The 144,179-nt window shown below is 40.0% G+C and overlaps 1 protein-coding gene and 2 pseudogenes across 11 annotated transcripts; 1 reads left to right on the forward strand and 2 right to left on the reverse strand.

Moving 5' to 3' along the window:
• Window positions 1-4,367: 4,367 nt before the first annotated feature.
• On the reverse strand, window positions 4,368-4,661 carry LOC104676564 (annotated as a pseudogene).
• A 15,872-nt stretch (window positions 4,662-20,533) lies between these two features.
• On the reverse strand, window positions 20,534-111,579 carry WAC (WW domain containing adaptor with coiled-coil). 10 transcript variants are annotated; one of them, XM_030941456.1, is made up of 15 exons: window positions 111,338-111,476; window positions 110,300-110,336; window positions 109,996-110,100; window positions 108,583-108,778; window positions 58,974-59,080; window positions 52,322-52,437; window positions 51,331-51,443; window positions 46,083-46,391; window positions 33,495-33,740; window positions 30,419-30,541; window positions 29,329-29,477; window positions 26,794-26,912; window positions 25,111-25,300; window positions 23,719-23,846; window positions 20,534-21,983 (listed from the first exon to the last, which is right to left on the reverse strand). In XM_030941456.1, exons 4-15 carry the CDS (start codon window positions 108,719-108,721, stop codon window positions 21,914-21,916), a joined length of 1,809 nt encoding a protein of 602 aa, XP_030797316.1. In that variant the 5' UTR covers window positions 108,722-108,778; window positions 109,996-110,100; window positions 110,300-110,336; window positions 111,338-111,476; the 3' UTR covers window positions 20,534-21,913. The 10 variants fall into 10 exon arrangements, with proteins under 10 accessions (XP_030797316.1, XP_010379705.2, XP_030797315.1 ...); XM_010381403.2 differs by lacking the exon at window positions 109,996-110,100 and having other exon boundaries at window positions 111,338-111,579; XM_030941455.1 differs by lacking the exons at window positions 109,996-110,100; window positions 111,338-111,476 and adding an exon at window positions 110,716-111,222.
• A 29,912-nt stretch (window positions 111,580-141,491) lies between these two features.
• LOC115900487 lies at window positions 141,492-142,007 on the forward strand (annotated as a pseudogene). Its single transcript, XR_004060166.1, has one exon. The product of XR_004060166.1 is annotated as a 40S ribosomal protein S24 pseudogene (transcript).
• The last annotated feature ends 2,172 nt before the right edge of the window (window positions 142,008-144,179 follow it).

Consider the following 144,179-nt stretch of genomic DNA (forward strand, 5'->3'; position numbering starts at 1 on the left):
AGTACATGGGCAACCTGCCTCTCTCTGCCAGTTTCATCCACCTCCGCCTGAGCCCCGCCATTCTGCAGGAGGAGCGGAGCTGGGTGTTGACAAGGAGAGACTTTACCTGCTTGGCACTCTAACCCATGGCTAAGGATCCTTCAGCCACCAAACTTCACAGCAAGAAGGGTGAATGCAGCAGGACTCACCCTCCACCTCCCACAGCCAGGAAGTAAAGGGAGGGCCCCCCAGTTCTGCACCCAAACTCCCTCTGGGAGCACCCTGGGCTCAATAAAGGGTTCTCCTTCCATCTTATTTTACTTCCAAATACTTATTTCCTTTTTATTTACTGTTTATTATTATTATTAGACACAGGATTTCACTCTGTTGCCCAGGATGAAGTGCAGTGGCATAATCACAGCTCACTACAGCCTCGTCTTGCCGCCTCAGCCTCATGGTAGCTGGGACTACAGGCATACATCACCACACCTAGCTAATATTGGTATTTTTTTGAAGAGACGGGGTCTTGCCAGGCAGCGCAGGCTGGTCTCGAACTCCTGGGCTCGAGTGATGCAACCGCCTCGGCCTCCCAAAGTGCTAGGATTACAGGTGTGGTGTGTCACGCCTGTAATCCCAACACTTTGGGAAGCCTAGGCAGGTAGATCACCTGAGGTCAGGAGTTCAAGCACAGCCTGGCCAACATGGTGAAACCCTGTCTCTACTAAAAATACAAAAATTAACCAGGCATGGTGGTGGGCGCTTGTAATCCCAGCTACTCTGGAGGCTGGGGCAGGAGAATTGCTTGAACCCCGGAGGGAAAGGTTGCAGTGAGCTGAGATCCCACCACAGTACTCCAGCCTGGGCAACAAAAGCAAAAACTCCATCTCAGAGAAAAAAAGTGTGTTAAGAAGGCAGATTTCACGTTAGGTGTTTTTTTTTTTTTAATCACAATACAATAATGAGGGTTAGCTTGAACATCTAATTTTTCACCTATTTTCTCCTTATTATTGAATTGTAAGCAATTTTCTTCTTGTCATTAAATATCTTGGAAAACAAAACAAACAAGTCATAAATTGTGAAGTAATGTTTGTAATACACACATCAATAAAAAAGAGGATCTTCCCTATAGAAAGAGTTTCCTAAAACCAATATTTTATACGATCATTTTTCACTCATCAGATTACTAATATATAATAAGAATGACAGTGCCTGGGCCAGAAAGGGTGTGACAAAGGGCATTCTCTTCAATGCTGCTGGCCAGATTAATGGGTCCATAATGTTGGAGGTCAGTTTGGCATTGTCAAAAGTCTTAAAAATAGATACTCCTTTTGGCCCAGCAATTTTGCATCTCAGAATTTCTCCTAAATATTAAACAATCAAGTAATGTTACAGGTATAAGAATGTTATCTAAAGCACTATAAAAAATTAAGAAAAGCCTCCAGACCAGCTTATTGAAGTAGGCCAAAAAATTTTTGATTAAAAAACTTAAAAAAAAACCAAACTTGATGTCTAACAACAGATGGTTATCAGGAAATAAATTATGATATTGCTGTATTTAAAATAATATATGGGCAGTAAAAATAATCATGTGGTTCTATGTTCCTTGACATGCAATGATATCCATCTATATGTTAAGTGTAAAGAGAAGTTAACAAAACAATATGGATGGGATGATTCTAGTTTTGTAAAGATATATTTTGTTTGTATAAGTTAACTAATTAAAAAAATCTGGAGATATATGTGTGTGTGTATGTATATACATACATATATAAACAGTGGTTATCCTTGAATAGAATAAAGGATATTTTATTTTCCTCCTTACATTTCAATATTTTCCAAGCAGTTTTTTTTCTTTGTTGGTACAGGGATCCTGCTCTGTTGCCCAGGCTAGAGTTCAATGGCACTATCATAGCTCACTTTAGCCTCGAACTCCAGGCTAAAGTGATCCTCCCACCTCAGCCTCCTGAGTAGCTGGGACTAAAGGCATGCACCACTATGTCCAATTTTTTATTTTTGCAGAGATGGGGTCTAATTATGTTTTCCAGGCTGGTCTCAAATTTCTGAGCTCAAACGATCCTCCTGCCTTGGCCTCTCAAAGTGTTGGGATTACAGGTGTGAACCACTGCAGCTGGCTTTTTTTTTTTTTTTTTTTTAAATGAGCATGTGTTAACTTTAAATTGGGGGTGGTTGCAGTGGTGGTAACTTTCCACTTTGAAAAAAACATTTCATGAAAACATAATAGCCGGCCGGGCGCGGTGGCTCAAGCCTGTAATCCCAGCACTTTGGGAGGCCGAGGCGGGCGGATCACGAGGTCAGGAGATCGAGACCATCCTGGCTAACACGGTGAAACCCCGTCTCTACTAAAAAAATACAAAAAACTAGCCAGGCGTGGTGGCGGGCGCCTGTAGTCCCAGCTACTCGGGAGGCTGAGGCAGGAGAATGGCGTAAACCCGGGAGGCGGAGTTTGCAGTGAGCTGAGATCTGGCCACTGCACTCCAGCCTGGGTGACAGAGTGAGACTCCTTCTCAAAAAAAAAACATAATAAAATAGTTGTGGTCCTTCTACACGAAATGACTGAGCAGTTACCAAAAGTCCAATTTTGGTTTTGCATTTTCCCCCTAAGACAGAAAGCTCTGTTTTGTCCACAATGCTCCTGGCAGAGGCTATATTCCCTGCGTTTCCCCGCGTCTTCTCCCCAGCCCTTCTGAACAGGTTGGCTTGGTTCAACCTAAATAACAATCAGCTAGTTTGACTCTAAGTTAAGTCCTTGGAGCAGAAGGTGCAGATTAGTTTAATCTCATAAATAAACTAATTCCTCTGGAAGCAAAGACAAGTCACAGCTTAATTCAGATCTTCTTCCAATTAATGAAATCCTCGCTGGCGATCAGCTCAGGCTAGCAGCCGGATGGGCAAGGACGCATGTGTCTGGCCAGGACCCTGGGTCCCCAGCCAGTAACATACAGTACTAGTACCCTCACAGTGGCCATGTAATTTATCATTCAAACAGAGACCTTTTTTTTTTCTTGAGACAGAGTCTTGCTCTGTCACCCAGGCTGGAGTATAGTGGCATGATCTCGGCTTACAGGTATGTGCCACCATTCTGGCTAATTTTTGTATTTTTAGTAGAGACAGGGTTTCACCATGTCAGGCTGGTCTTGAACTCCTGACCTCAGGTGATCTGCCCACCTCAGCCTCCCAAAGTGCTGGGATGATAGGCGTGAGCCACCTCACCCAGCATAGGAACACTTTTGAGAGGGATATTTAGGGTTACTTGAGGTGCCAGTTCAACAAACATAAGTAGAACATTGCAAAGCAAACCAGGCTGTAGGGTCGCCCTCCCCAAGGTGCTCATGGCTTTTAAGCTGAGATGGAGGCCTGCGGTCAGCACCTACAGAAGCACAGTCCCATCTGCTCTGCCCTACTCAGGAATTCCTGAGAAATAAGAGCAGTCAGCCTCACTGGATTTACAGGTGACTTTAGGGTCTAACAGGGAGGGCTGAAAAAGAGCTCAGAAAACAAAGGTGGGTTCTTACTTTCTTTTGTTTTTTTCTTTTTTTTCCAAGCCAAACTGTATCCAGCTTTATTAAAGATACTTTCCATAAACAATCATGGTATTTCAGGCAGGACATGGGCAGACAATCGTTAACAGTATACAACAACTTCCAAACTCCCCTTCTTCAATGGACTACCAAAAATCAGAAAGCCACTACAAAACCCAAAGAAGTCTTCATCTGATGCTCTGAACAGGGAAAGTTTGGAGTGAGAGTTGACATTTCACATTTAGCATGTTGTTTAACAACTTTTCACAAGCCGACCCTGACTTTCAGGAAGTGAAATGAAAATGGCAGAATTTATCTGAAGATCCACAATCTAGAAAGGCAACCACTGCTGTTTTGACAGGTGCCATCTCAGTGGCATCACTGGAAAGTCCAGATTGCCTGACACACTGGTAACCAATGACTAGGGGTCAGGTCCCAACAGAAGCCCGGGCTTAAGGGAGTTAAGTCTATGCTGAAAGATGGAAAGGGAGAAGAGGACATAAAAACAAATTTGTTTTTCCATACCACAAGGCTTTTGTGCCAAGGTGGCCATGTGTGTCAAAGTCAGGGAATCCCTCCTCCTGGGAACCAAAAGGAAGTCTCTCAAAACCAGAAGCGAAAGGTGTTTTCCCCACATCAATCCAGCTTTGGAGACATTCTATTAGTGACATATGCCCCTTCCCCCAAAAACAGCAATGAAGTGTTCTGTGTGCTAACAACATAGCTTAAAAAAAAAAAAAAAAAAAAAAAAGTAAGACAAAATTCTACATTTTTATAAAACTTGATAAAAAATAGTATTTCAAACTGTACAGTCACCAGAAGCACACAGTTATCAAAAACGCACACACTTTACTTGGCATCTCCAGCACCTTGAGCTTTCTGTGCCTGGTCTGTTTTGGCATCTCCGTTTTCTGCAGGGTTAGTCCCCTCCTTGCCAGCATCAGCTTTTCCCTTTTTCCCGTTGGGTACCTTCTCTCCCTTCTTTGCAGGGGCCTTTTTAGGCTTGGGCTCTGGCTTTGGAGGAGCAGGTTTAGCAGACAACCTCGCGGATCTTCTCTGTGATTCGTCCTTCACCTTGACTTTATCTTCTTTAGCATCCCCTTCAGCCTTTCTCTTGGGCATGGTGGCGACGGCGGCGGGACGTAGGTGCTGGAGGCGGGATGCAGCCCGCGCGGGGTTTGGTCTGTCCGGGGGTCGTTCTCGCCTCTTGTTCTTCACACTGCTCGGGGTTCTTACTTTCTTATTTCACAAGCCTGGTTTTGCGTGTTTGGCAGGTGTTGCAGAAACCCCCTGAGCGGAACAGCCCAGTAGCATGCCTGGATAGAGAAACCCTGCTCCGTGCACACTTGCACGGAACCGCCCTGAGTCCTTGCAGGCCTGCAGGCACAAACAGGGCCGCTTGGGATGTCACTCCTGCAGCTTCCTGGGCGCTGTTATCTCCAGTCTAAGGCTGGACCCTGCTCTCTGAAACCTCACTCAGTCACTTTCTTTTTTCTTTCCTTTTTTTTTTTGAGACAGAGTCTTGCTCTGTTGCCCAGGCTGGAGTGCAGTGGCACAATCTTGGCTCACTGCAACCTCTACCTCCCAGGTTCAGGCAAGACTCCTGCCTCAGCCTCCTGTGTAGCTGGGATTACAGGCGCCTGCCAACATGCCTGGCTAATTTTGTATTTTTACTAAAGACCGGGTTTCACCATGTTGGCCAGGCTGGTCTCAAACTCCTGACATCAAGTGATCCACCCTCCTTAGCCTCCTAAAGTGCTGGGATTACAGGCGTGAGCCACCACACCTGGCCACACTCAGTTATTTTCTAAAGGAGCTTCTCTGAAAGACTAACATCATTGCTCCTCCCAATGACTTGAGGGATACCAAGACTAGAGGTGGAAATAGGGTCCCTCCGTTGGATCACTGGGCCCTTCATGGATGCTGTGCTGCCCTCCACAGCCCACGGTGCTGCAAGGTGCCAAGAGCGACCTGTGCCATCCACAGCCTCCAATGCACCAAAGCTATGAGGTACCGTGTGCAGAACTGGGCAACCACCCATCTCACTCACTGCCAACTTTATTCTTCTAAAAACCTTGGAGTCATCCTCAACTCCTCTCTTTCTCTGAAACCATACATCCCATTCATCAGGCAGTTCTATTGAGCTGTCTTTAAAGTCTCCCAGGACCCTGCCTCTTGTCACCATGTTGCTGCCTTGCCCTGGTCCAAGCTACCAGCAGGTGTACCTCGGTTATGGCGGTAGTCTCCTGAAGGGTATCCCTGCCTCTCTCCTCACCACCACCCTCCATTCAATCCATTCTCAAGACACAGCCCTTGGAAATGTAAGTTAGATCACGTCACTGCCATGACCAAAACCCTCCAATGGGCACATGTCGCTTAGGGTGAAAGCCAACGTTCTTACCAGGCCTGCAGGCCCTGTACCATCTGCACGTGTGCCCTGTTACGTTTCTCTCCTTCTCTCCTCCTTGTCTCCACACTGGTTACTCCATTCCTCCACACACTAGTAGTCCTGCTCTAACCTGGGGACCTTTGTGCCAGCAGTCTCTTCTTCTTATGTATATATGTATGTGTTTATATATTTATTTTTAGAGACAGCATCTCCCTCTGTCACTCACACCGGAGAGCAGTGGTGCAATCTGAGCTCACTGCATCCTCGAACTCCTGGGCTCAAGCAATCCTCCCACTTCAGCATCCTCAGTAGCTAGGACTACAGGCATGCCTAGCTGATTTTTTTTTTTTTTTCTTAAAAGTTTTTGTAGAGATGGGGCCTTGCTGTGTTGCCCAGGCTGGTCTTGAACTCCTGGGTTCAGGTAATCCTCCCACCTCGGCCTCCCAAAGTGCTGGAATTACAGGCACGAGCCACTGTGCCAAGCAGTTTCCTCTTCGTGACACTCCCTTAGCAATGGTCAAATCAACTCTTGGCATCAGTGTCACCTCTCAACCAAGTCTATTCTGACCACTCCATTTAAAATGGCAGTTGGTTCTTCTGGCAACATGCACATCTGGATTTTCTTATCTGTTCCACTCCATATCACTTCCCACCTCCTAAATGACCACATAATTTACTTATCTATTATATTTACCATTTATTGTCTAATCCCCCCCGTGGAAGCTTGTGGGTTTCATGATGGCAGGGGTTTGTTACTGTTGTTCACTGATGTGTCCTAAGTACCTAGGACAGTTTCTGGCACATAAGTAGTTGCTCCATTAATATTTGTTGAATGAATGGGCTGAGTGCAGTGGCTCATACCTGTAATCCCAGCACTTTGGGAAGTCAAAGCGGGCGGATCACTTGAGGTCAGGAGTTCGAGACCAGCCCGGACAACATGGTAAAAGTCCATCTCTACTAAAAATACAAAAATTAACCAGGCGTGGTGGCCCATGCCTGTAATCCCAGCTACTCAAGAGGCTGAGGCAGGAGAATCGTTTGATCTTGAACTGCAGTGAACCAAGATCGCGCCACTGAACTCCAGCCTGGGCAACAGAACGAGACTTTGTCTCAAAAAAAAATCGTTGAATGAATGAGCAAAAAGACCGTCTCTCTTTATGAATAGGCATGACACCTTGTCACCTGGGCATTGAAGCCACCATGCTTGTGCTCCTGCCTGTGAGTCCTAGAGTCTCTTGTGAAAATATTCCTTCCTCCTAATTCATAGGTACATCTGAATTTCAGAGATAATTGCACGACTGAAATTAAACTCGTCCCAAAGATGGAAGAAAACAGGAGAAAGGGCAGGAGAACTCCCTGAATGCAGCCTCTCTGATGTGGCTCCATATCAGAGAACACATAGGCAGTAAAATCCGGGCTTAACCTCCCAACCACCCAATGACTGCTTGGGCAGATGAATGACAACACCACGGGGTTGTGGCTTTTTTTGGTTATAGAGATTATTATATGGTGGGTATTTGATAAATGATTGAACCTTTTTATCTGCCTTTTTTGCCCAAGAAGCATGTTTGTAATTGCCATTACAAGGTGGTTGAGCATTTCCGAGGCTCATTACTATTGATTGGGCACCACTAGCTTGCTTGGTAGCTGTTCCTATGTGAGTCATGTCTTGTAGCCCTGGCTACATAAATTAACTGACCTGGAATGGAAAGCTGAAAGATAAATGTAGTGCATGAAACAGTATGATATAGTTTTGATATTTGTCGTGGCCCAAATCTCATGTTGAAATTAATTCCCAACGTTGGAGGTGGGGCCTGGTGGGAGGTGTTTGGATTGTGGAGGTGGATTCTTCATGAATGGCTTGGGCTATCCCCTTGGTGACAAGTGAGCTCTCGCTCTGAGTTCATGTGAGATCTGGTCATTTAAAAGTATGTGGGCCCCCCCCCCGCCCCCACTGTCAATCTCATTTGCTCCTGCTTTTGCCGTGTGACATGCCTGCCCCCCCTTCACCTTCTGCCATGGTTGTAAGATTCGTGAGGCCTTCCCAGAAGTTGAGAAGATGCTGGCATCACACTTCCTATACAGTCTGCAGAACCGTGAGCCAGTGAAACCTCTTTTCTTGATAAGTTACCCAGTATCAGGTTTTTCTTTACAGCAAAGTAAGAACGGCCTAACACACAGTCATTGATGCAAAAACAAGTGACTAGTTAATGATGTTAATTCTCTTCATGACTTCTCTTTATTTTTATTTTTTATTTTTTATTTTTTTTTTGAGACGGAGTTTCAGATTTCGCTTTTGTTGCCCAGGCTGGAGTGCAATGGTGCCATCTCGGCTCACTGCAACCTCCGCCTCCCGGGTTCAAGTAATTCTCCTGCCTCAGACTCCCGAGTACCTGGGATTACAGGCACCTACCACCACGCCCGGTTAATTTTGTAATTTTAGTAGAGATGGGGTTTTTCCATGTTGGTCAGGCTGGTCTCGAACTCCTGACCTCAGGCGATCCGCCCGCCTAGGCCTCCCAAAATGGTGGGATTACAGGCGTGAGCCACCGCTCCCAGCCCCTCTTCATGATTTCTAATTGTAGAAAGCAACAAATGAAGATGCAGTAGAGAGCCAAACACACACACGCACGTACACACACACAAATACACACATGCACACATTCCTGGTTCAAATTAAACACTCTCAGGTGTTAAGTGTGGAATCAATTTATATTACCTTTTCTCTCAGGAGGATTTTTCAAGTTTCCTCCTCTTAAAGTTAAAAAAAAAAAAGTTCCTGGGCGTTGGTTACAAAGCAGTCATTAATATTGCTTGCAGTTCTACAGAGATAAAAGAGCATTTACTCACTGGTGAGTGCTCAACCCACTAACTAGCATCTGTCTGGCAAAGAGAAGAATGATGTGTCATTCAGTAGACTTGGCTTCTCCCAGCTGAATTCTGCTTCCTTTTATTCCTCTATGTGATCTGTGCAAAATAGCAAAGCTCAGAGTTAAGCAGGCCCATATGAACATCATCAGTCTCTTTACGCATGTTTTTCTGTTTTAATTTTTGCTAACTCCTTAGAAATATAAACTTTACTGTCTTACTAATGCATGCTTTTCATCCAAGTATCATAGCTATAATAAATATTATTTCTTGAGCACTTTCTATGGGCCAAAATGGGCTGGGGCATTACCTACATGATCTCATTTAGTTTTTACAGCCACCATTCAGAGAAGATTACGCAGCTAGGCACTGTGGCTCATGCCTGTAATCAGAGCACTTTGAGGGGTTGAGGTGGATGGATCGCTTGAGCTCAGGAGTTCAATACCAGCCTGGGTAACACGATGAAACCTGTCTTTACCAAAAATACAAAAATGACAGTAGCTGTCATCCCAGCTACTCAGGAGGCTGAGATAGGAGGGTCGCTTTAGCCTGGGAGGTTGCAGTGAGCACAGATCATGCCACTGCACTCCAGCCTGGGTGACAAAGCAAAACCCTGTCTCAAACAAACAAACAAACAAAAAAAAAGCCCAGAGAAGGTCACCCAATCTCCTGGTGAGGCAAGAGGAACTGATATGCACTCTGAGAGCCGATTTGTGCAGTCTCACAGCTAGAAATGAGCAGGATTGACATTTGAACTCAGGTTCACCTGAATTTCTTTTTTTTTTTTTAGAATGAGAGACAGGGTCTTGCTTGGTCACCCAGGCTGAAATGCAGTGGCACAACTACAGCTCACTGTCACTGTAACCTCAGCTTCATTCCTGGGCTCAAGAAATCCTCCCACCTCAGCCTCCAGAGTAGTTGGAGTGGACTATAGGTGCACCACCTTGCCCTGCTAATTTTTAAATTTTCTTTGTAGAGATGGGGTCTTGCTATGCTGCCCAGGCTGGTCTTGAACTCCTGGCCACTGCATTTCTTTTCACTGATTTTCTTGGCTGACAACATGGTGCTCACTTTGGAGATTAATTCCACCTTGTCCTGTAGTATAAACTCAACATGTAGAGCCAGCCCAGGTCCTCCTGTGCCAGCTGAGCTTCAGCTTGTCCCCAAGCCTCTCAGGGCACTCACCTTTCTTAGTTTCTCTGCCTTCCAACCCAGGCTCTGTTGAGAATAGAGTTTTGCACAAATCCATGCTGTGAGTTCCATGTGAGCTGGAACCTTTGTGCCCCTCTACTAGGTGCCCATTGTGTTCATAGTTGTTGAACTAAGCCTTGGTCTCCTCACCCATGACCTAACCCCTTTCCTAGTCTGTACAGGCTCTTGCCCTCTCACTTGCTGTCAGCCTCTGGCTGCCATCTTCCTGTACAGATCGATCACTGTTAGCTGGGCATGGTGGCTTACACCTCTAATCCCATGTATTTAGGAGTCCAAGGTGGGAGCACTGCTTGAGGTTAGGAGTTCCAGACTAGCCTGGGCAATAGAGTGAGACCCCATCTCTACAAAAAATTAAGAAATTAGCTGGGCATGATGGTGCATAACTGTAGTCCCAGCTACTCAGGATGCTGAGGTGGGAGAACCACTTGAGCCCAAGAGTTCAAGGCTACAGTGAGCTATGATTATCTCACTGCACTCCAGCCTGGGCAACAGAGCAAGACCCTGTCTCAAAACAAACAAACAAAGAGAGTCGCTGTCCACTTTGGGCTGTTGCTCACCTGCACTGCTAACCCTGTTCCACCCCCAGCAGCCCTATGTCCTTCTCCTTAGCCAGTCCATGGCATGGAGGTATAGAAGCCAAGTCGGCTTACACCATGAGAGTGAATGGGAAGTAGATCCTTCCAGCCACAAGGCTTTGGGTTTTTCAGAGTGGTTAGAATAGGGTAGGCAGATGCTTCCTTCAGCTTCCATGTTACTAAACAGTTTGCTCCTTTATTCCTTTCCTATATCCTAGGCACGGTCTAGACTGCTTCCACTGCTCATGGATAAGTGCAGATATAAATGGCTTGTGCATAGGGTCACCAGAATGGTAGCCTTGAGGATCCTCCCCAGCTCAGAAAACTCTTATAAACACCAAATGATAAACCTGAGGCCAAAAGACAGCCAAGGAATGATACACAAGGCAAGCATTCTCAAGGACACAAAGCTGAGTGTGCTGGGGCTGCCGTTTCGCATCTCACTTCCAGCTTGTCTGGACAGAAGAGCCTCAGAGCTATCAGCTTCCACAGGATGAGAGAGGTTCAGACAAAGAGCGAGAGAGAGTTTGCCAGAGTGTATGACTGCTTCCAGTTTGGGAGCTGGGGTCTTTATTCATTCAGTAATTTTTACCAAGCACTTTTTTTTAGAGATCGGCTCTTGCTGTGTCACCAAGGCTGGACTGCAGTGGCACAGTCATGACTCACTGCAGCCTCGGACTCCAGGGCTCAAGCAATCCCCCTGCCTCAGCCTCCCAAGGAACTGGGATTACAGGTGGGTACTACTATGCCCAGATAATTTTTGATTTTGGTAGAGACAGGGTCTTGAACTCCTGGCCTCAAGTAATCCTCCCACCTTGGCCTCCCAAAGTGCTGGGATGACAGGTGTGAGCCACTATGTCCGGCCTATGGAGCATGTCTCATGTGCCAGGCCCTACTCTAGGTGCTGGGGACCCAGCAGTCAATGAACAAGACCAAGTCCCTGCCCTTGGAGAGTTTATTAATTATTCGAGTCGCAGGAAAGAAATCATAAATACATTAAAAATAAAATGACCTTTCCTAATGCTCACAGATAAATTAGTGTAAGCTTAGAGAGGGCCACATGCCATGAAGAAAATACACAGAGTGGGCCAGGTACGGTGGCTCACGTCTGTAATCTCAGCACTTTGGCAGGCCGAGGCAGGCGGATCACCTGAGGTCGGGAGTTGGAGACCAGCCTGGACAACATGGTGAAATCCCGTCTCTACTAAAATTACAAAAATTAGCTGGGCATGGTGGCGGGAGCCTGTAGTCCCAGCTACTTGGGAGACTGAGGCAGAATTGCTTGAACCTGGGAGGTGGAGGTTGCAGTGAGCCGAGATTGTGCCACTGCACTCCAGCCTGGATGACAGAGCAAAACTCCATCAAAAAAAAGAAAAGAGAAGAAAATACCCAGAGTGACAGGACAGTGAGACTAGGAAGGGAAGGTCCCCCGGGGAGAGGCACTGCAGCCGAGACCTAGGAGGTGGAGGTGTGAAGGAACCAATCATGTGAGACTCTTGGGGGATCATTCCAGGCAGAGGAAACAGCTGGAGATAGCAGAGTGGATCTGCACTAAGAAGGGGCGTTTGCACAGCTCTTCAACAATGCTGGGTACAGATACCTAGAGGAAGAAGCAGGCATTCCCAGGAGAAAGGGGCGAGAGGAGCTGTGACAAGGGAGGGCACACACCGGCAGCAGGTAGAAGAAATCGGTGCAACGTAGGGTGGAGGTGGGCAGTGGCAAGAGCTGCCAGGGAGGGCTCTGGGTCAGCTTGCCGGCTGGGATGAGCCACCCAGTGAACCTGAGTCCTCTCCAACCTACTTCTTAGGAGAAGGCTGATGCTGTCCTATGTAGCAAAGCAGCTACTGTGCATGCTCCAGAGAGAGCTTGGCAAAGCCAGCTGAGGGCCTGAATGTTTCCATTCTAGGGTGGCTTTGTGCCAATGTATTCTGAACCCAAAATCAAGATTCTCTGTCCATCAGGTATAAGTACACTTATGCTACAGGACGGACTCTGGAGGCCAATGGAGAACTCTCCTGTGCTTGCAGCCTGTGACGCAGTCCTGCGCTCAACATGTGGGTGCTGTCCACCTCCCTGACTCTGCAAAAGAAGCCACTGTCCACCCCTACCCAGGTAGCTCTGCAAGTAAGGTGACTAGAGCAGAGGCAGAAGAGGTTTTCGAGAGGACAAAGCCAGCAGTGGCTCAGTTGTGGAGAGAAGTGAGTCATCGTAGTTAAGTAGCCAGCACGTTGTATGCACTTGCAGTGTCAGGCCCTGTGCTCAGGGCTTTCGTCACCCATATCCCTGCCAGTCATCCCACATAGGATAAAACAAAACGCAGCGTTCTCTGGGTCAAGTTGCTTGTCTGTGGCAAGTCAACTAGGAGGGGACAGAATGAGGGTTTGAATTCAGTAGATCACCTCCTGAGACAATGTACAGAACATCTTCCCCCAAAAGAGGTATGTTCATTAAGATAAGTTCTCTGTCATTTCCCACTTCCTATGTCTTTAGGGGTTTACCTGAAGTTCTGACATTTATTTTTGAAAGTGCAACCACCCTTCTCTTGCCCCATCCCTAGTTTCCCAGGGAGGCTTCTCACCGGTTAGCACTGGCTTGCTGAATGTAGCCCAACACCGCCACCTGGTGTTGAAGGCCCATGACAAGCCCAGTGACCACCACAGACATGGCTGAGACCCAGCGGTCCTGACCGCTGCTTTAAAATGTTTTGTATTTTTTTCGTTCTGACTCCAAAAGAACATGCTTATTGTAAAACATTTAAGTATGTTTGTAAGGAGTAAGTGGAAAAGCCTGCTTGCACAATAGAACGTGAAGCCTACTCTGCTTTGACCGCCATAGGGGTATTTCTCTAATTATTCCTATCCCCAAATTCCATCAAATTGTGTTTGCTTTTGTGATGACAGTATTTTTTTTTTTTTTTTTTTTTTTTTTTTTTTTTTTTTTTGAGACAGTCTCGCTCTGTCACCCAGGCTGGAATGCAATGGGGCGATCTCGGCTCACTGCAACCTCCACCTCCCAGGTTCAAGCGATTCTTGTGCCTCAGTCTCGCGAGTGGCGGGGACTACAGGCATGCACCGCCACGCCTGGCTAATTTTTGTATTTTCAGTAGAGGCAGGGTTTTGCCATGTTGCCCAGTCTGGTCTCGAACTCCTGACCTCAAGTGATCTGCCTGCTTTGGCCTCCCAAAATGCTGTGATTACAGGTGTGAGCCACCATGCCCAGCCTATTATAGTTATGTAGGATAACAGCCTTATTCTTAGGAGAGTCACACTAAAGTGTGCAGGGATACGTCCCACCATGTCTGCAGTTGGCTTTCAAATGGTTCAAACAAGAGAGCATACAGAGACAGAGAAATAGGACCATGTTAATCACTGAATCTCAATGGGGAATATACGAGTAGGTGCTCACTGTATAAGTTCTTTCAACTTTTTATAGGTTTGATATTTTTCAAAATAAGAAGTCACAGCATCACTGTTGAGTGAGGAGAGAGGAAAGAGCTGGAATGTCAAACATCCACACTTAGGAAAGCTGACATGAGTGCCCTTCCATATGAGTGGGACTCCTAGGTGCTGCATGGTGCTAACAAGCAAGCTGAATGATGTAGGATGGATTCCAGCCAAGAACCTCAATGGTAGCATTAAACCTTCTTGGAGATACGCAGTCTTCCCCTGCCTGAGAAGCTCAGTGGCCCCAACTAAACAAAACATGGTAAACTTTACACGGCATTAAATGCAATTCACCAGAGTGATTTGCAGCAAGAACTTCCTGTTATGACCACCATCAGTGATTCTTTGGAAGCAGAGAGGATGCAGACAAGGGGGTCCCCATGATGAATGGCCGCCAAGGCATCAATGCAAAGGCTTGGCATTTGCTCTGCAGTTTGCGCTGACCTTGTCCCCAGGCACAGTTTTCCTCTTTCCTGGTTCAACTACATGGAAACAGCTCAGTTCCTTCCTCTAGTGCTGGACACAGACACATTTCTCTTCCTAGGTTCTCACCTTCATTCTCTACCAGCAGCTTTTCTAACACTTTTCTGTTTTTACACTAAAGCAGGAAATGCTAGCTCCTAGCAAAGCCCACCTGGAAAATAACAATAGGTGAAGAGATTCGATTAAAGTTCCCAAAATGCTAGTTGATATCTTGTCTTGAGGGGTTGGGGCAGAGGGGAATGGGCGTGTGTGGAAGAAGTAGAATGAAAAGATCTCACCAGGATTGTGGGAACCAGAGAGTGCCACCATTTCTGAAGTTAATCGCTCCAGTCATCTGACAAATTCTTCTGGGAGACATGCATTTAACCAAAGTAAATATTGAAAAAATTTTGCAATTCGTTCACATAATGGAAACCCCACTGAGGAAAGCAGTGAAAAGGATTTTGTAATGAAGCCTCTCTTTCCCCAGATCTGCATCTTTTTGTCCCAGGGCTGCCTGCAGGGCTCCACCATTATGACCTCATACCTGTGAGATTTCTTAAAGGCAATTCACACTGTGTTCAAATTGGAAACAGTTTTTTGCACATTTAAAAGAGGACCCTCGGCTGGGCGCGGTTGCTCACACCTGTAATCCCAGTACTTTGGTAGGCCAAGGCGGGTGTATCACCTGAGGTCAGGAGTTCAAGACCAGCCTGACCAACACGGTGAAACTCCATCTCTATAAAAACACAAAAATTTAGCTGGGCATAATGGCGTGTACCTGTAATCCTGGCTACTCAGGAGGCTGAGGCAGGAGAATTGCTTGAACCTGGGAGGTGCAGGTGCAATGAGCTGAGATGGTTGCAGTGAGCTTGAACCTGGGAAGCAGAGGTTGCAGTGAGCCCAGGCTGTACTCCAGCCTGGGCAACAGAATGAGACTCCATCTAAAAAAAATAAAAAATTAAAAAAAAATATATATATATAAATTAGTTTAACTAGACAGCCTACAGTGCTATAGAATATTTATTTCTCCCATCTAGCTGTAATTTTATATCCTTTAACCAATTAATCAATTTCTCCCTATTCTCTCTCCCCTTCCCAGCCTCTAGTAACCACTTTCTATTTCTATGATATCAACTTGTTTAGGTTCTGCATATGAGAAGTATGTATCTTTCTGTTCCTGGCTTATTTCACTTAACATAATGTTCTCCAGGGAATGACAGCCTTTCATTTTCTTAACGGCCAAATAGTATTCCATTGTGTATACATACCACACTTTTATCCATCCACTGATAAGACACTTGATTCCCTATCTTGGCTATTGTGAATAGTGCTTGCTGCAGTAAACATGGGGTTGCAGGTATCTCTTTGACATATGCTTTTCTTTAGGTATAGGAAATGCTACTAATGGAATTGCTGGATAATATGGTCATTCTATTTGTAGTGTTTTTTATTTGTTTGTTTGTTTAAGACAGTGCCTTGCTGTTTCGCCCAGGCTGGAGTGCAGTTGTGTGATCTTAGCCCATTGCAATCTCCACCTCCCGGGTTCAAGTGATTCTCTTGCCTTAGCCTCCGGAGTAGCTGGGATTACAGCCATGCACCACTGTGCCTGGCCCTATTTGTAGTTTCTTAAGGAAACTCCATACTGCCCTCCATAATGGCTGTACTAGCATCACATTCCCACCAACAGTGATTGAGTTCCCTTTTCTCCAATCCTTGCCAGCATGTTATTTTTCATCTGGTAATAGTCAAAAGTGGAGTTGATATCTCGTGGTTTTGATTTCCATTTCCCTGATTAATGGTATTGAGCATTTTTTTCATACCACTGTATTTTAGATAGTATCTTTGGAACTCTTGTGCTTGTGAAACAGATACAAGTGGAGCCTGAAACTACTCTGACATTTTAAAAGTGAGAGCCCTCACCAACCATGGTAGTATTTTCAGTTTATCACTTTAACATTTTTATTTCATAAAGGTAATAAAATGTTAAGGCATCAAAATGTGGGGCAAAACGTGAACTTTAAAAGACTTCTTGACAAGTATCTGTTGATTCTCCAACATGTGTTGATTCTTCTAGGTGATGGGGATACATAAGACACAAAAATGACAAAAATCACTGTCCATACGTTGTTGTCCCAAGATAAAGCCCTTGAACTACCTAAACGTGTAAGAAACAGTTCATACTAGCACACATACGCTGACCAAATTGGGCAATTAACAGAAGGCATCTTAAAAAAGGAAGCTCATTTATGGGGAAAACAATGGCATGAAGTGCCTGTTCAATCTTAATCTTCCCATCCATTGCAAAGGCAGGCAATTCTTATATCCTAGCCTTTTACCTTTAAGATGGATATGGGTAGTACAGATGTTCTATTAGTGACACAGCTTAGAATGTGATGAGTGCCTGGTTCCTGTTCTAAAAGCCAAAAGGGGCTGGTTGGATATCAAGGCATCTTCTGAACCAGTTTCAGTCCTACCTAGTGAAACCAGGACTATCTCCAACTCCCATGCCTCACCCAATCCTGGCTCTAGAAGCAGGGTCACTTCCTACCAGTCCCATCTCCCCAAGATTGTCACATCAGAAGCATCATCTCATTTCTCATTGGCTTTACCCCTAAAATGTGTTCCTAAGAGGCTATGATTACTGGTTCAGTTGGTTACCCTTGCTTAGAGACTCCATTTCATTAATGCCAACAATTTACGACAGGTTTGCAGTTAGGTTTTGGTGACCAATTGCAATCTTTTTTTTTTTTTTTTTTTTTTTAACGCTACTTGCTGTTCCTTTTCCATCTCTCAAGGTGAGGGGACCAAAATCAAAACGAAGAAAAAAAAATTCATTAACCCTTTTACATCTTCACAGGTTCGGATTCTGTCCAAAGCCCTTTATAAACATTCACAATTCACTCAACACATCTGGTGTTGTTTTGAAGAAAACGTCAGTGAAGAGTGATGGAGGGTGCTTTTAGATGGTCTGAGCCATCAAGAAAGGCAAAGAAAACCCCAAAAAAAGTCTCACTAAGGCTGGTCTCGAACTCGAGCTCAAAGCAATCCTTCCACCTTGACCTCCCAAGTGCTAGGATTCCAAGGGTAAGCCACCGTAACTGGCCCAGGAAAAGCCTCTTTAAGGAGACTGATAAAGGGGCAGCAAGCTGTACCAATTTCTATCACGAGCTTTCTAGGCAGAAGAAATGCAAACCCGCAAGAGACTGCAGTGATGAAAACGTAATAATCAGGGGCTTGAACGTGCAAGCCATGGTAATGAGCTCTGGGTTTTGTTCTGAGTGTGAAGCATTGCAGGATTACGTACAGAACGGCCTGGCGTCTACATTTCACTCTGCTGGCTGGAGAACAGGTTGTGTATGTGTGGAGGTGGGGTGGAGTGAACCTTGGAAGATCTGAGTAGAAGCAGAAAGGTTAGGAGATTGTGGCAGGGATTTGGTTCAATGATCGTGGATTGGACTAGAGAGGTAAACATTAAGGAAACATTTTCAAAGACAGCTTGTGGGTCTTGATGGATTAAATATGGAGTGTTAGGAAAAAATAAAGGATGACTTGATTTGGGTTTTGGGCAACTTTTAACAATGACAGTGTCAATCACTAAAAAACTGAAAAGACGACAATAATCTAAGCACAAACCATGAGTTCTTTTTGAAGCACATGCCGTGTTAAGGAAAGCATCTAAGTGGACTGTTTTTGGGAACTCAAAGATATCAGGGCTGGAGATAATCTGGTTGCAAAGTATAAAGTAGCACATGAATGGGATTTTCAGAGCCAAGAGCCTGGATGAGATCATCCAGGCAGGCTGCACATCAGGGCACTATCAAAGGTCATGATCAGGAAAAGGAGAGTACCGCAAATTAGAGCAGGACCTAGAGTCCCAACTTTATGCCACAATTTTCACTAAAATGTTTCAGAGACTATTGAAACACACCGACTGATTAAAATTTTAGCAGTAATCTGTATTTTAGATTTCCTTACTCAAATACAAATTATGCATTCTAAGACTTTCAAAACAGTTCTGAAATAACTGCACAATATAGTCAAAACATATTTATTACTTTTCAGTGTCATTTTGTACACTCCCGTACAAATACAAGAATATAGCTGTATTTACAGGTATTGAAAAGAAATCTGTATATTCAATCCCAACATCTAAATACAGTAGCTGGAAGTCCTGAACTACAATAGTTCCGGTGCGCAGAGTGAATTATTTCCCGCATTGCCCTCTCCCCTTTAAAACAGTCCCTCAAAGATACGGTGGTTTTTGAACATAATAAACTGTTTTGGAAATGGGTAACAATTCCTGGCAAAGTTTTAGGAACCTCCTTCCCAAGATTTTACAAGTGTGAAACCATAAGATTTAGAAGAAAAATAAAACTACTCATTTGGGCTGTTAAAAGAAGCATAATGTCTTGAAACAGGGCTGAAACATGTTTTTAGTCTGGAATCACAGTCGCTTTACAATCAGGTTAGACAAGTTAGAAAAATAAAAAGCGTAGGAAAGCTGGATCTTCAAGGGAGTCTCTACCTTCTTTCATCAAATATATTGTTACAATACCACAACATTTTATAAGTTTGACTAGAGACTACTAATCTTTCAAAACGGGAGGAAAAAAAAAGCCACTCAAGAAGTTCCCTAGAGGCTATTCAGTATTTCTAATTATCTGAACCAAGGTACATGCTCAAATCCATGGCCAACTAGATAAGGAATATTCCAGTCCAGAACATTATGCTTAACAGTTATTCCTATTCCTTAGTTAAGGTTAGGAGCTGGATACCATGTCTGTATTAAGGTGCAACATTTAAAATATTTCCACAAAACCTTGTTTTCTGTGTTTAAAAATTCACTACTGGCTGGGCGCAGTGGCTCATGCCTGTAATCCCAGCACTTTGGGAGGCCAAGGCAGGCAGATCGCCTGAGTTCGAGACCAGCCTGACCAACATGGAGAAACCCCGTCTCTACTAAAAATACAGTATTAGCCAGGCGTGGTGGTACATGCCTGTAATCCCAGCTACTTGGAATGCTGAGACAGGAGAATCGCTTGAACCCAGGAGGCGGAGGTTGCGGTGAGCCGAGATCACGCCATTGCACTCCAGCCTGGGCAACAAGAGCGAAACTCTGTCTCAAAAAACAATAATAATAGTAATAATAATTCACTACTAAGAAATGTCAAATTAGGCGTTTTCTCCTAAATGTATGTGACTAATACATTTAGGGATGTAAACTTTAAAAAAAAAAAAACAAAAAAACATAGCTACACAGACCAGTAGACTATTAGCAAATCAAATTCAAATTGACCTAAATCACATTGCCATCTGATCAGGAAACATTTGCCTATTCCAACAAGCTGCTCACTTCCTTCCAGAAAAGATACAGTAAGGTTTCTAGCTTAACACAGCTATTTGGGGTTTCATTTACATGCACTAATTCAATTCAGCAGATGTTAACAATATCACAGAGGTATGAACATGACAAGAAATTAATGACATTTGTCTTACATTTAAAAAGTACTCTTAAATTACAGGAAAATATCAGCTTCCAGTATAAGATTTTAATTCCTTTTAATTACACTGGAACATTTTTGTATTTTAGAAAACACCAACACTATCACTTACAGTTAACTTTTTGAGTTACTGAAAAGCCTCAACATTTAACTTCCATACTTTAAATATATGCTTAAAGCACAAGAACAATTTCAAAATTTATGTTAGCATCTGAGAATGTAGTAACATTGACACTGATGTCTAACATAAAAAATAAGCCCTTGGTGCTGGCAGTTTTGGAAGCACATATCTGCCCCTTCAGAAAAAACAAAAACAAAAACAAAAACAAAAAAAATCACCAGAACACTCTAAACCTATTTAAAAAAAAAAAAAAAAAGAAAGAAAGGAAGAAAAAACACCTTTCTAAATCAGATGGCAAGATTTTGAGGGTAAAAGATTTTTTGTGGGTGATTAAGTATTTTTTTTTCATGCAGAAACCCTTGTGATTTGATACATTACTGGCAGTGTGAAGCTAAGGCCATGTGACTAATATTTTAGCAAAGGAAAAAAAAAGTCAGGTAATTTTATAGTAGCAATAGTTTCTTTTTTTATTTTAATATACTTTAGGAAACAATATACAAAGCTGCGCTTTCCTGCTATTTTCAGATAACAGCAGGAAGCTCCAATTACACAAATTTAGCGTTTTGTGATGGCTAAGAACAGCAGTCAGCACCAGACTTGAACAGTTAGCTACAACACAAACATCCTTCCAAATGAAATGTAATAGCAAGACAGGTAAACCAGGGTTTAACAAATGACAACCACTTGGGAAGTGACTTAATCATTCTTGTTGAATTTCTTATTTCATTAAATATTTTATACACAATCTCCTGTGAATACGTTTTAAACAAAACCTCCCTTAAGGAATTGTTTCAATAAAGTATAAATATTCAACAAGAACAGTTCAGATAAAGAATCCCCAGGTAGTTCAAATTCTAATGTGCATTGACCGAAGGAAAAGAAAAATAACAATTTTTGTTTGTTTTAACATGTTTATTACAACAGATACAATTCACATCTGACTAGCTCTGTTTCCTCTTTCCCCTCCCACAACCATGTTCATTGGGCCATTTCTTTATATTTGAGCAATCAATGTACTTTAAGCACACATGCCTGTCCAGCAGTACTTTTAAGTCCATTCTTACGGGGTGCAAATGGATTTCAATAATTTATACAAACAAGTAGGTTATGCTCAATCACTGCAATTTTAAGCTACTGTACACAGGAATGAAAAGGTTATAGAAAAGTGCCATAGCAACAGTGCCTTAAGAAAGGAGATAAAGAAGAGCCTTAAAAAAATGGATAAAATCAGAATTTCAGAGGGAAATGGAACACACGGGAAATGAAAAACATTTCTCTGCAAAACAAATGGAGAAGCACTGCTCTTGATCAGGTGCAAGTGTGGAAACAGTTGTTTCATATTTTGTACACTGCCCATATGGTTCAAAAATCGTATCCTTAGACACAGATCGCCTGGCGCTTGCACTGAATTTTTGAAAATGCAAGATTTCTGAATGATAAATTAACCCCCCCAATTTTTTTTTTTTTAAAAAAGCTAATTTTGCAGACAGGTTTACATGTAAAAGGCTAGGTATTTAGCCACCTCAGCATTGATTAGTTTTGGATGTCTAAGCTCTGTTACACATGGCTTCCCATGGCTTCACTCTACAAAACATATTTACAACGTGAAGGATACATCTACAAGAAATCTACATTTCAAGGGTTTTACAAATCAATCTTGTATCTTTCCCCTGAATTGACTCTCACAGACCCCGTCCCCTTGTCATTTCCTTTGCCCAGCTTAACGGTCCAAAGTCTACTTAAATGCAGCTCAAAAATGTTAAGATTGGGCAACAGATTTACAGTTCCTGTTCTCAAAACCATGTGCAATTATTCACATCTTCACACCATGAAGGAATTCTGATTTTTTAGCTTTTCAAGTTCCTTAATTTGTTGTCTCAAAAATAGTATCCTGAAAAATAAAAGCAGACATTAGAATCTGTGTATATATACAAATATTACTGAAAACCCAAACTTTTATAATTACAATTTTTTAAAACAAAACAAGTGATTTCTAATTAAGGCAAAATTTTTTTATAATTTAACTATAAATTAGTTTATAGTTAAGACAAAGTAAATATTTAATACATAATATCTATTAAAGTATCAGGATGGTGAACGGATGTTTTAGTTTTCTAATTATTTATTTATTTATTTATTTTGAGACAGAGTCTTGCTCTGTCGCCCAGGCTGGAGTGCAGTGGCACGATCTTGGCTCACTGCAACCTCCGCCTCCTGGGTTCAAGCAATTCTCCCTGCCTCAGCCTCCCGAGTAGCTGGGATTACAGGCACACACCACCACGCACGGCTATTTTTTGTATTTTTAGTAGAGACAGGATTTCAACATGTTGGCCAGGCTGGTCTTGAACTCCTGACCTCAGGTGATTCACCTGCCTTAGCCTCCCCAAAGTGCTGGGGTTACAGGCGTGAGCCACCGCGCCTGGCCTTTTCTAACAATTTCTTAATAATTCCTTTGGCTATATAGACTTAAAATTTATTACTTTATAAACCGTATCATCACAAAGAAAGCAGTAGCTATTATACATGAAATAAACCTATACTGCATGTTTTCTGGCCCACTATATAGTAAAGAGTAGAATTAACCAGGTGTAAGAGATTAATCATTTAGAAGAGCAATTCTCAATGTAGATGTAGGTACATAAAAATGAAGCCAAAAACCAAAAATTGAAACACACAAACCCCACAGTTACCCAGATTCCCATGAATGTAAAAATATTTCCTGTTTTTACTCCTCTCTTCTGGGAACTATAATATTTATTGCCTGTAGACATGAATTAGGCATAATCAGGCTGGCTTGATATTTGACTGTATATACTGTTTCCTAAGATGCAATGACGAATTCCTAAAAGTAGAATGATGTAACAAGCCAAAATGAAGTTTATGTTAGAATTACTTTCAGAGCAATCTGAGAGTACAAGAACCCAAGTTGTTACTCAAAGAGTACCTCTAGATATTTTAGTAACTGTAAATAAACTTACTTTTTCAAGTTGTACTATAAACTCCATTTGGTATTTACTAAATATTTATGGTTTCTTGACAAGATTAACTCTACCTGTAACTCTGTGACTTGCACAGACAGGACATAAAGCCACTGCCAAGTCTGTACTCAATTCTGTAATAGGCATTAAAAAAAAACACCTATGCTATTATTATTGTGACGTAGATATTCTACTTGAGTGAAACCCTAGATCAAGAAATGCGACACAAGAGTTCAGGTGAAAAATACTGAGACAGCAGATACACTAAACGTGCTGGACAAATTCTTTCTACACTTTTCAAGAGATCTATTGATGATGCAAGGACACATAATCTGAAATTTCAATGGAAACACCCTCAGCAAGAGAGGACATTCATAAGTAGTTGTGGTCAATATTTCATTTTTAATATATTATTGCAGCTTATGGAGTTATGAGAAAAGACTAATGAAGCATTCATCATGGGTTAAGAGAAAATCGACAGGCTTTATCCGTCACGAGGAATATTAATAACTTATGAAAATGCAGTGATAGAATGTGATCAATGTATCAAGGAGAACTTTACATTTCATAAGTAATTTAAATTCTTTAGTTCGATTTAAGAATCATAATCCTGAGCAACATAAAAATGTATTTCAGTGAAAGACTTACCTTTGCTCTCGCAAAGTTGCTTGAATTTCACAAACTCGGACTAAAGATCTTAAATTTTTTAATTCAGTACAAATTTCTGACATGTGAATAGTTCCCATGTTATGCGCTTCTTCACGTAATCTTGATGCCTGTAATTAAAGAAATGAACAAAACATAAAATATAAACATTAACATACACAAAATAAAACATTACATTTTTGAGTAAAATTTTATATTTAAGGTTAGAGAATAATCCTTCTCCCTTAAATACACAAAAATGTTGGTGAATCTAATGGGGAAAATTAATTTCTTTTAAGAAACTGTCTATAAGGGTGGAAGGTACTTATTTTAGTATTTCTCTTCCAAGTTGGAGAAAATAGGATTTCCAATCTGAAGCTAATACAGCACTAAGAAAGAAGGACACATAATTTGTGGTTAATAAAAGATGCTGGGTCAGCCAAAGAGACTGTCATTTCTGCAAGTTCAGGAATTAGATATTGATTCAAGGGCCTCACTATACTCTTCTCTATTGTAAGACACACAACATATTCTCTGTAAACTTTCGAACACCCCAGATGGTCAGTTATCTGATAAAAAGAGGCAAATCGACAATAACTGGAATGTCCTAAGATGTCTCATCCCAAAGCAAAATAAAACATTTTTTGTGGGGGGGACGACAGAGTCTCACTCTGTCACCCAGGCAGGAGGGCAGTGGCACAATCTCGGCTCACTGCAACTTCTGCCTCCTGGGTTCAAGTAATCCTGGTGCCTCAGGCTCCCGAGTAGCTGGAATTACAGGTGCATGCCACCACGCCTGGCTAATTTTTGTACTTATGGTTAGAGATGGAGATTCACCAATGTTGGCCAAGCTGGTCTCGAACTCCTGGCTGGCCTCAAGTGATCCACTTGCCTCGGCCTCCCAAAGTGTTGGGATTACAGGTATGAGCCACTGCACTTGGCCAGTAGATTAACGGTGCTAATGGGATTCTGAAACTATCAGAGCAGCTGAGTGGAAAAAGTACACTGGCTTTGAGCCACATCACTGTGTTAAATGGGGTGACCTTGGGATCAAGGTTTTATTGACTATTTGGTCTTAAGGACTTCAATGGCAAAATGAGAAAACTCTATCTACACTGCTTAGCTGTTTTAAGAAATAGAGAAAATAAATATAAGGCACTAAGCACTGAGCTAACTGCTGAGTACTTGACAACAGTGGCTATAATTATGTTAAAATATTTTGTAAAACCAAAAAAGTTACCTTATATGTCAAATATTTTTAAAATGACTACAAAGTTAGAGATTTATTATTTTAAGTATTGCTTGAATTCAGTGGTCTACACTGGATTTTCTAGAAGTTGATTAAGTTGTTTTGCTATCACCCAAAGGTAAAATCTAGGCTGTACATTAACATACCTGCTTCTCTGCATGATCTGCAGGCCATCCTTGAACGTGTTTTATGAGATTTTCACTGAAGTGTGCTGCTAGTGCAGGCGTTAATGAACACGTGGATCGGGCAGAAGAATTCTGTGGTACAACTGTTGCATTTGATGCATTACTACTATTAGAAGTATGATTGGGACCAGGTGATGGACTTCTCTGGCTACTAGAAAACAGAATTGAATGTGTAGTATGTTTAGAAGTAGTTTCTGGGTATCCTTATCCTAGAAACTGCATGTTAGCACCTTTTATTAACTTAAAGATATCCAAATTCCTAAGAAAAACTTGTTATTTTAACGTCAAATAAAGAGAATTAACAATCCAAAGTATGTTATTCCTCAAAACACTTTAGGGGGAAAAAGCCTTCTTAACACGACTGTCAGAGTCTAATGTAAACCATACTCTCCAAATCTGAGAGCAGAACCTGTTAACTTGGTGTACCACAAACACTAATAAGAATATAACTAAAAAACAGTCACATTTTAACAGCTATAGATATAATGCACATCTGAAGACTGTCTCATATACATCTAGGTAAGGGGAAAATATATATTGCCTTTGTTCAACGTCAGAACTGCTGAATCAGAGGGTGAAATAATGTGAAGCAAAATACAAACATTTTGTTGGATAGCACTGAGCAAGCATAGTGGCAAAACAAACCAAAAAAATAACACTGAGATTGTTTATCTTCTTTTAAAACTGAATGGTTTGGGCCAGGGTTGGGGATATGGTGGCGAGAACCAAAAAATTTAATCACCCAAGTTGATCTCCTACCTGCTTCACCAGACTTGGCTCTGAATGAATTTCAGTTATTTCCAAAAACTAAATCTCCCAAAGGATGAAGAGTTTTCATCACTGAGGATATTTAAAATAATACTGCAGCCTCTAAAAACAATTTAAAAGAAGAATTTCCCAAAAATGTTCTGAGCAATGGCAACATTGCTGGAGTAAGTAGACAGCTTCCCAAGGTGATTAGTTTGAAGGGAACAACTCTCATTTGGAGGTATAAGTTCTGAAATGCTTGTTTAGAAAACAACAATAAAAACAACAGTTCAATTATTTTGCTACCTCATAGCATGAAATAAAAAATAGGAAAATCAATCAAATGAAAACCATTCATTCAACAAATGTCATTTAAAGTTGTGTTGTTAATGAACAGAGAAAAGTGCTAACACAATACAGCAGTATAGAACTATCTAAAAGTCATCTGTATAGGGTCACAGTTAAGCTACTGGGAAAGCCTGACATACACGGGAAACATCGGCCCAAGTTTTAGATAGGAGACTTTGGCTTTCATCAATATACTCAAACCAAAACTGCTATGAGGAGGTTACAAAGCAATGTAATTCCAACAAATATTGTAAAATCATGTGCCTTTCTGGTACAAGTATCACAATTCTTTACCCCATCATATTCCACTGTGTAAAATTTTAAAGAGCCACTTTCTTCAAAATAACCCGGGCTTTACTATTAGAGACAATAACCTACCTCTTGTATACAGGTTTGTCTTTGTAAATTTTACAACGTGTAAGCCTACTTTAGAGTATTCATGGAGTTTAAAGTTGTTATATTTTACAGATACATATTCAAACAATGCAATATACCAGTATACTATCATTAAACAAAACAATGTGGTCTCAATATACAATATCGACCTACCTTGAGCGCTGAAGACTTCGAGGAGAGACAGGTTCATGACCTTGCTGCTTGTCAGCAGTTACAGGCTGCTGTGTGGCTGACTGTGACACTGGTCCTTGTTTAACTACTGGAGTACTAACCTGAAATGTCAAAATCTGGTGAGATGGTCTCCAAATCTAATCCACATCTCTCCCCCCAAAATCTAGGTAATCGTCTTAAAACATGTAAAATGTGGTGTTTTAAAGAAGACTGTCAAGTTCTAAAACTTAGATCTCATTTCTTTGTAAAAATGGCCCAAGGTCATAAAATTACTTCCCTATCAAACCAGTGTAAGAAACTAGCTCTCCTCCTTTACAACTCAGTTTTCTTTCCAATACATTATTATCTCTTCTGATTTGTTACTTTTATATCAATAAAAGTAAATATGTATACTACCACATCATACACATATGGATGCTTACATTTTAATGACATGGAGAAACAATGTGATTCGCCTATCAGAAAATGAGTTATGGCCCATATAAAGTTCATCATGAGTGTTTTTCAAAGAGATGTTACTCTACAGAGGTAGACTGAAGTCCATGATTGCCAATCAGGATACATATTATATTCAGAAACCACAGAGAGAAAATAAGCAGTTTAAAATATAAGCTCTAAATTGAGGCACAAAGGCAGATGGAGTCCTTTGTGATTAAGCCACACCTCACTGCTGTTTTTCTTTTGGTGGGGTGAGGGGATTATGATTAATAATTCTCCCTAACAAATCTGGAATGTCCTGCTTAACTTCTGAATATTACCTATCAACTCTAGTCAAGTCTTATAAAGAACATTTTAGTAAGCATTAAAAGCTCAAATGTTCAATTATTTTAAAAACAACTTGAAGAAGTTTTTGGAACACAAAAAACTGATAGCTACCTCTTTAAAGGATTTTTTTTTTTTCTTCAAGACACGGTCTTAGTCTGGTTGCCTAGTCTGGAGTGCAGAGTGACGTGATCTTGGCTCATTCCAACCTTGAATTCCCAGGCTCAGGTGATTCCCCCACCTCAGCCTCCTGAGTAGTACAAATTGCCATGCCCAAATAAGTTTTTTTTGTTGTTGTTTTTTAAAGACAGAGTTTTGCTCTCTCGCCCAGGCTGGAGTGCAGTGACGTGATCTTGGCTCAACTGCACCTCCACTTTCCAGGTCAAATGATTCTCATGCCTCAACCTCCTGAGTAGCTGGGATTATAGGTCTGTGCCACCACGCCCAGTCAGTTTTTGTACTTTTAGTAGAGACTGGGTTTCCGCCTGTTGGCCAGGCTTTTTTCAAACTCCTGGCCTCAAGTGATCCGCCTGCCTCGGCCTCCCCCAGCAAATTTTCAAATTATTTTTGTAGAGATGGGGTCTTGCTGTATTGCCCAGGGCCTAACTGAATCCTCCTGCCTTGGCCTCCTAAGTGCTGTAATTATAGGTATGAGCCACTGCACTCAGCCTGCTTAAAGGAGTTGAAATGCTCAGTTTACAAGTGACTATAAAACCAATACTGCCACTTATTTCACTTTTAACCACTACTTACTATACTCTTAAAATATCACCCTGAAGACAAGTTCTAAGCTCCAAAAATAACGTTATCTTTTGCCGAAACTCACATTTTAATTCTTTCCTCCTTAAAATACTGGTGAATGATAAGAACTGCATGACAAACTAACAACTGTAACTTGGAATTTTAAAAATCAATCTAAATTGACCCTAAAACATGCACTGATCAATGGCCAAGGTAGGGAAGGGATGAACAAACAGGAAGACTTAAAAGCTGACCAACCACCTCTTTGAAGTTGTATTTCAATGCATTTTTATTTTTGGGCTGCTGCTTAAGATCTTACAAAGAATTATTTGGCATTAAAAAGTTTAAAACAGCCCACTGTTTCAAAACTACTCAAAAGAAATTCCCCCTATATTTACCATTTAGCCCAGCAATTTTCTAACTGCACCTATGGAGCCAACCATGTGAAATTCTGCTGGGACAAATACAGGCAATGTAAGCTTAGTAAAATGGGTCCCTGTATTCACAAACACCTAGGTTTCAAATTCTGACTCTACCACAAAAACTAGACTTAACTGAGAGTCTGATTTTCTTATCTATTAAATGAAGCAAGTGACGCTCATGATGTGAAAGTTAAACATACATTAAGTTCTTAGCACAAAAACTGCCTCATTTTTGAAATACAAATATGGAAAAGTTGCTGGAAAACATGTTCACTCATGTCTTTTGGAGTCTGAAAATTCTACAAATATTAAGACTCACAGTATACCCTCTTTATCTCACACTCCATGTGACAAATCCCAAAACCATTAGGGAACAGACTCAGATGGTATATTAAAGTAGCACAGATTCAAAGCCCCCCTCTATCCCTCAGTGAACTGAGAAATTCTAGGCTGCATCTACTATCATAACTGTCATCCATTCCAACACTACACCTCATTCTCAAAGAGCTTTTTCTGTAACAGATTCTAAAATGCTATTGATTTTCCAAAAGTAAGTAGTTTCTTTCCCAAATATCCCTCAAAAGTGACATACCTTTGGCTGTGATGAAACAGGAGGAGTACTGATCAAGGGTTTGATAGGGACTGTGTTAGTTTGAGGTGTGCTTATTCTTGGAGAAACATATGATCTTGGGGATGACGCATCAGACGTTAAAGACATCGGAGACTGATTAGATGGCTGGGCTGTAAAAGAGGGAAGCAATTAATTTTAAAGAAAAACAAAACAAAACAAAACAACTAAAGTCCTTTGTAATATATGTGGTAACAATCTTTGCATCACTCTAAACCCCCCACCCCCATATTACCCAGAGAACACTTATTGGAATAAATCAGAATCTGACCTTCTCACTGGGCCACACTGACTAAGTGAGCTGTGTGTTCAGAGGTAAGCACACCCAGTGTGGCCCACTCTCCTTTATGTGGCTGGAACAGGAAGCTAGGCCTGAACCTATTCTCACATGGAAGGCCTCCTCACCATCCTTATTTCTTCTTTCTTATTCTACATTTAGGCCCAGGTATCCCACGCAGTCTCCTGCTCATGAGGCTAGCCAGAGGGTTGCAAGAGTCTTTGCACCATTATACTTCCATTCCAGACAAGGCATTCCTGCTGTTTATCAGCTTTCTGACAAAGTGACCCTTTCACTTCCCATTTGCTCCTACGTGTATCTCTCTCCATTTGGATACCTTCATGAAGAGGGATATCTAATTCAAGGCAGAAAATGAGCATTTCCATATTATCCAGTCAAAAAACATCTAACGTCAATCTGAACCAAACTTCAACTCTTCAAATACATGCAATGTTTCACAAAGATATATGTATGGCATATCATAGTTTACTTTCAGCTTTGGCATAAAAAAACTCATTAACAAAGTCTGAATTAAATAGTGTATTAAATAATTACAGATTTGATGGCAATACCTTAAGACAAATGTCAAAGCTTGCTTCATCTAAAAAGAAATAAAAATACTACTGTATATGCCAGTGTTACCAAAAAAATTATTGTAGCTAATCTCTTAAAAAACCAAAAAAAGAAAAAAACTACATACGAAAATTCCAAAACAAAACTAATTCCAAAACAAAATCAAGATACCACTGTAGAGATATCTAAGATGAGTAAGAATACCTTGTGTAGAAAGCTGAGCAGCTTGAGAAATCAGAGACGTTATGTTGAAAGCAGATGGTCCAGCAGTAAGAAACTTATGAATTATAGACTGCAGAGAGGCTTGTGTCACAGCTGCTGTAAGAACTAAAAACACATTATTTCATACATTCATATAAAAACAAGAGGCTTATGTGGCATTAGTAACAACTTGACAAGGAAGAGAACCCACAAGAAACTGGAATATTTCAACCTAGAACTCTCAAAATAAAAGCCTACTAGATAGGAGTAATACAATGGGTCCCAAGATGTGAAACAATCTGAGGCAGAGAAAAAGAAACTTAATGGATTTACAATACAGGTAAACCAACAGAGTTTCTTTTACACTAATTAAGATGATCACCTGAACAAAGTCTCTCTACAAAATTTAATGAGTGTTCATAGGAACTTCCGATTACGTCAGAAACCTATTTGTATGTGAGTGTTCAGTATGTTACATGAAATTAACTGGATAAACGATTGCTATTTCATATGACTGCCTTTTTAGACAAGCTGGCCATTCAAATCCTACTTCAAGATCCACCCTAATAATCTAAAAATGGATAAAAAAAAGGGAGCATTGGCTGGACATGGTTAGCTCACACTCAGCACTTTGGGAGGCTGAGGCGGGTGGATCACCTAAGGTGAGGAGTTCGAGAGCAGCCTGCCTAACATAGTGAAACGCTGTCTCTATTAAAAATGCAAAAAATTAGCTGGGCATCGTGGCAGGTGCCTGTAATCCCAGCTACTAGGGAGGCTAGGGCAGGAGAATAGTTTGAACCTGGGAGGCGGAGGTTGCAGGGAGGCAGAGGTTGCAGTGAGCTAAGATTGCGCCATTGCACTCCAGCCTGGGCAACAAGAGCAAAAACTCCATCTCAAAACAAAACAAAACAAAACAAAACACGTATTTAGAAATACCATGTATTTTTGATGTGTAAGATATTTTATTATTGACATTAACTGTTATTTCTTCAAGCATTTATTTTGGAGACAGGGTTGTGCAGTCACAGCTCACCACAGCCTTCACCTTCGAGGCTTAAGTTATTCTCCCACCACCTCAGCCTCCCAAGTAGCTGGAACTACAGGCGTTCGCCACCACACCTGGCTATTTTTTTTATTTTTAGTAGAGATGGGGTTTCACCATGTTGCCCAGGCTGGTCTCAAACACCTGGGCTTAAGTGGTCCACCAGTCTCGGCAAGTGCTGGGATAACAGGCATGAGCCACGGCATCTGGCCTCCTCAAACAATCTTTTTTTTTTTTTTTTTTTTTTTTTTTTGAGACGGAGTCTCACTCTGTCGCCGGGGCTGGAGTGCAGTGGCCGGATCTCAGCTCACTGCAAGCTCCGCCTCCCGGGTTCACGCCATTCTCCTGCCTCAGCCTCCCGAGTAGCTGGGACTACAGGCGCCCGCCACCTCGCCCGGCTAGTTTTTTGTATTTTTTAGTAGAGACGGGGTTTCACCGTGTTAGCCAGGATGGTCTCGATCTCCTGACCTTGTGATCCGCCCGTCTCGGCCTCCCAAAGTGCTGGGATTACAGGCTTGAGCCACCGCGCCCGGCCCAAACAATCTTTAAAAGCCCCACTTTGCCTAAATGAAACATTTACCGCCGGGCGCGGTGGCTCAAGCCTGTAATCCCAGCACTTTGGGAGGCCGAGGCGGGTGGATCACGAGGTCAGGAGATCGAGACCCTCCTGGCTAACACGGTGAAACCCCGTCTCTACTAAAAAAAATACAAAAAACTAGCCGGGCGCGGTGGCGGGCGCCTGTAGTCCCAGCTACTCGGGAGGCTGAGGCAGGAGAATGGCTTAAACCCGGGAGGCGGAGCTTGCAGTGAGCTGAGATCCGGCCACTGCACTCCAGCCTGGGTGACACAGCGAGACTCCGTCTCAAAAAAAAAAAAAAAGAAAAGAAAAGAAAAGAAAAAGAAACATTTACCTACCACACAAGAGAACTGTGTGGTTAGAGAATAAAATAAAAATACAAAAAAATTAAGGACAGTAAGAACAGACTAATGACCAACTAGCCTAAGATAGCTTTATTTTTAGGATAAGAACTTAACCACTTAACACTACTTTTAAGTATATTATGTGAAAATGTACACCAGAAGACTGATCATTTTATTTTTATTTATTTATTTTGAGATGGAGTCTTGCTCTGTCAGCTAGGTTAGGGTGCAGAAGTACCATCTCAGCTCACTGCAACCTGTGTCTCCTGCGTTCAAGCGATTCTCGTACCTCAGCTTCCCGAGTAGCTGGGATTTACAGGCATGTGCCATCACGCCTGGTTAACTTTTGTATTTTTAGTAGAGATAGCGTTTCATCATCTTGGTCAGGCTGGTCTCAAACTCCTGACCTCAGGTGATCCACCTGCCTTGGCCTAAAAATTGATCATTCTCAACAGAAAATTTTGCAATGCTCTTAAGAATTAACGTGTGACTCTGAATAGTTTGCAAATTAAACCACATCTATTTTTATTCAGACTTTTTCAAAGTGGCTGCCTAAATATTCTGAAACATAAGTAGCATTACTGAAAAGCAAGGCTGGAATTAAATAATGCAATTCATCAGAAAAAAATGACAACATTTTATCTAGTACCCATCTCCTCCCTTCTCAGAATTTTTTAAAAGTGTTTTAAGTAGCTACCCGAATTCCTACTTTTCTAGTAATTAGCATATTTAATATTCTGAGTAATTATTTATACAGATTTTTTAGAAACATACCAGAAGTTTTTATACCAATTTCAACAAATGCTCTATTGTTTTGATGTAAAATTTCACCATAAACATTACGTACATAGAATGGCTTATCTCCAGTAACTACCAGACGCATAACAAGTATTGAAAAATATACACAAGATCCAAGCACCACTAACTCAATCATACTACCAATGGTCTTAAACTACAGTGGATATAAATTTCCAAACTCAAACAAACAAACAAAAAAAAACAATGTTCAACTATAAATTTCAAAAGAAAACAAAGACCATTCCTAAACTGAGGATTTTACTACTTACATAACTTTGCACAATGCAAATAAATTTTTAAAAACTTACAAAGATTTACCTTCATTTATTTTAGATATGTCCACATTAGAATTATTAAGCTGCAGCGTGGCTTGCAAAGCAGGAAGCAATTGTCTAAGGAGATTTGGGTCCTGAAGTAAGGGAGGTATTGGTGACTGTGGAACAGGAGAAACAGGGACCGCTGAAGCAGATGTTGGAGGTGCAGATGTGGGGTTCAGTCCAGAGGCAGAAGATGTGGAAGGAGTTGTGCAAGAATGTGATACGGATTTGTCTCCTGATGTAGATTCTAAATAAAAAGACAATAAACCTGAAAAATTACTTGAATAGAGAAAATCAGAACAAACATCAAAAGAACATCTCGCATGTGCCAGGCGCCTAACACAAGTAATCTCATTTAACCCTTACGTTGGCGCACACAGAGGATGCTCAGTAAACATCCAAGTGACTAGAACAATGATTCAGACATTTCTCACTCTACTTCGTAGGTAAGAAAGCTGAACAACACAGGTCAGATAAACCTGAAGCCATAAAACCTGGTAAATCATACCCATATCTGATTTGAAAAGTACCAATCTGTCCACTAGCAATGCTATCTCAAAGACAATTATTTATTAACCACATATTCAAGTAAGCTTCCATTAGGATAAACGGACAATATAATTCTACAGAATTTAATTTATATCTCATAAAATAAGGTGAAAAATGTTTATGGCCACAATAACAACCTACCTAAATATGACATTGGTCTTAACACAAATCAGGATAGGTACCAAGGTGATTACAACCAGAATGGGCTAAAGACATGATGAGAAAAGACTTTTATATACTTAATAACTGAGTTTTGTAACTACATACTTCCCTTCTGTAATTCAATATATAAGGCAATGAGCTATTTGTTTCAATTAAAGATTATTAAAATTAAAAAGGACACTTTCATAGTAAAAACAACCCACCTTACAGTATTTAGAAATAAAGGATGAATAAAATATGCATGGAAAATTATTTGAAAGCTGTTGTTTCAATTATTTATATAGATTTAATGTAACTGTAATCAAAGCCCCAAGAGCACTGTTAATAGTATTTGACAAGCTAGTAACATAAATCCTGAAGATTCCATATCCTGAAGAAAAAGAACACTGCCAGCAGGACATGTCCTGCCAAATATAAAAACTTACATTTAAAACAAAGCCAGTTAAAGGTAGACTGAACTTCTGTGTAGGTATTTAAGTCTTTAAAACTATTAGAGGAAAACACAGAAAGGTATCTGTAACACCAAGCAGAAGATGTGTAAAGTTACAAAAAGCAAAACAATTATATTCAAAGTGGTAATCAGAATATTTAAAGAACTTCTGTAAGTCAAAAAAGACAAATTGTCCAATAGAAAAATGTACAGAAGACATTATTTCAAAGAAGGAACTTGAATGCCTAGGAAATTCAAGAAAAGATGCTCAACTTCATTCAGAATCAGGAAAATGTAAAATAAAGCAACATAACCCTTTACACTCACCATAATGCAAAAATTTAAAAGTCAGACAATACCAAATGTTGGCAGAGTAATGAGAACATTTACTTAACATTTCTGGTGGATAATAAATTGATACAACCACACTGGAAAGTAATTTGGCATTATTTAGAAAAGTTGAAGACACAAACACTACATGACCCAGTAATTCCCCTTTAGGTACACATCCTCAGAGAAACTCAGATATATGTAAATCAGGAGAAATATTCAAAGACTATCAGAACAGCATTGTTTGCTTTATTTTAGCACAAAACTAGGAATGATCTATTTCTTCAAGATTTTCAAGATCATATATACAGTAATAGCAAGCTTACTGAAAACAGACTTGCCTATGAGTCTTTTTACACTACTATAATGGTCAAAAGAACTAGGGATAATAGCTCTCTAAAATGTGCATCTTATAGCTGATTTAAGTACAGTTCTATAATGGTCCAAAGAAACTAGGATAATAGCTCTCTGAAGTGTGGATCTTATAGCTGATTTAAGTACAGTTCAAAAATGTGTTGATTAACCATGATGAACTCAGAAGGACTAAGATATTTTTATTTGTGTCAGGGTATACACTTTTAAAGGAGGGTGCTTGAATCCAGCAGACTGCCTATTATTTTCAGTTTTGCTGTTCTGGATTCATAGACAAGTATAAAGAAACTCGAATAAAACGATAAAAGTTTTCCTTGTGAAAATTCTGCTGTCAGATGGATGTGGTAGCTCATGCCTATAAACCCAGCATTTTGTGAGGCTAAAGCAGGTGATTGCTTGAGCCTAGGATTTCAAAGACCAGCCTGGGCAACATGGGAAAATGCTGTCTCTACTAAAATTACAAAAAATTAGCCAGGTGTGGTGGCCTGCGCCTGTGGTACCAGCTACTCAGGAAGCTGAGGTGGGAGAATCACAAAGTCGTGGCTGCAGTAAGCCGTGATCGAGCCACTGCTATCTAGCCTGGGCAATGGGAGTGAGACCCGGTATTTAAAAAAAAAAAAACCAAAACCCCACTGCTGTCAGCTATTGTATTTTATGCGGCAATCAATTACAGAGTCTATTAGCAGTATTCTCCAGATCGCATCCCTCTTAAAAGTTCTTTCACACACAACTTGGGGGCATCCTGATTAACAATGAAATACACTGTTTCTACTTACTGCATGAATTAAACTAGTATTAATATCCCCCTGAAATTATCCTCATTCTTTATTTCTGTAAATTTTCTTCTGCTTTTAACAGAAACAAGTTGGAGAAGAAAGTGCAAGGTGTTTACAACTTTATTTGGTGCTACCAAATCTACGAGACAGGAAAAATTAACAGAAGGGCTTAAAACTCCTTCAGTGTTGCTCATCAAGCCAAGCAAAAGGGAAAATACCCCAAAATCAAAAACAAATACACATCATCATTAACAAAAAATAGCAAAAACATCCTTAATTTCTATTTAATAAGTTTATTTACCCCAACGATAGACTTCTTTTGCAGTTTTGGGGGATTATAGGTGAGTAGTGTGGAAACCAGTTGATCTTACTTAGTATTTATGGGACTCTTGGGCAAGTGACATCTCTGAAGGCCAGAATTTCTCTATGAAAAGGTTTGATTTTATTAAACCTTCTAATAAAGGTATTAGTCCTCAACAGATTGCTCATCGGAATCACTTTTAAAGTTAAAAAACTAAAGGAAACAGATACCTGGGCTCCAAGTCACATCTACTGAACGGAAGCCTGGGCATATCTAACAACTTGTAAAAATTCTATGTGTGATTCTGGCACTACTTGCTGTTTACGCAAAAATAGACTGGAGAACCTCCAAGGTTCCTTTTAACTTTAAAAACAAAAGAAAAACAAAGCAAAAAAGAAAAAATATAGCGCAATGTGGGAAACTGAATTGAATAAGGATACAATCAAGGACAGAAGCAAAATCTTTTATCCATGCAGGTCTACAGCATGCTGTATTTACACTTTATTGAGCCACTCACTCAACCAAAGACACACATACAAACGTCCTTCCATAACATGTTGCAAGTTATTTACGTATTTCTTATGTTACACGCCTCAATCTACATAAATAATACTAATAGCGGACTGAATTTCATAATACAAACATAAAATGCTATTCTGAGAGGTAATTTTTATAGTTTTATCACTGAAATGTTATAAAAGGTAGAAGTTTTATATTTAAAGTGTTGGTTGGGTGCCCCTCCCCTTTGGTTCGGAGAGCCCTTACTCCAAATCTAGCATATTACTCAGTATCTTCTATTACATAACATTTATTATCCCTTCTTCGTACTAGGAACATGAGCTTCCTCAGGAGAGGAACTGTGTTGTACTTTTTTTTTTTTTTTGAGATATAGTCGTTGTCTGGCACCCAGGCTGGAGTGGCGCGATCTTGGCTCACTGCAATCTCTGCCTCCCGGGTTCAAGTGATTCTCCTGCCTCAGCTGGGATTACAGATGCGTGCCACCACACTCAGCGAATTTTTTTGTATTTTTAGTAGAGATGGGATTGTGCCATGTTGGCCAGGCTGGTCTTGAACTCCTCGCCTCAACTATCTGCTCATCTCGGCCTCCCAAAGTGCTGGGATTACAGGCATGAGCCACTGTGCCCGGCCTGTTGTACTTTTTCTCTGTAGCCCTTGTAGAAAACAGGACTCGGCACCAAAATGGCATCAACATAAACTTGTTGCCTGGATGCCAGTTAACGACAGCATTCTTCAATACAGGTAACAGGAGCATGTACACGAGCATCTGCATTTAACTTCTAGGCCAATCATCTTTATTGGCCTCAAAACTGATAATGCTAAACAACAACAACAAAAAAACCTGATAATGCTGGGAAGGTAGTCCTTACACTTCCATCGAGGTAACAAAGAAAATGATGAACAGCTCATTTTACGCTATATTCATAAAGCTAAATAACACTATGTAAAGACAAATTTAACTTATTTTAAATAATCTGATGAAAATAACTCAAACCACCTTTTGTAAACACAAAGGCAAAAAAACTTTGGAGTAATTTTTTAAAATCAATGTATTTTTAGTATACAAATATCTAATTCTAATTAGCACTTTCATTTGTCTGAAACCTTTTCGGCTAATTTGTTAGGATATGAGGTTAACATGCTTATGTTTTACATGTTTGCAACAAACTGAACATAAATACAAAATCCACATCTTTGAAAACAGCTCAACACAAATGAATTTACATAAGAGAGAATGCAGTGTTTCTCATTAACAACTCAGTTCAATGCATTCTTCTGCTCTTGAAGAGTATCAGCCCGACTCTCATTGCTTCAATGCAAACTTTTCCAAGCATTCAGGAAACCTAGACTACAGATCAAGCTCGTTCATGAGGCCTAGGACAGCTCTGAATGTGGCTCAACACAAATTTGTAAACTTTCTTAAAACATGCAATTTTTAAAAAAGCTCATCAGCTTTCATTAGTAGATTTTATGTGTGGACCAAGACAATTCTTCTTCCAATGAAGCCCAGGGAAGCCGAAAGATTGGACACTCCTACTTTAATGGTCTTTCATAATCATTCTTTGGTAATGGAATAATACCTGGTTTTAGCTCTAGTGCTGACTTGTGTGTGCCTATGATCTTTCAAAGGGTATTTTGTGATCTCTTCCTAAGCTATTTTAAACTTTCCTTCACTCTCCCATTTGATATTTCTGTGCCTTGTGTATCTCTGACCAATTATTTGGTATGTGCCATAAATGTCACCCTTCGATTTTAAGTTGTAGGTATTTGCTTTAAGAGACAACACTTCTTAATGCTTTGTAATTATAAATAATTCACTTGTATTTCCAAATTCTGCTGGGGTGGGGGGTGGCAGCCTACCAAAGACTAGACACGTAAAAATCTGTTGCTATAACCTCTTTCTAGGGTTTAAACTATCACTTCAACTCTTCTTATAGGTACGCTTGCAAACTACTGTAAAGAGCATAAAGCCAAACTTTATTTCTGAGCTGCATTTTTCTGGTATCTCAAATCCTTTTCAATATACGGAAGATCTAAAATGATACTGGTAATAAGCGCACTTCTAATCATTACTTTCCTGTTGTGTTTTGACAGTTGCTCTAACACTGAGCAGGACAAGGGAACACGTGAAACTCAAATTACTGCTACAAAGGCAGACTGCTTTATTTTGTAATAGTGGTGTTACATGGGAGACACAGCAGATTATGAAGAGGTATGTAAGTGTAGTAGGAAAAAAACATAAGGTAGGTAGGTGACAACACCTAAATCTGTGACTTTAATTTTTAAATTCATGAGTATTTTTACTCATGTATCCTTCTAGATCTCAATGCATTTATAAATGTACATAAATACGCTGATGTTTTATAATGAAGACAGTATCCTTTTTTAACTTGTTTTATTCAACTGAGAAAATCTTCATGTTAATACATACAAAAGATAAGCAATTTCCAACAGACATTGCTAAAGTGACATCCCATACTAGCAAGACCCACTTACACACTCCCACATACTGTGCTTCCCAGAAACATTCCATTGTTGTCACTAGTCTCAAGAGTGAAAAATATCCTCATAGTAATCTTAATTTTCAACATGCACTAGCAATCTTTCTCTTGCATTGTTTTTATCCTGGTAAAGTATATACAGCATCAAACTTACTATTTTAACCATTTTACAAGTATAAGGCAATTTCATTAAGTACATCAACGTTTCTGTGCAACTATCATGACTATACTTCTCCAGAACATTTTCATCTTCCCAAACAGAAACTTAACACCCACTCCCACCCCAGACACCATCGAACAGTCCCTGGTAACTACTATTCCAGTTTCTGCCTGTATGAATTTGCCCATTCTAGGTACTGTTGTATATGTGGAATCATAAAATATGTATCCTTCTCCTCCTGGCTTATTTCATGTAATATTCTTAAGGTTCATCCATGTTGTATGTACCATGTATCAGAATTTCACTCTGCTGATGAACACTTGATTGTTTCTAATGTTTGTCTGTTGTGAATTACTAGAAACAACCACATGTAAGCATGTTTGAGTCTCTGCCTTTCTTTTGGGTATGTATCTAGAAATGGAATTGCCAGATCCTACACATAATCCTATGTTTAACTTTTTGAAGAACTTACAAACTATATTCCAGAGTAGCTGCATCATTTTACACTCCCACCAAAAGTACAAGGGTTTCAATTTTTCCACATCTTCCGAAACACCTATTTCCATTTTTTAATTATAATAGTCTTCCTAACGGGTATTAAGTGTTATTTCATTATGGTTTTTGAATTGCATTTCCCTAATGACTAATGAGGTTGAGCACCTCTTCATGTGCTTACTGGCCACCAGAATGTCTTGTTTGCAGAAATGTTTATTTGAGTCCTTTGCCCATTTATGAACTATGTTGTTTTATGTGGTTGAGCTCGACTTCTACGTATATTCATTCATACCTTATCGACATACATGATTTACAAATATTTTATTTCATTCTATGAATTGCACTTTCACTCCCTTTGATGTACAAGTTTTTAATACTGATGAAGTGCCTATTTTTTTCTTTTGTTGCCTGTGCTTTGGTATTATATTTCAAGAAATCATGGCCAACTCCAATACTATTAGATTTTGTTTTCTTCCAAATGTCTTAGTGTTTTAGTTCTTAACTTTAGGTCTTTAATCCATTCTCAGTGAATTTTTGTATTTGGTGCAATTGGCCTTTTCTAATTTTCTATTCCTAGTCTTTGTCTATGGTTCCATTGGATTGTCTTTTTCATAATGCTTTGTATTTTTTTATGTATCTTCAACATATCTTGTTAACTATGTTTTAAGTATTTTCTCCTGTCTGATACTTATCTTTCAACCTTAGCTTACTGTTATTAACTTTCCATAAAGAAGTTTTAAATGTCTTATATATGGTCAAATTTATTAAATTTTAAAAAGACAAATCCATTTGGGTCTTGATGAATATTTTCCTTACCCTCATTAGGAAACAATATTTCCTAATACTCTTTTGATCAGTTATTTCTTCATTAAGTTGACTAAACCTAGTTAAACTTAATGACTAAGACTAAACTCCTACACCAATGTATTCGATTATTCAATAAATATTGGAATAACTATGGCCAATCTTTATAACTTTTCATGAGTAGTAACCCTAAAAATTATTTTAAAGCAAATCAACCGAGTGCTGAAGTTGGCCCACTACCACTGCCAGTTAATGACCAACCATCTACATCAGCTTTAAGAGCCTAGCTTTAATACATACTGAAGTTTCTGACTTCATTCAATTGTCATTTAGTCTATAGATAGCATAAAAACAGAAGGGAATTTTACTTCAAGTGACTGACTCACACCTCATATTAACATGACTAGTCTGTCCTGCCCATTACATATGGCACCAACATGTGAGTATGTGATTATTTACATATGTTCATGCTGAGAGCTAGCTTGAGGTTACTAAATAGGTCTAATCCTATGGCTACTTTGTTTTGTTTTCAAATTTATCTCTGCTAATAAATCATAATTCTAAATCACTAAATAAGGAACTTATTGAATAAGGTTATTTTATTTTATTTTTTTGAGGCGGAGTCTCGCTCTTTGGCCCAGGCTGGAGTGCAGTGGCCGGATCTTGGCTCACTGCAAGCTCCGCCTCCCGGGTTTATGCCGTTCTCCTGCCTCAGCCTCCTAAACAGCTGGGACTACAGGCGCCCGCCAGGATGCCTGGCTAGTTTTTTGTATTTTTTTTAGTAGAGACGGAGTTTCACCGTGTTAGCCAGGATGGTCTCGATCTCCTGACCTCGTGATCCGCCCGTCTCGGCCTCCCGAAGTGCTGAGATTACAAGTTTGAGCCACTGCGCCCGGCCTTGAATAAGGTTATTAAACTCTCCTGACAACTTGGTCATAGCAAACAATAAGGACCCACGTTTCCTCTTTCGTCATTTCACAAATCTGGAAGGGATGGCAGAGTTAGAGCAGGTTTAAAATGGCCACTGGGGAATCAACTGATAAAACTCAGTTTTACATTTTTTTGGTGTATCAGAGTTTCTCTTTTTATGGTTGTCCAATAAAGTGATCATACATAGATGTTCAAATGTTCCCCTAACAAACAAATATAGACCTAAACGGGGTCACCTCACTCCCTTGTTTCACTCTACCTAACATCAAGACTGTTCTCTGCAAAAGTAAAGAGCTCTGCAGCTTTCTCTACCCTTCTGACCACTCACACAGGCAAAAACCTTGATTTCACCTTAGGTTCTTTCTCTCAAATGACACATTGGCATCAAACAGATCTAAATCCATTGCTGGTATGCTTTAATCAGATGCGCAACACATATACAAACTTATTTTTCTTCAAATACTTTTTTAAACCATGACCAGTGCAAGTGCCCCCAACTCTCAACACCTGTTCTTAGAGCATCCATCTACAACAAATATTTACACATACAACATGGATGCCTATACAACATCCATTACACACGCTGTATAGGCATCCATCCAACATTTACACACTGTTGTATAGGCATCTACAACAAACATTTACACACTGCCTATTATTTGTCAAGCACTAGGAATAGAGCAGTGGTTAAGAAAGACAAAGACTCTGCTCTTGTACACAGCATCCACCACTGACAACTTTAGACACAGCTCAGCTATACTGTTAGTGCTTAAGACCAACAGGCCAACCTGATTTGAACCATCAGCGCTTAATATAAATTATTTAACTGTTAAGAAAAACCCTTTGGGAGGCCGAGACGGGCGGATCACGAGGTCAGGAGATCGAGACCATCCTGGCTAAAATGGCGAAACTCCGTCTCTACTAAAAAAAATACAAAAAACTAGCCGGGCGAGGTGGCGGGCGCCTGTAGTCCCAGCTACTCGGGAGGCTGAGGCAGGAGGTAGGAGAACGGCGTGAACCCGGAAGGCGGAGCATGCAGTGAGCTGAGATCCGGTCACTGCACTCCAGCCTGGGCGACAGAGCGAGACTCTGTCTCAAAAACAAAAAACAAAAAACAAAAAAACCCAAAAAACAAAAAACCTAAACAAGTAAAATCACTAAGTTGATGAGAAGAGTCAATAGAACGCTTAATTTAAAAAACATGGAGGTCCCCGTTGAGGGAAAAAAAAAATATGCCAAACAGACACTTCAGAAACACGAAGAACAATCGAAATGAACAATCTAAACAGACTAAATGGAAAACAATCTGTAAAGATTAAAGTTGCTATAAAACTTATCTAAGGATGTAACAGTCTTCAATTAACATACAAGGAGAAGTACGTGGAAAGGCTGCACAATTTCCCCTATATAAACAGGTAATTCCATGGTAGGTAATCGAGTTTCTTCCTACAAGTTTAAGAATACTATATATAAATTAGGCACATAATGCTTGTGATTAGCAAACACACCGTGAAATTTAAACTCGAATCTACTCTGTCAGAAATTTTACATTACGAGAGTCCAAAATGACACAGATGTGCAGTATGTTATGTCTTTCATTATATCTGGTTTTGAGGAAAGAACAGGGTTGTGGAGAAGCTGTCTCTAACACTACATGTTTGAACTGGGGTAATGTTTAGGGTCTTCATTTCTAAGACAGAGATATTACCACCTTCCCTCACAGTGTTGTTTTAAGTATAAACTAAAATGAACATAAGACAAGTAGCATCAAACTGCATAGGGAAGGGTTAGAAGATGAATAAAGTACGAAATACAGTAAAACATAATGTTGAGCCCTAAAGGGGATATAATCTAATTGAAAAAACTGAAATTACAATGTTTAAGTTTTGTTACAAAAGAGTACTGGATTCAACAGGACAGCAATGAAAGAAAGAACATGTTCTATTTAGCAAAAGCTCAGGACAGGAAAGATAATGGCAAGTCCTAAGAAATGTCCAAGTTTGCAACAGATGAATTAGAGAATTAAGAGTGAAATGGGTGGAGATCAAGCTAGCAAAACAGACTGCAACCATCCTGTCAAGTGCTTGCTATAATCTTACTAAGTATGGACTTTATCATTTGGATGTTTAAAAAACCACTAGAAGTTTCTAAGCAAGGAGCTGACACAATTCAATTTAAATTGTATAACGATGCCATTGTTAAGTGGACAGATTGGGTAAGAAGATAATCAGGAGATTATTTCAAGAGAACCTGGCCAGGCACTGTGGCTTGCACCTGTAATCCCAGCATGTTGGGAGGCCAAGGCCAGAGGACTGCTTGAGGCCAAAAGTTTGAGATCAGTCTAAGCAACACAGTGATTTTTACAAATTAACAAACAGAGAGAGATGATCTGAATTTCAGTAAGTGAAATCTCCACGAAAGATTTTTACAACGAAAAGAGAGAATCTTAATTTCAATGAGTGCTAGGAGACAGAGCCCAAGATTTGGCAATGGGTGGGTGGGTGAGAATGTTTAAGAATAAGGCAAAGTTAGGGAGAACAGTGTTGTCAATTACTGCAAATCTAAGAATAAATTGTGGGAAAGGGAGAAATTAGGGACACATTGTATATGAGGATATGTAACAAATACTGAGAGTTTACACGTAGATACATAAGTCTGAACTAGAACTAAAGCTTTGGTAGTCGTAACAGTAACAAAATGACTACCAAGGAATATGGTGAACAAGAAAAAGAACCAAACAGAGGAAAAAAGGCTGAAATGCTGATATGTAAGAAGCAGGAAGGAACAGAAATAGGTAACTGAAGGAGGGTAGTATCACAGAAGCCAGAGGAAGAATTTCAAAAAGGAGTTAAAAAGTGTTAAATGTACAAAGGTGACATGGGATAAATACTTTCAAAGGGCCATCAGAATTTTAACTGACAAGGATTTTTAAAATAAAGTTTTCTGTGAGCAAATTGTCAAAATTATAGGAAATTTAAAAACCAAAATGTCCTATGGAAAATATAATAACTATAGCATTAATTCAGATTTCATCTCTCAGTATTTCTCTTTGCAAATTTAATTCTGTCACAGGGTAAATCCAACATGTTATTTATAAATGTTGGCACAAACCATCTTGACCGAATTTGACATCTGGAACAAGCATTAATCTGACACATTATGTACTCTATGATATATAAAGTATATGGCTGAATAACAAGGAAAATTCAAATAACATGCATAGTACATATGCATGTATTACATACATGTAATATAAGAAAATTTCAAACAACATGTATTGATAGTTTAGTTTCTGCTCAACTATAAATATTAATCTATATTAATCTAGATTTTAAGGGGGCTACAAGTTCTTTTTTAGGATTCTTTAAAATCACACTGTAGTTCAAGGAGAGGGGAAATCAGAAACAAAAGAAATCCAACTACTTGAGCCCTCTGCCAACAAATTAAATCAATGTGAATTAACGTATCAAGCCTCTCCTAAACCCACAGGACACTTAAAAGTGCATCAACACTTACTAATGGTCTGCTAATGGATTTACCTGTGACAATTTATTTACTGCGTTTTAATTTCCTTAGACTCTTAAAACATACTATGAAGTACAAGTTTCGGACTGTGAATGGTCTATGCAAATTTCATCACACTACTTATGCTGTGTCACACCTTCCAAGTAGCTGTTCTTAAAATTTTTCTGTAACTTTTTAAACATGCTATGATTATTGACACTGAGTTGGATAAACACAATTTGGGTTGCAATGTTTAACTTCCACTCTTCAGACTTAAGGTCCAACTCAGACATTAACACTCCTTATCTTATGGCCCACAACTTAATTTTCTAATTGCAAATTGAAACCAATAATGAAATGTTATACAGAATTCGTTTTAAAATATCTCTATTCATATTAAGTATTAAGAGAAAACTGAGACGATTTATAAACTGTCAAGACAATGATCACAAAAAAAGAAAATTGAAGAGACAGTTATTTGACTTTAACAAATTACTTAAACCATTATTGTTATTGTTACACATTAAGCACCTGACTTAATCCAGAGATAAGAAACAGTTCTGAGGCTGGATAATTATAAATTAAAGAAAAAAGCTAAATATTGCTAACTCTACACCCAACTACACAGAAACATTCTAAAAGACTTTTTAAAAAATTTATAATTCGGAGACTTGTAAGCCAAAGGAAATAATGTAATATATAAGAAACTTAGAAACTATATAGTTCAACGTGCAGCATCTAGTAATAATGGCATACCTTTTCTTTCTGTTTTCTGTGCAGGGACAGAAGATGTGGGTGTAGGCAGTTTTGATAAAGTAGATGCTCCATTAGCATCAAATGATTTCTTTGGCTGGTGATCAGACTGTAGCGTAAATGGACTAGAAGGAACAGTGCTTGGGGTAGCAGTTGGATGAACCACTGGTTTGATGGGGTGCTGTACTGGCGTAGAACTACTGTGAGTCTCTGCTCTTGGCAGTCTGTAGTCTCTGTCATTGTGTCTGCTTGTTTGAGACAAAATATTCTGTGGGAGCAAACTACTGGCATCACTGGAATGCTTGTCTTCCACTTTAGTTCACAGTTCGAAAAAACAGATGTTGGAATGACAGAAGGGGGAAGAAAAAAGATTACATTAGAATCCTACCTTTAACATCAGCTAATTCAGCAACATACTTGTACTTACATATTCTTTTATAAAACTGCAAACCCAGTTAGTGTCTGCAGTTTACCACTGGCATGTAAATATGCAATACTGGAAGAAGAGGAGTTTTTGCTCAACTATAAATATTCATCTATACTCATATTTCATCAAGGGGGCTACACATTTTTTAAGGATTCCTTAGAATCACACTGTAGTTCAAACAAAACATAAAAAAACAACAACAACAAAAATCAACATGGAGTTACAATACCATCTCATAAAAATTTTTTAATTGTTTTAAAAGCAGAAAAAGTAAATGCTTCATTCTTTTACACTATGGGTCATAGATTTTAATAACTGAATTATTCACAGTGGTTCGACTGCAAAGGAATATTAGGCTTTACTAGCCTGGTCTTTCTAAATACTACGTTAGCTAATTAGTTGCCTCTAAAGCAGTTTATACGAAGGCTTAAATGAAATTATTTTAAGATGACTGAAGTTATGATGAACTGTGAACACAGTAAGTAAACCAATCTGTAGTATTTTTAATGTTACAAATAACCAGAGAGTTAGTAATAAAATCATGATGCATAATGCTATTTGAAAATAGAAGTCCAACACACACAGCACAGTCAGAACAATCTACTTATCGCTAGTTGTATTAAAAACAAATCCCCTTTCAATTTAAACCCACAAAAATACTTTAACCTCAGAAATACTGAAAACAGCTTAAAATCTATCAACAATTTAAATTCTAACACCATGATTCCTCAAAACAGTACAAAAGAAGGAAAATTTCAACGACCATGTTAAAGTTCATTCGAAGTGTTCAATCTAAATTACAATATTCCCAACAATAACTAAAGAATTCAAATAACCTCCAAGCAGAGAAATGACCTAAAATCCATGCATGTGATGTATAATAATTTTACTAAAGTATGCCCTCTCTGTTGATTATTGCATTGTTTTTTCCAATTCACAGCTCCTCCAATTGTAAAGACCAAGACAAAACAACGGAGGAGGAACATTCAAAGTAGAAGTCAGTTTCAAAGTTGTCAGTACACAACCACTACATGGTACACCACAACAAAAAGTACCGGAATACCACCCAAAAAAACAATCACATCAAAGCACAAGGTCTTTTGACAATGACTTAACATATAAAATTCAGTGTTATAAAGGATACAACATAAAAATCTACAAAAATGAACAGAATACAAACATCTGTTGTATGACAGTAATATATCAGTAAGCTATCAACTTGCATGAATATAAAATTTTAAAAATTTTATTCTACAGTTTCTACCTGCAATGAGGATACTACTAAGACAGAAACCTTCAGGGACAGATGTAACAGGATAATATCATGCCCAACCCTGTATACAATTTTTATTTCCTCAACCAAGAAAGCTTCCTTTCAGTTCGATAGGGCTAGTCAAAATGTATCAAGCATATGTACTCCAATGGAAATTAAGGATGATACTTCTAACATTTTTAAGTTAAAAAACAAAAAGGGCAGCAGCATTATAGGAACAGGGGAAGCTATAGCTGTAACGGCTTTCTATACTTACAACTCTAAATAAACACAGTTAAAGCAGTGCCTATTTGCCACCCTCCCAGAGGGCAGTGCTTTGCTTGTCCTGACTGGAGAGAGGGGAGGTATGCTACTGGCATCTAGTGAGAGGCCAGTTATGGTGCTCAACAACCTACAAAACAGGAAAGCCTTCCATAACAATTACTTCACCCAAAATGTCATTAGTGCTTCTGTTGAGAAAGGTTTCTCTAAACATAAGCCATCAACATATAAAGCACAGATTCGCAAAAATAAAAATTAGCAGCAGTTATAGCAAATTAAAAATTTTATCCATATAATTTTCAGCATCAGGTTGAGGAGAATATTAACATTTGATAAAATATTTTATGTTTTTTTTGTTTTTTTTTTTTGAGACAGTCTCACTCTGTCACCCAGGCTGTAGTGCAACAGCATGAATCTCGCCTCACCAAAATCTCTGCCTGCCTCAGCCTCCCAAGTGGCTGGGATTACAGGCGTGCACCACCATACTCAAATAATTTTTGTATTTTTAGTACAGACGGGGTTTCGCCACATCGGCCAGGCTGGTCTCAAACTTCTGACCTCAGATGATCCACCCGACTCGGCCTCCCAAAGTGCTGGGATTACAGGCATGAGCCACCATGTCCAGCCTTTGTTAAAATATTTTAGTGCTTTACAAACACTTAATATATTGCAAAAAAACAAGAACAAAAACCTCATTAAAACCCACTTTATCTCTTTACATGTAAAAATCTTTCCAATCCTTCCCCCTCTGCCATCTCCTAAAGTTTTTTTTATTGGTAGTCAAGAATAAGCTTTAAGCCACACTCGACACAAATACCAATATACTGAACACAAGCGAACACTCTGCCAACATGTTTCTGATAGACTAAGTTAAACCCTTGAATGGCTGATTGACTTTATTACTAAGTTGACCAATCTTTTAAAAAAGCAACACAGCTAAGGTTCTTTCTCAAACACTACCTAAACTCAAAAAAAGTGTGATACATGACTACATTTCAACACAAGCACAGACACAATGACTCATCATTTGCCTATCTAGGAATTTAAGTGAAGGCAGTAATCAGACAAGTGGGTAGATATGAATCATCATCTTGTTTATAGTAGGGAAAGGCTGAAAACTTTCCAAGTATTCATTGATAGGGGATTATTTATTGATGAAAGTTTACCTATGCAATCAATGTAACAAATGCAGAATTATAAACAGACATAAAAACATATTCCTGATACATTACTGAATAACAGGTAAAAAACAGTAATACAGAATCTCATTTTTGAAATACATATATATGTAATTTGTATACACATTTATAAGCATACAGAAAAAAGTCCATATTCCAAAATGTTTCAGGGTCATGGAATTTAAACGTTTTACCTAATTATTTACAAATATGGCATACTTTTGAAATCATGAAGAAAAACAAGTTATTTTTATACTTATCTAATACTTTTTTTTTTTGTAGACTCAAGAGTCTTGCTCTGTCGCCCAAGCTGGAGTACAGTGGTGAAATCTCAGCTCACAGCAACCTCCGCCTCCTGGGTTCAATCGATTCTCCTGACTCAGCCTCCTGAGTGGCTGGGATTACAGGGCGCGCCACCACACCCAGCTAATTTTTGTATTTTAGTAGAGACCGGGTTTCACCATGTTGGCCAGGATGGGCTCGATCTCTTGACTTCGGGATGTGCCTGCCTCGGCCTCCCAAAGTGCTGGGATTACAGGCGTGAGCCACCGCGCCCAGCCATCTGTCACTCATTTTCTATGCATCCCCTACCCTGCAATTTGTTCAAAAAACTCACAAGCTGGGTGCAACTTGTTTATGTCTAGAGGAAAACCTCTCTCTCATTTTTAATTGACAAAAGTCAGTTAATTAAGATATAAAAAGAAATGGGACTAGAATCTAATTCTTCCACCTCAAAATTCAATGTTCAAAATTCAATGTTCTTCAATATGCCAACTTCAGTACTTTATATCATTTAAAAAATTATACACTATTTCACTGATTTAAAAATTTAATATTTCACACTTAATCCTGCAGATCTGTTACTGTTTCATCTTAAATATTGTCTCCCATCAAAAACTCAATAATCCCTCTGAGACCAAACATATTCCCTACTTTTTAGTTTGAGTTACAGGAGCAGAACTGAAACAATGAAGTCTAAGAATTCCCAGAAAACATGACCTAGAAATTCCTCTCAAAATTGCAAAATGAACCCGAGTAGTCTATGTGGCAGTTAAATATTTTTATTTTATTTTTTTTTTTTGAGACAGAGTCTGACTCTGTTGCCAGGCTAGAGTACAGTGGCAAGATCATAGCTCTCTGAAGACCGAAACTCCAGGGCTCAAGTCATCTTCTTGCCTCAGCCTCCCAAGTGGCTGGGACTACAGCTGGGTGGTTAATTTTTAATTCTGTGGACACTGGGTCTTGCCATGTTGCATAGGCCAGTCTCAAACTCTTGGCCTCAAGCCATCCTCCTGCCTCGGCCTCCCAAAGGGCTGGGATTGCAGCAGGCATGAGCCACAGCACCGGGAGTACATTTTATTCAAGGTAAGGGAAGCCAGTGGAAACAGAGTACCTTTAATAAAGCTTCAAATTTGGAGAATGAATTACAAAACAAATGTATGGGATACAAAATTGTCCCACTAGCACAAAATCTGGCCTCAGAAGAACAATGAAGTATGCCCACAGTTTGATTTATAGATGAAGACAGCACCTTAGAACAAGAAGGCTTAACTTTTCTATTAGACATTTTTAAATTGTGTGCAAATTCAAAATAGAGATGTTACACAGATCTATGATCATGATGACATTTGTTTCTAAATACAAGGATAAACAAGTTACTCACTGGTAACATTTAAAAAAAAAAAAACAGTAGCTATTCTGATGTCACTTGTGTGTGGCTACGATTCAATTATTAGACTAAAACCTGATGAGATCTGTATCCAGTTTAATAGGACACAACTTAAGGGCAGGCAGGTAGGCTGGGAGAGGAAGCTCTTGTTTGGGGGGATCAGGGGAAACCGATCTAAAACAAAATTCTACTGTTTGCAATTCAGCTCCATTATAGCCATAATGCGCAGCAGGAAACACACACGTATACTACTCTACCATGTATCTTTTCCCTTTTCGGGGACCAAAATGGTGGCGGGTAGGGGATAATAAATCCAACATAAAAGAATCTCTACATGTTTCTATTTATTTTAATTTACATATGCAGACGGCGATGGATACAGATTTGAAAAATAATACGAATAAATCAAACATACATTTCAACGAAAAAAAATTAATACTTACTTCCACTGGCAAACCCACTAGTGGCTGTTGCTTGCATCACCTCTCTTCTGTAATCTCTATCTTTTGGGAAGCTGTTGATTGCCATCTTGTTTGCTTCTTTTTGTCTCTGTTCTCTAAAAATAAAAAAAAAATAAGATAAACACATAAAAATTACATTGAGGGCATGAGTTTCCATAATAAACAGCTCTGGCCAAATGCCTAACAAATGTTATATAAAAAACAAAAGGAGTGAACATGGCCATAATTTAACTGGTGTGGGAGACGGAACGTGGCAAACAGAAACACTAATGTTTCTCACTAATGGCAAAACTATACCAATTAATTATACCACTAATGCCATAACCAAAGCTCATCAATTTTAATTCTACATGTGAAAGAAACATTATGGTTTTATTAAGCTATTAATATTTCCATCAAAATTAAAGATGCATAAATGTAGGTAAGTATTTTATTAACTATACTGACCATTCAAAAGGCCTTTGTGGACAGCTGCCTAGCTGTCCTAGAATTTTTTTTTTTTTTTTTTTTTTGGAGATAGCATCTTGCTCTATCGCTCAGGTTGGAGTGCAGTGGCACCATCATGGCTCACTGCAGCTGTGGCCTCCTAGGCTGAAGCCATTCTCCCACCTCAGCCTCCTTAGTAGCTGGGACTACAAGTGCATGCTACCACTCACAGCTAACTTTTTGTAGAGACAGGGTCTCACTATGTTGCCAGGGCTGGCCTCAAACTCCTGGGCTCAATCAATCCTCCAGTCTTGGCCTCCGAAAGTGCTGGGATTACTGGCACGAGCTACTGCACCTGGCCAGGTTTTTGTTTTTAAAAGTAAAGACAAATTATAGAAAACATGATGGGGCAACTAACCACTGCAACTAAAAAGTGCAGATGGGTAGCACCATAAAAAAGCTAAATTAGAATGTTTAATGCCGTAAGATGTTAACCTGTAGAACCAAGCTAGAAAAATAATGTTTAATTAGATTAAAAGCTAATTACCTTTCAAGCCACTCTTTTGGTTTTTCCCACTGTGAAACTTCTGTTCGACAATTGTAGTAGTACTTTTTCCCAGAAGAGCTAATATGCTCAGACCAGTCATCTGCAGAATCATAAGGCTTAAAAATATATTTTTTACAATTAGAAAATGTTAATACTACGTAATCACATGAAATATCAAGAACATCAAAGCACACATACAGGAAAACACTTATGAGATAAAGGTACTCTGAACTAGAATGCAATTATCTGCATAAGTATAAGACCTTAGTTTATGAAAGGCTTCAAAGAACAGAACTTCATAAAATACCAAAATTAAGCAGCATAAAAATTAGATTGTTAGACAAAGAAAACTGTGAAATTAACATCACCTTGATTTTAGAAAGCATGACAAAATCCCTCACAATTTTAACTGGTGAAATCCAGTAACATGGGGGTGAGGAATGCACTCTAGACTAGATGATGGCGTGAGATGGTCGGTTCTAAATTCTAAGGCACAATACTAATTACATATGGTATAAAAGAGAACAATCTTGCCTGTATTAACTGTTACTCAGTGAAAAAAGGAACCAAAATATGTAAACATAAACAGAAAGCTAATTAAAAGCTATAAATTTGTTTCACCTTCAAAATCGACAAGATCTTGTTCTCATGTAATATACAGGATTAGCAGTATCACTCATATTCCCATAACTAAAAATGGTCTTTCAAACATTATCAGATACAGTCTCTTCCAGGTATTTTTACAAGCAATGTAACATCACAATGAAATTAGAAAGATCTGAAAGGCCTAGTTTCCACGAAAAGAATCTCACAAAGATTAGTTAAGTTTCTGATTGGCCCCAGGAAATCTGGTAGAATTTCAAGTACTTTGGTTGAATTTCTTAATTAGTTTTTCAAAGGAGCTTACTGCAACATTGATTATATTTTGTCAAATAGCTAGAAAAGAGGATTTTGAGTGTTCCCAACACAAATGTTGGAGATGACACACACACAAATTACTGATTTGAACATTATTAAATATACTGAATGTATCGAAACATCACCATATATCCCAAAAATATGTACAACTGTCAATTTAGAAAAATAAAAAAAAAATTAAAAATATTAAACCACTTGAAAAAAGTAAAATGAAATAATGTACTGTACTATCATAGCCTATCCTTCCGGGTTCACTGTATTGTGACACAATTTTCAAGCTTGAGGAAACGAAGTCTTATTCACTACCTTACCCTTGGCCCAGCTTTAATTTTAACAACTAGGAAACAAGCCTAGAGAACTTACGAGCTGTCTATAGGTCACAAAAACAGTGATTTATCAAAGGACAAAAAACTCTGGTTTCCAAAGGCCTATTATTTCCACTAAATTAACACCAAATTTTGGAAATTCCCCTAATAATTCTCAAGGCAGTTGGAAAAAGATCACAGACTCTGCCGTGTATTTATATGCTCAGGTTTACATCTCAAAATAATGAGGGTGGCAAAGCAGCCCTGTGCCCCCACACCTCAAAAAGCAGTGGAGAGTTAATTCTCAATCCCACTAGCTTCCAGAAGCCTACAATCAAGCTTTAGGAACCCAATCACAAAGGGCCAAGTTCAGAAAGTTCTTCTCTATCACCCCCTCCTCCCTATACATAAATTATTATGCAACTGATCCCTTCTAAGGATGTTATCTGGAAGCCTTGGTTTGCTTGCCAAGTGGTTATGTGGAATTACAGGATTGAAGAGGTACAATGAGATTTGAGACTAGTGGACAGAGGACACCAGAGGTCAGCACGGTCTAGGCCAGTGCTCTTCCAAGTGATGGTTTGCCAACTTACCCTGGAGGAAATAAGGAGTTTGCATTTGAATATATAAACATACAGTTTCTTTCACAGAAGTTGTGCTTTAAGAAAAAAAAAAAAGTCAGTTGAACTAAACATTGTATTTAAGTGATTAACATTCTGGCACAACCTCCAGGACAGAAAGTTCACAATCAGAGCACTGGTCTACCACACTACATTGATTTTGCCTGTCAAATTGTAGATTAGTTCAAGCTGATGTCTTACACTTAACAAAAGTCCAGGGTAGAGCATACAATCACATATCAATAACTTTATTTTCTCCACTCCACTGCCATCCTCAAGGGTTAAGGAAAAAGAAACCCTTCAAATTATGGGATAACTTTTACAATGCTGATGTGCAACAGCAGGTGTCAAATTTCTTAACTTTACAAAAAGAATATCTAACATTGAGAACTTAAACAAAAGGCCTGCAAACATTTAAAGTTTTCTAGATTTGGCCTGGGATGGTTGCCAACATATGCTCTAAAGCAGCTCTCCAAGTGTTATCCAGGAAACCTTGGGGAACCCCAAGACTCTTTCACAAGACCAAAACTATTTTCATAATAATACTAACATGATTTTTTTCTCCCTCGTTTTATCACAAGCATATAGTGAAGTTTACCCAGAGGCTCAACAAAACACTGGATGTATCACAACAGATTGAATGAAGAAGCAGATATGAAGTTACGAAATTCTAAGTGTCTTTTTCTATTAAGTCAAACATTACCAAGATGTTCAATATCTATTTAAAATTACTTTTCATAAAGATGTTACATATGTTACCATATAATGGGTTTACAACTGATTTTTTTTTTTTTTTTTTTTTGAGGCGGAGTCTCGCTCTGTCGCCCGGACTGGAGTGCAGTGACCGGATCTCAGCTCACTGCAAGCTCCGCCTCCCGGGTTTGCGCCATTCTCCCACCTCAGCCTCCCAAGTAGCTGGGACTACAGGCGCCCGCCACCTCGCCCGGCTAGTTTTTGTATTTTTTAGTAGAGACGGGGTTTCACTGTGTTAGCCAGGATGGTCTCGATCTCCTGACCTCGTGATCCGCCCGTCTCGGCCTCCCAAAGTGCTGGGATTACAGGCTTGAGCCACCGCGCCCGGCCACAACTGATATTTTAAATGAAATATTTAAATTTCACAGTTTTAATTTTTAATATGGTAGATACTGATGAGACTCAAACTTTTTCTTTCCGTTTTTCCCCAAGATGAGGTCTTGCTATACTGCCCAGGTTGGTTTTTAACTCCTGGGCTCAAGTGAGCTTCCCTCCTCAGTCTCCCGAGTACCCAGGACTACAAGTGACAAACACCTCTCCTGGCTCAAGACTCAAAAGCTTCAAAGTATGCAGATGATACTTAGTTGATAATAAAAGGAGCTGGAATATGAATGCAAACTCATACAGGGTTGAACTTAAGCACATCTCAGCAAATTAAAATTGGCATAGAGTATTTAGAAGGGAAAATCTCAATTACAGTGTTTTTAAATAAAAATAAGCAATATTTTTTCACCAATTCAGAGCCCCCTTTGAAAAATCAAATATACATGACTAATTTAGTCTACAAGTCATACCATGATTTCTTATTTTACCTTTTTTTTTTTTTTCTGAGACAGGGTCTTCCTGTCGGCCAGGCTGGAAGTACAGTGGTGCAACCATAGCTCACTGCAGCAGCCTCAACCTTTTGGGCTCAAGCAATCCTTTGCTTCAGCCTTCCAAGAAGTTGGGACCACAGAAACACACCACCACACTTAGCTCATTTTTTTTTTTTTTTTTTTTTTTTTTAAGAGACAGGAGCTTCCTATGTTGCCCAGGCTGGTTTTAAACTCCAAGCCTCCAGTGACCCTCCTGCCTTGGCATTCCAAAGTGCTGGAATTACAGTTGTGAGCCACTGCAACAACATTCCCATGATTTTTATTGTGAAGGAGGCATTCATCACCAATCTTTTCCTGATCTTTACCAGAAGTCAGGCTCTGTGGTAAACACCCCACAATAAATGTTTGTCAGAGGACTTAGCAGGAAGTACATTAAATGTTAATGCCTTAATCTGATACTGAAAATAAAAGATAATTTCAACTTGACTTTTAATAGTTAACTTGATTAAAAAAAAAAATCACCCACATACCCAAGTATCTGTGTAGATAACTCTAAAGCCAACTTTTCACGTAAGATTAAATTTACAGTTTGTAAGGGCTGTTTGTGTCATTCCCACTAGGTACATCACAATACAAAAGACCACTACTTATAAGTTAATTATGTACCTACAGGTGAAATCAAGAGAAACCAAATCCCAGATTCCAGAAACACAAAACATTTAATCTGTTCTAGTAAATGGTCTTCAACTTTCACTCACATAATTAAGTTTCCTGACACCCTTATGATTTGAATCATTCAAGCTCTGATGCCCATTATTTATTCTTTCTGATTTCACTGGGTTAAATCCACTGCTCTAAAATCCAAATAATCAAAATTTGCCTTCCCTGAATGAGGTGTTTGTTTTGTTTGCATTTGTGTTTTACAAAAAAAAAAAAAAAAACAACGCCCACAAGGCTGCTGCTGTACAAGTAGACAAATAGCAAACCTAAACTGTCAATGACAAGTGGAACTTCAGGTGTTACTTTGTAAATTAACAGAATGTTTTCCAGGAAAACAGGCAGATTCATTCTAAAATCCTGAATATACATCTCACTGAAAATGATTTGCTCTCCTTTTTCCCCACTCGGCCTAATCCTCCCTTCCCTACTTGAAGAAAAAAAAAGGAAAAAGGAAATGCCTCATCACAAATAGTTTGACGACAGTATGCATGAAGTGCTTAGCGAGACTGTTTTCTCAGTCCCAATCCCACCCCCTATGATAGTCGGTTCTGTGATGCTAGGGCTGGGACAGTGCAAATTACTCTCTATTTAGCCAGGTGGCTTCCTTCCTATTAGAAGAATTAGTTAGATGAATGAAAGGCAGAAGAAAGGAGCAGCCACACTTGTTACCAGCTCTGGGCTACCATCCCACCACTAGAACTAGCTTCACCATACCCTCAGAGGTATTACCACCAGCTCTGTGGGGCTCCTCCTCTAGACTATTAGGTTCTAAAACCCCAAATTCATCCTGTTGTTCCATAGCCCTGAGTGGTGATTACTGTATGTGTCACCTCAGGGTTCCTCCTTTTTTTTCAGTATCTGCTTAACCAATCCCATATATTAAATTCTGTGTTACAACAACATGATTTTCTTTCCTTTTCTGAGACAGAGTTTTGCTCTGTTGCCCAGGCTGGAATACAATGGCATGATCTTGGCTCACTGCAACCTCCGCCTCCCAGGTTCAAGTAATTCTCCTGCCTCAGCCTCCCAAGTAGCTGGGATTCCAGGTGCTTGCCACCACACCAGGATAATTTTTGTAATTTTAGTAGAGACGAGGTTTCACCAGGTTGGCCGGGCTAGTCTTGAACTGCTGACCTCAAGTGATCCACCCACCTTGGCCTCCCAAGTGCTGGGATTACAGGAGTGAGCCACCGTGCCTGGCCACTAGTGAAGTGCCTGGCCAAGAGTATAATTTTCTAAATGAAAACTAATACTATCTATTTTTATCCAAATATTATCCTAATGTCTCAATTTTCTATGGAAATGTACTATTCACACTGCTTCAACAAGAAACAAAAAATCTGAAGGTTTCTCAATGTCAATTAAGACATGATGATCACTCAAATACTCAAAGCAAAATCTGTTGGACTCAACCTACACCTTTGACGGCATTCTCATTGTTCGTTCTTTCCCTATAATGTATTTTCCAGTTACCTGAGATAATTTTTTAAATTGCAAAGATGATCTTATTTTACTGATAATATCCTTCAATACCTCTTCACTGCCTTATATATGTATAATTAATATTCCTTGGCATGATACAGAACTTCTCATGATATGCCTCCCACTTACCTCTGTAAATTTAGCTCCTGCCATTTTCCCACACCGTCAAAATCCCAGCAGTTCTCTAAATGTGCTACACTATTTTACACTTCTACATCGTTGGGAGCTCTGTTCCTTTGTATGCTATGAATTCCAGAGCTCTTTTACTGCCTAAGTTATAGTCAGACTGTTGGGAAGCATTAGTTATAGTTTACTATCTTCCTCACCCAAACTGGGAGTCCTGTGTTGAGCGCCACCCCAAAGCAACTTTAACAGGCACTGTTGTTTACTTTTCTGTCTCTACCACAGGTCCCAAACTTCCTTTAAGATGGGCCACATTCTATTATATATTCAGCTTAGCATATGCCTGGTGAATTAAAACCTTATTCTATGGTGAATTAAAAATTTCACTGAAACCCATGACTTAAAAAATTCAAAATAAGTTATTTCATTAACCTAAACTTCTGAAAATATTTAAAATCCCTCATTGGGTTTCACACCCTTGTGGACAGGTAACTGTATATCCCTAGTGTCTGGGACAGTGTGTAAGACACAGTAGATAATAAATATATCCTATAAGGAGTTTACACATTATGGAAAGAAAGCTTAAGTTAGAGCACTTTATAAGAAATTTCAGCCTGAAGTTCTTTTTATCTCAGATATCACAACGGAAAAACATTGCTTTGTACAGGAATCCTAATTAATTAACACCAAAGATACTAGCTTCTCACAACACTTAGTTCCATTAATAAGACTGGCTCATTGGTTTAAAATAGGATAATAATATCATATAAACACATTAAGACTGTGATTCAAACTTTTTTTTTAAAGACATAAGATTTTACAAGACTTCCCATGGGTTTTGTTTTGTTTTTTTTGTTTGTTTTTTTTTTGCAATAAATTCCAAAGAAAAAATATTGGACATGTTTATAATACTTACTGCATCTGAAGTTTTGCTTGGGTTATTGCTTGGATTAGAAGAATGTGAATTTGAACTATGAAGAGCACTGTGGTTGTGTGAATTTTCTTGTGGAGAGTAACTGGTCCCTTAAGAAAATAAAGAATACAGTGAATTACAATTAAACTGTATTTAATGTTTAATCTAAACTGTTTTCTATCATACATTATTGTATATCTCTAAATGAACATCTTATATAAACATTAGGAATATATACATAGTCATACTTTTTATAGTATATAAAGTATCGGTGAACCTACTAAATAAGTGGCTTTATATGCCCTGAAACAATAGCATATAACACAACCTTTTTGAGAGAAACAAAACCTTATCTTTATCATTTGTAGCAACTTCTGGGTTTTCTTACAGTTTTATTGGAGAAAAATAGAAGTACAATGTGCACAGAAAAAAGGCACAAGAACTCAAATGATACAGAACTAAAAGTCACTGTTATCAGTATGTTTTTGCAACTGTATTTCAATTTCTTAACAGTTTCCCCTGTTTGCCTTTTAATAGCTTTGCCAATTTTTCAAATAAAACAGCATCAACTTTTTTCAAGAATTTAAAGAGTCTCAGGGAAGGTGCTCACTTATAAGATGATAAAGATGATTAAGAGTCTTTTCCTAACAGGTCCAACTCTATCTAAAAATTGCTTAAGAGTAACTCAAGTTTTATGAAAATCTGAGTATGTCAGTGACCAGAGAAAAAAGTTTCTCTTGCTTTAAGAAAAACCAGGGTGTAAAAATCCAGACTTCCAAAAACACTTTGACGAATGACACAAAAAGGTTCACCACAGAAGTCTAATGTTAGTATTTCAATTTCATTCCACATAATTCTAGATTTTTCAGCAACAAAGTAACATAATCGAACTGGCATTTTTCTTTTCATAAGTGATCCGGGAGTGGCATGGAGGCTACATTATTATGAATAAAAACGAAAAGTGCTCCAGCGGTCCAGGAATTATTAGTGAGAACCAGGGTGGATAAATGTAGAAATGAGTTAGGAATATTATTTCAATCAATAGAAACAACTAAATGGTAAGAGCAAAGGTGAACTCAGATAGATGATGACTATAAGGTTTTAGATATTTCCAAGTGAAAATGGTCCGCAGATTAATATAGAACTAGGAATTCAGAAGAAAAGGTTTAAGTAGATGTGGATTTGGAAGTGTTTTCTGTTACAGGTCAAAGGTAGGAGAGGGACTAACTGCTTTGCATGTAAGCAGCAAGCACTAAAAGTTCATGGATGAAGTAAGAGTATGGCAGGAAAAAAGGCAATGGCCAAGATTTACCCTCAGATAACGGTCTGCTTACAATGGAAACTACAAGCAGATTCAAAGACCCAAGAAAGCTAGTTATGTCACAAACTATTAAAGAGAATTACCTAACTACAATGGTTACTTAAGAACAACGTAGGTGGTATGACAGAGGACATTTCCTAAGAAGCCTGATGCTTGAGATGCCTGATGGGTTCTTCTACTTATTTTGATTTATCTTACTGTACAGTATTCTATTTATATAGAGAGAACACCCTAAACCCCCTTTTAAATAACAGGAAGCAAGAAATAAATCCTCAATAAAAGCTCTAAGAATGAACACAATCAAGAAGAAATCATTCAAAAATAAGCTGAACACTTTTGGGAGGCCGAGGTGGGTGGATTACCTGAGGTCCAGGATTTTGAGACCAGCCTGACCAACATGGTAAAACCCCATCTCTACTAAAAATATAAAAGTTAGCTGGACGTGGTGGTTATGTGCCTGCAGTCCCAGCTACTCAACAGGCTGAGGCAGGAGAATCACTTGAGAGTGAGCTGAGATCGTGCCACTGCACTCCAGCCTGGGCGACAGAGCAAGACTCTGTCTCAAAAAAAAAAAAAAAAAGACTGAGTATGCAGGAAAAGTTAGCAGAAGCCCAGAGACTGCTATCTTTAGAAAGGCTTTCTGGCACAGCTGGCCCTTGACAGACATGTGGGAAGCTAAATTTCCGGAGGGATCTCACAACCGTAACTGATAAAGAGGTGAAAGAGGTGCTCACTGAGGCCAAGCACAGTGGCTTGCATCTGTAGTCTCAACTACTGAGAAGGCAGAGGCAGGGGAATCCCTTGAGTCCAGGAATTCAAACCCAGCCTAGGTGACATAATGAGAACCTGTCTTCAAAGGAAAAAAAAAAAAAAGAATTGTTCATTGTACCTAAGCTGTTTGGGTATATAGTATGTTTTGTACTGAACAGCTGCTTTCCTACTGGAGTCTGAAATTTCGGTACATGCAAGGCAAAGAGTACATATATAACTCACCAAATCCAGTAAAAGCGGTGCGCACTAAATCTCTAGTGAGCTTCCCTGGTAGATAACATTCCACAAGTGTGTCAATTTGTTGCTGGAGGAATTAAGTGCATTCTGTATGACTCTCTTAGGCAAGAATTATTGGAAGCTTACACCTGGATTCCTTCAGATTTTGCCCCGTGTGCCTTTTCTCTTTGCACCTGTCCACTGTAGTAAGTCATAGTCATGATAATGACTATGTTGAGTCCTGAGAGTCTGAGAGAATCACCAAACCTCACAAATGGTTTTAGGATTCCAAAATGCTTAGTGACAAAGGAAAATTAACACTTCAAGTTTTAAAGAAAATATGAGATCTATGCTGAAATTTCTACTTTTCAGATATAACTCCGAAGATTTCTTTAAAATCAGATTTACAACTGAATATAAGTAAGAAGTAGAACTAGTAATATGGATTACTAGAATATATATGCACTACTCGCGGAGTTGAGATTTCCCTGAAATTTCCCTAAGTTTGTCGACAGTAATGGAAAAAAAGCTAATCTTACTGACTGAAATAAACCCCAGAGTAATCCATTAAAAAGCCCACTTTAGATACCCCACTCTGACATTTATTTGCACACATTCTTGAACAGTATGTTCTATGCTTAAATCTACGAAACGGAAGTGCCACATTAAAGGTTTACTGAAAGACATAACAGGTTTTCTACAAACATAAGGTGTATTATAAGGTGTATTATAAATGAGGTCTATTGACCTCTCATAAGGTTAAGATCCAGGAATTCACTCCACTTTAGTGACTATTCCTAAAGTCAATGAAAACTCAAATACTGACAACAATTCCAATTAATTATACTTCTAAAGAAATGGTATGCCTTCCACCAGCCTGATGAAAGTTACCAACTTTTAGATCTAGTATATGTGTCTTCAGAAGGCACAGCATAATAATCAAAAGTGTTTATAAGCATCAAGGCACACCGGCCTAGGACTTCTCTAAAAGAGAAAATAGACTCAGTTGTTGATGGGGAAATTATTTTCAAAGACATGAGTTTTTTGGATAGGGACCAGATTCCACATTCTATGGAGATTTACTAAGACTGCTTACCAAAAACAATACTTGAAATGGGTGAGAAGTAAGATAAAGATATTTTTGTAAAAGACTAAGAATAAACTAACATTCTTAAACAGATTTCAAATTCACATAAGAGGTTTTATACAAAGCATGGCAGGCAATACATCTTTAGATTCCAACCAGAAGGATGCCCTTTCGACCTGAAGGTAGCGCATATTTGCCCTTGAATAACATGACAATAATAAGGTAAACAAAGTTACCTGTCTCGTAATAAAAGCGTCAGCTTATATTACCTTACATACTTTTTTTGGTATTTCATTTGAGACTTTTACTTAACTCATTCCAAACTGAAGTAATACATAAGTAGAAGAACAAAGTGATTGTGCGCATCCTCCCCAGGCCTGGGGTAATGGTAGTTATGATTTTCTAGAGCCATACCGAAAAGAAGTGCTGCAACACAAAATTCCTTTTAAATCTCCTATCTTAAAACATCACATGAATTTTTATGTGACCCCACAAGTTATTTCTCTTATTATAATACAGAATCTAAGGCTAAGAGAAATAATACAGTAAGACTTCTGAACACATCCAGTAAGAGAAGAACTGATGCATAAAACTTGAACTCAGAATTTCAATCCCAAATCCAGTGAGTATTCAAGTACACAAAGGAAGAAAATATATACATGCTGGTGAGAGAGAGAGTGCATAAAGGGTACTTTTTACTGTATAAACAGCATTGCCTCCATTCCTTCATTGGGTCACACACTGGGTCACACACTGACCCAAAGCAGCAACGGAGGCAGTGCTGCTTATACAGTCAAGTACCTTTATGCACTGTGTATATTACCAAGGAAAAGCTCGCTATTTAACGACAAAAAAAATCATCTACCCAAGAAACACTGCATCAGTGAATAACTGGGATAAAAATGTTTTTAAATGCTGTACATTTAAACCAATCTCAAGAAATTAAAGCTAGGACTGATAAAGTTAAGTCTTAAAAGAGTCTAAGAAAACATGCTATTGGAAATGACTCGGTTTTGGGAGAAGGGCAGGACAGATAAAGGGGTTCTATACTTAAGCTTGCAACTTGAAGAACTTAAACGGTGAGCAAAATTCTCCCTTCCAGTGCTTAGCCATGGCAGATTATAAAATGGAGATGTAACAACATGACTGGATGCTAGTTTCAGACCGGAGTCCAAGGGTCAGTACAAGAGAATGACATTTTCCCTGACAAAATCTGCAGTATTTCTGACAGAATAATCCCTATCTGGCATCTTCTAAAACTTCAGAAGCTAAAATTTAAGTGTGAGAAGGACTATAACTTTTATAGTTTCAAAGAGTGAGGGCCTAGGAGAATAATCAGAAAATGGTCCAAAAAAATTGATCACTACATACCTAACTCAGCAAGAAATGGACATTAAGCAATTACAATGCCCTTCCATTCACAAAAGGGAACCAGGACATTAGGAGTAGGGAAAGCAGAGGGAGGATATACAACTCTATACGATTAAATGACAGTGGGAACGGCAACCAGCTTTCGAAAAGGTGGAACAACAGTTTTCAGTCTACTCAGGAGCAAAATATTGTGGCTTTTATGTGCTTATTCAGACCATGACAACCACCAGAATATATTACCAGATCCACAGACTTAGAAGTCTTAGTTAGTCTTTATTCTTTTTAAGACACTAAGGAAGGAATAGGCATATCTGTATACTAAATGAAATAATTCAAGGACATCTACCATCCCACATTGCTTTCAAACAAAAGCAAAAATAGGTAGGACTGAATAAAACTCAGTAGTGGATCTGAATCTTTAGTATATTAAAAATTGTAGATTTCAAGGTGGTCTTTCTCAGAGATTCTAATTCACAGTCATTTTAAATTTTTTTAAAATTGTTTTGTTTTGAGACAGGATCTCTCAGTTACCCAAGCTGGAGTGCAGTGGCACAATCTTGGCTCACTGCAACCTCTGCCTCCCGGGCTCAAGAGACCCTTGTGCCTCAGGGCCTCCCAAGTAGCTGGCACCACAGGTGGACGCTACCACGTGCCACTAATTTTTGTATTTTTAGTAGAGACATTCGCTATGTTGGCCAGGCTGTTCTCGAACTCCTATCCTCAAGTGATCCACCTGCCTTGGTCTCCCAAAATGCTGGGACTCCAGGCGTGAGCCACCACGCCTGGCTTAATACCTGAATTTTTAATAGGCATTCCCAGGATGCTTCTAGTGTAGTTAGCACCCAGGCCACACTTTGAGAAACACAGTTTTACAAAGTCAAATAGTAGAGGACACTCAACAAAATCTCCCAAGATAGTAATATGCTAAAAATAAACTGATGATCATACCCTCTTCACTTACAGAGATGATTATACTCTACAGGTCTCTTCCTAAGCCTTTTCCAGTACCTTCCAAGGATCCTCCTCTGTTACTCTGAATGCTGTACTACCTTCCAGGGTCCTTGGCCTTTCATCACTCCTAACCAGCGGCCAGAGTACTTAAAAAGGGATCACCAAGAGAGCCACATATCTGTACTATACGGTATTTTCTGCTATAACACGATAAATGTTTTCCTTGAAAAATCTTGAATTCTGCAAAACTGCATATTAAAAATAAAAAGTCTTATGGGAAAAAAAGGAACAAAGACATTCAAAATTATGCAACTTTATTATCAGAGTACTAATAACTTGAATAGCACAGGCAAGCAGCTCAGCATGGTTATCAATTACTTTCAAGAGATGATAATGCAAAAAAACCCCATTAGGATAAAAATGCAGCTACTCGGGGGTAAGAACATGGAAATGGAAATGAAGTTCTAAGCATTATCCTTGACTAAAAAAAAATCTTTACACATGAACCAATAATACAACTTTAGTTTATAATAATGGCATCCTGCAATTTACCAACTGTTTATCAAGAAACTTGGTGGTGAAAAGCAAAACTTACAGCTAACGAGGCTTTGTCTCTCGGGGGAGGGAAAAGTGAATCACAAGAAGTATCAACAATTTGACAGTTGGCTGTAGAGTTACTCCCTCTACATTTGTGCTATTCAATGACAGTCACTGGCCACACGTAGCTATTGAGCACTTGAAACATTGCTAGTATGAATTGGGATTTTCTGTATGTGAAAAATATATACTAGATTCCAAGACTTAGGGAAAAACAAATGAAAAGTATCACATTAATATGGTTATATTGATTACATGAAGTATTTTAGCTATATTTGGTTAAATAATAAATATAATTAAAATTCCAGATACTGGCTACTAAAAAAACTTAAAACTGCGTATCTGACTCACTGGAAAGCACTGCTCTAGATGAAGGTGTGCTAATACTTAAGTGAAAGGGAGCCAGGGATGCCTACTGTACATTATACATGTCTCCCAAAGAACTGTCTAATGTCTGAAAATAAGCTGCTTGTAATTAACTGAGTCTAGAACCAAAATCTGCTTAGCACAGTACGGTGAATTTTCCAGGAATATAGCTGCTATGCAAATTGTACTGTATAAAACTTAACTCATTTTTACACATGAACCAATACCACTTTAGTTTATAATAAGGTCATTTCTTGGAACATTTTTATCAAAATGTTCACTACTTGGAAAAATCTCACCACTGACAATAATGCTACATATATATAATACATCTGCCTTATATCTGTCACAAACAAATGACATTAAGTAGATTCCTTTGTTAACAGTTAGGTCCAAACACTGAAGTGGCGGACATAAACACAAGATGAAACACTGAACAAATTTCATTCTTTAAAAAACAGCACTGCCATAGCTTATCTTAAACATATATATACATGGGGCTACGTATTTTTAGCACAATACTACAAAGAGTCTGTGAAAATTACACATAACATTCATTCTACGTGCAAGTAGTATACGTTATTATGTATATATTACTATGGTGATTTTATACCATACAGTTATGTGTTGCTTAAAGACAAGGTTACGTTCTGAGCAACATGTTGTGAAGCAATTTTGTCTTGCAAACATCGTAACAGTGTACTGACGCAAACCTAGATGGTATAGTCTACTACACACCTTGGCTATGTGGTATAACCTACTGCTCGTAAGCTATAAACCTATACAGCCTGTAACTGTACAGAAGACTGTAGGCAACTATAATACACTGTTAGTATTTGTGTATCTGAGCATATCTAAACATAGAGAAGGTACAGTAAAAATATATTATGGGATCGCCTTCACATATACAGTCCTTCATTTATGGAAACATTATTATGCAACACGGGAGTTTAAAAATTAAAACTTTTGTGTTTGAAAAGACACTATCAAAAAGTAAAAAGACAACATGCAGAATGTTGCTAATCATACATCCATATAAGACTTTTATCTAATTCTACCAGTAAGAACTCCAGAGCTCAACAAAAATAATCTGATTAAGAATGAATAAAAAATCTGAACAAACATTTCCTCAAAGATGACATACAAACTTCTAAAGTGCATATCAAAGACGAACAATGGCACTAGCCATTGGGGAAATGCAAACCAAACCTGCAGGGAAGTTAGCACTTCACACCCACTAGAATAAGTATAGCCAAAAAGACAGGCAAAAACAAGTGTTGGTGAGGATGCAGAGAAACTAACTGGAAGGAACTCCCTCATACACACTGCTAATGTGAAAGTAAAATACTGCAGCTACTTTGGAAAACAGTCTGGTAGTTCCTGAAAATGTTAAGCATAGTTATCTGTAGCCATACAAAAGAACAAAATCATATATACAAACAGAACACTGGGTACTCAGGGACATAAAGATAGCAACCAACAGAAACTGGGGACTACTAGAAGGGGAGGAAAGGAGGAGATAAGGGTTGAAAAATTAACTGTTGGGTACTATGCTCACTACCTGGGTGATGGGATCATTCGTACCCCAAACCTCGGCATCACTCAATATACCCAAGTAACAAATCTTCAAATGTACCCAACTAAATCTTAAACAAAAACTTACAAAAACAGGATATCCTCTATTAATTGAAGATATATACAAAATACTAATAACAAATAAGTGCTATATTCCTGGGTTAAATAGAACATCAATGTTTACCAAATAATAAGCTCTAGGTACCATTAATGTAACTTTTTTGATTCATTCATTCATTCAAACATCTACTTGTGTACCTAAAATGTACTGGCATTATACGGGCAAACAAGAATAAAGTAGTGAAAAAGGGAACAAAAAAACCACCAACCAACCAATCAGTTATATGAGCCAGCAATTCCACGCCTAGGTATATATTCGGAAGAAATGAAAACACAGGCCCAAACACTAGTACACCAATGTTCATAATGCATTATTCTTGGCCAGGCACAGTGGCTCACACTTGTAATCCTAGCACTTTGGGAGGCTGAAGCAAGCTGATTGCCTGAGCTCAGGAGTTCGAGACCAGCTTGGGCAACATGGCGAAACTCCATCTCTACTAAAAATAGAAAAAATTAGCCAGGTATGGTGCTGTGTGCCTGGAGTCCCAGCTACTGAGGAGGCTGAGGCAGGAGAATCGCTTGAACCCAGGAGTGGGAAGCTGCAGTGAGCTGAGACTGCACCACTGCACTCCAGCCTGGGCAACAGAGTGACACACTGTCTCAAAAACAGCAACAGGCTGTGCGCAGTGGCTCATGCCTGTAAGCCCAGCACTTTGGGCAGCCAAGGCAGGTGGATTGCCTGAGGTCAGGAGTTTGAGACCAGCCTGGCCAACATGGGGAAATCCCATCTCTACTAAAAATACAAAAATAAGCCAGGTGTGGTGACGCGTGACTGTAAACCCAGCTACTCGGGAGGCAGAGGCAGGAGAATCACTGGAACCTGGGAGGCAGAGGTTGCAGTGAGCCGAGATCATGTCACTGTACTCCAGCCTAGGAGACAGAGCGAGACTTTGTCTCAAAATAAATAAATAAATAAATAAATAAATAATAGTAATAATAATGCATTATTCTTAACAGTCAAAAATAAAAACAAACCAAATGTTTACAATTGATAAGAAAACATGGCATAATCATACAATATCATTTAGCAATAAAAACAAATGAATACTAATACATGCTACAACGTGAATGAATCTCAAAAACATGCTAAGTGAAATACCCCAGTCACAAAAGATCATATATGGCATGAGTCCATTTATTCAAAACATTAAGAACAGACAAATCTGTCGAAACAGAAAATACAGTAATAGTTTCTTAGAGCTGAGGGCGAGGGGGCTACTGGGGGATGACAGTTACAGGGTAAGTAATGTATTGGAACACTGGTGACTACTAATTGTGAATATATTAAAAATCAGTGAACTATACACTTCAAATGGCTGAATGGTATGGTACGGTATGTGAATGACACATAAATAAATCTTATGCCCCCATCAAAAAAAGCCATCTACTATACTTTACGTGTGATTTTAATTTGTCTACCTTAGACACAGACCTTAATTCATCAGTTCTCAACATCTAATCCCATGGGATGCTTTGAATATAAAGTGGTGCACAACTGTGAATCTGGAATAAGCTGTATTGACATTCTCTTATGGCTTAAATGTACGTTACATGCTCTTAGAATTACTGGAGGAAAATTTTAACCCAGGAAGTGAAAGCCTAAGTACTGATATATAACACAACATTGGTGAGCCTTGAAAACACTAAGTGAAAGAAGCCAGTCACAGAAGACCATACACTGTGTAATTGGTTTATATGACATATCCAGAAAACAAAAATCTAGAGAGACAGGAAGCAGATCAGTAACTGGAGAGTTGGGCATTGAGAAGAAAAATGAAAGTGACTGCTAACACATATAGAGTAATTTTGGGTGGAGAGATGATAATTGGTATGTGAATTTCATCTCAATTTTTAAAAATCACCAGGAATTCCAGACTATGCTGGAGCAATATAGGGAGAGATTCTGTCTCTACAATAATACTAACAAATATCTTAAAAACAGAAAAAAATAGCCACGGAAAATAGTTTTTAAAAGTTGAGATGGCTGGTCTAACCAAGTTAAGAGCCACTCCTTCAGTGACATTAGCAATCAGGCAATCTGGGCTTCAATTCAGACTTTGCCTCTACCTAGGTGGGGGCCCACCTTTGGTCACCCGTCAAGTAAGATATTGCCTGACACTGTACAGGGCTGCAATAATTACAACAAAGTCTGAAATGAGATACTTACGAATGTTACTAACTCCTTTTGACTCCTGCCATCTGACTTTTCACTAAGGAATTAGCTAAGATTTCAAGAGTAAGGTGTTTTTTTGTTTGTTTGAGACTGAGATTCGCTCTTGTCATCAAGGCTGGATTGCAATGGTGCGACCCTGGCTGGTCTTGAATCCTGACCTCGCGATCCACCCTCCTCGGCCTCCCAAAGTGCTGGGATTATAGGCCTGAGCCACTGCACCTGGACAATGGCTACTTTTATGCAGTGTAATTACACTACATCCCATATTGCTCCATTTTCCTGTTTTTAAATTAGCTAAGTAGTTATTCTAAAGGAGGAAAGCATTCCTCTGAGAGAAAAAATACAAGTTAGTGTAAAACAGTAAGTTTTATAAAAAATTATCAAATTATAATAAGATTCTAAAGGGTGAGCAAGTAATATAGTTAAAAAACTAAGTATTATCCCTTTTCCAAGCTGACTGATTAGAGTTACAAGAACAGAAAGCAAAAAGAAATAGAGCCAGGTACCTGCAAACACACAGGTGTCTTCAAATAATTTTACCTCCTGACCCTAATTAAGAAGTGGATTTCAACTTTGGAAGCCACATGGAACTCACTTCTCAATCTGAGGAGTGAAAATGAGCACAAAGGAATCTTCAAGTACATACTCTGCTTTCATCTGTCTCAGTTACATTAAGATAGTAAGGCAAGCTACAAAAATCATCTCACACAGGAGATTACAACTTGGTACAGTAGACAACAACCTTCAGTCAAGGGACATATTAACAACAGCATAAAAGTAGGAAAGTACATGGTGATAAAGATTCAGAGGGCAAAGCACAAGCAGTCTGACAGTAACACGGTTACTGCACTTGCGATGCAAAGTATGTGTAAAGCTATTATGCTAGACTACTAAGGGGCCTTGGATACTAAACTAAAGAAAGAACAGATCTCATCTTCTGAATAACAAATTCTCAAAATTATTTACTTTCCACTTTTAAGCATTTTTCGATGCTTCTGAATAGTACTAGTGGCATCACGAAAAAGCACATTTAAAGTATATATTTAAGGGCCGGACATGGTGGCTCATGCCTGTAATCCCAGCCCTTTGGGAGGCCGAGATGGGTGAATCATCTGAGGTCAGGAGTTCAAGACCAGCCTAGCAAACATGGCAAAATCCCAGGTGTGGTGGCAAGCGCCTATAGTCCCAGCTACTCGGGGAGGCCAAGGCAGGAGAATCGTCTGAACCCAGGAGATGGAGGCTGCAGTGAGCCGAGATCGCACCACTGAACTCCAGCCTGGGTGACAGAGCAAGACTCCATCGCGAGAAGGGGAGGGGAGGGGAGGGGAGGGGAGGGGAGGGGAGGGGAGGGGAGGGGAGGGGAGGGGAGGGGAGGGGAGGGGAGGGGAGGGGAGGGAAGGGAAGGGAAGGGAAGGGAAGGGGAGGGGAGGGGAGGGGAGGGAAGGGAAAAGGTGTATCTTTAAGGATACCACAACTGAAGAAGAGTCTTTCTAGAAAAACAGTTAACTAATTTTTCCCCAACTATTTAAAGCCACAGAGTTCTTTCCTTATATGGCTGGTTGTTCATCTGTCAGATGTTAATTCGTATGTCAGCCTTTCCCTGACCAATAACTACTCTGCCTACCTCACTGCCACTACTGTTTGAATCACTATTTCCTTATCACACAATTATCCTTTTTATATATTTTATATTGTCTGTCCTTCCACTAGAAGGGCACAGGGATCTTCCTGACATGCCATTGCAATAATTTCATAATTACAACAGTGCCCAGGTCTGACAGTAGACTCTAAAATAAAATAAACGCATGAATGAAAGTCTAATACTTAAAAGTGGAGCTGCTCCTATTGCAACAAGGATACTGGGTGATTAAGGATCAACTCTTAGTTCAGTCTGTTCTTAGAACCTCTGGGCTCCATACAGCATCATTTAATAATAAGGGATACAGAGAATCTCTGCAGATGAGCTGCCAAAGACTGGTGATAACAAATCTTAGTGTCATATCCAAGAATATAAACATCATCTATTAAATACAACTGTTACAGCATACCAAAAAAGTTTTAAGACAACACACTATACCTGTAATACCCACTAAAACTACTTAGAATAAAAGTTGGTAACTTTAAAATTACTCTAGCCTCCACTCTATTATCTGTACAAAATAAAATAAATTGGAATAGTACTTTTCCTAAAAATATGTGGTATTAAAGAGAGAAAAAAGTTAGCATATTACAACAGAGTTACCTCAAGGAAAACTTTAAGTAAATTCTCCCTTACAGATAAGACAATTTCAATGCTGCTCATGTGTCTCAGCTGAGACATGTGCACACAAAGCAGTATTTATTCTAAAACTCTGTTTTGGGTGCTTAGTCATCCTGCTTTTGAGCTGAGGCAACCAGAGGTGCATTTTTGGATAGAGCCATTGATAACCTAATATTGGACACTTTTGGTGCTGTTGAACTATGAAATGGTTGTTTATTCAAGGGAAAGTACATATTGCCGCACTGCCTAAACCAATTTTATACACAAAAAGAAACAGATGGAAATGTTACTTACTATAAGGTACTGTACTAAAAATAAAAACAATCTCCGTGATTACCCAAAAAATCATACTTGTTCATGTTCAATCTACATAACAATTTTACGGCAACATGCTCTAGACATCTCTTCACTCTCCCTTCAGTCCCAATCTTTCCATTCCCCACCAACCTCCGTGCCCAATCACAGCTCTAGCCAAACTGAGATTATAGAAGTTCATTGAGGAACGGTTTCAAACATTCAGAGATTAATTCTCAGATTATATACGCACCAGAAACAGATTCAATCATAAAAGTAATCAACTGCAAAATGCTGACAAATAACAGAATAAGAGAATTCACAACTATATACACCCCTTAGCACAGGAATACAAAATGTCTGAATAATAAAGACTGGCAAAAATATAATTCTTAAATGTTAATGTCTTTAAGATATGCTATCAAACGAGAGCAGTTGATAAAATTCAAACAGATTTCCAACAAAGCATTAACAACTAATTGTAGGAATAGATGAAGGTTTCCTCAATATGAAAAAGTTTTTGCATAATAATCATTTACCACCAGGCACAAGAATGAAATTCTCATAAGTCTAGTTTTACCATTATTTTTAAAAACTGCAGTACTATTTTATCTGATTTTCTATAAAGAACAGTTATTAGTATCAAGAGGCTACAGAAAAACACTTAGAAAAGGTAAGTTTCCTTATAGTTTTTCTGTATGTACATACTGTAACCAAAAATAGAATCATGCTACTTTGTGCAGGGATTTTTCTATTTAGTATCCAGGAACTTCTTCATTCATCAATAAATGTGCCTCTACACCATCGTTTTTAACAGCAACACTATACTCCACATGTACAATGCATATATTGAATGTAATCACTGTGACATATATGTTCTCTAATTACTATTTATCTGGGTGTTGGAATTCCCAACTCATATAAAAAGAACTTAGGCCAGGCACAGTGGTTCATGCCTGTAATCCCAGCACTTTGGGAGGTCGAGGTGGGAGGATCAAGAGGTCAGGAGTTCAAAACCAACCTGGCCAACAAAGTGAAACCCCGTCTCTATAAAAATTAGCCTCGCTTGGTGGCAGATGCCTGTAATCCCAGCTACTCAGGAGGCTGAGACAGGAGAATCGCTTGAACCCGGGAGGCGGAGGTTGCAGCGAGCCAAGATGACGCCACTGCACTCCAGCCCGGGTGACAGTGCGAGACTCCATCTCAAAAAAAAAAAAAAAAAAGAACTTAGCAGTATCTACTACTGAAATAATCATATGAAAGTTATCTTAAAAGACCTATTTCCAATTGACTTAAAAAGCCATTAACTCAGCAACTGGAATAATGTATTTTTGCAAACAACTCGGAAGAATCAGAGAGCAAATTGACACTGAAAATTACATTAAAAGTAAACTTTCAAAAAGAGGGCAGTTTGAGAACATGTTTCTGTATTTGCCCTCTGTAACACCTATCAAAACTAAAGGGACTAAAAAGAAAATGTAATCAAATCTAACAAGGCAAGTCATAACTCAACAAACCGTCTCTGACAAATGGTTTCAAGAGACAAATTAAATTCACACTGAGGCCGAGTGAGGTGGCTCGGGCCTGTAATCCCAGTGCTTTGGGAGGCCAGGGTTGGCGAATCACTTGAGCCCAGGAGTTCAAGACCAGCTTGGGCAACATAGTGAGACCCCCATCTCTACAATGGTGTGGTGGTACCTGCCTTTAGTCCCAGCTACTTGGGAGGCCGGAGTGGGAGGATCACTTAAGCCGAGGAGGTCAAGGCTGCAGTGAGCCATGATGGTGCACTGCACTCCAGCTTGGGCTTAAGCAAGACTTCATTTCCATTTAAAGAAAGAAAAAAAAAAAAAAAAAAGCCCACACTGAAATGCAGGAAGGTACAAATTCCAATTCTTGTCAAGACTACATACTCTGAAAACTTATGGCAGGCAGAAGAGGTGGGAGAGAAGGGTCATCTGTACCAATAAACTGCCTTTTTTTGGTCCAATGATGTAGAGAATTCTCAGAAGGGAGCCCTGCGCCACGCTACATCTTTGCCTGGATCCCCAGGTGTAATCTCTGAAAAGAGACTTCATCAAATACCGTAAACCTTCAGAGTAAATACGTAACCTCCTCACTTTATCGCTCTCTTTCAAATATATGCCTTTCATACCTCTTTCCTTAACCTGGTCTCAGATTACAAACACCAAATTTTAAGGGCACAATTAAAATAGTGTCCAAAAGAGTAAGAAGCAGAATCAGAGAGTATCTAATCATACTATCCACACACATGATCAACTCAAAACACACACGCACAAAGCCTGTACAGACATGGAAGTGGGGGTATACAACATAAAGAAAATACTTCAAAAGAAATTTCAGGAAACCAAAAACTTTAGACAAACAAAGCCCACCCCCCACCACAGGAAAAAAAAAAAAAAAAGGAGCTGGAATTTAGAAGAACTTAAGGAAAAAGATGAAAGTATTTAAAATATTAAAACCACATTAGAAGTAGCAAAAGAATAACATGGCTGAAAGCAATGTCAATCACAAGGAAACAGAACAGAGAAATACCATAAAGCACATCGGACAAAAACGTAAAGCACTTAAGAGATAAGATGTCCACTATGAAAGATGAAGTCAATATATGCAAAACTGAAGGTCCTGGAAAAAAAAACAGGGAGGACATTCAAGGGGATAATAAAACAAAACTTCCCTGAAATAAAAGAAGATCTGAATCTGCAGACTGAAAAAGACTCACCACATACCAGCAAAAACAAAGAACCCAAAAAAACTGACACGTCCTCATATCCTGGTGGAGCTGCTGAATTTTACCCATTAAAAAAAAATTCTAAAAGCAACCCAGCAGAAGCATGTCAGTTACAAAACAAAAATGGGCGGATCTTGGACTTTTCCACAGTAACACGAAATGCCAGAAGTCAATGGAGTAATGTCTTATGCTAAGAGAAAAAAATTGGATGTGACCCAGAAAATTATTTTTCAATCTGAGATGTCATTCACGAGTAAAAGCAATAGGAAGACATTCTCAAATACACTGGGGAAGAGGAAACTACAGAATACAGACAATCATAAGAAAAATCAACATACATTTGCAAATGGAGTAGCTGTACTTTGAGGACTGGCAGTGTACACCAAATCCAGCCAAACTCACCTGCTTACTGTCTGAGATCAACAGCCACTGATTACCATGTGCTTATTTTGACAACTTAATTTGTTTTGTGTTCAAGGACTGACATTATACAGTAAATACATTCTTTACACTTTTTCTATTTTTTAATAAAAACAGTCAACACTTGCCCCACCCTACTCCCAGCATACGTACATACACACGTGCACACACAATAATCATGTAACAAACATTTAATTTACTGAACATTTACTATATACCAAAGCTGGTAGAAGACACCAAAAGAGTAAGAAAGAAATTATTTTTCCCTGGAGCTTTGTCTGACTTTCCAAGCTTTATTAGGCATCGAACAAAACTGAAGTGCTTTTTAAGATTCCTAGTTCCATACCACCACTTTTAATAATCAGAAGATTTTCAGATATCTTTAACCTCTCAGGTGATTCTGACAGCCAGGTTTAGGAACCACAGGTCTGCAATAGCTACAACATATACTACAACCTCTTCAGATCTCCTATATCGTCTAAGGCAAAGTAAGTAGCCTTTGGTACTGTATTTTACTCTAATTTTTTTCAACACAATGGCAGTACTATAAGTATAAATGTCAGATTCTAGATTGTGCCACTGCTTTCTGCACACTCTTTAGCATTTTTAAACATCTCCAAAATACAGAGTGGCAGCAAAATTACCTGTGAAAACATACTAGAGCTCAAGAGTTTGATAGGCTCAAAATCAATTACCTTAAATACATTAAACAAGAAGTGTATTTGTTATAGTCTGTACTGACCAAAATTACAAGTGCAGGTTGTACAGAAAAAGTTGCTTGTATTATTTTATGAGCAAAATGAAAAGCTTATTTGGTACATTTAAAAATTAGCATCTAGCAAATTCCTTTTAAAAATTCAGGTATTAGCGTAATAACCTACAGAATCATTTAATGAGAGGACAATAGATAAAAACAGTAACAATTTATAATAATACTATTTGATAACTGATGACAATAAGCGAAGATTATTCTGCTTATAACTGTCACTAGAACATTAAGCAGACCTGGGTGGGGTGGTATACACCTGTAGCCCCAGTTACTCCAGAGGCTGAGGCAGGAGGATTGCTTGAGCCCAGGAGTTCCAGGCTGCAGCGAGCTATGATTGAGCCACTGCCCTCCAGCCTGGGTGACAGAGCAAGACCCTATCTCTTTAGAACAAAAGTAAAAAATGTTAAGCAGCTAACCTGTCATATGAATTTTCCAATTGCCCTCTTGGGAATTTATCACAGAGATACAAAAAGTTAGGTTGACACAAGAATCTGTACATGAATGTCATAAGAGCTGTACTGCTAACAGCCTTAACCTGAAAATGATCCACATTTCCTTCAATGGCGTATGGTTAAACTGTGGTACATTCAAACCAGCAGTAAAACAGGAACATGTAACAACTTGGATGGTATTCAACGGAATTTTGCTGAGCGAAAAAAGCACATTTCAAAAGGGTAATACTATACCATTTATACATAACCCATTCCTGAAATGACAAAACTAGAGAGACTGAGAACAGATTAGTAGTTACTAGGGGTTATGGGAGGTTAGGCTGTGCCTTTAAAAGAGTAGCACAAAGAATTCCTGAGATGGAACTGCTCTGTATCTTGACTGTGGCAGCAGTCGCCTTAACCTATTCAAGCAAAAACAAAAACAACTCAACCCTGCATGGAACAAAATACAAACACAGACACACACAGTGCATGCAAATCTAGTAAAATCTCAATAGGGTCAATGGGGATTATCACTATAAATTTTGAGGCTGTCACACTATAGCTATGCAAGGTGTTACCACTGTGGCAAATTGGATGAAGGGTATATTGAATTTCTCTGATTATTTCATAATTGCAGGTAAATCTACAATTATCTCAAAATGGTTTTCCCTAAAAAACTAGCTAAATATAAATAGGTGAGGTTTAAACCCAAGTATAACCCTTTTATGTCTACTCTCCTGCCTATTAACAAGCCTGAGAAGTGTGGTTTTGTTCTCCTTGTCCCTAATGACAAAGACATTGTTAGTGGATGTTCTTTTGTCACTGCTCCTCAGTGTCGCCACTAACATTCCTTAATCTCCACTAATGTGTTTCATCACTCCCACTTCTCCTCTAACCACCATGGCCTTTTCTGTCTTCTCTTCTTCCATCTCTATGACTTCACAGTCAGCATCAAAAATTAATCCAAAAAACTCATTTTCGCCTTCTAGTTACAACAATATTATCTGCCCACAGGACATTTTCCCTTCCCATTGTTCTTGTTCCTAGGGTTTTTTTTTTTTTTTTTTTTTTTTTGAAACAAGGTCTGGCTGTATCATGCAGCGGCACAATCTTGGCTCACTGCAACCTCCACCTCCTAGGCTCAAGCCTTCCTCCCACCTCAGCCTCCTGAGTTGCTGGGACTACTGGTATACACCACCATGCCTGGCTTATTTTTGTATTTTTCAGTAGAGATAAAGTTGCCCAGGCTGGTCTCAAACTGAGCTCAAGGGATCTGCCCGCCTCAGCTTCCCGAAGTACTGGGATTACAGGTGTGAGCCACCACACCCAGTCTTTTCCTTCTACTTTCAGATTGGATGGTGTTTCAGAAAACAAACCTCTATTCAAAGAGTATTTTACTATAATTCTCATTAAAAATACTGTCTACTATGCCAGGCCCAGTGGCTCATGCCTGTAATCCCTGCACTTTGGGAAGCCAAGACAGTGGATCACGAGGTCAGGAGATCAAGACCATCCTGGCCAACATGGTGAAACCCAGTCTCTACTAAAAATACAAAAAAAAAAAAAAAAAAAAAAATTTGCTGGGTGTAGGCAGCATGCACCTGTAGTCCTAGCTACTCAGGAGGCTGAGGCAGGAGAACTGCTTGAACCTGGGAGGCAGAGGCTGCAGTGAGCCGAGATTGTGTCACTGCACTCCAGCCTGGGTGACAGAGCGAAACTCCATCTCAAAATAAAATAAAATACTGCATACTAAATCTCTTGTGTTGCTATCATTAAATTGCCATAAATCTAAAACATGTTGAAGAACTAAAAAGACTAAAAATACCGTATGTCAAAATACACTATAAAAATTCCCAAACTTAACTGATTACTGTTACAAAATATAGCGTTTTAAGAATTGTAACAAATATTTCCTAAAATAGAAAGCTATTAGCTCTTTTTTCCTCCAAAACCTCACTTGTTCTACTTCCTAGAACATAATCACTAAGGTAGGCCATTAAGTGAAAATTAAGGAAAGACAGGAACACTAGGTATTACTAAACTTCCCAACTAGAAGGAAAAGAATCAAATTACTTGAAAAGAGCAATGCTAAGATGCTCAGTCAGATGCGGTGACTCACACCTGTAATCTCAGCACTTTGGGAGGCCGAGGCAGGAAGATCACTTTAGGTCAGGAGTTCGAGACCACCCTGGCCTACATGGTGAAACCCCACCTCTACTAAAAACAAAATAAAATAAAAATGAATAAAAGAGTCATGCTGAAAGAGTAATATAGTTCTTTGTACCTAACTCCAAAGAATTTTACTCAAACATAAAACACAAAAGAAAATAAAATTTTTGATTTTATTACACACTAGTAATTGTCACAGATTTCACCATTTTATTCTTCAAGAAAATCTTTGCAGAACGTAGTAAAAAATACATTTTTCACAGTTTGAAAAACAGCATTTAAAAAAAAAAAGCCCAAAGCCACTAAGTGGGAAGACAACCGCAGGTTATAGAGTTTTTGCCCTAATGCTCACTTTATTATTTTCATTCTGTCACTGTCATTAATGCACTACAATTTATACAACATCTGATATTTGGTTACAGGACAGCCACAATGTAATTAGTTTAACCTCTTCAAATAAGCACAGAATGAATTAATGTTTACTATCTTTATTATCTCATAAAAATGTTCTGAAAATATATTCAAATTCAGAAACAATAACACTTACTAAATCACCATATCATTCAGCATCTACTACGTGCAAAGACAACACATATCAGACCAAAAATCATGTTGTAAAATATTAGATCAATCGCTGTATCAGACCAAAAATCATGCTTGTAAAACAATCAGATCAATCATTGCATTTGCAACAAATCTTCAAATATTGTCACTGCTCTTAAGAAACTGGAAAAAAACACATGGAAAATCTATTAGAAAATTGGCTGGGCCTGGTGGCTGATGCCTGTAATCCCAGCACTTTGGGAGGCTGAAGTGGGCGGATTACTTGAGGTCAGAGTTTGAGACCAGCCTGGCTAATAAGGTGAAACCCCATCTCTACTAAAAATACAAAAATTAGCCAGACGTGGTTGCGCACACCTGCAATCCCAGCTACTCAAAAAGCTGAGGCAAGAGAATCATTTGAACCCGGGAGGCAAAGGTTGCAGTGAACCAAGATGGCACCACTGCACTCCAGCCTGGGTGACAGAGCGCGACTCCATCTCAAAAAGAAATTCCATTAGAAAACAGAACTAGGCCGGGCGCGGTGGCTCAAGCCTGTAATCCCAGCACTTTGGGAGGCCGAGACGGGTGGATCACGAGGTCAGGAGATCGAGACCATCCTGGCGAACACGGCGAAACCCCGTCTCTACTAAAAAAAAAAAAATACAAAAAAACTAGCCGGGCGAGGTGGCGGCGCCTGTAGTCCCAGCTACTCGGGAGGCTGAGGCAGGAGAATGGCGGGAACCCGGGAGGCGGAGCTTGCAGTGAGCTGAGATCCGGCCACTGCACTCCAGCCTGGGCGACAGAGCGAGACTCCGTCTCAAAAAAAAAAAAAAAAAAAAAAAAAAAAAAGAAAACAGAACTAATCTCAGCTGTCTGTAGCATATCACAGATCACAATCACCTCCTAGTCTCTGCACCCTACCTGCTTCTCATCCCGACTATTCCAATTCAATGGGGGTAGAGGGTGGTTGGGAAGGTGTTGATGGTTTTGGGGTAAAAAGATTCCACCTCAGATAAGGCACTAGATTCTCATAAGGAGTATACAACCTAGATTCCTCACATGCACCGTTCAAAATAAGGTTCTCATGCTCCTATGAGAATCTAATGCTGTGGTTGATCTGACAGGAGGCGGAGCTCTGGATGCAATGCTTGCTCAACTCCTGCTGTGAAGCCTGGTTGCTAACAGGCCACAGAAAAGTGCCGGCGACAAAGCAAGACTCCGTCTCAAAAAAAAAAAAAGACCCCCTGGTTTCAAAGACCCTATATTATTTCACCCATTATCCCACCTAGCCAAAAAAACTTCAGAGTTCCATAATCCTTATTTTTTCCCCACAGGGTCAAATTCCATTAAATACACACATGCTCTAATGTAAATTGTTTATGACATCTTTAAAAAACAAAATATTTAAAAGTGAACTTTTCATTTTGGGTTAAATTCTTGTCAAAGGAAAATTGTAAAACTGCATTTTGGATAAATCCAAAATAGAAACAAGACAGTCAAATTAATGGGAATGACAAACAAAATCAGGACAATTCTGGGAATAGAAGGGTTAGAGAATAAAACGACTGAGAAAGGGCAGTAGTACATACGGGCTTTTTTTATGTGTAATTGAGTGGCGAGTACCCAGTTCTGGAGAGCTGTAGCACATCATCACCTTGTATGTTTGTGTAACTTGGACATCAGTATTTCACGTTAAAAGATAGAACATAAGCTAAAATATTTTGAAATATCCCCAAATCCACTGATACTACTCTCCATCAATGTCAATGCCCTCTAGGTTGCAGATTCTCAGTTATTACATTATCTGATCTACTGGCAGACCTAGACAGTATACACTCACATATTCTTGAGACATCCTCTTCATCTGGCATTTAGTAGACTCTCTCTAGGTTCTCTTTCTACCTCACAAGCCACTCCTCGGTCTCAAATTTGCTAGTCTCTCCTCATATCCTCGACTCCTGAACATCATAGTAACACAGGGATCAACCCAAAGCCGTAATAACTTCCTCTGTCTACAGCAGAAGTGTACAAATTAGGAAAATCTGCCTACTGGTCAAAGCTGGCAACACTCCTTCACTTCCATCTTGCCTGTGGCTGCTTTTACACTATATAGGCAAACTTGAATACTACTGCGTTTGCAAGAGACTCTATAGCAGCAAAGCCAAAATATTTACATCTGTCCTTTACAGAGTCTGCAGGCTCCTGGTCTTCACTCAATTTAAGAGTCCAGGTGGGGCCGGGCGCGGTGGCTCAAGCCTGTAATCCCAGCACTTTGGGAGGCCGAGACGGGCGGATCACGAGGTCAGGAGATCGAGACCATCCTGGCTAACATGGTGAAACCCCGTCTCTACTAAAAATACAAAAAACTAGCCGGGCGACCTGGCGGGCGCCTGTAGTCCCAGCTACTCGGGAGGCTGAGGCAGGAGAATGGCGTGAACCCGGGAGGCGGAGCTTGCAGTGAGCTGAGATCCGGCCACTGCACTCCAGCCTGGGCGACAAAGCGAGACTCCGTCTCCAAAAAAAAAAAAAAAAAAAAAAAAAAAAGAGTCCAGGTGGAATATACTAGTTTCACGGTTTTAAATTCCATTTACATGCAGATAACCTCAGCCCAAATCCGTGCCTTCAACTCTAGGCTCTACCTACTTATTTGCCTACTCAACATCTGTTTGGTGTCTAAACCAGAATCTCAGGCATAAGACAACAAAAAAACCAACAAAACTCCCGATTCTCCTCACACCACAAACATTTTGTCTATAGTCTTCCTCATCCCAATAAACAATTCCAGCTAATGCCTGCTTCAGCTTAAAATCTTCCCCCCAACACACACTCCCACTCCCAACAGGATCTCACTCTGTTGCCCAGGCTGGAGTACAGTGGCGTCAGCTCGTTAGACCTCCTAGTCTCAAGCTATCTGTGATTGCCCCTCAGGTGCCTCCCATCCCCTAGCAGCTGGTACTACAGGTGCATACCACCATGCCTGGCTGATTTTTAAATTTTTTATTTTATTTTTTGTAGAGACAGAGTCTCACTATGTTGCCCAGCCTGGTCTCGAACTCCTGGGCTCAAGCAATCCTCCCACATCAGCCTCCCAAAGTGCTGGGATTGCAAGCATGAGCCATAACTCCCGGCCTTATTCTTCCTTCTTAACTTCCAGTTCATCAATCAGTTGATTCTTTCAAAATATATCCAGAATCACATTACATCTATTGTCATTACCCTAATCCAAGTCATTCTATTCAGAGGAAAAACCAAAATCCTTTCCAAAACCCTACAAGACCTTACATGATCTAGCCCTTGTGAGAAAGAAAAGAAACATCTATCTGAGGAATGTGAACCCTTTCATCATCAGGCCCAGAGAGGCAATTATATTTGACATGAAGTCACGTCTCTCTCCCTGCTCAAGTTAAGTAATCACCTCCTGAAGTTTCTTTCTATGGGGGTTCTAGATTGACACCAAGGAGCCATAAATTAACCTAACAATGATATGCTGGACACCTTAACTCATCCCTTATCATCAACGATGTGTAATAATAATCAATGTTTTTTCTGTAAACCAACGGGAACTGCCATCAAACATCCTTGTATCAGCCCACTCCTTGTTTCCTTGTCTTTACAAACCTGCTTGTCACAAATGCCAACAGAGCACCTCCCAGTGTTTTTGGGGCTGCAGTCCTCAACCTTGGTCCAAAGGAAATCTCTGTACTAATTTTGCCTCCATTTCCTTCTTAGGTCAACTCTTGTTACCCCTTCCCTGAACTCATCTTCTATTACTTTCCCACCAGAAAGACACTGGTAGCGATCTTGTTTAAACAAACACTCTCACCGTAAGGCCTGGACATATACTGTTCTCTGCCTAGAACACACTTCCCTCACTCCCATATCCATAGGCTTAGCTTCCTCCTTTTACATAGAAAAGCAACTCCTACTTCCCAAGCATATCTTACTACTTCCTTTACCTAGCTTTACTTTTCTACAAGACAGCACTATCACCAGCTTATATACTACTGCACCCAAGAGAACATCAGACTTACACACACACACACATCAGGTTTCTCGAGAACAGAGATTTAACTGATCTGTTGTCTACCATACCCACAGTACTTGACACACTAGGCTGCTTGACATATATATGTACTACATTAGCATCTGATGGAAAATATTACACCCACCTCCAAAGCTTTATTTTACACATTCTATTTCTTATAATAACAAATTGAGCTGGGTTGATTTGCACCAAATGAACTACACATATTCGTCATTCCAGGATTTTCTGATATTTTCCAACATTCCAATAACACCTAAAGCAATACTTGACTTCTAAGGGCCCGCCAATGTTATCAAGTAAAAAACCCACAGTGCACAAAAATTATATTCTACTCTTTGCAATGTATCTTTATTACAGGACAGCACCACCTTTGGATTCCTGGAATTACTTGAGTGCACCAGACTTTATTGACTCATTGTAAAGCAAACTCACTATTATTTTAGTTGCCTTCATTAATACTCATGATCTTAGTCTCTGATACAATGAAGGCAACGAGGAACAAAGTAAAACACAGAAAATTCTGGAACATACACAAGTGGCTCACTTAATTGTTTTTTACAATTTATATTTATACAAATAGACTGCTACACATAATGCAAAATAATTAAAATTAAAATGAAATAAACCCGGCTTCCTAATGAAAATGAAACACACTCAGCCAATCACAGGTGGCCAAACAGGTATTACTTACAGTGTCTTGAACTTCCCACTTGGACAGTCCAAATAAGGCAACTGCTCAAACATTAAGAAATCAAATAATTTCTCTGTTCTGCTTCTGCATTTACCCTATATAAGCTTTCCCCTCAAACACTGCAGGCTGAGCTCCCTAACTGCTTAAGGTCTGAGTGTAAATCACTCTCATCAATAAAATCTTTAAAATTTAAACATTAGTGAACAAAGTGGCAACAGAAAAAAAAAGGAGAAAATAATTTCACAAAGTTTTCCCTCTAAAAATTGAGTTTTCTTGTAGATATTTCATAAGGAAAGGGCTAGGCCAAAAGATGACACAGAAGGAATTTCTCAAAGTATTTCAAGTGACCATCATTTTCTTTCTTTTTCGAGACGGAGTCTCGCTCTGTCACCCAGGCTGGAATGCAGTGGCACGGTCTTGGCTCACTGCAACTTCTGCCACCTGGGTTCAAGCAATTCTCTTGCCTCAGCCTCTTCAGTTGCTGGGACTACAGGCGCCCGCCACCATGCCTGGCTAATTTTTTGTATTTTTAGTAGAGATGGGGTTTCACCGTGTTAGCCAGGATAGTCTCGATCTCCTGACCTCATGATCTGCCCACCTCGGCCTCCCAAAGCGCTGGGATTACAGGCATGAGGCACTGAGCCCGACCCCTAAGAGTATTTTCTTAACATCTATCAAAATCTATCCAAAGACATTTTTCCACATTCCAGGACCATTTTAATAAAGCTATTCCTTCTTCTAAAGACACAAGGTCTCATTCTGTCTCCCCGGCTGGAGTGCAGTGGTACAACGATGTCTCACTGCAGCCTCAACCTCCTAGGCTCAAGCAATCCTCCTGCCTCACCCTCTCAAATAGCTGAGACCATAGGGGCACACCACCATGCCCAGCTAATTTTAAAAATTTTTTGTAGAGACAAGGTCTCACTATATGCAGGTGGGTCTTGAACACCTGACTTCAGGTGATTCTCCCACCTTGGCCTCCCCATATGCTAGGATTACAGGTGTAAGCCACCACACTCAGCCTACAGCTATTCCTTTATTTTTTAATTTTGACTGTTTATACAAAAGAAAATCTCATATCCTTTATATAGCTAATGATACTGTATAATATTGACAGTTTTATAATATTATTACATTGCTTCAACGGGTGATTTTTATTGGCACTGAAAATGCATTAAATTATGCCTAACAGTTTATTAGTCAATATTACAAGGCACTCAAATTTATCTTTAAAAATCTAGTACAGGAACCTGAGTCAGGATATAAACACCTACATTACCAGTTATTAGAAAAGGGCTTTTCAACTTAAATAATTGTGACTTAAACCTATCAAAATTCCAATGAAATTTTTAACACACACACACAAAAATTCGAAAGTTTGTATGGTACATAAAAAGACCACAAATAGCTAAGCATTTTGAGAAAGAACAAAGCTGGAGGTATCACAATTCTTGATTTAAAACTGTCTTACAAAGCTACGGTAATAATAAAAAGAAGTATGATTCTGGCATAAAAAGAGAAACACACAACAATGCAGCAGAACAGAATGCCAAAATAAATCCATCCTTCCACGGTCAACTAATCTTTGACAACAACACACAATGAGAAATGGAAATGGAAAGTCTCTTCAAAAAACGCTGCTGGGAAAACTGGATATCCGCATGCAGAAGAATGAAATTGGATCCTTGTCATACACCATATACAATCAGTAACTCAAAATGAATAACAACTGAAAATACAAGGTCCGAGACTGTAGAACTCCCACAAGAAAACATAGGGGACGAAACAGCTCTTTGACTTTGGTCTTGGCAATAACTTTTTGAATATTACACCAAAGGTACAGGCAACAAAAGCAAAAATGCGTGCGACTGTATCACACTAAAAAGCTTCTTTCGCCAAAAAAGAAAAAAATCAACAAAACGAAAAGACAACCTATGAAACAGTAGAAAATATTTGCAAACCATGTATCTGATAAGGGGTTAAGTATCCAAAATCTATAAGGAACTCACCAGCTTGATGGCAACAACAACAACAACAAAAAAATTTAATGGGCAAAGAAATTCAATCTACCACTTTAAAACATACAAATGGTTGACAAGTGTATTAAAAAGTGCTTAGCATCACTAATCATCAGAGAAATGCAAATCAAATTGCAATCATCTATTAGCTCACACCTCTTAGGATGGCTATTATGGAAAAAACAAGAGATAAGTGTTGGTGAGGGTGCAGAAGAGGGAACCTTTGTACACTATTGGTGGGAGTAATGGAAATCAGCATAGAGGCTTCTTTAAAAACTAGTAATAGAACTACCGTATGATCCAGCATACCTACAACTGGATATATATCCGAAGGAAAGGAAATCAGTATCTCAAAGAGAGATGCTCAGTATCTGATCAGTGTTCTCATCCTCCACCATCTCCCAGGTGATGTCTAATCACCCTGGCAAATATTCAGCAGGAAACCTGCTCGGCTGGTGTCTTAGTTTTCTGTCGCTATAACTGAATACCAGATTGTGTAATTTATAAAGAAGTTCATTTAGTTTATGGTTCTGGAAGCTGGGAAGTCGTATAGCATGGTGCCAGTCATCACATGATGAGAGGTCAAGTGCACACAAACTCAGGTCTCTTTTCCTCTTCTTACAAAGCCACCAATGCCATCATGGGGGCCCTATCCTGGTGACTTATCTAATCTTATTTCCCAAAGGCCCAACCTCCAAATACCATCGACATATGAACCTGGGAATTAAGTTTCCAACAAATAAAAATTTAAGGAACACACTCAAACCATAGCAGTTGGTTTAGCCAAATCCCCCCCTTACCACTGTATGTTTCCTCTTAGTAATTTTCCATCCACTGACTCCTACACTACTCCTTGGCTATGAATTCCCACTTGCTCATGATGCATTCAGAGTTGAGCCCAACACTCCCACCAACTCCAAGACCTGGTTGCAGTTCTTATATCTACTGCAATCATCCCGAAAAAAAAAAAAATCTTCCTTACTGTGCTTTAAACAAGTGTCACTAAATAATATATTCTCTAACATAAGGCAGGAATGTGCCTGGAATGCTCAAGGAACTACAATGTTCATGTGACTGAGTAAACCTAAGTGAAGAGCATAACTCAGAGACATGAGGCTGGAGAGGTAAGGGGGCTAGGCGGGAGCAACAAGGCGTAGGGTCTCATGAGCCACTTGCAAGGACATCTGAGAGGGTTTTGAGCAGAAGAGTAACTTGAGCTCATTCCTACATAAAGATACTGAAGAGTAGAAGGCTGGAAAGCAGAAAGACGGGTTAAGAAGGAAGCTCAAGATTATTGGCCTGGCAACTGGGAAACTGTAGTTTCTATTTAACAAAATGCAGAAGACCTGAGAAAAGCAGGTTTGGGAGGGGAAAACACACAATTCCATTTCAGACACTAAAATACTACCATCATAAACTATTATATGTGACAACAGATGTGCTAAGTAACTTAGACTGGGGGTTGAGAGGATAGAGGAAGTAACTTTTAAGTTGAGGCCTGAAAAATAAGGAATTAACTAGGCAAAAGGAGCTGATGGAGCGAGAAAGAAAAAGCATGTGTGAGGTACCTAAGATAAGTCAGAACTCCTACCGTCTTCAAAGAACATCTTAAACAAAAGAGCAAAGAGAGGGGGTGGAAAAGTAGAAAGACATAGGAGCTGACCACTGCGATGTCTGTGCTTTAAGGGCGATGAGAAGACAATAAAAGATTTTTACAAAAAGAACAAGCAGGCCGGGCGCGGTGGCTCACGCCTGTAATCCCAGCACTTTGGGAGGCCAAGACGGGCGGATCACGAGGTCAGGAGATCGAGACCATCCTGGCCAACACGGTGAAACCCCGTCTCTACTAAAAAAATACAAAAAACTAGCCAGGCGAGGTGGCAGGCGCCTGTAGTCCCAGCTACTCGGGAGGCTGAGGTGGGAGAATGGCGTAAACCCGGGAGGCGGAGCTTGCAGTGAGCTGAGATCCGGCCACTGCACTCCAGCCTGGGCGACAGAGCAAGACTCCGTCTCAGAAAGAAAAAAAAAAAAAAGAACAAGCAAATGTGCTTTTCCTAAAAGATGATTCTGACTGCAATGTAGAGAAAGAACTGGGAGGGAATGGTGGGGTGGTATGACTCTTAACTCAGGGTAAGAGACAATCATGGCCTAAACTATAAAAAGCAAACAAATTCACGAGCTATTTGTGGATATTGAGGATAAGGGAGAACAATGAGCTAAGCAAAGTAAACGAAACCAAAATACAAAAATGAACTTAAGTTAGTACAACTCCTAAGTTTTATTAAACCTCAGTAGTTCCTTTCATTCCATAGCAACAGAAGCAAACAACTTTACACATATTTACTGATTCTAGATATCTGCATTTTGAAAAAATCCATTTTTTACGGCCGGGCGCGGTGGCTCAAGCCTGTAATCCCAGCACTTTGGGAGGCCGAGACGGGCGTATCACAAGGTCAGGAGATCGAGACCATCCTGGCTAATACGGTGAAACCCCGTCTCTACTAAAGAATACAAAAAACTAGCCGGGCGACAAGGCGGGCGCCTGTAGTCCCAGCTACTTGGGAGGCGGAGGCAGGAGAATGGCGTGAACCTGGGAGGCGGAGCTTGCAGTGAGCTGAGATCCGGCCACCGCACTCCAGCCTGGGCGACAGAGCCAGACTCTGTCTCAAAAAAAAAAAAAAAAAAAAAAAAAAAAAAAATCCATTTTCACAAAAAATAAATCACATTTAGTTACAGTCATATCTCACTATCCACAGGAGACTGGTTCTAAGATGCTCCCGCTGATACCAAATTCCAGATGCTCAATTTCCTTATATAAAATAGTGTAGTATTTGCATATAACCTATGCACATCCTGTGTACTTAAAATCACCTCTGAGGCTGGGTGCAGTGGTTTATGCCTACGAATTCTAGCACTGTGGAAGGCAGAGGTGGACTGATCACTTAAGGTCAGGAGTTCGAGACCAACCTGGCCAACATGGTGAAACCCCATCTCTTACAAAAATTACAAAAATTAGGCAGGCGAGATGGTGTGCGCCTGTAGTCCCAGCAACTTGGGAGACAGAGGCAGGAGAATTGCCTGAACCTGGGAGGCAGAGGCTGCAGTAAGCCAAAATAGCGCCACTGCACTCCAGCATGGTTAACAGAGCAAGACTCTGCCTCAAAAGAAAAAAAGAAATCTCTAGAATACTTATGATACCTATTACAATGTAAACAGTTCTTATACCCTATTCCTTAGGGAATAAGAAAGAAGTCTGTACATGTTCAGTAAAGACAGATCCACCCTTTTATTCCCCAAATATTTTCTATCTGTGGTTGGGGGAAACCACAGATGTGGAATCTATGGATATAGAAGGCTGACTGTATTAATATTTACACTCTACCTTATATACCTTAACCTTAAAACTTTAACTTAAAACAATAACTCTTCCCTCAATCTTACATAGCACTATAAAACCGTATAATGCCCTTGTTCCTCAACACCATAAGTGTCTTAAGGAAAAAAGAAAAAGTCATACATTCAAAATACAAATACACAAGAATTTCTGAACTATGAAATTCATTTTAAATTAAAAAAATTAAACCCACCAGAAATAAAAATTATATTTGCCCAGTGGATTAAGTTTAAAACACTTAGTATCTACTATTTCAAGAGTTAAAATGAGTATTTCCTGACTTAAGCAGAAAATGAATACTGTATCCGGCAGCAGAAAATGAATACTGTATCTGGCGGGCAACTTAAGATTTACTAAATTGAAAGCTGTATTAACAAGGTCACAAAGTAAATTACTTTTTACATAAACAAAAATTACTTGTAGACAAATAGTACATACAGTACATACAACAAAAACTATAAAGGATTTCTGTTTGTAATAGTTGTGAAAATTTTCAATCTTATTTCTCAATTTAAACCTAATAAATCCACAGATAACTATTTTCCTGTTCTATCCTTCTCTAAATACTGAGGAAAATATTAAATGAACACTGGGGAAAATATTCCATTCGTTTCCACACAAACAAATGAAGCCATAAACACTACCTCTAGCAGAGAAAGTTACCATGGGCTGGCAGGACACAGAACAAATATCTGAAAGCAGAAATTAAAGTATAAAACTCAAAAGGCTCTCCTGTACAGGTCTCTAATCATTTATTCTGAAAAGGACCTTGGAGATTATCAAATTCAACCTTGTTCTTTACCCAAGGAAGACCAAAAACAAAAACAACAAAAAAAAAATAGCAGCCAAGTGGTTTTAAGATTTGCTCATTGTCAAAACACTAAAAACCAAAATAAAAATGACAACATCCAGATAAGACTGTTCTAAAACCTTTTTTCTCACTTCAATTCTTGTTATCGAGTTAACAATACTCTCTAGCAGCATACAATCCTAAATGATACGTAATATCCAAACCCAAAAAGGAAATTCCTCAAACACATTAGAATCCAGTCAATATTCAAAGAGTTCTGACTATATGATTCAACATTTTCAGTTTTAAATTTTATTTGGTATAACTCCTTAACATGATGCTTTCACATTTACATTAAAAACCCAAAGGCCAACCAATAAGGGTCTTCTGAAGTAAAACTACACAAAACACAAGCTCTCTATACGCTTCTTGAATTCCTCCACTGATAGCAACATTAATGATATTGAAAGAATTACAACAGAGGTTGGGTGCGGTGGCTCACACCTATAATCCCAGCACTCTGGGAGGCTGAGGTGGACGGATCACAAGGTCAGGAGACCGAGAATCCTGGCTAACACCGTGAAACCCCATCTCTACTAACAATATAAAAAATTAGCCAGGTGTGGTGGCGGGCACCTGTAGTCCCTGCTACTTGGGAGGCTGAGGCAGGAGAATGGTGTGAACCCAGAAGGTGGAGGGTGCAGTGAGCCGAGACCACATCACTGCACTCCAGCCTAGGCGACAGAGCAAGACTGTCTCAAAAAGAAAAAAAAAAAAAAAAATTACACTAGAAAGAAGGGGTAGTATCTAATGTCATAAGGAAGAAACAGGGCTAACAAACCAAAATATAAAGTACCACTCTGACCAACAAGCCTGATTTTAACCACCTGATTCTGATCAATTCTGAGCCTAGGCAGAAGAAAAGCCATAATGATACACCACTGCAGCATCCACAAAATTAATGTTTTTTAAAGTCAGAAGACGGCTTTTCAAAAAACCACACATATACCTAAGAATAAATACTAAGAGGAAAAAAAAATTGAAAAGTAACAAATCATGTACTGATTTTTGAAAAGTAAACATTATTACAATACACATACAAAGGCTGGACGTTGTGGCTCAAGCCTGTAATCCCAGCACTTTGGGAGGCCGAGGTGGGTGGATCACAAGGTCAGGAGATCCAGACCATCCTGGCTAAAACGGCGAAACCCCGTCTCTACTAAAAATACAAAAAATTAGCGTGGTGGCCGGGTGCCTGTAGTCCCAGCTACTCTGGAGGCTGAAGCAGGAAAAGGCGTGATCTGGGAGGCGGAGCTTGCAGTGAGCTGAGATCGCACCACTGCACTGCAGCCTGGGTGACAGAGCGGGATTCCATCTCAAAAAAATATATATACAAATATTAGTTGGGTGTCATGGCGCATGCCTGTAATCCCAGTTCCTAGTGAGGCCATGAGGCAGGAGAATCACTTGAACCCGGAAGGCAAAGGTTGCAGTGAGCAGAGATCGTGCCACTGCACTCCAGCCTGGGCAACAGAGCGAGACTCCATCTCAGAGAAAACACACACACACACACACACACACACACACACAGAGAGTAGACAGGAAACATAAAAGCATTTAACTTGTTTAAAATGACATCAATTCTCAAAACATTGTTTCTGAAAAACAATTTCAGATCCTACATCATTTGCTCCAATATCTTAAGCTAATTCTTAAATCATTGGGGATAGGTTTATTAAAAACAATAATTCAGTGAAAATAACAGTAAATAAAAGGCAAGCTGGTTTATATTGTTTCAAATCAAAAATAAGATGGGATTGAAGAGAAACCAAGACTGACCTGCTATGTGGCCCCTGGCTTTTCCACAAGATGTGAATTCAACCCCAAAAAGACTTTACAACTGAGCCACTGCTGGATTGTAATAGCTATATGCTTTCAATAGGTTTACCTGTAAAAGTCATAGTTTTACTGTCAAAATGCACAAGCTCAAGAGCTAAAGCATGTCCATGTAATAGCTGCATTCTTTTTTTTCCCTGATACAAAGTGATGAAAGTCACTTTACATCACTATAGTCACGTTAGGAATAAAATCACAACATAATCAATCACCAGTTCAAAACAATTAGCCATTCTTAAGGATACAGGAAATAGAGCACTACATCTGAGAAGTTTTAGGGATGTATAAGTAGCTTCAAAAAGCTTAATATTCAAATACAGACCACCACTAACACCACCCCAAAATATCCCCCCTATTATTCTACCTAATTTACTACAAAGAAAAACCATAAATATCTCCTATTGAGATACGAATTTAAGAGGGTTTGAGAAACAATTTGGGAAAGGAACAATAAAATTAGTAGAGTCTGAACTGCAAAATTTAAAATGTCACTTCAGCATTCAAATCACATACAGCTTTCTATAGGATTACACTAATGCAACAGACACTAATCTAACTAGCAGTGCTACTTAAGGGATTGATAATGGTTTGGAATTAGCATATCAATTATGTACACAATTTTTAAGTTTACATGCTTATCGTTTACACATTTTCCTGAAAGCCTGAATAGACTATTTGCTTCCTCCACAAATAATACAAAAACAACTTCAATTCAAACACTACAGGAATTCTGTAGTAGTAAATTCTTATGATTTTACTCTTAAATGCACTCAAAAAAGAAACTTTCAGGGACACCAGTTCTCTGAAAGTTACGGCCACTCACCTGTTTCTGAATATGTCAAATGATATATAAGACATTTAACATTTATTGAGCACGTACATATACACCACACCCCCCAACACACACACAAATCGCTGCCTATTAGAAGCTCAGTGTAGCAGGCAAACAACATATGTAAAAATTACAAATCTCTACAAAAGAGCTATAATAAAGATAGGCTCAAGGAAGGCTTCATAAAATAAAGTGGGACGTTGAAGGAGTAAGGTTTGGCAAAGGAAAAAACAGTAAGGTAGGAGTGGAGAGAGGGCAGTTTTGGCTATGAAAACATACAATGGGACAACAGCATTAAAAAAAATGTCTAGGACTGGGTAAGTGCTTTTACATGACTAGATTATAGACAAGGCAGAGAGTGGCTGAGAAAAGAGTAACGTGGACTTTGGGTAATGGTGGCTCATGAAAAACTTTTTTTTTTTTTTTTTTTTTGAGACTAAGTCTTGCACTATCGCCCAGGCTGGAGTGCAGTGAGTGGCATGATCTCTGCTCACTGCAACCTCCACCTTCCAGGTTCAAGCGCTTCTCCTGCCTCATCAGCCTCCCAAGTAGCTGGCATTACAGGTGCCAGCCACCACACCCAGATTAACTTTTCGTATTTTTAGTAGAGATGGGGTTTCAACCATGTTTGGCCTGGCTGGTCTTGAACTCCTGACCTCGTGGATCTGCCCGCCTCGCCCCCTAAACTGCTGGGACTACAGGTGTGAGACACTGTGCCCGACCATAACTTAAACTCTTTAAACTTCAAGTTATATTCACACAAGCCAAAAACCTAGTCTGAGATGCTAACTTTCTGGCATGGACATTAACAGTTCTTTTCATTTCAGTAGCCTCTTATGTACATAAGAAAATGCATCTGATAAGTATATGTGGAAGTGGAGAGAAAAACTCGTATTTGGACAACTGTCATCAATACAATATAATTAAGACCTCTAAAATTCAGGCTTTCAGGGTTAATGAAAGGAATATGTTTAAATTTGTAGTTAATTTTTACTCAGCTTTGGGTAAGGAATGAGACAACAGGTCTGTAAACAAGATATTGCAGTATTTTAAAACAGGGCAATGAGTTCTGGAAGTTGCCTCTAAAAGAAAAGAATTAAGGACAACTTCCCAGGCATTAATCAGGACAGGGAATAGTCAAGTTAGAAAAAGATTTAGGAAGATTATCTATAGAACATCAGGTGGTGGCTGTCTAACAAGCAAAACAGAGATATGTAGGCCTGGAAATCAAAGGAGTAACAGAAGCATGAGATACCCACAGCTACACCCAGGTAGGGTCTGAAAACTGAGAAAGCAGCAAAGACAGAACACCTCAGCAAACAGTCAATTTTCAGTAGCAGAGCTCAAGAATGAGATTAAAACAGCAGTACAGAAAGGAAAACCAACACCATAAAAAATCAAAAAGTTGGCTGGATGTGGTGGCTCACACCTATAATCCCAGCACTTTGGGAGGCTGAGGCAGGATGATCATTTAAAGCCAGGAGCTCAAGACTAGCCTGGGTAATACGGCAAAACTCCGTCTCTATAAAAAATGCAAAAATTAGCCAGGAGTGGCGGCACGCGCCTGTAGGCTCAACTACGTGGGAGGTTGTGGCAGGAGGATCATCTGAGCTCAGGAGTTTTTTTGAGGCTGCAGTAAACCATGATCATAGCAGTGCACTCCAGCCTGGGTGACAGGATGAGATTCTGCCTCAAAAACAAAACAAAACCAAAAAAAACTACAAAAATTGAGTTTCTTAGCTGCACTAGCCACATTTCAAATGTTCAATATACATGTGGCTGGTGGCTACCACACTGGACAGCTCAGACAGCAAACATTTTCAACCACATATTCTATTTGAAAGAGTTGACCTAGTCTTGCATTCCCAAATATAAATAGACAACTATAAACAGCAAGCATCTGAGAAACCCAGTAACATGGATATGATGCACTGAACTCAAACCAGAAAAAAAATATTTAACATGAAAAAAACTAAAAACCCAAATTCTCAAGAGTATTTCTAGTAAATCAGTCATAAAATCACAAAAAAGCTATGAAAAATTAAAAGCACAGCACCCAAAATAAAACTTGGAATAGGTGGATGAAATGAACATAGCTTTAAATATCAGGGAGTTGAAAGAAGATGCCAAGGGATTCTCCCCAGAGTCCAGTGTACACTTAAATACTATCTAACTACCGTACTCACTAATTTACAAGGCAAGACAGAAAAAGAATAGAACCAAAAAACATCTAACAGGAGTTCCAAAAGGAGAAAAGTTATAAACAAGTAAAAGAGAGGAAAAAAAGAGTGTGGCAGATGACTCTCCAACGGATAGTGTCAGACAAAAAAGCACTAAGCATTCAGGGTATTGTCCAGGGTCTTTAGAAAATTAAAATGTTGGCCAGGAGTGGTGGCTCACTCCTGTAATCCCAGCACTTTGGGAGGCCAAGGCAGCTGGATCACCTGAGGTACAGAGTTTGAGACCAGCCTGGCTAACACGGTAAAACCCCGTTTCTACTAAAAATACAAAAAATTAGCCAGGTGTAGTGGCGTGCGCCTGTAATCCCAGCTACTTGGGAGGCTGAGGCAGGAGAAATTGCTTGAACCCAGGAGGCAGAGATTGCAGTGAGCCAAGATTGCGCCATTGCACTCCAGTTTGGGCAACAAGAGCGAAACTCTCTCTCGAAAAAAAAAGAAAGAAAAAATATAATAAAAAAAAAAACGCATTAATTAGAAGTAATGAAAAAAGGCCTACACTTACAAAGTGAGATTTGTGAAGTTTCAGATCCAAGGATAAAGAAGGAAAAACTAAACTTTCAACCTGTGTGGTAGAGTAAATTAGGAGTCATACATCCCAGTGGGTACCTATGAAAAAGAACTAGGATTGATACCAGCTCCGCGTTTCTAACACTGAACGGTAATCAGCATTTTAGAAATATCTTCAGGAAAAACAAATATTCAAGGATAAATGATTTTTTAATATAGCCAAAAGATAATTGAATTCAGACCTGAAAACAAAATGAAGACATTTCCCAATATGCAAAGTCTTAGATTACAATTCACAAAAAAAAGTTATAAGTCTTTTTTTTTTTTCTTTTTTTGAGATGGAGTCTCACTCTTGTTGCCCAGGCTGGAGTGCAGTGGCATGATCCAGGCTCACTGCATCCTCCGCCTCCTGGGCTCAAGTGATTCTCCTACCTCGGCCTCCCAAATAGCCGGGCGCATGCCACCACACCCAGCTAACTTTTGTATTTTTAGTAGAGACGGGGTTTCACCATGTTGGCCAGGCTGATCTCTAACTCTTGACCTCAGGTGATCTGCTCACTTTGCCCTCCCAACGTGCTGGGATTACAGGAGTGAGCCACCGCACCTGGCCAAAAGCCCTAAGTCTTTAAGCAAACATATGTAACAGACAAAGCAAAATTTTTAGTGCTTTTAAAAATGAGAAATGAAATCAACTATGCTAGAAAATTATCCCATCTGTCAGAAAATCCTAAATCAAATAAAGATACAAAAGACTTACTACATATTATTCATTACATAATTAAAAAGCTTGATCTACTGACAGAGAGCTTTGTACCCAACAGGAAATACATTATTTTCAAATATCCAAAAAATACCGACAAAGTATCCAGAGATAGTAACAATCCTAGTTCCAAAAAGCCAAGAAAATTAGAAACAGAAAGCCTAACAGTCATTTACAAAACTGACTCATTTAGATTTTTTTTTTTTTTTTTTTTTTTTTTGAGCCGGAGTCTCGCTCTGTCGCCCGGGCTGGAGTGCAGTGGCCGGATCTCAGCTCACTGCAAGCTCCGCCTCCCGGGTTTACGCCATTCTCCTGCCTCAGCCTCCCAAGTAGCTGGGACTACAGGCGCCCGCCACCTCACCCGGCTAGTTTTTTGTATTTTTTAGTAGAGACGGGGTTTCACCATGTTAGCCAGGATGGTCTCGATCTTCTGACCTCGTGATCCGCCCGTCTCGGCCTCCCAAAGCGCTGGGATTACAGGCTTGAGCCACCGCGCCCGGCCGACTCATTTAGATTTTTAAAATACACTTCTTAATAGATCTGGGTTTAAAAAAAAAAAAGACAAATCAAAACTGAAATTACATTTAGGCTTGAATAAAAAATGAGATATGACTCTTCAACTTTCCATCAAAACCTATGCAATATGAACAAAGCAGCGAAGTTTACAAAATTTACATGTTTAAATAAATAAAATTGGTCAAACTCAAAGGGGAGTTTAACGGTCTAAGTACTTCATTCTCTTTTTCCAAAATAATTAACACTGGCATTTATTTAACAGCTATATAAAAAAGGAACTCTCATAACTATGCAAAAATAAAAAATTATTTTCGTTTTAGGTAGTAGTACTTTCGGAATTAATTATTATTTTAAAAAATCAAAGTATCATAACTGCGATTCAGGTTATCTGAGCATATCATATTAAATATGAATGCTTAGAAGACTGTCAAGGACCCAGCAGGCAGCAGAACAGAAACCAGCCCCAATAACCACAGGAAAGGCTGAAGGCAGCAGAGAACAGTACTTCTAGCAGCCTGTCACTCTGTACCCCAACTTCTCCAGCTTTCTTCCGTTACAGTGAATCTTCACAATCAACAGGCACACAATTCTATGAAGTCAGAACAAATTATTAAATGCAGAAATATTTTATCATGATCCTCTCTTCATCCTAACCAAAGTATTCCCAGGATATCATAATTCACTAGTATTTCTTTTTCAGCTACCAGAAAAGATTAGTTCTATGAATATAGAACAGGTCAGAACCTTTCGGAAGATGCCAATAGTAGTAGGTCATGCTCTTCTGGCACACTTTCATACAAAGTCAGAAGTAATTAAACCCTACACAGAAAGACTAGCACTATCTAAATATATCAACCACACACATTCTAATTTTCCTTTAAGATGCAAATACTCCTAAGGGTAAACTTCAAGAAATCTTTTGTTAACACCTAAGGTCGGCCTAAGTCTACTTTACTAACTTGGGGAAAGGCTATTTTTCAAACCGAGATAAAAGCTAAATGAAATTTACCACTGACGTGTCTCAGGACAGCTTTTTGCTAGAGACGAGGGGTTATGGTGGAAATGTAGTACCTAAGTACGTATTATCTAAAGTAACACCAGTGGCTCCAGATACTACCCAATATAATACATCTCACTGGCCTGTCCAATTAGAAACTTCTCTACTGCTAGGCATTAGATGCCCTTGCCACAGGATATTAAGTTAGCTATTTAATAGCAATCACTTACAAATCCTATCTGTGAATCTAGGACTACAGAGAATTCTTTGAAACAAGAACACATTACACGATTTGCCAAATAACCACTCTAATAATCAGATTAATGATAAAACTCACATTCCTTAATGTCCGATTCAGAGTTCCTCTTCCCTTCTGTGTACTCCCTAAATCTGCATTTATAAATATTTAAATTAACCCAGTGTTTATTTTTAAATTGTTTTCTTTTCTTTTTCTTTTTTTAGACCGAGTTTTGCTTTTGTTACCCAGCGTGCAACGAAATGGCATGATCTCAGCTCACCACAACCTCTGCCTCACAGGTTCAAGCAATTCTCCTGCCTCAGCCTCCCGAGTAGCTGGGATTACAGGCATGCACCACCACGCCTGGCTAATTTTGTATTTTTAGTAGAGATGAGGTTTCTCCATGTTGGTCAGGCTAGTGTCTCCCAACCTCAGGTGATCCGCCTACCTCGGCCTCCCAAAGTGCCAGGATTACAGGCATGAGCCACCGCGCCCGGCATAAAAATTCAGTTTTCTAGGCTCCATCAACTATTGCTTTGATTCTGGGTAATGAGGATGGAGTCAAGGAAGCTATAACTTTAAAAGCTTCTCAAGGGAGCCTAATAAGCAGCCTAATTTGGGAACCATTACTCTAAATTTGCACTGCTTTTTTTTTTTTTTTTTGAGACAGAGTCTCACTCTGTCACCCAGGCTGGAGTGCAGTGGTGCAATCCCGGGTTCAAGCGATTCTCCCGTCTCAGCTCCTCCAGTAGCTGGGATTTATCGGTATGCACCACCTGGCCCCAGCTAATTTTTGTATTTTTAGTAGACACAGGGTTTTACCATGTTGCCCAGGCTGGTCTCAAACTCCTGAGCTCAGGTGATCTGCCCACCTTGGCCTCCCAAAGTGCTGGTATTACAGGCGTGAGTCACTGCGCCTGGCCGTTTTCTGTTTTTTAACCCTTACATCTATCCCCAAAAATCTCTGAAGCACAAAGTCCTGGAGACGGGCAAGTTCCAAGTTAGAATGTTCCCACAGCCCACATCATGTAGGTCTCATTTCGCAAAGTGTCCAGCATGTTTCTTCCTAACTCTAAACAAAGCAAGCAGCAACAGCTTTAGAAGAAGCTACAGATTGCTAATCTGACACTAAATTTAATCACAGGAGTAACAGCAAGCCTAATCTACTCTGTCACAGTCTGGGCACTGAGGTAAATGCTTTAGAAGTGTTAGATACACACAATCTCATTTAACCCCGCAAGAATCCTACAGGGATGGACACAAACACTCAGAAATGAAGTAGCATGTTAGGTCACTTAGCTATGAGTGCTGAACCAAAACACAAACCTAACTAAAAAATGATTTTCCTAATTAGCTAGAAGTATAAAGTAGGTATCAATATTCCCTAAGCCCCAAATGAAAACTACTTCTAGTCAGTCCTCTAAGATTGAGAGTCAACACCAAGAATTTGTTTAATCCACTATGCAAATATTAATACAAGCTTAAAAAAAGGGAACACAATGTGAAACAATTTTACCAAAAAATCTGGAAAGAAGCTGGACTCAGTGGCTCACGCCTGTAATCCCAGCACTTTGGGAGGCTGAGGCAAATGCATCACATGAGGCCAAGAGTTTCAGACCAGCCTGGCCAACATGACAAAACCCCATCTCTACTAAAAATACAAAAATTAGCTGGGTGCGGCGGTGTGCACCTGTAATCTCAGCTATTTGGGTGGCAGGAAAATCACTTGACCTGTGGAGGTGAGCTTGCAGTGAGCCGAGATTGAGCCGCTGCACTCCAGCCTGGGTTGACAGAGAGAGACCCTGCCTAAAACAACAACTACAACAACAACAACAAAAACAAAACAAAGAAAACCAATTCTGGAAGGATTACAGAATACATAGTTCAAGGACCCATTAACTCCAATCTTGCTTTGCATAAATATGGCATTTCAGAAGTCAAGCATACAAAAAACTTTCTTTAGAGAAATAAAAATAAGTGTAAAAGTCAGACAGGCCAACAGAGCGATCACATTCTTCAGAACTGCATTGTCCAAGTCAACAACCACCACTCACATGTGGCAATTAAACACATGAAATGTGGCTTGTCCAAACTGAAAATGTGCTGTAAATATTAAACAGACACTGGATTTCAAAGATCTTATACAAAAAAGGGAATATAAAGTATGTCATTAATAGTTTTTAAGGTATCAATTACATGTTAAAATATTTTTTATGTATCAGCTCAAATATACTAAAATTGATTCATTTTTACTTTTAAGCAAAGCTACTAGAGAAGTACACATACAGTTTGCATTTGTGGCTAACATGTTTCCACTGGACAGTGCTGCTATAGAACCCTGTTACTTGAGTGAAGCATAGGCATCACCCGAGATCTTGCTAAAAGGCAGATCTTTGGAACCCACCCCAGAATTACTGACTATGGTATCTCCAGGTGCTTAGTATACACATTCAAGTTTGAGGAACACTAATCCAAAATACTGTAATTTCATTCCCTTAAATTATAACAATCCAAACTTTTTCTATCTATCCATTTAGTGAAATGCTATGAAGTTTCAGGCACCATTCTAGGTCACAGGAATACAAGGTGGTTAAAACATTAAAACTCACTTCCTCTTCTGGTGGAGCTTATATTCCACAGAAGGCAGGCAAACAAAAACTAAAATACAGTCAGTTCTGCTGTAACATTTATTTCCAAATACACAAATTTGTTTGAAAGCTGATATATCAGAAAACAGCAAATTTCCCACCCATGTGTATTTTCACCTGTGAGAAACACTAGTTTACATCAAGCTGCACAGGAATTCGCAAGGCACAGATACACACAGCTAAAACATCTAATAGCTATCTTAGTTCATCATGAATTATGAGTCAGGTCCATCCACATTTGATGTTACAAAAGTTTTTGTTTCATATCAGGTATCTTCCATCCATCACTTCACAGTAATTCATGAGCTGCAACCCTTCCGATGAGTGGCCACTTCCACAGGAAGTCAGATTTTGGTCAAGGTAAAGTGCCATTTATTGCGGTGCTAAAGTATTCCTTAACTATTTTATATATATAAAATTAAGTTACAATTTTTATTAGGTTCTTATCTTTTTAAAATATGTCACTGACAATGTTTTTGGTTACTGTGCTCCTAACCCCTTTTTCCCCATAAATTGGTCTGGTGCAATTTTGCACAGCACAGTGACCTTCAGGAATGCCCATGTCATGTTCTAGTACAATGACTATAAGTAAATCATAACAGGTCACCTTCACACAAGGAAGGAACAAGCAGGGGCAAGGAAAGACAATGATGAGAATGACTGTTTCAGGGTGTTCAGCAAGGGCAGAGAAGGCCCTGTGAGAGGGCGACACCTAAGCAGAAAACACATTACTGAAGTGAGTGAGCACAGTAGGAGAAATATAAAGGTGCATAATATGCAGAACACCCGAGACAGGAACAAACTTCTGACTGCAGGGCCAGTATGGAGAGAGTAGCACAAACAAGAAGATAGCAGAAGAGGCTGAAAAAATACCCAGACACCAGATTACACAGGATCTATTATAAGTCTTGCTAAGAAACAAGGAGTCACTGGAGGGCCGTGAGCTTGAGAGAGATGTGAGGTGACTGGCATTTTAACTGGATCACTCTGGCTACTGTGTGGGGAAACAATTATATAAAGCAAAATGAACTCAGGAACATGAGGGGGATCTTGCAGAATTCAAGCTGAGAAAAGCTGGTAGCCAGAACTAAAATGATAAAGTAGTGAGAATTAGTTAAACTTGGAGTATAATTTGAAGGCAGAGATAAAATTTTATGTGAAGAGACTTCCAGTTTCAACAACAGTAGGCTAAATACTTTATAATTTCATCAGTACAACAGGAATAATACTGATCAGCCTATTTCAAAGAGCTACTGTAGTCAGATGAGAAACAGTATAGAAACCCCTTGAAAATTACAAAGCATCGTACAAATCCTGAAAAAGACTGTTCATAGAATATATTTACAAGCGGCCGGGCGCGGTGGCTCAAGCCTGTAATCCCAGCACTTTGGGAGGCCGAGACGGGTGGATCATGAGGTCAGGAGATCGAGACCATCCTGGCTAACACGGTGAAATCCCGTCTCTACTAAAAAATACAAAAAACTAGCCGGGCGAGGTGGCAGGCGCCTGTAGTCCCAGCTACTTGGGAGGCTGAGGCAGGAGAATGGCGAGAACCCGGGGGGCGGAGCTTGCAGTGAGCTGAGATCCGGCCACTGCACTCCAGCCCTGGCGACAGAGCGAGACTCCGGCTCAAAAAAAAAAAAGAATATATTTACAAGACCCAAATAACTGGTTTTGTCAGGAGGTGGAGGTCGCAGTGAGGTGAGATTGAGATCGTGCCACTGCATTCCAGTCTGGGTACAAAGTGAGACTCTGTCTCAAAACACACACACACACACACACACACACACACACACACACACACACACAAACTGGTTTTGTATGATTAAACTGACAACAAGTTATATCTAATGCCTGGTATAGCAACCCAAATACACAGGTGATTTCCATCTTCACTCTTTCCAGCATCATTTAACAAAATGATGCACTACCCCCCGCCCCAACAATTCTGCACAACAGAATAAGGTAACAGATGCTTAATAGAGACAAATTAAAATACATAAATTTCCTGTGAATTACAGACCAAAACCCTAAGTATGTTACACCAAAAATTTTAAATATTTCTTGCACAACTAGAAAACAGTTCAATTAAGAACTGTCTTAAAGGATCTAAGGATCTAAGTGAACTCATTCCAAAATATTCTTATGATTGTAAAATAGAAATACCATTAAATCATAAACAATACATAATAACCATCTCTCTAAAAATATAAAAAATGTTAAAATGTGATGATGAGAAGCCGTAAGACAAATGACTTGGTGCTGGTGTTCAAATTTAAAAATTTACATGCACAGATGCTTACATCACAGACACCGTTTTCTAAAATTAAAAAAACCGCTGAAGAGTTGGAACATTAAGACTGCTACTCCTTCAATCTTATTCCATTTCTTTTGAAACAGAGTATGTTTCCTGTGTTTTCTAAATTGACCAATGGAAATCCAGTGCAAACACTTCTGCATAGTATTATCTTATCACTGAAAATAAATCAATTAAAAAAGGTCACGTGTCACTATTTTTACTAGACAAAAAATACTTAACATTAGTCAATAGTATTAAAATCCAAACATTAGTATATTAGATTACATACAATATTTTCACTTTGTAAACAAGTCTTTAGATATGAGGGATTAAGAGAAAATGGACTTTTCCTAGTGAAATTTGTGTCATGCTTCCATGTCAAAACTTATTTTTGGAAATAAAACACTAATGTTGACAACTGGGCCTAGAACTACACAAATACATTTTATCAGCATACTATAATTTGGCACGCTGTAACCACTGAGGGAAGATGGATGAAGATATTAGGAGGATAAAAGCAAAAATACCTTCAAACTAATTCATGCCATAGTAACCACCACCAAATAAGCTTTCAATACAAAAGTGTTTCATCTCTGACAATGTACAACAGTTACCAAAGTTAGAGAACTAGTTTCTAGACGCAGCTGTCGCTATCTCTTCAATTTTATTAAATTTTCCCTCATTTGTAAAACTGCGAAATAAGGATACCATCTGTTGTCTTCCAATGTCAACATGAATATCAAAAGCAACTGTTAATTTCTATAGTACTTTCTATACATTTCTAATGTTAGTAATTTCTAACATTACTAACGCAAAGCATACTTCAAAGTCATCTAAACAAGGAAAAGACCATGTTGCTCAACTGCCAGTCTATTATTCAATGTGAAAGACTCAAACTTTACTAATTATATTTTTTAAAAAAAGACAAATTGGCCGGGCGCGGTGGCTCAAGCCTGTAATCCCAGCACTTTGGGAGGCCGAGGCGGGCGGATCACAAGGTCAGGAGATCGAGACCATCCTGGCTAACATAGTGAAACCCCGTCTCTACTAAAAAATACAAAAAACTAGCCGGGCGAGGTGGCAGGCGCCTGTAGTCCCAGCTACTCGGGAGGCTGAGGCAGGAGAATGGCGTGAACCCAGGAGGCGGAGCTTGCAGTGAGCTGAGATCTGGCCAGTGCACTCCAGCTTGGGTGACAGAGCAAGACTCCGTCTCAAAAAAAAAAAAAAAAGACAAATTATCGCCAAATAATCCCTACTAACTCCTTCAAAATGTTAACAGTAACTTTTGTTTGAAAGTTAGGGAGATGAAAATACATTTCCAAATTTTTCCAAAGATATAGCTAAATGACAAGATAAAAACTTCACTATGGGCCAGGCGCGGTGGCTCACGCCTGTAATCCTAGCACTCTGAGAGGCCGAGGTAGGCAGATCACTTGAGGCCAGCAGTTTGAGACCAGCCTGGAAAACACGGTGAAATCCTGTTTCTACTAAAAATACAAAAATTAGCCTGGCACGATGGTGCATGTTTGTAATCCCAGCTACTTGGGACATTAAGGCAGAAGCATCGTTTGAACCCAGGAATCAGAGGGCGCAGCCAGCCGGCATCACACCACTGCACTCCAGCCTGAACGACTCGTCTCCAAAAAAAAAAACCAAAAAAACCCAAACGATTGTACCTTAAGGTTTTTGCTTTTGGTTACTTTAAACAAAAGATTGTATGTTTATAGACAGATCACAGACTATGTAACAGTAACTAATTTCACAAAAAAACCTTTTAATTATACTCTCATATAACCTCTCTTAAATTTACAATACACACTATTTCTTTTAATAAATCCTAAAGGATAAAATCTCTAACTCTTTATACACGTTATGTCACAGCAAGTCTTATTTTAACTAATAAGGTTTTTGGGAGTAAAAACTCTCACAATCCCCGATTTCTCATTTTTTATAGTATACCTGAAAGTCCTTTCATACATTACTTCCGAACGAGCATTTTTCAATGAAATTCAAGATGCTAAGAAATCTAGTAATTACTGAAAAATGCTGTGATGCCAGTAAAGCCTAATCCTAAGGAAAACAAACACTTTACAAGTTCCACATTTGTTTAACTTGCTTTGTAAAATACAAGTTACAAATCACAGCATATAGGTTATTAGTAAAGAATATCATTAAATCTTAAAATAAAAAAATAAGAAATTTGTAGTTCAATGAATATAATAAGTAACTTGCTGTAACCTTAAGTTTTTTACATGCTTAGAGCTTAGATAATCCAACTCACTTGCATTTGATTTTTGGTAATGGTCTTGAACTTATACACATTAATTCTTTTTTCCTTTTTTAAAAGAGACAGGTCTCACTCTATCAACCCAGGAGAGAGAGTGGTGGCACAACCACAGCTCGCTGTTAACCTCAAACTCCTGGGCGCAAGCAATTATCCCACATCAGGTCTCCCAAGGAACTGGGATTACAGGCACTAGGACTACAGGCAGGCATCACCACACCAAGCCAATTAAAATTTTTTTTTTTTTTTTTTTAGTAGAGACAGGGTCTTGCTATGTTGCCAAGGCTAGTCTCAAACTCCTGGCTTCAAAGGACCCTCCCATCTCAACCTCCCAAGCAACCAGGATTACAGAGATGAAGCAGTGCCTGGCTGCTTTTTTTTTTTTTTTTTTTTTTTAAAGACAGGGTCTCACATCGGTTTCCCACGCTGCAGTGCAGTGACACAATCTCAGCTCACTGCAACCTCCACCTCCTGGGTTCAAGTAATTCTCCTGCCTCAGCCTCCCTAGTAGCTGAGTAATAGGCACTCGTCACTGTGCCCAGCTAATTTTTATATCTGTATTAGAGATAGGGTTTCACCATGTTGACCAGGCTGGTCTCAAAACCTGACCTCCGGTGATCTGCCCACCTCAGCCTCCCAAAGTGCTGAGATTACAGGCGTGAGCCACTGAACCCACCTGAATTCATTTTTGGATAAAAATCCAAAGTAGTTTATAATGTCTGCAATAAAAATCATACATATACACTTTTAACAAGTTAGTGCCAAACACATCATTAGCAATAAAAGAAAAAATAAAACACCAAAAATCAAATTATGACTAAATATCTCAGTATTAAATGAGGAAAAATCACCATTTTACATTTTTTAAAGACAGTATTAATATCAAAGATTTACTCTCAATTTCAGAATGGAGATATATCTCATATTATTATTCCCATATAATTTAAAGGAATATGGCAGCCAGGTCTGTTAGAGATGGTAGAGACAGGAATGGAACTGCAGTATTAGCTGGAAGACTCCAGAAGACAACAAGCAGCTAGAAAGAAAATCAGAAAGTGGGGCCTAACTTAGCAAGTGATTAGATCAGAAAAACATCAAGTTTCTTGCAAATGAAGCTAAAGAAACATCAGGAAAGATGCAAATTTTTAAAAACGAAAAGTTAACAAGTACCTGGAGTTCACACAGGCAGAAAAATGAAAAAAAAACAAAGTGAAGAAAAAATAGGTACAGAAAAAGTAAGTGGCTAAGAGTCAAAAGCATTTAAGAATAGCTTCAAGGCCAAGATCACATCTTGACTCCCAGGAGTATTACACAAATGTTGGCACATAGTAAATGCCCCAGGTTTGCTGAATGAATAAGCAACAGAATGTTCTTGGGTTTACTTCACCTGTAAAAGAACTGGCTGAGCAAGGTTTGCTGGAAACGATTGAAAGCATTTATAAAGTAAGTTTCTTTGAATGAAAAACTGACTTCTTGCATTTGGGAATATACTGGATCACAGTCACTAAAATAAGAGCCAACCTGGAAGAAGATGAGGTGTCATATCCTATTTTGCTACAATCACCAAATTTTTCAAAATACAGTACAGTATAGTACAACCAATACCTCCTCTCCAGGAGCTAACATTTGAAATGAAATCTGCTATAGAAGAGTGGTTGACAGTACCATCTCGGGCTTTATATAACACTATGGAAAACATACCCACAAAACTGATAACTCTAAAAGTTTAATTTTGCACCCCAATAACTTGTAACATTTTAATAATCAAATACACCTGCTACTACTGTTACAGACAAAAACGTGGTTTATCTGCATAAATAGCACTAAGCTATAACTACATTCAATAGAGAACTACTTTCTTCTCATCCAAATTATTCAAACCCAGTGCAATCTTCTGACCAGTATTAATTTTCTCAAACCAGTAATTATGTAGAGGAAGACAATGTTTCTCAATATACGATCACAATGAATAAAGCTGATTTCTATCATAGGAGGACAAAAGGGACCAGAAGTTGCAAGGTATTTTTTTTTTAAAGTAAGCAAAATATTGAATTAGTTGCCAACAGGGGCAAAAAGTCACATGATACTTTACTGAGTTTTCTTGGAACCTTTTAATATTGTAAATCTACTTAAGATATATTATCTAAGTTGAGCAACATGTTACAGTAGGAAAGAATATAGATGTCTTTACTAAAATTGCTTTGTTCCTTAATGCATGCTTTTGACATGAAATGTAATTCTGGCAAATTTAGGGCAAATTAAGTCTGAAAATAGTTACTGAGAATTGGTTTTGTTTACTCATTCTCAGCCTCCTACAACAAAGAGCTTGAGGCAAACTTATAATGGAAGATATATGACTGTACAAAAGAAATCAGACTAACTTTTAAAAAGAATATTTCAATGAACGAGGTATCAAAATCACATCACCGAAACTGGAGAATACTGAAAATAAAATGTTCACAACAAAAAGCAAGAATGTATCCTCTAAGTAATGAATAATTTTTAAAATCTGGGTACTATCCTGAAAAAACACACTGAGTTTTTAAATTCGTAATTTACCATCGTAATTAGAAAACAGATTTGAACACCTTAAAAAGCAACAAACTGAAGCAACAATAAGGACTTCAAAATAAACTTAAATCTTTGTAAGTCCAAAGTTCCTTTCTTGGATAAACGTCCTGCATTTTCCCATCCTTAACAAAGCATGTTTTAAACTGTATTCATAAATGCCTTCCCTTGTTATCAGACACTAAAGTCCACTTTTTTTTTGTAATGGAGTCTCACTCTGTCACCCAGGCTGGAGTGCAGTGGCACCATCTCACGCTCACTGCAACCTCCACCAACCAGGTTCAAGTGATTCCCCTGCCTCAGCCTCCTGAGTAGCTGGAACTACAGGCGCCTGCCACCACCACCACCACGCCCAACTAACTTTTGTTTCTAATAAGAGACAGGTTTTCACCTGTTAGCCAGGCTGGTCTCGAACTCCTGACCTCAAGTAATCTGCCTGCCTTGGCCTCCCAAGTGCTGAGATTACAGGCGTGAGCCACTGCACCCGGCCTTAGATGCACTTTTTAGATGCTCACATCAGCATCTTACTTCTACAGTAACTTGTTCCGAGTAAAAAAAAAAAAAAAAAAACGATAGGATTAAAACATTTTAATGACACAACCGAACAGTAACTTTTCAAGCTAGAAATACGCTGCCACCTATTGTTTTATATAGAGCTATTATTAAAAATATATGTCAAAGTTTCAACAAGAAAGATACTCACCACCATCCCTCTCTCTAACTCTGTGAGTATGAACATTTTTGGCCTTACTGTGACCTGTGCTGTCACTGTATTTGTTTTCAGGACTATCAGATCTCCGCAACATTTTATTTGGTGGTGAAGGATCTGCGGCGTCTCGCATCTTTTCATGTCTGTGATCACCGCTACTGGGGTGACTCTTCGATGAATACTTAAGTGCCTGTAAAACATCACCCCCCCAAAAAAAGAGAGAAAGAATTGAAACCTTAAACTCCCTAAACTAATTTAAACATAAATTTTGGTGTATTATCATCAAATTTCATGAACTTATTAAAATTTCCACTTTCTGCTTTACTCTTCAAAGTTTCTCAGACAAAAAACCTAATGCTTAAGTGTTACAATAAGACTCCTGCTACAAATCATAATAGTAAACATTAAAAAAGAAAAAAAAATACTCCATTATCTTATAAATAAATCAAACCACCTTGGCACACTGATTCTGAAAAAAAAAGAAATTTGGCTGGAAATATTTAAAATCATTTTTTGACAGTCAAAAGAAAGCTAGAAATTCAGTACTACTATAATCAATTTCTGCTCTACAGCTGATATACACAAACACATATATAAATAAGGACATGCATACTTCTGCAAACCTACAAAAAAAAAAAAAAAAAAAATCCACACACTGGTTTCTCCAATTCTTTGATTCAAATAAGGCATTTCAGACCTAACTTCCTTACTCTCACACGTGTGGGAAACAATTTTAAGGTATAAAAATATTGACCAAAATAAACCAATGTGAGTACTATTTCTAACCAAGCATAACGCACTCAAAGTAATGGTTTAGCTTTATTCTAACACATATCTTAGGACAACCATGATGTACTTCGTCTATTGCAATGTGTAATTAGCTAGGCTTTGAAGAACAGATTCACTAAGGTTTAATTTTTGACATATCCAATGTTTTACACATCAGAGGACGGTGTTTTCAAATTCAGCTGTATAACACAACTATCAGGTAGAAATCTATTCTCTGGGCCTTTAAGACGTAGAAAGTGTTTCTGTAGTTATCTGATGGTTAACAATCATTTATGAGGTTTGCTTCCTGAAAACTGGGGCCACTTCTATCATAATTCTTAGAACTTTACAGGCAACGACTGCAGTAACAAAAAAAAACCCACCTACCTAGAACCACCTACATTAGAATGATTATCCAAGTACCCAAAGACCTCAATTCTTACAGAAACAAAAGCACACATCTTTTACTTGTAACGCAATTAAGTATACCAAAAATATGAAAAAGGAAAAGAGAACAGTACTTGAAAGTTTTAAGTCATTTAGCTATTTATCCCAAGTCCTTCACTTAATTTTAGTATCTTTACATTAACTTTCAGTTCCCCCAACACAATAAATAAATAAATAAGCCTCGGAAGTCACCTATCATCTCATCCCATCGATTCCTTCACCCGCAAATAATCCAGTCAGGTCTTTCTGGCTGCCAATGATTCTTTTTTCCTAAATCAGCGAACTCCCTCCAGTCACCTGTCAAAATAAGTCACTAAACCTTGCTGGAGAGCACTAATGGAACCAAACCTCGAATTTTAAGGGGACCTGCGGTGCTAGTTTCGGATGTGTTGCACCGAAGGGCCTGTATCGACTTCTGAGGCCTGCGCTCGAGTAGCAGTCCCTCCCTTCCCCCTCCGGCCCCTTCCAATCCCTCCACCCCGGCCTCGGCTGGTACCTGGTAAGGCTGCGAGTCCCCCCTCCGGTCGTGACAGCTGAAAAACAGGAAGAGAAGACAGCGACATAAGACACGGCGGGGGTGGGGGGGCCGGGGAGGAAGAAAACGGGTCCCCCGCCGCCCCTCCCCGCGGGAGACCTACCCAGCGCCCCGGCGCCGAGCCCCGCGCGCACACGGCGCAAACCCGGAGCCTCCGGGAGGGCCGGGGAGGGCAAAACGCCGCAAAGCCGGGCCCCCACTCCCCGCCACACTCTGTTCCCGCCCGCCCGCCCGCGCGGCCGCTCCTCCTCCCCAACCCAATCCGGATCAGGGTTAACAACAAAAATGGCGGCCGGGCCAGCTCCAGATAAGGAGGAACAGCCCCCCCGCCGCCGCCCCCCGCCGCCGCCCGGACCGTAAACGAAAAGACAATTTACCCATCACTGAGTCTCTGCTGTTTCCTCGCATACATTACCATCAATGCCCGGCCTGTGAGTGTGTGTCGGGGAGGGGGGAGAGCGGCCGCGAGAGGCGGGCGGGCGCGCAGGCGGCGGCGGCGGCGGGCGGCGGGCAGCCCCGGCACCTGGGCCCGGCGCGCCCTCGGCGACTCTCAACACCTCCCAGTTACTGGCGCCGGCGCTCCCGGGCCATCTCCCTCCGTCGACACCACGCTCACTCTCAGCCGGGGCAGCGGCGCCAACTACACGGCGGCAGCGCGAACCGGGGGGAGGGGGGCAAGACGACGCGTCCGGCTCAGCCCCGCGGAGAGCGACTGTCTCCTCCGCCTTCTCCTCCTCCTGCTCTGCCTCCTTCCCTCCTCCCCCCGCCGCCGCCGCCGCCGCTGCTGCCGCCGCCTGGTCCTTCTCCTCCTCCCGCCGCCGCCGCCGCCGCCGCCGCCGCCGCCGCTGGTGCCGCCGCTGCCGCTCCACCAACTACATCCGGGCAACTCGGACGCTGCCGCCTTCGGGAAACCTCGGCAGTTTCCGCCGCGCCCCTCCTCTCCTACCCTCGGCCTTCCTCCCCGCCCCGCGCGGGTTCGGAACACCGCCCTCTGCAAACCTCGGCTGGCTCCGGCCTCTGTCCTCCTCTGAGGCCTGGCTCTCCGGAGTCCTCGCGACCCGTCAGCGCTTTCCTTTTTTTCCTCACTCGCGAGTCCGGCCACCGCTGTTCCTCTTTAGGGATAGTCTCGCTCGGGCGCCTGCTCGAGGCTGATCCCAGGGGCTCCGGGCTGCGCGGAGAGGAAGCCGCCTTCCGGAAGAGGACGGTGGGGCGCGAGGGAAGCCATCGCGGACTAAATAAGGGAGGCTGCGGAGGCTGCGCGTGCGCCCAGAGACGCCGCGGGAGGGGGTGTTCTCGGGCGAGCTCTCCGGCCGCGGCCCCCGCCCCTGCGCTCTCGGGCGGGGAGGTCGGAAACCCCCTGGCGAGACCACGGGCGGAAGCTTCCCGAAGAGCTGCCTGGGCTGCAGCCGCGGAAGCCTCGCTCTAGGGAGTGGGGAGCGTGCTCCGACGCCCTCTGGCCGCTGCTGGAAGCCGGAACCGAGCCCGAGCCGCTGCCCCTCACCGGACGCTGCGCGCGCCACCGGCTCTCCGCGGGGCAGGGGCTGCTTTGAGCTCGCTGGGCGCCCTTTGGTCGTAAGTCTCACCCTTGCCCCGAGGCAGGAAGGAGTGCGTGCTGTCCCGGCCAGAAACGGCTAATAGGAAGGGCTGAGGGGTTCTGTGCCCAAGGCAGAAAGCCGTGCGCCAGGGCGGCCCTCAGCGGAGATGCCTGCACGGATCCGGGAGCGCCGCTTGGGGCAGGGAATGAAAGCGGCGCTTGAGACTGGAGATTTAGGGAGATGAGTTCGTTGGGAACAGCGCTGAACCGTTTCTCTGTCCCACCCTGCTCCCCCCCACCCCCACCTTTTTTTGAGGCAGGCTCTCGCGGTGTAGTCCAGGCTGAGCGCAGTGACGCGATCACGGCACATTGCAGCCTCGACCTTTGGGGCTCAAGGGATCCTTCTACCTCAGCCTTCTGAGTAGCTGGGACCACGGGGATGCACCACCACGCCCGGCTAATTTTTTTTAAAAAGTGTTTCCGGAGATAGCATGCGTCTCGCTGTGTTACCCAGGCTGGTCTCGAACCCCTGGCCTGAAGCGATCCTCACGCCTTGGCCTCCCAAAGTGCTGGGATTACAGGCGTGAGCCACAGCGCTCGGCTTTTTACCCCTTTCTAACGTTTTCCATGCCCATCGGTGCCCTGCCCACCCTCTCTTTATCTCTCCGTTTTCCTTCTGTTTTTTCCTCGCTGAAGTAAAATTCATGTGCAAGTCTGGTTGATGAATAAATGTCCTGAGGTGTGTTAAGTGAAATTGCTACAAATTTGATTTTATGTACTGCTGCAGGCACATTGAGAGGAGAAACGTCAAGTATACCAAACAACTGATAGTTGAGAGTGGTGGTATTCGGGTGATTGGTTGACTTTTTTTTTTTGCACTAAACTCTTTGTAAGGCAACATTAGTTTAATGAAAAGAATTGTGATAAACATAAATATGTGATTAACACAGAAGAGGCAAATAGTAAGTCAGAAGAAACAAGACCCTCTCCAAATAAACAGTAATAAAAAGTAACTGATTTATTTGGTATCTAAGAAGTTACAATACTACTAGACCTAATAGAATGAAGAGATGGAATGATGTAGGGAGAAAGGCTCTGAAATCACAACTGGTTGGAAAAAAACTTTAATTGCATAATCTTATTTGTCACATCCACCTGCCAGATGTAAAGCTTATTGCTGTTTGTGGAGATGTGCAGACCAATAAAAAGCCTATTTAATGAAAGTAGCAGTAACTAAAAAAAAAAAATTGCCAGTGACTGAAATGATGAAAACAAAAAAATTCGGTAGCATCTTAACATGAAATTTCTGACACATTTGTAGTGAATCCATTGAAGACAAACATCAGGAGTACAACAAATAACAAATACTACATAGAAACTTTTTGAAAACTGGTAGCAAAATTACTACTAATTTGTTTGATAACTAGATGTCTGCTGAAATTGGTATGAACCATTTGCTCAAAAGTAGCCAGGGATGGTGATGCCTGCCTGTATTCCTGGCTACTCCAGAGGCTGAGGCTGAACAATCGCTTTAGTGCAGGAGTTCGAGACTGCAGTGAGTCATGATCACACCAGTGCACTCGGCCTGGACGACAGAGGGAGACCCTGTCTCAAAAAATAAATAGGCCAGATGTGGTGGCTCATGCCTGTAATCCCAGCACTTTGGGAGGCCGAGTCGGGTGGATCATTTTGAGGTCTGGAGTTTGAGACTACCCTGGCCAACACAGTGAAACCCCATCTCTACTGAAAATATTAAAGTTAGCCATGTGTGGTGGTGTGCGCCTGTAATCCCAGTTATTCAGGAGGCTGAGGCAGGAGAACCGCTTGAACCAAAATCTTGCCACTGCACTCCAGTCTAGGTGACAGAGTAAGACTCTGTCTCTAAATAAAATCACATTACCAAAAGTCTGATCTGCTCTCCTTTACAGAAATACCTTATCTTCACTTCTACTCTTGAACTCACAGACTTCATTTCCACACTCCTGAACCTGTTCATCTGTGGCGTCCATGTTTTCAAGCCTGATTTTTATTTCTCAGTCTTCATCTCACTTATCAGCAGTATTTGACACAGCTGATAACTTTCTTCTCCTTAAAGTTCCTTACCTTGCCTACCAGGATTTCATTTTCATTCTTGCTTCTCTTCCTTACCAAATGGCTGTTCCTTAGACTTCTGACCGGTTTCTCCTTCTTTTCCAGCCTCTAAATGCTGGAGTGGCCCAAGATTCAAATGTCACAACCTGCACTCCTCTGTTCTCTCTCCCTAGGCAATCTCATTCAAATCTCTGGCTGGATGAAACCCACATTTCAATCTCCAGTCCACACCTTTCCTCTGAACACAAGGCCAACACTTAAGTGCCTACTGTATAGCACTGCTTGAGTTTCTAACAGGCATCACCAATTTGATGTACTCAAAACCAAACTCTTAATCTCCCCCACCCCAAACAAGTCCTGCTGAGATCTTCCCAATCTCTTGAAGTGACAGCTCCATTCTTCGAGTGAAGGGTAAAAACTTTGGAGTCATCTTTGTTTCTTTTATATCTCACATTGACTCTATCAACAAATTTTGCCAACATTATCTTCAAAATGTATCCACAATCTGATCTCTGTAACCCACCTCCACCACGTTCACTCTGGTCCAAGCCACCATCGTTACACCTGGACCGTGGCAAAGACTTTCTAACTGATCTTCCCTTTCTCTGCCTGCTTCCACCTTGTTTGCTATTTCATACAGTGCAGTAATCCCTTAAAAAGTCAGATAGTATCATTCCAATCTTAAAGAATAAAAGCCAAAGTTCTAGCCATGATCCAGTAGGCCATATGTAAACTGCCTGTTACCTCTGGCCTCTTACCCACTGACTACTTGCTCTTTTTTTTTTTTTTTTTTTTTTTCTTTTTTTTTTTGAGACTGATTCTCTGTTGCCAGGCTGGAGTGCAGTGACATGATCTTGGCTCACTGCAACCTCCGCCTCCCAGGTTCAAGCAATTATCCTGCCGCAGCCTCCTGAGTAGCTGGGACTACAGGTGCTCGCCACCACACCCAGCTAATTTTTGTATTTTTGGTAGAGACAGGGTTTCACCATGTTGGCCAGGATGGTCTCCGTCTCTTGACCTCGTGATCCACCCACCTCAGCCCCCCAAAGTGCTGGGATTTACAGGCGTGAGCCAGCAAGCCCAGCCCTACTTTCTCCTTTTCCCACCATTCTACCCTCCCTCCCTGTTTCTCCAATATACCAAGCATGCCTCTGCCTCAGGACCTTTGCACTGCTGTCCCTTTGCCTGGAATCCTCTTCCCCCTTAGTACCTGCTTGGCTCACACCCTCACTTCTTCAGGTCTCTGCTTAAGTCTTGTCTTGTTTAATTCAGAATTCTACGTGATGGCACCTTACCACCATGTTGCTCCCTTAACCCTGATCTATTTTTCTTAAACCATTTGCAATATATTTTGTTTATTAGTTGTTTCCCACTAGAATGAATGCTTCATGTGACATACCATACATATTTGTTGAATGAAAGGATATTTGCCTGCAGAAACATATACAACAAAGATAGCAAAACTGAATTCTCAAGAGGAAAAAGCATAGGTTCTATTTCTGTTTGCTTTGCGAAAGAATAAAAGAATTATAAATCCAGTCCTGTTCTCACAAATAAGATGGAGAATAAAGCTATATTATTCCTAATACAGGCAAAATATTGTAATAGATAATATTTAAAAATATACATGAATTTGCATGTATAGCAAATCTTAAACCAGATTATTTACACTGCTATATAATGATAGCAATGAGTTTGCAAATGAATAAAAGACCCATATTTCAACTGTAGATTGAACATATACCAACCCATAGAGGGGAGAAACTATCAACTTATAGGTTATATGTAGGTTGAGCAAGATTTTAACGTGATTCTGTTGAAGGAAGAACTGAAGGAAGAACCGAAGAGTGAAATCCTCAAGCGTCTATTTGTGAAAGGGACTTTTTTTTTTTTTTTTGAGACAGAGTCTGACTCTGTCACCAGGCTGGAGTGCAGTGGTGCAATCTCAGCTCACTGTAACCTCCGCCTCCCAGGTTCAAGCGATTCTCCTGCCTCAGCCTCCTGGGTAGCTGGGACTACAGGTGCCCGCCCCCACAGCCAGCTAATTTTTGTATTTTTAGTAGATGGGATTTCACCATGTTGGCCAGGATGGTCTCGATGTCCTGACCTCGTGATCCATCCACCTCAGCCTCCCAAAGTGCTGGGATTACAGGCATGAACCACCGCGCCCGGCCAAAAGGGACTTTTAAAAGCTTGGCTGCAATTTCTAAAACATAAAATAAGGATGTATTCCCTAAAATTTTCACGTACTTCATTTCTATCTCTTTTTTTATCTGTCCTTGCCTTCCTCACAAACTCAGCCTAGTATAGTGATTAAAAGCATGGATTTTAGAATCAGTATGACATTACATAGAGCTCTGGCTATATTATTGACTAGCAACGTCACCTTGGGCAAATTACTAGTCTTGAGGATTATCCTGCTTTGTCTCTAAACTTGGCTTTAGGACGTAGTGCTGTTTGTGAAAAGTAATTGAAATTGTGTAAATAATTTAGCAGTACCTGGCACATACATGTTTTACTAATGGTGGTTATTCATTTTTTAAAAATAGTTGAAGTTCTGTGTGTCAAGTCTTAGGAACATAGTGTTAAGCAAAGTCACTTGGATTTTGCTCTTACAGAGTTTATATTTTAATTAAGTATAATACATAACAAAGGAGATACTTTGGGGTCTCAGATTTGTGATATGAAGCTTTCATTCAATTATGAGGAAAAATAAGAAACTGCAACAGAAATTACTGTCTAGGAAAGGGGAGTAAAAACCTCCAGGACGTCACCATATCAACATATGGTGTACCCTTCTAGGCAGGGATGATGTAAATGATGCAATCAACACATTTTGAGAGAATTACTTATTGACTCAAGATTGGCCATTTTTTAAAGTTCTGCCAGGTAATAGATACTAAAGTTCAGCTAATATTGAGAAGCATACCCTAAACCCTTTACCTGTGTCTGGTGAAACTTCAGCCTGAGTTAACCCAACCATTCATTTTCTGAGCACCACTGAGCAGTTGCACGCTGCAGGAGATTATAAAATAATAGAATATACTGATGCCACTTCAGCCTCATCATCACCAAAATCAAATGACATAGTAATTTAGAAAGTAGTAAGTGCTACAGAGAATAGTGGGGTAAGATAAAGTGTTGGATGGAGGAGTAATGTTTTCAAGTAGAGTGGTTATTGAGCACGTGGCATTTGAGCAAAGATTTGAAAGTGATGAGGCAGCAAGCTGTACAGGTATCTGGAAAGGAATGTTTCTGGGAAAGGGAACAGCAAGAACAAAGGTCCTGAGGAAAGACTGTGCCTAATGTGTTCAGAAATAATAAGGAAAGCTCTGTGGTTGAAGGGTAGTGACTGAGAGGGAAAATATTAGGAAATGAGGTGAGGTTAAAGGAGTGGGTGGAGGAACAGACTGTGAAGGATCTTATAGGCCATTATAAGAATACTGGCTTTTATTCTGAGTTTATTGGAAAGCCATTGAAGAGTTATGAGCAGAAAATGACACAGCTACTGTATTGAAAATAGTCTATATTGCAAGGAAAGAAGCAGGGAAACTAGTTAGGATATTACTGCATTGCCTGAGTGCCTAAGGTTACTGTTTCAAAGCAGAAAGTAAGCTTATCTAAGGCCATTTTCTTTACCTGTCCTTTCTTGCCATCCCCCCCTTCAGTTCACCTTATATTATCAATTATCCCTTTGAATATTCAAACTCTCTTTCATCTGGATTATTTCCACTGGTCTTTAAACATATCTAAATCCTACCACTAAAAACCCTTTCTTGACCCTATACTCTTAACTGCTCACTTCAGCCAAACATCCGCTAAGTCTTATTTGTGGTACCTCACTTATTTCATTCTTTATTCTTGTATTTACATTTTAAGTCACTATAGTTTGACATCTGCCCCCATAATATTAGCAAAATAGATTTCCCCAAGGCAGTGGTTCTTCAAGAGGCAGTGCTGAGTCTCCGGGGGGCATTTGGAAATGTATGGCAGTATTTTTTTTTATTATCACTGCTATATTTTCTGTATGACTTAAGGGTGAAGGGTGCTACTGATATTTAGTTACCAGAGGTCAAACATGCTAAACATGTAGCAATGCGTAGGACGGTCCTTTATATTTAAGACTTGTCCTGCTCAAAATATCAATGTTGTCTCATTTAGAAATAGTGTTAAGGTCACAAACAACTTCTTTGTACCTATGTTTAACAAACTTTTTTTTCATTCTTTTTCTTACTCAATCTCAGAATATTTGACATTGATAGCAACTCTCTTTGCATCGCCTTTTCTCTCGCCTTCTGTGGCATAACACATTTTGTATTTTCTTATTCCTTATCTGACTGCTTCTCTCATTTTTCACAGGCTCATCCTTGTCTACTTCACTACCAAATGTTGAAGTTATTCAAGAATCAGTCCTTTGGAGGTGATGTCGTTGAAAATGATGAGTAGGAAACTCCAAGAATGCATTTCTGTACAAAACCAGTGAATATATTGGCAAAAAATGTCAGAATCAATTTTATATAAATTCTGGAAATTAGTCAAAGGTTTATAGTAACCAAGGAAACATCTTTTTAAAAAGATGGCTGAGGCCGGTTGCAGTGGCTCATGCCTATTGTAATCCCAGCACTTTGGGAAGCCAAAGCGAGCAGATCATTTGAGGTCAGGAGTTTGAGACCAGCAAAAAAATTAGCTGGATGTGAATGCAGGCACCTGTAATCCCAGATACTTGGAAGGCTGAGGCAGGAGAATCACTTGAACTTAGGAGGTGGAGGTTGCAGTGAGCCAAGAACGTGTTACTGCACTCTAGCCTGGGTAACAGAGCGACACGCTTGTCTCAAAAAAAAAAAAAAGAAAAAAAGAAAAGATGTCTGAATCCTGAATCTCAGAAGTGCTTTCTATCATTTAAACTTACCCTGGTGCCACCTCCCTGTCCAGTTTTGAAAACAACGACCTGCATTTCTGATATCAGTTCCTGGTGCCAAAGGGAGCAGAATGGACCTTGTTTTCTTTTTTTCTTTCTTTTTTCTTTTTTTTTTTTTTTTTTGAGATGGAGTTTTGCTCGTGTTGCCTACTCTGGAGAGCAGTGGCACAGTCTCGGCTCACTGCAACCTCAGCCTCCGGGCTTCAAGCGATTCTCCTGCCTCAGCCTCTCGAGTAGCTGGGATCACAAGCGCCTGCCACCACGCCCGGCCAATTTTTGTATTTTTAGTTGAAACGGGGTTTTGCCATGTTGGCCAGGCTGGTCTCGAACTCCTGACCTCAGGTGATCCGCCTACCTCAGCCTCCAAAAGTGCTGGGATTACAGGCGTGAGCCATCATGCCTGGCCATGGACCTTGTTTTAAAAGAACTATGGAGACTTATTTTAGTTTACCTAACTTGGAAATCTAAGGAAGAAAGGTGATTACAGGCATTTGTCAAAAATTTGTAAAGGCAAGTTTATTATCCTCTGCCATCTGGGGCAAGGAATAATAGCTAAGACAAACAATAGACACACCAAAAAGCCTGGGAGGAAAAGCTAGAAAGTAAGATATTTTGGAGAATAAAGGCTTTTAAAACATCCACATATTCCTGAGAACCCAAAAGGCCACATGCATACCCAGGGTGAGCAAATACTCAGAAAAGACTTGAGAGAGACTTAAACTCTCACCTCTGGCTAACCATCAGGCTCTGCTCAAATAGGAAGTGAAAATTAAGGTGAATTTGTAAGTTGCTTAGCTGAATGTTGAAGGTGTGCCCCAACACTTACACAGAGCCCACTAGTAAAGACTGAGAGTGTTTTCTTTTTGTCTTGGTTTCAGGCATTTAAGGAAATCTGTTTCTCTGTTGAATCACTAGCTGCAAATTAAGCTAACAGAACGGAAGCTCTACTGGTTACACACAGCAGCGAATACAGACTTTGTAAAGTTCAGACAAGTTACCAAACAATAGTAACCATAACAAGTACCAACAACAAACTATGGGGAGGGAGGAGAATCTGATTTCCAGAGTTACCACATTATAATACTATTCAGAATGTCACGTTTTTAGCAAAGATTACAAGGCAAGGAAAAACCAAAAAAGATGGCCCATACACAGGGAAAAAGAAATTAATAGAAACTACCCCTGAAGAAGCACAGACTTTGGATGTACAAAACAAAGACTTTTCATTAACTCTTTTAGATATGCTAGAAGAGCTAAAGGAAACCATGGACAGAGAACAAAAAAATTAGGAAAGCAATGAATGTCTCATCAAATATCGAGAGATTGAAATTGTAGAAAGGAACCAAATAGAAATTCTGGAATTGAAAAGTATTATAACTAAAACTAAAAATCCACTATTCAGCAGCAGACTGGAGAAGTCAGAAGAAAGAATTAACAGGCTTCAAGATAGGTCAATTAAGATTATGCAGTCTGAGGAGCAGAAAGGAAAAAGAGTGAAGAAAAATGAACAGAGCATAAAAGACCTCTGGGACTCTATCAAGCATATCAGTATATGCATAATGGGAGTCCCAGAAGGAGAAGAGAGAGAGAAAGGAACATAAATAATATTTGAAGAAATAATGGTAGAAAATGTCCCAGATTTGATGAAATACATGAATCTAGATATTCAAGAGGCTCAAAGAACCCTAAATAGGGTAAACTCAAAAAGACCTACAGCAAGACACATCATAATTAAACTGTCAATAGTCAATGACAAAGAATCCTGCAAGCAGCAAGAGAGAAGCAATTCCTCACGTACAAAGGATTCTCAGTAAGATTAATAGCTGACTCCTCATTAGAAACCACAGAGGCCAGGAGGCAGTGGGATAACATATTCGAAGTGCTGAAAGAAAAAACTGTCAAGAATTCTGTATTCAGCAAAACTCTCCTTCAAAAGTGAAGGAGAAATTAAGACATTCACAGATAAGCAAAACCTGAGAGAGTATGTCACTAGTAGTCCTGCCTTACAAGAAGTACTAAATGGATCCTTCAGCCTGAAGTGAAGACACTAGACAGTAATTCAGATCCACATGAATAAATTAAAACCACTGATAAAGATTTAAATACATAGGTAGATATAAATGAAAACAATAATTATATCTGTGACAATGAAAGCACAATGCATAAAGGTGATTCATGATGATGAGGAAAGGATGAAGTTAGGAGCAAAAATTTTGTGTACTATTGAAACTAAGTTGGTATTTATTTGAAATAGATTGTTATAAATGAAAGAGTTAATTGTAATCCCTAGAGCAACTACTAAGAAAATAACTAAAAATTTTGAAAAGGGAATAAAAATGGTATACTAGAAAATACCTAATACAAAAAAGACATAAGGGAGGAATTGAGGAAGACACAGGGAAAACAAATAGCTAGTGGCCATGACCTTCCTTGTTACTAATTGCATTAAGTGTGAATGCCTTAAAACTCCATTTAGCAGATGGAGAGATTGGCAGAATGGAGTCTTTTAAATGTTCTAACTATATCCTGTTTATAAAAGACTCACTTTAGAACTAAAGAAATAAGTATGTTGAAAGTGAAAGGGTGGCACCTTAGTTTTCTTTTTTTGTGTGAGATGGAGTTTCACTCTTTTTGCCCAGGCTGGAGTACAATGGCACGATCTTGGCTCACCATGACCTCTGCCTCCTGGGTTCAAGCAATTCTCCTGCCTCCTGAGTAGCTGGGATCACAGGCATGCGCCACCACACCTGCCTCATTTTGTATTTTTTAGTAGAGATGGGGTTTCTCCATGTTGGCCAGCCTGGTGTGTTGAACTCCCAACCTCAGTTGATCCACCAGCTTGGCCTCCCAAAGTGCTGGAATTACAGGCGTGAACCACCGTGCCCAGCTGGTACCTTAGTTTTCTTGTGCTGCCATACCAGAATACCTGAGACTGGGTAATTTATATAGAGTAGAAATTTATTTTCTCACAGTTTTGGAGTCTGAGAAATGCAAAATTATGACATTGGCAGGTTTGCTTGTCTGCTAAGAGCTGCTTTCTGCTTTCAAGATGACACCTTATTGCTGCATCCTCTATAGGGAAGGAATGTTGTTTTGTTTTTGGAGACAGAGTCTTGCTCTGTCCAGCTGGAGTACAGTGGTGCAATCTTGACTCACTACAACCTCCACCTCCCGGGTTCAAGCAGTTCTGCTTCAGCCTCTGGAGTAGCTGAGACCACAGGCACACACCACCACACGTGGCTAATTTTTTGTATTTTAGTTGAGATGAGGTTTCACTGTGTTGCCCAGGCTGGTCTTGAACTCCTGAGCTCAGGCGATCCACCCACCTTGGCCTCCCAAAGTGTTAGGATTACAGGCATGAGCCACTGTGCCTAGCCTTGGGGGAGGAATGTTACATCCTCAACATGGCAGAAGGTAAAAGGGCAAAAAGGAATGAAATTCCTCATCAGGGCACCCAATCTCATTCATGAGGGGAGGAGCCCTCAAGACTTAACCACCTCTTCCTGGCGGGGCGCAGTGGCTCATGCCTGTAATCCCAGCACTTTGGGAGGCCAAGGCGGGCAGATCACGAGGTCAGGAGATTGAGACCATCCTGGTGAACGCGGTGAAACCCTGTCTCTACTAGAAATACAAAGACAAAATTAGCTGGGCATGGTGGTGGGGGCCTGTAGTCCCAGCTACTTGGGAGGCTGAGGCGAGAGAATGGCGTGAACCCAGGAGGCGGATCTTGCAGTGAGCAGAGATTGCACCATGCACTCCAGCCTGGGTGAGACTCCATCTCAAAAAACAAAAGACTTAGCCACCTCTTAATTAAAAGTCCCACCTCTTAATACCATCATGTTGGCCATTAAGTTTCAGTATCTGAATTTTGGAGGGCACACATTCAAACCATAGCAAGTGGAAAAAGACATTCCAATTTATCTCAGGTTCACATCGAACATTCTTCACAATAAAACATGTTAGTTCACAAGTCTCAGTTTTAAAAGATTGAATTACAAAGTGTATTCTCTGACTACAATGGAATAAAACTAAAAATAACATCCTTAAACAACCAATGGCTCAAATAAAGATTAAATAATAAGAGAAATTAGAAAATGCTCGGAAATTAATAAAAACAAAAATGCACCACCCTAAAACGTGGAATGCAGCAAAAGCAGCGCTCAAATTTTATAGCTGCACATGCCTACATTAAAAAATACCTGGAATTGGCCGGGCACTGTGGCTCACGCCTGTAATCCAAGCACTTTGGGAGGCCAAGGCAGGCAGATCATGAGATCAGGAGATTGAGACCATCCCAGCTAACACAGTGAAACTCTGTCTCCACTAAAAATACAAAAACTTGACAGAGTGTGGTGGCGGGTGCCTGTAGTCCCAGCTACTTGGGAGGCGGAGGCCAAAGAATGGCGTGAACCCGGGAGGTGGAGCTTGCAGTGAGCCCAGATGGCGCCACTGCGTTCCAGCCTGGGAGACAGAGCGAGACTCCGTCTCAAAAAAAAAAAATACCTAGAATCAGCAACCTAGCCTTCCACCTTCAGGAACTAGAAAAGAGGAAATCAAACCCAAAGCTAGCAGAAGGAAGGAAATTAAGACTGGAGCAGAGATAAATGAAATACGCAGTAGAAAATAGACTCCACAAGCCCAAAAGTGGATTGTTTGAAACAATAACGTTCACAAACCCTTAAAAAGACTGAGCAAGACAAAAAGATTCAGATTACTAAAATGAGGAATAAAGTGGGGACATTACTGCCAATCTTACAGAAATAAAATGGATTGTAAGGAAATACTATTAATTATATGCTAACAAATTAGATAACCTAGATAAAATGGACAAATTCCTAGAAGCACACAAACTACCAAAACTGACTCAAGAAAAAACTAAACCTATAATCATACTAGTTAAAAAAAATAAAAATAAACCAGTAAAAAAACAAACAAACCAACTTCCAAGAAAGGAAAGATCAGACCATGTGGCTTTACTGGTGACGTAAAATAACAGTGCCAGTCCTTCTCAAACACTTGAAGCAGGGGAAGAGGGAATACTTCTTAACTCATTATATCATGCCAGCGTTACCCTAGTACCAAATCCAGACAAAGACATCACAAGAAAATAAAACTACAGTCCAATATTTCTAATGAATATAGATGGAAAGATCCTTAACAAAAGTGAATCCTGAATCACATTACAAGGATATCCACAAAAAAAAACTGTTAGAGCTAATACCTCAATGTCACACGATGCCCAGGATCAACATACAAAAAATAGTTTATTTCTGTATCCTTGCAATGAACATTTCAAAGTGAAATTTAGAAAACTCATTTACAATAGCATCAAAAAGAATAAAATACTAATAAACAAGATGTAAGACTTGTACACTGAAAACTACAAAACATAGTTGAAATAAATTTTAAAAGACCTAAATAAAGTAGGCATTTTATATTCATGTATTGGAAGACTTTGAAAATGGCAGTATTCCCCCAAATTGACCAACGGAATCAGTGAAATTCCTATCAAAATTCCAACTGCCATTAATGTGGAAATGGACAGATTGATCCTAAAATTCATAAGAAATTACAAGGCTGCCAAAATAGTCTTGGAAAAGAACAAAGTTAGAAGACCCACATTTTGTGATTTCAAAATTTATCACAAAGCTACAGTAATCAAAAGAGTGGTACTGACATAAGGATAGATATATAGGCCAATAAAATAGAATTGAGCGCCCAGAAGTAAGCCTATACATCTGTGGTCAATTGATTTTTGACAAAGGTGTCAATATAGATCACTGGGGAATGGAATAGTATTTATAACAAATGCTGAGGATACTGGGTGTCCACATGTAATAGTGTGGATTTGGACCCTTACCTTACTTACACCACATGCAAACATTAAGTCAAAATAAATAAAATACCTAAATATAAGAATGAAACTGTACAACTATTGGAAGAAAATATTGGGTAAGTCTACATGACCTGGGATTTGCCAGTGGATTCTTAGATACGATACCAAGAACTCAAGTAGCAACATGAAAAATAGATACAATTGGGCTTGATCAAAATTTCAATCCAAAACTTAAATTTACACATCAAATGACACTATCAAGAAAGAGAAAAGAGAACCCACTGAGTTAGAGAAAATATTTGCAAGTCATATACCTGGTAAAGGTCAAATAACTCTTAGAAGTCATCAATTAAAAGACAACTCAAGTTAAAAATGGGCAAAGGACTTGAATAGACATTTCTCAAAGGGAGATATTCTAATGGCCAAGTACATGAAAAGATGCTTTGCCTCATAACCTTCCACCTTAAGGGAAATGCAAATCAAAACCACCAGATACCACTTTCTATACTCACTAGGGCGCTGTTATTAAAAGACAAGTGTTGGCAAGGATGTGGAGAAATTGGAAAGCTGATAAATTGCTGGCGGGAATATAAAATTGTGTGGTCACTGTAAAATAGTTTGACAGTTCATCAAAATTTTAAACAATTAACATATAACCCAGCAGTTCTCCTGAATATATACTCGAGGATAGAAAACAAATATTCAAACAAAAACTTCCACATGAATGTATACAGCAGCACTATAATAGCCAATAAGTAGAAACAACCCAAATGTTCATCAATAGATGAATGGACAAATTGTGGTATATTCATACAATGAAAAACTACTCAGCCATAAAAAGAAGTTATGTACTAGTATATATTGCAACATGGATCAACCTTGAAAACATGCTAACTGAAAGGAAAAGCCACATTTATATGATTCTATTTATGTGAAACACATAAAAGAGGCACAACCATAGAGACAGAAAACATTGGTGGATGCTAGGGGTTAGGGAAATGTAGAAATGGGGAGTTGCTGCTTAATGGGTTTCTTCTTTGAGTGATGAAAATATTCAGATTTAGATAGTGATAATACTTGCAAACATTGTGAATGTATTGGAAGGCACTGAATTGTACAGTAAAATGGTTAAAATGGTGAGTTTTATGTCATGTGATTTTTACTTCAATAATTTTTAAAAAGTAGCCCCTCTCTTAATCCATTTTGTGCTGCTCTAACAGAATACCCGAAATTTTTTTTTTTTTTTTTTTTTTTTTTTTGAGACGGAGTCTTGCTCTGTCGCCCGGGCTGGAGTGCAGTGGCCGGATCTCAGCTCACTGCAAGCTCCGCCTCCCGGGTTTATGCCATTCTCCTGCCTCAGCCTCCGGAGTAGCTGGGACTACAGGCGCCCGCCACCTCGCCCGGCTATTTTTTTGTATTTTTAGTAGAGACGGGGTTTCACCGTGTTAGCCAGGATGGTCTCGATCTCCTGACCTCGTGATCCGCCCGTCTCGGCCTCCCAAAGTGCTGGGATTACAGGCTTGAGCCACCGCGCCCGGCCAATACCCGAAATTTTATAAAGAACAAATGTTGGCTGGGAACGGTGCCTCACGTCTGTAATCCCAGCACTTTGGGAGGCCGAGATGGGCAGATCACGAGGTCAGGAGTTCGAGACCAGCCTGACCACCATGGTGAAACCACGTCTCTACTAAAAATAACAAAAACTAGCTGGGCGTGATGGCATGTCCCTGTAATCTTAGCTACTTGGGAGGCTGAGGCAGGAGAATTGCTTAAACCCAGGAGGTGGAAGTTGCAGTGCAGTGAGCTGGAATCAAGCCATTGTCCTCTAGCCTGGGTGACAGTGAGAGACTCTTGTCTGAAAAGAAAAAAAAAAAGGAAATATATTGGCCCACAATTCTGGCAGATGACGGGGCCACATCTAGTGAGGCCCTTCTGCATCGTAACATGGTGGAAGGCATCACATCATGAGAGAGAGAGCAAGAAAAGGTGCTTTTGTTACAAGCCCATTCCATTATAATGAACCCACTCCCATGATAACAATCTATTCATGAGGACAGAGCCATCATGATCTGTTCTCCTCTAATTAGGTCCTACCTCCCAACACTGTTGCATTGAAGATTAATTTTCCAACACAAGAACTTTGGGGGACACAATCCATAGCAGTCCCTCTCTTCACTAATTTTTTTCCATGAATTCTTCCACTCCAGTGGCTTTTGTGTGTAGTTAGCATCTATACACAGATGCTTCATTAGAGGCAGTTTGTATCTCCAACCCACATCTTTTTCTGCATTCCAGATGTGAATATCCTACTGTTTACTTACCTACCACCTTCACACATATGTTTCAAATGCAACTTTGAAATATAAAACTGAGTTCATTACCTTTTCTCCTAAATTTGATTATCTGTGAAGGTTTTCTGTCTACCAAAGATAGCTTCCAGTCGTTGAGGGTTTACCGTGTGTTGGGACTAAATTAAGTGTTAATCCATTAATTCACTTAATCTTCACAAAAACCTCAGATAGTACTACTTTCCATTTGCAGTGAGAAAGTTGAAAGGTAAAATAACTTAGTGAGGCTGGGCGCGGTGGCTCAAGCCTGTAATTTCAGCACTTTGGGAGGCCGAGACGGGCGGATCACGAGGTCAGGAAATCGAGACCATCCCAGCTAACACGGTGAAACCCCGTCTCTACTAAAAAACACAAAAAAAACTAGCCGGGCGAGGTGGCGGGCGCCTGTAGTCCCAGCTACTCCGGAGGCTGAGGCAGGAGAATGGCGTAAACCCAGGAGGCGGAGCTTTCGGCAAGCCGAGATCCGGCCACTGCACTCCAGCCTGGGCGAAAGAGCGAGACTCCATCTCAAAAAAAAAAAAAAAAAAACTTATTGAAATCATACACCTTTTAAGGAAAGGCTAGCCCTCAACAAAAGCAGCCTGACTTTGCAGAGCCTATGTTCTTAATGCCATTGCTACCATCCTCTACCTTTTTCTAGAGACCTAGAAGTCATCTTTGTCACTTCTTTACATGCTTTATACAATTTATCATGAGGTCCTATTGATTTGACTTCCTAAATAACTCTCACTCCATCCAATTCATTTCATCTGCTACCACCAGCCTTATCCAAGCAACCATCTTTTGTCTATACAATGGCCTCTTAACAAAACTCCCATATTCACTGACAATACCTAATAAAAATATTTATAAGTATAAATTTGTATCTTACAGGTAGGGAATTTATATTCTTCTCTTTTATGCCCAAGGAACATTTCCAAATACTAATCATAAGACTGACCACCTAGAAAACCTTAGTGAATCTCGAAAAGTAGAAATCTTAAAAGCTACTTTTCAGATAGTGCACTAAAACCTGAAGTCAACAAAGATTATTTTTGTTTCTTGATGATCTTAACTGCTGGTTTACTATCAGTCTCTCCAATGCTCCTGCCTTAATTCTAGGTGACTTTAATATGCACATCGATGATCTTTCCAATATCTTGACCTCCAGGTTCTTGGACACCTCTTTCATTCTACTTAAGCCACTCCTTTGGTCATTCCCTAGTTAGATCTGCTTATTACCATTAACTGCAAACTCAATTATCTCAACTTCATGCATCCACCTTTCTGACTGCCACATCCTGTTTTTCCAGCTTTCCCCTCTAAATCCCTAGCTCCTAATAACTATTGAACTTTGTTGGTAATTCTTTTTTTTTTTTTTTTTTTGGTGACAGAATCTCACTCTGTCACCCAGGCTGGAGTGCAGTGATGAGAACTCGGCTCACTGCAAGCTCCATCTCCCAGGTTCACGCCATTCTCCTGCCTCAACCTCCCAAGTAGCTGGGACTATAGGCGCCAGCCACCACGCCTGGCTAATTTTTTTGTATTTTTAGTAGATACAGGGTTTCACCATGTTAGCCAGGATGGTCTCGTGTTAGCCAGGATGGTCTCGATCTCCTGACCTAGTGATCTGCCCGCCTCAGCCTCCCAAAGTGCTGGGATTACAGGCGTGAGCCACTGCACCTGGCCCTTTGTTGCTAATTCTAATCTATTGATTCTATCCCTATTTCACTGCCCCTCACCGTTATTTTCCTCCTCCCTTGGCTTAAATTCCATAGCCAGTCATTGATTGGATATTCCTTTTACTCACTGGCAAAACCATAACCCTAATCATTGCTTATCTACTCCATTCTTGCTCCCATGTAGCTGAACATGACTGGAAGAAATTTGCAAGAGTTTCATTTTAAATTCTTGAAGACAAACCTCATCTCATGTGACCTCAAAATGCTGCCAGTCAATCAAATTATATTTTCTCCAAGCTTATACACTTGTAGTCAGCTTGGGCTGCTACAATAAAATATCATAAATTAGGTAGCTTATAAACAACAGACCTGTCTTCCTTACGGTTCTGGAGGCTGGGAAATTCATCATCAAGGCACTAGCAGATTTAGTGTCTGTTGAAGTCCAGCTTTCTGGTTCATGGATGGTGACTTCTCACTGTGAGAAGGTATGGTGGAAGGAAAGAGGGGTCCTTTCTCGAGCCTTTTTAATAAGGACACTAATCTCAATGATGAGGACCACCGCCCATAACCTAATCACCCTCCAAAGGTGATTAGGCCTTCCAATACCATCACCTTGTGGGTTAGCATTTCAACATACGAATTTTGAAGGGACACAAACATTCAGAGCATAACACTCCCTTTTCCTGAGATGATTTTATGTAATTCTCCCTTTTCAAATATTCAACACTCTATTCCCAGTCTTACCTTCAATGATAACTCTTGTTCCTATTTCCTGGAGTAAATTGGAGCAATCAGAAGAGATCCCCTGCCACTAAATCTATCTTTCTAGCAGCTTCTGAACTCATATAATGTTCTTTCCAGCCTGTTACTATACATATAAGGATGATGTCCATGCTGTCATCTAAAATCAGCCTCTGCTTGTGTACTAGATCAGAGTTGACAAAATGCAGCCTGTGTCCCAAATCCTGCTTTGTTTTTGTATAGCCCATAAGCCAAGAATAGTTTTTACTTTTTTTTTTTTTTGAGACAGAGTCTCATTCTGTTACCCAGGCTGGAGTGCAATGGCACGATCTCGGCTCACTGCAACCTCCACCTCCCAGGTTCACGTGATTCTTCTGCCTCAGCCTCCCAAGTAGCTGGGACTACAGGCGCCCACCAACACGCCCAGCTAATTTTTGTATTTTTTAGTAGAGATGGGGTTTCACTATGCTGGCCAGGCTAGTCTTAAACTCCCGACTTTGTGATCTGCCCGCCTCAGCCCCCCAAAGTGCTGGGATTACAGGCGTGAGCCACTACGCCCAGCTAGTTTTTACATTTTTAAGTGTTGAGGAGAAAAATGTATATACAGCAGAGACCATGTGTGATCCACAAAGCCTAAAATATTTACTGTTTGGCTCTTTCCAAAACTGAATCCTGAACTAGATCACATTCCCTCACACCTACTTGAGAGTAACAGCAATTCTTCCTTCTGTCTTCTACATTAACCAGTGTTTGCCCTCATTCAAGTTTATTTCCACTAGCATTCAAGCCTTCTGTTATTTCTCCCATCTTTAAACAAACCGAAAAAATCTCTATGCTACTTTTCTTGCCAGTTACTGTCCTGTTTCTTTGCTCCCCTTCACAACACAGCACCTTGATTTTTATTTTTATTTTATTTTATTTTATTTTCAGAGTCTCACTGTTGCCCAGGCTGGAGTGCCATGGTGCAATCTCGGCTCACTGCAACCTCCACCTCCCGAGTTCAAGGGATTCTCCTGTCTCAGCCTGCTGAGTAGCTGGGATTACAGGCATGCGCCACCACGCCCAGCTAATTTTTGTATTTTTAGTGGAGACAGGGTTTCACCATGTTGGCCAAGCTGGTCTTGAACTCCTGATCTCAGGCGATCTGCCCACCTCGGCCACCCAAGGTGCTGGGATTACAGGCACGAGCCACTGCGCCCGGCCAGCACCCTGAAATAATAGTCTTTAGTTGCTGTTTTGAATTCCTCCTTTCTAATTTCACTTGAACCTACTCTAATCGGGCTTTCTCCCCCGTCACAGAGACCACTGTCCTTATCACGGTCACTAATAGCTTCCATGTGCTAATTCCAGTGGTCAGTTTTCAATCCTACTTTATCTGACCTTTCAGCAACATTTGACCAAGTATATCACTACCTCCTCCTAGGTAAACTTTCTTCACTTGATTGCCAGAACACCACACTGTTTTCTCTCTACATTAGGGAGACAATAAAGGATGTCTCCTTTATTGGTCTGATACGTCTCCCAGATCTCTTCACAGTGAAGTGCCCTAGGGCTCAGCCTGTCTTTCTCCATCTACACATCTTGAGGGATATTACCCAGTTTCATGGCTTTCAAAACCATCTATTTGCTGACAGCTCCCAAATTTATATGTAGCCTTGACTTTTCACCTAAAACCCTGATTCCTTTATCTAACAACCTACCCAACATCTCCAGGTAAATGTCAGATAAACATCTCAAAACCGAAACATCTAAAACCAAATTTCTGATCTTCAATCCTAAACCTGTTCAGTAGTCATCCTCATTTTACGAATGTTAACTCATCCTTCTCGATAATGATGGTAAAAACTTTGGAGTTGGCCTGGCGCGGTGGCTCACGCCTGTAATCCCAGCACTTTGGAAGGCCAAGGGGGGCGGATCATGAGGTCAGGAGATCAAGACCATCCTGGCTAACACAGTGAAACCCCGTCTCTACTAAAAAATACAAAAAAAAATAGCCGGGCGTGGTGGCAGGCACCTGTAGTCCCAGCTACTTGGGAGGCTGAGGCAGGAGAATGGCGTGAACCCGGGAGGCGGAGCTTTCAGTGAGCCGAGTTCTCACCACTGCACTGCAGCCTGGGCTACAACGCGAGACTCCATCTCAAAAAAAAAAAAGAAAAAAAACTTTAGAGTTATCCTTGACTTTCCTGTTTAATACACACATTCATTGTATCAAGAAATCCTGCTGGCTGTAGCTTTGAAATGGAAACAGAGTCTGACCCCCTTTTCAGTTGATCGAAGCTGCTATTATCTCACCTGGGTTACTGCTCACTTGCCTCCTGCTTCTATCCTTGTTCCCTGTAATCTGTACTCAAATAGAAGCCAGTCATGCTTTTCAAATGTGAATTATTTTGTGTCACCCATCTGCTCAGGATTCTTCAGTGGCCCCCCATTTCACTCAGTGAAACCCGAAGTCATAACAATGGCCTAAAAGCCTACATGAACTCATCCCTCTTGCCTCTCGGACCTCATCTCCAACTCTCCACTCATGCTATTCTGGGCACTTACTAATTTAGGTCTTTTGCACAAGCTATTTACTTTCTATTCTTCTGCTGTGCATTCACTTGGCCAACTCCCTCCCCTCCTTTAAGTCCTTCCTTAAATCCCACCTGCTCAGTGGGGCCTACCTTGATCACATTATTTTAAATTGCAGCCCCCCCATCTGCACGTATGATTTTCCTTCCTCTTCTTTATTTTTGTGTTACATATAACATGTATCACCTTCTAGCATGCTGTATAATTTATGTATTCTGTTTATTGTTTAGCTCCTGCCCCCTAATGGGGGCTTCATAAGGATAAAAATCAGAATCTCTTTCGCTCTGTGATATATTCCAAGAACGTGGCTCGTAGTTGATGCTTCATAAATATTTGTGGAATAAATAAAAATGAATTTAAAAACTTCCCAATTCTTTGAAAACACTACAAAATAATTACTGGAGTATAGCAGAAGTCAAATTTGAGATTACAAGTTGTATGCAAATTGAAAAATTGGAACACTTCATATGAATATGTATGGGAAGTGAATCAAACCTAAGCCCAGAGAAGAATTCATAGCTTTAAAGGAATATATTGCCAAACAAAATAATTCTTACTGTGATCAGAGCTCTTACTAATAATGATCTATCATCACTTCCTGCATCAATCTCCTAACAAAGCTACTGGGCTTTCTCTCCCAAAGTTACTACGTCAAAACAGTGGTTCTCAATATGTAGTTGCTGGACTAATAGCATCAGCTTCACCTGAGAACTTGTTAGAAATGCAAATTGCGTTTTAGTAAGTCCTCCAACTGATTTCTATACACAAGATTATTTGAGAATATTGCATTAGACTCAGGAAGATTATTTCTTACTGCCTTTTTCTTTCCTCACATAGAGGAATAGAGTCTGCTGTTGATTCAAACGCTGTCTTGCTTAGAGAGACAAATCTAACGAATCAGACAGGGTTAGTGTAATAGATAATCGTTTCTCCCATGTTAGCCAATATGAAATTATCTTTGGGGCAGGCGCGGTGGCTGGCTCACACCTGTAATCCCAGTACTTTGAGAGGCTGAGCCAGGCAGATCACGAAGTCAGGAGTTCAAGAACAGCCTGGCCAACATGGTGAAACCCCGTCTCTACTAAAAATACAAAAATTAGCTAGGCGTGGTGGTGCGTGCCTGCAGTCCCACCTACCTGGGAGGCTGAGGCAGGAAAATCGCTTGAACCCAGGAGGTAGAGGTTGCAGTGAGCCGAGATTACACAACTGCACTCTAGCCTGGGCATTAGAGTGAGACTACTTCTCAAAAAACAATATATGTATATATATATATATCTTTCATTCTGGATGCATTTTGTTCACCATGTATGCCTTCAGTATCATTACCTTCACTTCTATTTTTAAGATGAACCAAAACAAAAATATTGTGTTGAAATAATAATCATAGGCTTGTATCAGCCTTAGTTTTTATCCTGAGGTTCATAATCACTAACAGATTTTTGTAAAATGTCCTGTTTAATATCCACGAATATGTTTTAAAAGAAATATCAAGACTTATATTGAGAACATCTTAAGAATTTACAGAAGGACATAAAATAATTTGACTAAGTAGGCCGGGCGCGGTGGCTCAAGCCTGTAATCCCAGCACTTTGGGAGGCCGAGACGGGTGGATCACGAGGTCAGGAGATCGAGACCATCCTGGCTAACACAGTGAAACCCCATCTCTACTAAAAAAATACAAAAAACTAGCCGGGCGTGGTGGCTGGCGCCTGTAGTCCCAGAACTAGCCGGGCGTGGTGGCTGGCGCCTGTAGTCCCAGCTACTCGGGAGGCTGAGGCAGGAGAATGGCGTAAACCCGGGAGGCAGAGCTCGCAGTGAGCTGAGATCCGGCCACTGCACTCCAGCCTGGGCGACAGAGCGAGACTCCGTCTCAAAAAAAAATAAAAATAATTTGACTAAGTAAAAAAAAAAATTTAATTTCCTGGTTAGAGTAACTTAATAGTGTAAAGGTATACATGTAATGCAACAATTTCAATCATAATCATAACTTTGGGGAAATGAGGGTAGTGTTTGATAAGTTTATTCTAAAATTTATCCTGAGAAATTCATGAAAAATTTAAAATCATGAGGAAGAAGAAGAATGAGGGAATACCATACATTAAAATGTACTGTAAGTCTAAAGTCATTTTAAATGTATGTAGCTACTGGAAGTGACAAATACTACATGAACCAAAATACTTCAAAAATACCTCCATATGGCTATGAGAATTCAGTGAATTTTAAAGGAGGCATTTTAAATCAGTAGCAAATTGACAGAATATTTAAGAAATGATGTTGAAACATGTCTACTCATTCTGAAGAAAAAGTTAAATCTCTCCTTTACATTGTACTCCCAAATAAGTTCTTAACGTATTAAATACCTAAATGTTAAAAAAAAAAGTATGAGGCCGGGCGCGTTGGCTCAAGCCTGTAATCCCAGCACTTTGGGAGGCCGAGACGGGCGGATCACGAGGTCAGGAGATCGAGACCATCCTGGCTAACCCGGTGAAACCCCGTCTCTACTAAAAATACAAAAAAACTAGCCAGGCGAGGTGGTGGGCACCTGTAGTCCCAGCTACTCGGGAGGCTGAGGCAGGAGAACGGCGTAAACCCGGGAGGCAGAGCGTGCAGTGAGCTGAGATCCGGCCACTGCACTCCAGCCTGGGCGACAGAGCGAGACTCCGTCTCAAAAAAAAAAAAAAAAAAAAAGTATGAAAGCACTAAAATAATATATAGAATTGTTTTAATCTAGGTATAAACAGAACATGAAACCCAGAAGCCACAGAGAAAAACACTGATAGATTTTACACATACAAATTTATAACTTCTTTATGATGAAAAAATATAAATAAAGTTAAAAGATAAGTTATGGATTTGAAAAAAATAGTTACAATACATAAAAGAATCAAGAAGTTAATACGTATACTATACAAAGAACTCCCAAAATTAGTAAAAATACCAACTCAACAAAAAGTAGATAGAATATTAACATATAGATGAGTCAGAAAAGGAAATGCAGATGGCCAGTAATAAATGTTTAATCTCATATATAAAATATGAAATACAAATAACATTGAACTTTCAGTGTAAGGCTAGACTGAGCACCCATAGGTACCTCTCTTTCAAGGTCTTTATTTTTCTAATTTCACCATTACATACCCTTAAGTGCATCACCTCATTATTACCGTCACTCTACAAATAAGACAACTAGGACATAAAGTAGTTAAATCATTTGGCAAAAGTCAAACAGATAATAAAAGCAGCAGAGCTGGGGTGTGCACTCAGCATTTGGACTCTAGGATCTACCCTCTAACCCACCATACTATGCTACCTCTAAATGAATTAAAGCAGGTCTGGGAGTGGCCAAGACACTTTCGGAAGATCTATGAAGTTAAAACTTTTCATAAAAATAGCAAAACATAATTTGGCTTTTCCACTCTTTTTCCAGAGGCTTCATGACATGTAATGTTGCAAAAGATTAAATGCAGAAGCAGATACGAGAATTCAGCTGATTTCCATTAAGTCTCATATTAAAGAGATTTACAAAAAAGTAAACAAAGCCATTCTTGTTTGGAAATATGTAACTTTTTCATGAAAATATTTATAACATATAATTAGTTTATTTTAAATGAATTTATAAATAGTTTTATATTTCTCACTTTTAATTTCTGATTGGTAAATATAAATAGATAAAATCCACATAAACAAAAGCTCTTTGTATTCCTCAATAATTTTTAAGGATGTAAAGGGATCTTGAGGCCACAAAGTTTGAGAACTACTGAATTAAAGAATTACCTCCAGTCAACTGACAGCTGAGTCAGTTAGGCCTCTATCACCCTTCACTCACATATACGGAGGGAACCCTCTGGGAATCTGTGGCTTTTCCCCCAGGAATAAAATCTTAAGAGGTCTTCTGTAGGCTAGAGCAAAGTATGGTAAGGATAAACATTTGAGATGGTGGCCGGGCGCGGTGGCTCAAGCCTGTAATCCCAGCACTTTGGGAGGCCGAGACGGGTGGATCGCGAGGTCAGGAGATCGAGACCATCCTGGCTAACACGGCGAAACCCCGTCTCTACTAAAAAATACAAAAAACTAGCCGGGCGAGTTGGCGGGTGCCTGTAGTCCCAGCTACTTGGGAGGCTGAGGCAGGAGAATGGCGTAAACCCGGGAGGCGGAGCTTGCAGTGAGCTGAGATCCAGCCACTGCACTCCAGCCTGGGCGACAGAGCGAGACTCCGTCTCAAAAAAAAAAAAAAAAACATTTGAGATGGTACCATGTCACTATCAGCCATTCTCTACTTCCTGGACACAAACTTTTGCACAAGTGCAAACTGTCTATTGAGTAGCACCTGTGTTCACTAAATGGCCCCACCATGGCATGCTAGCAGATGCTCTCTGTTAGGGAAAGGACGTGCTTATCTAGTACCAACAGTAAGAAATGTCCTGGATGACAGAGGAGTGACTGATGCTTATCTGTTGTGCCTGAAGACACCTGATTCTGGTTTTCCATTTATAATACTGCAGTGGCTCATACCTGTAATCCCAGCACTTTGGGAGGAGGAGGCAGGCAGATCCCCTGAGGTCAGGAGTTCAAGATCAGTCTGGCCAAGATGGTGAAACCCCATCTCTACTAAAAATACAAAAAAATTAGCTGGGCACAGTGGCAGGTGCCTGTAATCCCAATTACTCGGGAGGCTGAGGCAGGAGAATCGCTTGAACTCGGGGGGGCAGAAGTTGCAGTAAGCTGAGATCGTGCCACTGCACTCCAGCCTGAGTGACAGAGTGAGACTCCATCTCAAAAAAAAAAAAAAAAAAAAAAAAAAAATTAGCCAGGCGTGGTGGCAGGCACCTGTAATCCCAGCTACTCATAAGAGGCTGAGGCATGAGAATCACTTGAACCCAGGAGGCAGAGGTTGCAGTGAACTGAGATTGCGCCACTGCACTCCAGCCTAGGTGACAGACTGAGCCTCCATCTCAAAAATAAAATAATAAAATAAATTTAATTTTCAAAATTGAGTTGATTTAAAGAAAAGTGTTAGGAAAATGTTATATACGTAAAGATGGCAAAAATTGTTAAAGAAGTTTAAGAAACATTGCTAGAAAGCACATCATTAGTCTGTCTGGGGTGGGCCTTTGATGTAGTAGTTAGGGGTCTGAGAAAAATGGGGCAGACATGAAGTAACTCCAGACCCTCACGCTAAGGGAGATAAGAAGTGAAGTGGAAAGGCAACTCTGCCTGAGAGTGAAAGGTTGAAACTCTGCACCCTGGCATTCGTGAGAGGATCTCTAGTCTCTACTTGTTCCTTCCCCAGTAAATCTGCTTACTGGTATGTTTCACTCACACAAAGCTTGTGTTCACACCTATGTGTCTTCTACTGCTACTCAGTCTTCACTAGAGACCTAATTTTCCCTTAAAACACTTTATGATCATCTATCTGATAAGGAGTTGCTACCCAGAATATATAAAGAACTCTCTACAACTCAACCACACACACACACACACACACACACACACACACACACACACACACACACAAATCAAAAAATGAGCAAAGGACTTGAATAGACATTTTTCCAAAGACATACAAATGGCCAATAAGCTCATAAAAAGATGCTCAGTGTCACAAGTGAAATGCAAGTCAAAACCGCAGTGAGATACCACCTCACACTCATTAGGATGGCTATTACAAAACAAAAACAAAGCAGAAAATAACAAGTGTTGGGGAGGATATGGAGAAACTGGAAACACTTGTGCGCTGCTGGTTGGAATATAACATGGTGCAGCTCCTGGCCGGGTGCAGTGGCTCACGCCTGTAATCCCAGCACTTTGGGAGGCCGAGGTGGGCGGATCACGAGGTCAGGAGATCGAGACCATCCTGGCTAACACGGTGAAACCCTGTCTCTACTAAAAATACAAAAAAATTAACCAGGCATGGTGGTGGGCACCTGTAGTCCCGGCTACTCCAGAGGCTAAGGCAGGAGAATGGTGTGAGCCCGGGAAGGGGAGCTTGCAAGTGAGCCAAGATCGCGCCACTGCACTCCAGCCTGGGCCACAGGGAAAGACTCCGTCTCAAAAATAAAATAAAATAAAATAAAGGTGCAGGTCCTATGAAAAAGAGTTTGGCAGTTCCTCAAAAATTAAAAAATATATTTACCATATGATCCAGCATTTCCACTTCTGGGTATACACCCAAAAGAAAGCAGTAACCCTGGCCGGGCGCGGTGGCTCAAGCCTGTAATTCCAGCACTTTGGGAGGCCGAGGCGGGCGGATCACGAGGTTAGGAGATCGAGACCATCCTGGCTAACATGGTGAAACCCCGTCTCTACTAAAAAAATACAAAAAACTAGCCGGGTGAGGTGGCGGGCGCCTGTAGTCCCAGCTACTCGGGAGGCTGAGGCAGGAGAATGGCGTAAACCCGGGAGGCGGAGCTTGCAGTGAGCTGAGATCCGGCCACTGCCCTCCAGCCTGGGCGACAGAGCGAGACTCCGTCTCAAAAAAAAAAAAAAAAAGAAAGCAGTAACCCTAACAGATGTTTGCAGACCAATGTTCATAGCAAAGTTTTTCACAAAAGCCAAAATGTGGAAGCAACCCAAGTGTCTGTTGATGGGTAAATGGATACACAAAATGTGGTGTGTATATATACAATGGAATATTATTCGGCCTTAAAAGAGAAGGAAATTTTGACACATGCTGCAACATGGATGAAACTTGAAGTCATTATTCTAAGTGAAATAATGTCATCATGAAAGGACAAATATTGTATGATTCCACTTATGTGAGATGCCTATAGTAGTCAAATTCATAGAGACAGAAAGTAGCATGGTAGTTGCCAGGGGTGCGGGGAGAGGGGAGCAGGAAGTTCTTATTTAATGTGTACAGAGTTTCTGTTTGATATGATTTTGAAAGTTCTGGAGGTGGATGGTGGTGATGGTTGCACAACAATGTGGATGTACTTAATGCCACAGAACTGTTCATTTAAAAAATGGTTTTACTGGTAAATTTTATGTTATATCTATTCAATCACAATTTTAAAAAAACACTGTTAGGAACTATTATCCATATAACTTAAAATATGATCTGAATTATAATATGTCTCATGTGAAACAGATAATGAGACATACAGCATAGATGACCCCAAGGTACTAATCCCTGCTCACAAACCACAATAGTTAATGTAATTTGCATGGCATGGTTATCCGTTGTTTTACTCACAGATTAAAAATTTAGACAGATAGAATATTGCATTTAGGTCTCCATTTTAGGCTTTTCTTTTGCAACCCTGGTAATATTACAATACAGAAGGCTGGAGCCAAAAAGGAAGCAATGGGGCTCTGTTGTGCCAGGAAGTTACCCCAAAACAGAAGCACCTGTTATCCAACTAATGCATGATGCAACCGTGCTTGGCCAGGGAGTTACAGTGCTACAACAACAGTTGTCCAGGGCCTACATATTCAGATCCTTGGTGTATCTAGATCATTTTGCTGTGCAGACTTTCTTTTTGCAAAACAGTACATGTACTGTACAAAACCTTAAGAGAATCATAAGCACTTTTTTAATAGGAAAGGTGATCTGTATTTCAAAACATTTTCATAATTTTATCTATTTTTTACCAAGATACTATAGTCACGCTTTTCTTGTGAGTAAATGGTTGGTTGTTACTTATATATTTATTTTTACTTATTTATTTAATTTTTTTTGAGACAGAGTCTCACTCTGTTGCCCAGGCTGGAGTGTAGTGGCACAATCTTGGCTCACTTCAACCTCTACCTCCCGGGTTCAAGCCATTCTTCTGCCTCGGCCTCCAGAGTAGCTGGGATTAGAGGTGCACGCCACCACATCTGGCTAATTTTTGTATTTTTAGTAGAGATGGGGTTTCACTATGTTGGCCAGGCTGTGGTTGTTATTTAATATGTATATTAGGAACTGCATAAACTAGCAACATTTCTCCAAGAAAGAGATAGTTTAGAAATGGAAGCACAGCTGGGCGCGGTGACTCACGCCTGTAATCCTAACACTTTGGGAGGCCGAGGTGGGCGTATCACCTGAGGTCAGGAGTTCAAGACCAGTCTGCCCAAAATGGCGAAACCCCGTCTCTACTAAAAATACAAAAGTTAGCCAAGTGTGGTGCACTCCTGTAATCCCAGCTACTTGGGAGGCTGAGACAGGAGAATCATTTGAACCTGGGAAGCAGAGGTTGCAGTGAGCTGAGATTGTGCCACTGCACTCCAACCTGGGCAACAGAGTGAGACTCAAAAAAAAAAAAAAAAAAGGAAAGAAAGAAAAAGAAATGGGAGCAACTCTTTAGTATTTTTCTTCTGTGTGTGGGTTCTCTTGCTGCTTACTCATTGCTGTCCTATATGCTGTTTTTCCGATCCCAAATGCCACCTGTATCTAGGAAGCTTTCCTCGTTGACAAATGCTGGAGCACTATGCAACTTTCCCAGCCCCAGTATAGAAGCAGGAGTATTAATTCGCAGGGTGAATACAAATGAATCAGTGAATACAATGATCTTCTACTTTGGTTTCTTATTCTTGCAATTGTTTTGCCAAGGTAATAGTGTCACTAGGTAAGTTACATGTAGTTCTTCGGCTTTCAATGGCTTATCATTGCCTCAGAGGCTTCTGTATTCTTCAGCTATTTGTCTTTCAAATGAAGCAGAAGGAAAGCCTGCCAGTGGTTCCTTGGGTCCCCTTTATTCTCCCAAATTTTAGAGAAATGGTACCTATCTAGAGGTCTTCGGTAAAACAAAATTTGCTTAATAATAGAGTGTGTTGTAGAATCCCAGAGGTTTCTAATATTTTCTGCAATTGTCTCTTGTTAATGTAGGATTTCTCTGGACCCTGTAGCTGGCGATCATTACCCCTGTCAGCACTCTCTCTTTACAGACTCTAATGCTACCTCCTCAGCTCAACATGGCATCCACCTCCTCAAAACCTTTCATCATAGTAAACATAAGACTCAGTAAACACAAACAAACAAACATCTTTCAAACATGCATATTCAGGTATTATCTTCATAGTTCGAATTCCCGCAAGATAGATCAAAGGAGTCATGGGGGCTACAGTTTAATCCAAGGTAGCATCGAATTACTAGGCATCCAGTTTTCATGCAGTGTTTGAGGCTTGAAAGAATACTCTCACAGAAGTCACATCATCCCAAAGTGGTAACAAGATTTGATTAATTAGGAAATACTGGACATTTATATGAGTGGAATTATCATATTTCCTCAAATATGTTTAGGTTTACTGAGCCTTATGTTTACTCTGATGGAGGGTTTTGAGGACGTGGATGCCATGTTGAGCTGATGGAGCATTAGAGCCTATAAAGAGAGAGTGTTGAGGAAATACGATAATTCCACTCATATAAATGTCCAATATTTCCTAATTAATCCAATCTTGTTATCACTTTGGGATAATGTGACTTCTATGAGAGTATTCTTTCAAGCCCACCTTTGGCCTGCATTATGTGCCTTTAGGCCACTGCTTTAAAAGCATGTAGTAGATAGGCCGCCATCATGAATGACACTGTAACTATCCGCACTAGAAAGTTCATGACCAACCGACTACTTCAGAGGAAACAAATGGTCATTGATGTTCTTCACCCTGGGAAGGCAACAGTGCCTAAGACAGAAATTCGGGAAAAACTAGCCAAAATGTACAAGACCACACCGGATGTCATCTTCGTATTTGGATTCAGAACTCATTTTGGTGGTGGCAAGACAACTGGCTTTGGCATGATTTATGACTCCCTGGATTATGCAAAGAAAAATGAACCCAAACATAGACTTGCAAGACATGGCCTGTATGAGAAGAAAAAGACCTCAAGAAAGCAACCAAAGGAACGCAAGAACAGAATGAAGAAAGTCAGGGGGACTGCAAAGGCCAATGTTGGTGCTGGCAAAAAGTGAGCTGGAGATTGGAGTAAAGGTGCTGCAGTAAAGGCTACCTGTGTCCATTTTGGATTTTTCACGAGCAGATTAATAAACTAAAAACTTAAAAAAAAAAAAAAAGCATGTAGTAGGGAGCACGCTTGGCACATATAGGCAGGTGCGTATCCTAGCAGCCCAGTCCAGCACGGGCATATGACTCCATCGGCGGGGTTCCAAATTCATATTAGTGTTGTCTGCTTGCCAGGTGGTATACAACTGTGTGGTAGTACCGAATTCTTTCCTTTTACAATGCTGTTTTCCATCTGGCTTTGATTCTTTTTTTTCATCACAAAGTATACTTCCAAAAAAAGGAATATTCCTTTATCAACAAAGACAGGGCATCTTAAATCAACATTTAAAAAACTAGATTTCATTTGCAAAATTCTAAAATAAATTTTGGATGTTTTTCTAGATGCAAGTTACTTTCACATTTGAAAGAAGATTGACCCGTTTATATAGTGAATACATTTACCTGTGGAGCACTACAAATATAAAAGCTCTGTCAAAAGGAGGCTTTCTCCCAATATTTTTTCTCCATTCTTTCTTTGTAGAATCCCTAGGTTTTAGTGGGCCTCTCTCTGTCCAGAAACAGACTATTTCTCCCCTTCCCTTGTAGCTTGACGTAGCCATGTCTGTCCAACAGGACATAAGCAGGAGTAGTGCATGGAATTTTCAGGAAATGTCCTTAAAGGGAAAAGGCTCTTCTACTTTTCTCCTTCTTTCTGGCTACAATGTGAATGTGAGAGTTGGAGCGTAAATATGCACCTTGGACTCTGAAGTGGAAACCATGTGCTAAGGATGATAGAGCCAAAGATAAGAGCCCAGTTTCCTAGCATCATGGGAGGGCATGTCACCTCTAGAGAGACTACTACCTCTCTAGAGAGATTTTTAATGTGAGTGAGAAAATAATCTGCTTTTTTGATAAACCACTGTAATTTTTCATTTACTGTTACTCCTAGCTAAACTAATTTAAATGGGTAAACTCTCAAATATGGGAAGAAATGATCTCCTTTTGAAAATACACCATACTGGCTGGGCGTGGTGGCTCATGCCTGTAATCTCAGCACTTTGGGAGGCCAATATGGGTAGATCACCTGAGGTCAGGAGTTTGAGACCAGCCTGGCAACATGGTGAAACACCGTCTGTACTAAAAATACAAAAAGTTAGCTGGGCATGGTGGCAGGCGCCTGTAATTCCAGCTATCGGGAGGCTGAGACAGGAGAATCTCTTGAACCTGGGAGGTGGAGGTTGCAGTGTGCTGAGACGGTGCCACTGCATTCCAGCCTGGGCAACAAGAGTAAAACTCCGTCTCAAAAAAAAGGAAGGGGCCGGGCGTGGTGGCGCAAGCCTGTAATCCCAGCACTTTGGGAGGCCGAGATGGACGGATCACGAGGTCAGGAGATCGAGACCATCCTGGCTAACACGGTGAAACCCCGTCTCTACTAAAAAATACAAAAAACCTAACCGGGCGAGGTGGCGGGCGCCTGTAGTCCCAGCTACTCGGGAGGCTGAGGCAGGAGAATGGCATAAACCCAGGAGGCGGAGCTTGCAGTCAGCTGAGATCCGGTCACTGCACTCCAGCCTGGGCGACAGAGCGAGACTCCGTCTCAAAAAAAAAAAAAAAAAAAGGAAGGAAGGAAGGAAGGAAGGGAGGGAGGGAGGGAGGGAAGGAAATAGACCATACTGTACTCCAAGTTATTTAGTTTGGCCTAATGGTAGCGTCTCCATGAAGTAATTCAAATCTGAATGATGTTTCTATAATAAAAAATAATAATAGCAACAATACAGCTCACTCCAATTTCTCTTTCTGAGGGCGTCAGTACCTTGAATATGATGTTCACTTCCTTTGAATAAATAGCATCTTGAAAAGTGGAAATAGAGCATCTAAAGCAAACTCAAACCTGCTTTGAAAAAAAAAGGCAAATTCAGTAACATTTTCAATACTTGTGTCTAATGCGATTGTCAAAAACAAAAATTAGTGTTATGGGTACTTTATGTCCTGATGAATTCAAAAGATTGGGTGTTGAATTAATAGTGAGTTTTGTACTGAAAAGGATTGCTGCTGAAGTGCTGGCCGTTTTCTTTCTTGACCTATATGGTAATTGCATGTATTTGCTTTTAATTATCAAATAAACTGTATGTTTATGTTCTTTTCTGCATTGTATCTCATTAAGGATTAAAGAAGTGAATTTTGTGGTTTCTTTTTAAAATATACCTTTTACTTTTAAAAGCC

Source organism: Rhinopithecus roxellana, chromosome 11 (genome assembly GCF_007565055.1).
Source record: "Rhinopithecus roxellana isolate Shanxi Qingling chromosome 11, ASM756505v1, whole genome shotgun sequence".
Lineage (NCBI taxonomy): Eukaryota > Metazoa > Chordata > Mammalia > Primates > Cercopithecidae > Rhinopithecus > Rhinopithecus roxellana.

Coding starts and splice junctions, on each gene's coding strand:
- WAC (XM_030941451.1), bottom strand. CDS start 110,756: ATGGTAATGTATGCGAGGAAACAGCAGAGACTCAGTGATGG. Junction 52,438..58,973: donor CAAGCAAAACTTCAGATGCA/GTAAGTATTATA, acceptor TATATTTTTAAG/CCTTATGATTCTGCAGATGA. Junction 25,301..26,793: donor CGAAGTCTTCAGCGCTCAAG/GTAGGTCGATAT, acceptor TCTGTTTTCTAG/TAGCCAGAGAAGTCCATCAC.